Source organism: Petromyzon marinus, chromosome 38 (assembly GCF_048934315.1).
Source record: "Petromyzon marinus isolate PM22_M1 ecotype Great Lakes invasive population chromosome 38, UKy_Petmar_22M1.pri1.0, whole genome shotgun sequence".
Taxonomy (NCBI): domain Eukaryota; kingdom Metazoa; phylum Chordata; class Hyperoartia; order Petromyzontiformes; family Petromyzontidae; genus Petromyzon; species Petromyzon marinus.
Window position 1 is genome coordinate 7,962,606 of NC_133704.1, and position 144,179 is coordinate 8,106,784.

General features: G+C 51.7%; 1 protein-coding gene across 1 annotated transcript; it reads right to left on the reverse strand.

Moving 5' to 3' along the window:
* Positions 1-20,179: 20,179 nt before the first annotated feature.
* LHX1 (LIM homeobox 1) lies at positions 20,180-91,294 on the reverse strand. The gene is made up of 5 exons (XM_076072469.1): positions 90,112-91,294; positions 38,629-38,852; positions 37,448-37,725; positions 30,930-31,095; positions 20,180-20,826 (listed from the first exon to the last, which is right to left on the reverse strand). The coding sequence occupies exons 1-5, from the start codon at positions 90,279-90,281 to the stop codon at positions 20,180-20,182; spliced, it is 1,485 nt and encodes a 494-aa protein (XP_075928584.1). The 5' UTR covers positions 90,282-91,294.
* Positions 91,295-144,179: the final 52,885 nt, after the last annotated feature.

The following is a 144,179-nucleotide window of genomic DNA, read 5'->3' on the forward strand; positions in this document are numbered from 1 at the left end:
GCTATCATTTGCGGCAAGGTCGCGCCTGAGAAAGAGCTGCTATAGCTCAGTGGGCCTTACCGAGCAATTAAAAATAGTTGATCACTTTTCATCAAAAATTATGAAGATATTCAGCGGGATCAAGACTGTTCACGTGATAAGGATGTGATCACGTGATCACGTGCAGTCAGTGTCACCGGTGGCCGAGCTGACACTGTCAGCTCACTGCGCTCGAGGACGCGGGCTTGTTTACCATCAGGTGCATCCGCAAGCCCCGGGTTTGAACTCTCTAAATCCCGCCACCAATTCCCTGATGACCAGCCTGGTGAAGTATGGGAGGGAGAGAGACGTTGGGGGAGGAGGACGGGAGAGAGAGGAATGGAAGCTTGAGTTAACCCTGCTTTGCCCTCCATCTGTGATGTGAGGCCGCGTTCCCGAACGGAGCCAACTCGAGGGAGTCGATAACGGCCGCGGAGAGAAGAGTCACCGACGCGGCGCGGAGACTCTTGCTCGCGGGGTCACGCGCGGGGTCACGCGCGGGGTCACGCGCGGGGTCACGCGCGGGGTCACGCGCGGGGTCACGCGAGGGGTCACGCGCGGGGTCACGCGAGGGGTCCCCCAGCGAGTCCACTCCGCGACGCACCCCCCCCTCCTCCCCCGTCCCTCAATATCTACTCACTCTCGACTCACCTCGTCACTCACTCACTACTTCACTCACATATTCCATTCACCCATCTCGCTCACAAAACTCAAATACTTTGCTCGCTCAGCTCACTCACTCAATCGTCTACTCACCTAGGAGGCCACTCAACTCACGCAATCACCTACTCACTCACTCAACTCACTCAATCCCCTATTCACCACTCACTCAACTCACTCAATCCCCTACTCACCACTCACTCAACTCACTCAATCCCCTACTCACACACTCACTCACTCACGAGCTCACTCAACTCACTCTATTCCCCTACTCACTCACTCAACTCACTCAATCGCCTACTCACCACTCACTTAACTCACTCAATCCCCTACTTGCCACTCACCCAACTCACGCAATCCCCTACTCACCACTCACCCAACTCACTCAATCCCCTACTCACCACTCACCCAACTCACTCAATCCCCTACTTACCACTCACCCAACTCACGCAATCCCCTACTCACCACTCACCCAACTCACTCAATCCCCTACTTACCACTCACCCAACTCACTCAATCCCCTACTCACCACTCTCCCAACTCACTCAATCCCCTACTCACCACTCACCCAACTCACGCAATCCCCTGCTCACCCAACTCACTCAATCCCCTACTTACCACTCACCCAACTCACGCAATCCCCTACTCACCACTCACCCAACTCACTCAATCTCCTACTCACCAGTCACCAAACTCACTCAATCCCCTACTTACCACTCACCCAACTCACGCAATCCCCTACTCACCACTCACCCAACTCACGCAATCCCCTACTCACCACTCACCCAACTCACTCAATCCCCTACTTACCACTCACCCAACTCACTCAATCCCCTACTCACCACTCTCCCAACTCACTCAATCCCCTACTCACCACTCACCCAACTCACGCAATCCCCTGCTCACCCAACTCACTCAATCCCCTACTTACCACTCACCCAACTCACTCAATCCCCTACTCACCACTCACCCAACTCACTCAATCTCCTACTCACCACTCACCCAACTCACTCAATCCCCTACTTACCACTCACCCAACTCACGCAATCCCCTACTCACCACTCACCCAACTCACTCAATCCCCTACTTACCACTCACCCAACTCACTCAATCCCCTACTCACCACTCTCCCAACTCACTCAATCCCCTACTCACCACTCACCCAACTCACGCAATCCCCTACTCACCACTCACCCAACTCACATAATCCCCTACTCACCACTCACCCAACTCACGCAATCCCCTGCTCACCCAACTCACTCAATCCCCTACTTACCACTCACCCAACTCACGCAATCCCCTACTCACCACTCACCCAACTCACTCAATCCCCTACTCACCACTCACCCAACTCACTCAATCCCCTACTCACCACTCACCCAACTCACTCAATCCCCTACTTACCACTCACCCAACTCACTCAATCCCCTACTCACCACGCTCCCAACTCACTCAATCCCCTACTCACCACTCACCCAACTTACGCAATCCCCTACTCACCACTCACCCAACTCACTCAATCCCCTACTCACCACTCACCCAACTCACGCAATCCCCTACTCATCACTCACCCAATTCACTCAATCCCCTACTCACCACTCACGCAACTCACTCAATCACCTACTCACCACTCACCCAACTCACTCAATCCCCTACTCACCACTCACCCAACTCACTCAATCCCCTACTCACCACTCAACTCACTCAGTCCCCTACTCCCTCACTCACGAGCTCACTCACGATTTTTCCACGTGACAAATAAACATAGAATTGAATTGAAACGGCGTAAGGATAAGTTGGGGAGACGTTTAATAATACTACTACTACTAGATAGAGACACCAAAAGAGTAACAAATACACAAGACTCACAACGGCTCATCTCTGATTCGCACTATTGGCTACGTACGGTGCGAAAGAAGTTCAACATACATACGTTTAAAACGTTTCAATCTGTGCTGCTGTTAATCCAATTCTTTCAGCGGCATATTCTTCAAAACCCCGAGAATATTAAAACGAACCAGGTCACAATTTCATACCATCTTGGCATTTTATCCTTACGTAAAACAACGTTAGTTTTTAGTGCTCCGAATGCAGGAGCGATACGTGATGAAGAGCACACGCCGTGGACACTCGCCTCTTTCCTCTACTCGTGCTCCGAAAAAACACAAAACCCCACGCAGACAAAGAGACTGGGCGAGCAAGAAGGACAAGGTGAGAGAGGAGGGATCAGGGGAGGGGGGTGTTGGTGTCGGGGGGTGCTTGGAGGGGGGGGGGGGGTTCATGGGGTCGAGAGCGGGGGCGGAGGGGTGGAGGAGAGACTTGGCACCCAATTCCCTCCATTCATTAACGCCTGACACTACCAGCGGCTCGCCGACTCTGTTCCAAAAGGCCCCAGAGTCCGCGGGGCGCGCGAGAGTTATTTATTTAGTCACACACACAGACACACACACACAGACATACACACACAGACATAAACACACAGACATACACACAGACATACACACAGACATACACACACAGACATACACACATACACACAGACACACAGACACACACACAGACACAGCAACCGCCATTCGATTCTAGATTTAAAGCTTTCGTGACTGCTAGGATCCATACTCTTTGGTTATATTGGGTAAAGTCACGTAGGTGAAAATAAAATAACAAAAAATCACGACGTTTCGGCCACAACACAAGCGGCCTTCATCAGGTGAAGGGACGAGACTGTCCTCCAGACAGACACACACACAGACACACACAGACGCACGCGCGTGTTCGCCCACTCACTCATCCCATTCTCTCGTTCATTCGCTCGCCCCGTCCAGCGTGGTTCATTCGTTAACTCATCGTTGTTTGTGTTCCTTTTCTCTCTCTCTTTCTCTTTCTTATCGAGCCCGATACAACACCCGCCGAGAAATGTCGGCATAAGCGGGGTACAGAAAATTCGCGGTGATCCATCGTGGCGCTACGGAACCGCACGAAAGGTGGGGGAGGGAGGGGGAGAGGGAAGGAGGGTGAAACTGTTATTCACACACGGACACCGACTCGACATTCACTCATTCGTTCACTCGCTCGCTCACTCATTCGTTCACCCGCACTGACGTTCACTAACTCACTCACTTATTCATTCCGATATGAAAGGCGGACGATTACAAATGGCCGACAAAGTGAACTCGAGGCACCAGAAATGTGTTTCTGATTGCTTTGTTTTAAGAAGGAGGATGTTAAATGTGTCACGGACAGATGAGTGACACAACTGCATTTGCGGATGGTCGCAGGGTGCAGAATAATAGGACGGTGAGGATAATTCGAGAAAGGTAAAGTTAGACTTCTAGGACACGTAAGTGAGAGAACACGAGGCCGTGTTTTGACTGGGAACATTCGATGTATGGGGAAATCCGGCGAACTAAGTGTAGACTGTACGCAATTTGAACAATGGGATCGCAACTGGGAAGACTGGCCGATGCAGAGTTTGCCGAGTGAATATCGCTGTAAGGAAGTCCTTGGTCGCAGTGATTTTGTTGAGGAAGGACTTTGTCATCGTGCAGAAGAGAGCTGTCGTGATGGTGGTGGTGCTGAGTTGGTCGTGCACAAGCACAATCAACAATGCAAACTCAACACTCTTGTCAACAACACTGTGTGTGGCCTTCAAAGTAAAATTATATTTGAAAAATGTTTTCTTTGATTTATTTTTTATTGCATACGTGTTGTGTGTGTCTCTTAATTGTGAGTCTTTAAAATGTTATTGTTAGTTTGTAATGCTAGGTTAGTGACACTAAGGTTCTGTGCACCTCTCCACTTACTGCCTGGGGCTACATTTTGCCCAATCCTGGCCAGCTGGCTCAACAAAACTTAACGAAAATAGGCGACGTTTTGGGCAACGGGCCTACTTTCTCAGCACGTCCAATGACTAATGGTCATATTCTGTTACTTCGTGGATTTATATATTTATCTGATTTAAGGCCACAGTGTTGGTAAATGTTATTGACGCATGTGTTGAGTTGTTTTCTTGGTTGTCGCGTGAGCTTTGTTCAAAATATGGATCTCGGATGCGAACCAAAACAAGGACGGCAGCTCCTCCCCCCCCCCGCGGCCATTCGGGGACAATCTCCCGATCCCCGAGGCAGCAATGAGTTGACCCCGTGGGCCTCAGAGCTCGCCTCTGACCCCATCTCTTGACCGGCGAAAACGTCGATGGGCTCTCAACCGCGGTGCCCGAGACGTTGACTAGCTCGTCTGGTATACAGGAGGGTTCGTGGGTTCGATCCCGGCCCTGATGTGCCTGCTGTATATTTGGAGTTTGCGGTGTCTCTCTTTCTCTCTGTCTCTCTCTCCGTGGTCGCGTGGATGTTTCTCCGGGTCCTCCGGCTTTCCCCCCCCCCCCCCATTTAGAATGAGAATGCGTTCATTGTACTCGGCTGCTAGAAAAGTCCACGTGATAAGCCACTTCATATGTCTATCATGTGTGGACATATTGCTTCTCAGTGGGCCTTACCGGGTAAAATAAAAATAGTTTTGTTTAATTTACCTCTACACGTGGTCAAGTTCTGGACAGTTGTTTATTTATGTCTATCTATCTATGTAGCCGTTCAATTGTCTGACAATGTGACGGTTTAAAATCGATGTACAGACACGTGCGTGCCGCGCGCCCATTATCACGTGACGCGTATCGGTGCATTTACGGCCGTGTGCACCGACACGCAGTCACGTGCTCAGACACCTACACATCTCACACACGGTACACTCATGCATGCACACACACAAAAGGCAAAGATCCCCCGTATAGCCTTGACAGACTGTTGGGGCAAGTGCTGTTAGCGAGCACCTGTAAAGAGCGGCACGGCACACGAGGGGGTGGGTGGCCAAGACCACGCCCGGTCGCCTTTGTATCCACAATGGCGATGTTTACACACCGCACAAGGTACTCGTTTGAGGCCGAGTTGACCTAAGGAAGGTCCACGACCGGTTCAGATAATCGTCACTGGTGTTGGCCGGGAGGGGCAATCAAACCCGGGTCGTTGGGTTCGTAGCGCAGCGGACTAACCACTACACTACCGCTCCCCAAGTGCTGTTAATGAGGACACACAGACACACACGGAGTCACAGGGAGAGAGTTATGGCTAGGGTCTGGCTGGCTAGTGAAGTTAGTGTTAGGGTCTGGTTGGCTAGTGGGGTGAGTGTTAGGGTCTGGCTGGTTAGTGGGGTTAGTGTTAGTATTAGGGTCTGGCTGGTTAGTGGGGTGAGTGTTAGTATTAGGGTCTGGCTGGCTAGTGGGGTTAGTGTGAGTATTAGGGTCTGGCTGGCTAGTGGGGTGAGTGTTAGTATTAGGGTCTGGCTGGTTAGTGGGGTGAGTGTTAGTATTAGGGTCTGGCTGGTTAGTGGGGTGAGTGTTAGTATTAGGGTCTGGCTGGTTAGTGGGGTGAGTGTTAGTATTAGGGTCTGGCTGGCTAGTGGGGTTAGTGTTAGTATTAGGGTCTGGCTGGCTAGTGGGGTTAGTGTTAGTATTAGGGTCTGGCTGGTTAGTGGGGTTAGTGTTAGTATTAGGGTCTGGCTGGTTAGTGGGGTGAGTGTTAGTGTTAGGGTCTGGCTGGCTAGTGGGGTTAGTGATAGTATTAGGGTCTGGCTGGTTAGTGGGGTTAGTTTTAGTATTAGGGTCTGGCTGGTTAGTGGGGTTAGTGTTAGTATTAGGGTCTGGCTGGTTAGTGGGGTTAGTGTTAGTGTTAGGGTCTGGCTGGCTAGTGGGGTTAGTGTTAGTATTAGGGTCTGGCTGGTTAGTGGGGTTAGTGTTAGTATTAGGGTCTGGCTGGTTAGTGGGGTTAGTGTGAGTATTAGGGTCTGGCTGGCTAGTGGGGTTAGTGTTAGTATTAGGGTCTGGCTGGCTAGTGGGGTTAGTGTTAGTATTAGGGTCTGGCTGGCTAGTGGGGTGAGTGTTAGGGTCTGGCTGGCTAGTGGGGTTAGTTTTAGTATTAGGGTCTGGCTGGTTAGTGGGGTTAGTGTTAGTATTAGGGTCTGGCTGGTTAGTGGGGTTAGTGTTAGTATTAGGGTCTGGCTGGTTAGTGGGGTTAGTGTGAGTAATAGGGTCTGGCTGGCTAGTGGGGTTAGTGTTAGGGTCTGGCTGGCTAGTGGGGTTAGTTTTAGTATTAGGGTCTGGCTGGTTAGTGGGGTAAGTGTTAGTATTAGGGTCTGGCTGGTTAGTGGGGTGAGTGTTAGTGTTAGGGTCTGGTTGGCTAGTGGGGTTAGTGTTAGTGTTAGGGTCTGGTTGGCTAGTGGGGTAAGTGTTAGTATTAGGGTCTGGCTGGTTAGTGGGGTGAGTGTTAGTGTTAGGGTCTGGTTGGCTAGTGGGGTTAGTGTTAGTATTAGGGTCTGGCTGGCTAGTGGGGTTAGTGTTAGTATTAGGGTCTGTTTGGCTAGTGGGGTTAGTGTTAGTGTTAGGGTCTGGCTGGCTAGTGGGGTGAGTGTTAGTGTTAGGGTCTGGCTGACTAGTGGAGTTAGGGCTAGGGCCTGGCTGGCTAGTGAGTTTAGGGTTAGAGCTGGTACTGGTTTCTGATTGGTTAGTTCATTCCAAGTGGGATTTTGATGGTGTGGAGGGGGGCATGGGAGGGGAGACAGCCACAAACATAGTCGTACACAGGGACACGCATGGACACACAGACGCATCACATAGACAAAGCAAACTGCAGGCACGCACACAGATGAAGAGAGAGGGAAAGGCAGAGAGCTCCGTGAATATTTAATGGAATCTGACATCACCACACCACCACCACATCATCACCACCACACCACCACATAACGACCACTACATCATCACTACCACATAATCACATTACCACCACACCATTACCACCACGTCACCACCACATTACCACCACATCACCATCACACCGCCACCATATCACTACCACACCAGCACACCACCACCACATCACCACCACTACATTACCACCATCACACCGCCACCACATCACTACCACACCACCACCACATCACTACCACCACCATATTACCACCATCACACCGCCACCACATCACTACTACACCAACACCATACCATTACACCACCACATCACCACCACATTACCACCACCACCACACCACATCAGAACCACCGCACCACCACTACATTACCACCCACACATCACCACCGCCACCGCATAACCGCACCGCGCGCCTCCATCCACGACCAAAACGAGACCCGGGCTCTTGTACAAAGAGAAGTGAGAGAACACAGATGGCGAGTGAGAGAGAGGGAGGGAGAACGAGAGAGCAAAAGAGAGAGAGAGGGAGGGAGAGATGACGGACAGGCGTCTCCCTGCGAGAGGCACAGCTGTTTCTCTGTGTCTCCCGTGTCTCCTTGTTGTCTCCTCGTGTCTCTTGCCCCTGTTCTCGGCTGTCTCCTCCCCGTCTCCGCTGGGCTCCGGGCTCGCCTTTGAATCAGGCCGCAGATGGTGGAACAGACACTGTGAACACGTGTCTCTCCCCTCTCTTCACTCCTACAGATTTACTATTGTTCCCTCTCTTTCTCTGTGTGTATCTTTATTTCATTATTTGCTTCTTTATTTTCGAAAAGAGAACACGAAAAATATAGAGACGGGCGTTACAGAGGAAGAGAGAAAGAGAGGGGGGAGGAGGAGGAGGGGGTGGGGGAGAAACACACACATACAGAAAAACATAATGAAAGCCTCAAGGATGAAGGTACGGTGTCGCATCTTTGTGTTGTTCTTGTTTGTATGCGGAGATGACAGGCGGCTGAGAGATTCGTGAGTCTGGAGGGGGTGAGTGTGTGGGCTCGTGGTGGAGAGGAGATGTGGCCACGAGGATGCATCGTAAACAAAGATCATCGTCATCGTCAAATATAAAGACTGTGGCCATTCAACCCGACCTATGACCCCCCCCCCCCCCACGGCTGGCTACGTACGGTGCGAAAGAAGTTCAAGATAGACACTTAAACCCTATTTATACGCTTCCGCTTATTCAACTTTTAGTTGGTTTAGTAAATGATTTTTAAAAAATTATTTACAATATTAATTGTGTGGCGAGTGTCTGCTGCTGCTGTACAGCGCTTTGAGATCTTGATAAAAAAAACCCTATATACATGTTATTATTATTAGCCTTATAGGCAACCAATAGAGACACATAGAGATGAATAGAGACCTATCGCAGAGACACAGAGACCCATAGACGCAGCAGCAAGAGGATTATATAAATATATTCACGGATATGTATAAACACATCGTTTTTTTTTTACATTTAATTTTAGCAGGTAAGGCCCATTGAGCAATGTAGCTATTTTTCACAAGCGACTTGGCTGCCACAAATGATAGCTCAACGACGAAGTGGCTTGTCACGTGGAAATGTTTAACGGTCAAATGCTCTGAACGCGTGATGTTGATTCTAAATGTGGAGGTGAAAAACCAGAGGTCCCGGAGAAAAATCCACGCGACCACGTGGAGAGCGACACGCAAACTCCAAATGTACAGGATGCTTAAAAAAAATGTTTACACTTGCGTGGGCAATCGTTTTTAATGGGAAAAGAACGGATACTACACTGTAACATGATCACAAGTGTAATGTTAATAACTTCAAAAAGTCAAAGAGTCTCCACTCGTTCGCCATCGTTGTCAACGCGTGGCCTGAAATCTTATCCAGGTGGTCTCCAGAGCCCGGAGGCAGCAGCACGTGGTGTTCTTGCAAATTCTCCGAAGTGTTAACATTTTTTTGAAGCACCGTGTACAGCAGGCGCTAGGGTCGGGATCGAACCCCACGGCCTCCTGTATACCAGGCGAGGCAGTTGACGTCTCGCCACCGTGGCGCCCCCATTTTCTGTATAACGAGAAGCGCAGTGGTACACATCGTGAAATGGACATATTTGCATCAACGTTTGTGTTAACGTGTTACTTTAAATGTCTCTCAAGACACGTGCCATCGCGCTCGACATTCCGCAAATGATTCTCGTTGACAAAATGAAAGTTTTTGCTTTGTTGGAAAGTGCGTGACCTCATCTGGAGAGCGAGCCGGAATTAAAATGTGGCTGATGGAGAGGCGACGAGTCGTAGGGTGATTGTGCCCTATCAACACCTGCTGACGGAAGACTGCATTATAATATACAATTAGCCATCGTCATCATCAGACTGCGGTTGATGTACACAGCGGCAGGGGCGAGCGTTGTGGTTGCGGGAGGAGGTATGGAGACGGGGGTTTTGTGTTGCGGTGATATTGGAAGAGAAGGACTAAAGATCCCCCGTGTAGCCTTTAACAGACTGTTGGGGCAAGTGCTGTTCGCGAGCACTTATGAAGGCCGGAACAGGACACGAAGGGGTTGGCACGGTTGCCTTAGGTCTCTCCAGTGGCGCGATGTTCACACACCACACCAGGTACTTATTTGAGGCTGATTCGACCTAGGGGAGGCTCAGGACCGGTTCAGATAATTGTCACTGGTGTTGGCCGTGAGCGGAAATTGAACTCCGTTCGCCGGGTTCGGAGCGCAGCGCGCGAACCGCTACACTACCGCTCCCCCTATATCGCCCGTGCGTGTGTACGCGCGCGCGCACACACACACACACTTTCATTGTATTGAAATATCTTTCATCGTCATCACACTAACTTTGCACACCACTCAAGCCTCGTGTATACCACCTGACTTGTACGTGACCACGCCCACTCTGAACCCCTCCCCTCTCCCCACCCACTGTGGAAACAGACGCCGCTCCTCCGTGCAGCAGCAGCAGCGTTCGAGGCCCTGATGCAGCCTCCTCTCGCTCCCCATCCTCACCCCCTTCGCTCCCGTTTCTCCGTCGCGATGCCATCATTTACCCCCCCCCCCCACGTCTTCTTCTCTCTTCCCTCTACCGCTCATTTCTCTGTTTCCATTCTTCTAAAAAAATAAGCGATGTAGCGCAGTGGGTCTTACCCGGCAGAATAAAAATAAAAGTTTAAATCGTTTGTAGTCCATTACACGACATCCCTTCGTGTGGTGGTGGTGGTGGTGGTGCAGCCACGGGTAGAGAGTTGCTAGTTCGGATACATACACACATACATGTGTATATATAGAGACAAAAGTGCTTCCTCAACGTGTATCATTGTACACAACATCTGTTTATGGCTGCGTCGGGATGACTGTGTGGGGGGAGTGCGGAGTGTAGAGAGGAGCGGTGGGACAACGGTTTGCGCGTTGCCCGACGAAACCCGGCGAACCCGAGATCGATACCCGCTCACGACCAATAACAGTGGCGATTATCTGAGCCGGTCCTGGGCCTCCCGTAGATCTACTCAGCCTCAAATGAGTACCTGGTGCGGTGTGTAAAACAGCGCCACTGGGGAGACAAAGGTGGTCGGGCATGGTGCTGGCCAACCACCCCTCTCGTGTGCCGTGCCGGCATAGGTGCTACTCGCTAACAGCACTTGCCCCAATAGTCTGTCACGGCTACACGGGGGATATTTGTCATTGGGGTGTCGAGGAGGAGGAGCGGTGGTTGGCTGAGCGCCACTGTTGCCTCGGTGCTGTTTACGCGATTTCTGGCTGTTGCCAACTCGTCCCGCGTGTAAATAAACCCGCGCCTTGGCACCCACTCCTTGTAAGTTTGGGGGTGCAGCGACTTTGCGCACACGTGTGTGAACATGTGTGTGAACATGTGTGTACGTGTGTGACCGTGGGGAGCGGTGGCGTAGTGGTTAGCGCTACGCTGCGCTACGAACCCGGCGACCCGAGTTCGTTCCCGCTCACGGCCACCAACACCAGTGACGATTATCTGAACCGGTCTTGGGCCTCCCCTAGGTCGACTCGGCCTCAAATGAGTACCCGGTGTGGTGTGTAAATATCACCACTGGGGAGACAAAGGCGGCTGGGTGTGGTGCTGGCCACCTAGCCCCTCGTGTGCCGTGCCGGCCTTTATAGGTGCGATTCACGAACAGCACTTGCCCCTACAGTCTGTGACGACTATACGGGGTTTTATTTGTGTGTCTGTGTGGACTATTTTAATGATCGAATTAAGAACATAATTTGGGTTCAGAGAAACAATGTAACATACCCCCTCCAATTTACTGTTGTGACGGGGGGCAAATTCTAAGTTATATATTTCAGATATTTTCCATTCATGCCCATAGATTGGACTCTATATGCGTGCCAGATTCAGAAACTATCTAAATATAACGCTGAAAAGGCATTCTTACACATCTCATCAGCCGCATGGCCAACCTCCTGGGAGTGCTTCATTTCAGCAGGGTTGATTCTGGAAAAGCAAACGTCTGCATGGACCGGTTTTGACACTCGGTGTCTCATCAGCAGGAGTCAGCCCATTGCTTCAATCAATGCCGGGTCAAGTCCCAATATGACAGGCAAGGGAGTCCTGTCTGTGCAATAATCCTTCTGCTAGAACTTCATCGGAATCCTAATCATGCACGATCATCTATATATTGGAATATATTTTTTTTTAAAGTTTTGCCGGCTGGATGGCTGCTTTCCCCTTATTATCCTCTCACCCGTAAGAGTCAAGTCCAAAGGATCGTCACGTCCGGATCACGTGCAGGTTGCTAGTGTCATTATTATATACCGGAACGAACTCGTGAAGGCTGTAACCAATGCCACCACCACCACCACCGTACGCAGCCAACCGTGATGATGGGAGGTGCAGATGCACGGGGTGGCCCCAGCAGTCGGGACAAGCGTTGCGTTGTGCTTCGTCGCGGCCACAACCGCCGCACGAGCCGCGGCACGGTCGTGTGCGGACAAAGTCCGTGCCCGCTGTCATTGCGGAAAGTGCGCGCTTAATAACATCAATCTTGATTTTCGATTTAAAGCTTTCGTGACTGCAAGGATTCATCTCCTTTGGTTCTTTCGGTAAAGTCACGCAGAAGGAGAATAAAATAATAAAATAAAACAATAAAATTCTATGAAGAAGGCCACTTGTGTTGTGGCCGAAACGTCGTGAGAATTTTATTGTTTTATTTTATTATTTTATTCTCATTCTGCGTGACTTTGCCGAAAGAACCAAAGAAGACCAATCTTGATTTGAAGCTTTCGTGACTGCAGGAATCCATACTCTTTGGTTCTTTCGGTAAAGTCACGTAGGTAGAGAAATAAAATAAAATAAAAACATTTTAAATAAATCACGACGTTTCGATCGCAACACAAGCGATCGTCCTCAGGCGGAAAAAAATAATTCAGCAGTGGAACTGGTGAACAAGGAAGAACACAGCGAGAGAGCTATTTTTCTACCTACGTGACTTTACTTAATAACGTCAACAAACAACAGGCAACAATCAAACGAGCACATAACAATGATGACGATGATAGAGAATGGACTCTGTCCAGCGATAAAGATTTGTTTTATTGATTTATTTAATAACCAGACCAAGTCACACGGAAGGGCTAACACTGCCCTCGCGAACAACAAACACCTCCACGGATGGCGCCTTGCGTGTGGGTGAACCCGACAGAGAAAGCGCCCATAGATAAGACAAACCCCTTAAATATAATTATAAAACGATTTACATGGCGAGGGGTGGGGTGCCTGGGGGGGGGGGGGGGGTACGAGGCTGGTTTAGTGATCTTCGTTCGTCATCAGTGGCCCTGGTGGCCAATCCACTGCATCCCAGGATTAGGTGGTGGTGGTGGTGGTGATGATGATGATGCGTGTTGGTTGTTGTGGAAAGACGTGTATGGGGTGAGTGTCAGGGTCATTGTTTCACGATTGTCAGAGGCCGCTTCTGAAAGACGGTTGAGGAGGAGGTCGAGCAAGAGGAGTTGCCATAAGAAAACGCAAGTGGACGATTTCCCAGGTGAGATGGACGCCGTTTCGGTGGTTTTGTTTTTGTACGTTCCGATTTTCGTCCCTTCGCTTCTCTCCGCCTCTCTCTCTCTCTCTCTCGTTGCTGTTGTTGTTGTTGTTGACATCGCGCGCGCGACGAGGCCGAGGTCAACATCGCTGAGGTTCAACTTCTTTTAAAGTCGAGTCAACACCACTCCCCATACCCGCTCCCATCCCAATCCTCCACCTCCAACCCACAAATCTCCCCCGTCCCCTCCACCACTCCCTACCCCTCGCCCTCAGCGTTCGTCACAATGCATTAGCCCCTCCCCCACCCCCAAGAGGCGCCGCCCCCCCCGCCCCCCACCGCCCCCTCCTCAATTCGCCGCCCCACCCCAGAGTCTCCACTGTGCTGCCCCGTCTCGCGGACGCTGCCCGCCAGCCCCACGTGGGTTCGCGTCACGCCCCCCACGTGCCGTCCCCGCTTCACGGTGCAGCGGGGAGTGTTTTTTTTTTGTTGTCGTTTGTTTTTGTTTCTATGGCCGATCGACTTCATTTGTGCTTCAATTGTCCTCACAGTTTCATGGGATTGGTGGTGGTGGTGGCGGGGGGGGGGGGGGGGGGGGAGATGGGGAGCGGTGCGGGAAGTGGGGGGGGGGCGATGTTGTTGTTGGTGGTGGTCGTGGTGGTGGTTGCAGTGATGATCGAATGGTGATATTCAGTCGGAACAGTTCAGGAAACACAGATACCGGGAATGATGTTGGCACCCAGTTTACATCGTGCTCGCATTTAACGTTGTCCTAGATGTTTGTTTTGTTGTCTATGATTACAGCAATATATGACGCAATGATATCGGATTATTTGTTACTAGTGTTGTGTTATGGCTAGGCGTCACCTTGTACTCTCGTGGTAGTGCCTTACGCCATACTAATCCCCTTACTTCATGACAGCCGAGCAACGTTCTGGACACTATCGAGTGAGCAATTAAGTCCCGGTGGTTGTGATGGTGGTTGCTGTGGTTGTGGTTGGTGGTCGTGATCGTGAAAGGTGGTGAAGGGTGCAGGATGCGGTGGTTTGCGTGGTGATCTGGTAGTTAAGGTGATTATGAAGTGGTGGTGGTGGTGGTGATGAAAGCGAGTGAATCTGAGAGTCTGCTGGTAATGGCGGTGTGCTAGCGGGTCACGTGATATTTACCGCTGGTAATCTCATAGTAAACCTAGTCCGGAATGTTTTGATATACTGGTTCCGGTGGTGAGTTGATGGCGAGAAACGTAATAAAGATCGGATTACGGTGGTAAAGATGGCAAACTGGTGGTGAGTAATCCAGTGGTAAACCTTTTGTAAGCTAATAATCTGGTGGTGAGCTAGTGAGTGATCTGGTGATGAGCTAGTGATCTGGTGGTGAGCTAGTGATCTGGTGATGAGCTGGTAATCTGGTGAAGCTAGTAGTCAGGTGGTCAACTAGTGGTCAGGTGGTGAGCTCATGGTCAGATGGTGAGCTAGTGGGCAGGTGGTGAGGTAGAGGCTAGGTGGTGAGGTTGTGAACAGGAAGGTAATCTGGTTGTAATAATTCGCTCCTCAGCTACTGATCGGGTGTTGATCTAGCGGTGAGCGAGTAAGCTGGTGAGTGATGAGTTAGTGAGGTCTGGAGTTGTGTGGCGTGGAGGTGACATCGCGAGTGAGACCCGATCACGTGAGAATCGCTCTCATCACCACCACAACCACCACCACAACCACCACTACTCACATCACCACGACCACCAACATTCACATCTCCACCACCCACCACTCACATCACCACTACTCACATTACCACCACCCAGCGCTCACTTCACGACTCACATCAGCACTACCACCCACGACTCGCACCACCACCACCACCACTAACATCACCACCACAACCACCACCCATCACTGACATCACCACCACAACCACCACTCACATCACCACCACCACAACCACCACCCACCACTCACATCACCACCACAACCACCACCCACCACTCACATCATCACCTCCACAACCACCACTCATCACTCACATCACCACCACCACAACCACCACTCACATCACCACCACCCACCACTTACATCACCATCACAACTACCACTCACATCACCACCATAACCACCACCCACATCACCACCACAACCACCACCCACCACTTACATCACCATCACAACCACCACTCACATCACCACCATAACCACCACCCACCACTTACATCACCACAACCACCACAACCACCACCCATATCACCCCCACCACAACCACCACCCACCACTTACATCACCACCACAACCACCACCCATATCACCACCACAACCACCACCCACCACTTACATCACCACCACAACCACCACCCACCACTCACATCACCACCACCCACCACTCACATCACCACCACCACAACTACCACCCACCACTTACATCACCACCACCACAATTACCACCCACCACTTACATCACCACAACCACCACCCACCACTTACATCACCACCACCACAACCACCACTTACATCACCACCACCCACCACTTACATCACCACCATAACCACCACCCACCACTTACATCACCACAACCACCACAACCACCACCCATATCACCCCCACCACAACCACCACCCACCACTTACATCACCACCACAACCACCACCCATATCACCACCACAACTACCACCCACTACTTACATCACCACCACAACCACCACCCACCACTCACATCACCACCACCACAACCACCACCCACCACTTACATCACCACCACAACCACCACAACCACCACCCACATCACCACCACAACCACCACTCACATCACCACCACCACCACAAACACCACAACCACCACTCACATCACCACCACAACCACCACCACAACCACCACCACCACTCACATCACCACAACCACCACTCACATTACCACCACCACAACCACCACAACCACCACCACAACCACCACCACAACCACCACAACCACCACCACTACTCACATCACCACAACCACCATCCACCACTCACATCACCACCACCACAAACACCACAACCACCACTCACATCACCACCACAACCACCACCACAACCACCACCACCACCACTCACATCTCCACAACCACCACTCACATCACCACAAACACCACAACCACCACCACAACCACCACCACAACCACCACCACAACCATCACCACCGGCAGTCGCTTACTCCCTGGCACTGACCTCACCGTGAGAATTCGCTGCCATCGCCACTTTCCCCCTTCCAAGTTCTTATCTCATCGCTTTGGCAAAGAGGGAGAGACCGAGACTGTAACTGATCATTTATAATCGTACGATCTTAGCAAAAAGTAACACTGGAAGTTTCAACAAATTATTTCTATTGACGGTTACTGTTGTATTCGATTTAATTAATCCCCCACCCACCATGATAACGTGGAATTTCCCACCACCGGATCGATGTAGGTGACAGCCGCTACCTCTCCCCACCCCCCGCCCTCTACGCCCCCCCTCCCCCCCCCCCAAATTAGTTTATTTGAGAAATTTGCCGCAGATTGATGAATGTCTGAAAGTCAAAATTGGTCTTTAAAAAAAATACACACAAAGTTATGTTCGTGTCCGCGATGAGTGATGAGTAACGGATTAATACTGAAAGCGAGATGCCATGTCATAGAGAGATACCACACAGGGTAAGGGCGAGTCTGTTTTGTTGCTTTAAAAATAACAAATTGTTGTAGCGGTAATTGTCGTTGTATCGATACTCTGCGCAATTGGTTTTACACCTGCAGTTATTTCACGACCCATTTTACGATTCATAATCGGGGTTGTTGTTTTTTTTTGCTGCGCGCTACGTAATCGTGTTAAATAACAATGTTGTGTCGTAAAGCGTCCTCCACCCAACGCAGGCTGAACTGAGCTCTTGTTTATCAACCTGATGATGCTGGCTGCAATCTCCAGCGAAACCTCGCGCCTATTCAAATGTTGTGAGATTCATTACTCTCCAACAACAACAATAACAACAAAGACAATCGGGAGTGCTCCCGAACCGGTCACACATTATGCCACGTTTTGATTCACGCGACACTCTTGTTAACCGGTTGTGACGGGTGGAGGAGGGGTTACGACACACACACTTTTACACGATGACATCACCCAATTATCGATCACTGCACAACTGGTTTGGTTCTCGTCATTTTCCGGGGTTGTACCGCGCGATCAACTCGGCGCGTCGACCTTTGCCCGACGTTTCGCTTCCTGGGGCACGGCTCTCGCTCGCAGCCAGCCAGCCGCGGTGGTGCGAAACGTCGGACATCACCACCACCACCGCCACTATCATCGTGTGCGAGCGACAACGCGGTACAGCCCCGCAAAAAGCTCCACACAGACACACGCACGCAACCGCACGGACCGCGTGCAGGCAAAAAAAGTTCGTAAGTTTGCCGTAACAAATCCGAGTGCTTTTCGTCGTAATTCACGACGGCTTCCTGTTGTCCGTTCGGCCTGAAGCGAGCACGCGGCACGGATCGGCCGTGCGATTGAGGATTTTGAACCTCTACACCGCCCCCGACCCACCCCCTCTCGCCGATCACAGCCCTGCGTCCACCTTTCCAATAACAGAGATCAGAAAAAAAGCTAAGTGAGACTTACAAAATTAAATCCATGGGACAGCGCCGTGAATGGGGGGACCGGGGGGGGGGCGGGATTGTGGTTGACGGTTCGATGGCAGGGAACCCTCGACGGCAGTGGCGATGCGGAGAACAACAAGAATAACGACGATAACGATGTAATTATTATAATAATAATACTGCGGAGACGATTGCGTTGTTCATAATGCTGCTGTTCACGCGTCAACACAAAACGAAAAAAAAACATATTATTACTGTCATCATCATCATCATCGTCGTCGTGGTGGTGATTATTATTACTGAATAAACATTCGACCCCCTCCCCTCCGCCTCCCCCCCACCCCCCACCCCCCCCCCAAAAAAACCGGAGCTAAATCTCAATAATCCGTCAAATCTCAATACTGAAATCGCGAGTATAAGAGCCGCAGTCCACGCCTGAGCGATCATTTTTGCTGCAGCCGTTGGCGGTTCCACGCGATCGAATCGCTTTGCCGTGTGCGTACGTCTCCTGCAACCAGTTGCGAGAGAGACACAGAGACGGAGACGCAGAGAGAGGGAGAGAGACAGACAGAGTTGCGACCGCGAACCCGGTGGGCGAACGGCAGAGGAACGGACTCCGACCCTTCGGCTCGACCGCCTCTCGATCCGTTGTTCCGAGGGGTGTGCGACTGATCGTGGCTATCGGGGGGGGGAGGGTCTCCATCCGACCAGATCGCTGTGCGCCCCGAGAGCAATTCGCTAAATAAGAAGTGCACACACGCACGCGCACGCACGCACGCGCGCCCACACACACACACACAAGACACAAATATCTCCCCGTATAGCCATAACAGATTATTATTTTTTTGTGGCAAGTGCTGTTAGCGAGCACCTTACGAAGGCCGGAACGGTACACGAGGGCGTGGATGGCCAGAACCACGCCCGGCCGCCTTTGTCTCCCCAGTGGCGATGTTTACACACACAACGCACCGGGCACATACAATTTGAGGCTGAGTCGACGACAGGGGGAGACCCGTGACCGGTTCAGATAATCGTCACTGGGTGTTGGTAGCCGCGAGCGGGAATCGAACTCGGGTCACCGGGTTCGTAGAGCAGCGCGCTAACCGCTACACTACCGCTCCCCCTCCCACACACACACACAGACACACACACGCGTGCGCACACACACACCCACACCCACCCACAGGCGCGCGCACACGCACGCGCGCGCGCGCGTATACGAGCGCGCAATAGACTCATAATGGCTATAAACGAGCTCACCACGGGAGCGAAAAACACTGGAGGTTTGATAAATGTGACGCCGTGACAGATTGGAAGGAGGTCTCTTCGTTCTGCTCAAGTGTCGGGTCTTCCAACGTTCTCGTCCGGCGGGTTCAACACTATTTTGTTACACGCGGGTTTGTTCGAGTTTACGAGTCATTGTATTTGCTTTGTGAATCATGTTGATGATTAGAATTTTTTTGCTTATTATTAGTTTTGTCGCTTTGCTTGTTTGTTCAACCCCCAACGCCACCCCCCCATCCGTCTCCTTCACACGCCCCCCCAAAGCCCCCGCAAGCCCCCCTCCCCCCACCCCTCACGACGCCCACTCGTGACGTCACAAAGTCCTCTTCAAAATACACGCGCACACACACACACACATATCGTCGCACGTGCTCATGGCGGCTTCGAGTCGAGGTTTCTTTTTAAATCTTCAATGAACATCGGGACGGACGAATTCCCGAGGAGATATCGAGGTCAGCAGCTCCAGATTTTGGCTTCTAAAAGGTTTTGTTTAGTTATTCCCCCCCCCACCCCCACCTTATATTCACACCCATCTCCTCCCACGCCCCTCCCCTCCCAACCCCCCCCGGCCCCCCCCCGCCCCCACCCCCCAAATCCCACCACTCCCGGACGGGCCCTCCATCATCTTGCGTTTTGGTTCGGTTGCGTGAGCGGACAACGAGGTTGACAAGTATAAGTTCATAAGAAGAAGAAGAGATGGAGGGCGTATCGGGTGAGCCACGTGTCGGGTATCATCATCACCATCATCACCATCATCACCATCATCACCATCATCATCACCATCATCATCACCATCATCATCACCGTGCTACAGTTTTCTTGCTGTTGCTGTTGTTGTTTGTTTTGTTTCGCCTCTCGTTTCACCAGACCGTGCCCTCGCCCATCTCCGGGTGCGCCAGCGGGTGGCCGTTATAGGGCCCAGGTCCCGCCCCGGGAATGTGGAATGGGGGGCTGGGCCCCGCGCTCACGTACACGTCCCCCTGTGGGACCCCCATGGCGTGCAGGTGCGGCGGTGGCGGCGGCCCCCCTCCGGGTTGAGGCTCCGGGCTGGGGGTGTCCGCTCCCCCACCTGCCCCCCCGGGACCCGACGTGATTCCTGGTCCGGATCCACCGCTCCCACCTCCTCCTCCTCCTCCTCCTCCACCGCCCCCACCTCCTCCTCCGCCTCCACCGCCACCTCCTCCGCCACCGCCACCCCCGCCACCTCCGCCACCTCCTCCGCCTCCGGGCCCACCCGCTCCCCCGTGGGGCAGCATGTCTGCGAAGCGAGGCACCCCTCCGGCGTCGGGACCGGGGATGCTGGTCGGGTGGTGGGGGTGCTGGTGAGGGTGCGGGTGAGCGTGGTGAGGGTGCGGATGAGCATGGTGGGGGTGCTCGCCGGGTCCCGCGAGCCCCCCCGCGGTGGGGAGGAAGGCGAGCTCGGCCGCGCTCTGCGGCTGCCCCGGGGGCCCCCCTTGCGGGAAGAAGTCGTAGCTGCTGCCCGGGACGTAGTAGTCGCCTTGGTAGTCTGTGGGGCAATACGGGGGGGGGGGTGGGAGGGGAGGGCGGTGGAGGGGGCGGGGGTGAGAAGGGTGGGCGGGGTCAAATTTAGTATTTTAGAAACGTGATCTTTATTTAGCCTGGAGGAATCCGATGAGCTATGAAGCTCTTTTTCACAGATGACCAGATGCTGTTTGACAGGGTGAGAACTCAGGTGGAGACCACGATTGAGGCTCAATGGCAAGAAGTCACTCGGGGTCACCAAACTGGAGCCGGCTCCACCAAAAATTTCCCAAGCACTGCGGTCCTCTCTCCCTATATATGTCCATGGTATCAGCCAATCAATGAGTGTTTACATACAAGAGTCAATTAACTAATTCCGAAAGCAACCTCAAGTCGCTTCCCACAAAACATGTTACCTATTACTTGTATCGGCCTGGGTCAATCCTTCTTACAACAATTCGTTGAAATTTCACATTCCTATGATGGAGGGCGGGGGGTCTGTCCAAACTGTTGACTTCCCATTAATTGTATCGACCTTCGCAAGGATGATTGGCTGAGTAAACCCCGCCCCCCGCCCCAACGCAACCAATCAGGAGGATTTGAAACACAAGAAGCACAGATCACCTCCACGTGTTTTAAACATCATACTCCGTGTGTTCTCGATGGCTGTCAGTCGACACTGACTGTACCAACCCATGCGGTGTTGTTGCTGTCAACTAGTTGATGTCGTCCCGATTAGCATTATCGTACCGAGCACACGACTTCTCCGAATCGGCAGGACAGTTCAGCGTCGCCTTTAAATTACTACACATAGCGGGCGGTGATGATGACGATGATGGTGGTGATGATGACGATGGTGGTGATGATGACGATGATGGTGGTGGTGATGATGATGATGATGGTGGTGGTGATCATGATGGTGGTGATGATGACGATGGTGGTGATGATGACGACGATGATGGTGGTGATGATGACGACGATGATGGTGGTGATGATGACTATGGTGATGCTGATGATGGTGGTGATGATGATGGTGGTGATGGTGATGATGATGATGGTGGTGATGAAGATGATGGTGATGATGGTGATGATGGTGGTGATGATGATGATGATGGTGGTGGTGATGATGGTGGTGATGATGGTGATGATGATGATGGTGGTGTCGGTGGTGTAAACATCGCCACTGGAGAGGAAAAGGCGGCCGGGCGTGATGCTGGCCACCGCACCCGCCTTGTCTATAAACGTGTCTACTACGTAGCACGTCATGCAAATATAACGGTGTCTACAAACGAACACGAGTCGGCCTATGATCGCATGTTGCTGCGTGGTCTGGGACTGTTTTGATTGTTTTGCTAAATTTCCCAAGCTTGCGTTTGGTGATTAAAAAAAATCGGCGGCAATTTATAGACTCACGCAATTTGTACTCGTACACACACTGCAGGTTGTTTATTTATTTCTAGTGCATTGTTTGGTGTTGTACTTGCCGACCCCGCCCCTACTGGACCATTTGCGAAAGAGCTTCACAGCTAATCGGATTCCTCCCTCCAGTCCAAATGAAGATTCTCATTCTGATCTGATCCATGCTATCAACAACAGGGCGATTGAAACCTCTGCAGTCCCCGCCCCCTTCTAATCTAGGCCCCGCCTCCTGCCTATTAGCCCCGCCTCATTCATCTCTAGACTCCGCCCACCCAATTGTAAGCCACGCCCGCCCCATCAATTAGGTCACGCCCACCCTCCACTTAGGCCCCACCCCTCTTCCTGATGAGGCCGCTATTGTTCATCTCCCTCCTGTCCCGATGTTCGCTCAGCGTCGTTTCCTCGTTCGCTTGCAGTTCTTTATTTTTTTAAAGCCGCTCCGCTCTCGGCAACATGTGAACGTCAGCGCGTGGACACTTGGCACGAAACGTAAATAAACGATCGGTTCTCGCGCGCGAGATGTCCGGGGATTTGTGTTTGTTCGTACGATTTTTTCCAATCGATTAATCGATGCGTGCGTACATCGATTCATCCCTACAAATTACTACCCCCAGGCGCCGATCTCTCTGAATCGAGTCGCCTCCATCCGCCAATTGCACCACAAAACCCCCAAGCTCGCCCCCCCCCCCCCCCCCATGCTCCGTCCGCTACAAAAACACACGATCCACTGCTGGATGGTTTGTCTGTCATGGGGGTTGTTCACCGCTCCCTCCCGTCACCACCACCTCGAAAGCCTTATGCTTCCAAGTTGCGTTATGCTTTGTCAACAGGGGAAGAGGTGGGGGTGGTGGTGGAGAGGTCGGAACGAGGAACGAGAGAGGTGGAAGATCGTGGTCGTGGAGATGACGACCGCTCGTGTTGCGATCGAAACGTCGTAGTTGTTTTTGTTATTCTCTTTGAACCTATCAACGTGACTTTACCGAAAGACCCAAAGAATATGAGAGTGGGGGGGTGGGAGGGGGTTCGTTAGGGAGGGTGCGAGGATCTGTGGGGGGGGGGGCGGGGGGGTTACAAGTGGGGGTGAGAGGGGGGGGCGGAGGGGGATGAAGAGGGGAGATCGGGGGGGGGCGGGGTGTGGTAAGAAAGGCACTTCATTCATTCAGCTGCCGCGCCCTGTAAGATCTTCATGTGTAGTCAGGGAGACTGTTTGGCATCTCCCTCTCTCAATTGGAGATCGATTTAAAAAGCCGAGGGTGCGGAGTGGGGGGGGGAGGTGGGGGGGAGGGAGCCGCCCAGAATAGCAATGGCTGGCTGCTGCCGATGAGACGCTGCGTGTCGAAACCGGTCCAAACGGAGTTTTGCTTGTCCTGAATCAACGCTGGAATTGCGCACTCACTGGAGGATGGCCTGATTGGGCTTTGCAACAATTTATTGTTTGTATACGGAGAGACGGACATTGGAGGGGAGGGGAGGGGGGAGATACATAATAATAGTTTACATTTGTAAGGCGCGATTCATCTGCAGATGCTAATCTCCGGCCTATTTGTTATTTATTTGTTATTTTCAACAACGACGCTGAGTTTCGGAGAGAGCCGCGGAGGGAGATGACGGGGAGAGAGAGGGGGGGGGGTTGAGGTTTAGGGAGGCTCAGGGTGATGAGGGTGGTTGGGAGGGGGGGGAGAGCAGGAATGGCCAAATTTTGTACGGAGATTAAGCGAATAACACGCGGATTTGCGCGGCCTACAAGCACCGCAGAGAAAGGGCTCCTGCCATTATCGTCAGTTCTGATAATTTTTTTCTCTCTCTCTCTCTTGTATTTCACTTCACATGCAAATCTCACTGGGGGTGGGAGGGAGGAGAGGGATGGGTGGGGGTTTAGGGTTACTAGGTGTGCGTGCGTGTGTGTGTCTGTGTGTGTGTAGGGGTATTGGGGAGCGGTGGTGTAGCGATTGGCACGCTGCGCTACGAAACCTGGCGACCCGGGTTCGACCAACACCGGTGACTATTATCTGGGCCTCCCCTAAGTCGACTCAGCCTCAAATCAGTACCTGGTGCGGTGTGTAAAAACATCGCCACTGGGGAGACAAAGGCGGCCGGACCGTGGCGCTGGTCACACACCTCCCTCGCGTGCCGTGCCGGCCTTCATAGGTGCTCGCTAACAGCACTTGCTCCAAGAGTCTGTGAAGGCTACGGGGGATCTTTGTCTTGTAGGGGTGGGAGAGTGAGTGAGTGCGTGGATGGACCAGCGAGCGAGTGGGAGAGTGAGTGAGTGTGGTGGATGGGCGAGTTGAGTGTGGTGGATGGGTGAGTGAATTGCGGTGGTGGCCGGGTGAGTGAGTGAGCGAGTTGGGAGAGTGAGTGAGTGTGGTGGATGGGCGAGTGAGTGAGTAAATGGGTGAGTGAATTGCATGTGGGGGCCGGGTGAGTGAGTGAGTGGATGCGTGGGGTGAGGAGGTAGATGGATAAGTGAGTGGACGGATGACCTAGTGAGTCAATGGGTGAGTGGCTGCATTTGTGATGTGGGTGGATGAATGGATAAAATGAGCGAGTGGATGGATAGATGAGTGAGTGAGTGGTGAGTGGGTGAATAGGTGAGTGAGTGATTGAGTGCGTGTGTGAGTGGATGGGTGGGCCTGTGATTCGATGGATGAGCAAGTGATTGAATGGGTGGCTGGATATGTGGCTGGGTGTGTTGCTGAGTGAGTGATTGAGTGGCTGAATGTGTTGATGGGTTCCTTTTCCCGTTGCGCACTCAACATTCGCACGTTTTCGAAAATGTCGAGCATTTCAAGTTGTTTTACTATTATTATTGTTGTAGTGAGTGAGCGGTTGAGTGAGCAATTGCATGAGTGAGTTACTGAGCGAGAAAGAGAGTGGGTTGGTGAATGGGTGGATGAGTATGTAGATCGGTGGATGAGCGAGCTCGTGGATGAGCGAGTGAGTTAGTAGATAGGCGAATAAACGAGTGAGTTAGTGGGTAGGTGGATGAGCGAGTGAGTTAGTGGGGAGGTGGATGAGCGAGTGAGTTGGGAGGTGGAGGTGCGAGCGAGTTAGTGGGGAGGTGGAGGTGCGAACGAGCAAGTCGGCGAGCGAGCAATCAGGTGGATGGGTAGTTGGGTGTGTAGTTGGTTCGGTAGTTGGGTGTGTAGTTGGTTCGGTAGTTGGGTGGATGAGCAAGCGAGCGAGCGAACGGGCAAGTGGGAGTGCGGATTGGTGGGCGGGTTGGTGGATGGGTGGGTGAGTGGGTGGGTGAGTGGGTGAGTGGGTGGGTGAGTGGGTGGGTGAGTGGGTGGGTGGGTGAGTGGGTGGGTGGGTGGGTGAGTGGGTGGGTGGGTGGGTAGGTGAGTGGGTGGGTGAGTGAGTGGATGGGTGGGTGAGTGAGTGGATGGGTGGGTGAGTGAGTGGATGGGTGGGTGAGTTGGGTGGATGGGTGGGTGGGTGAGTGAGTGGGTGGATGGGTGGGTGCGTGGGTGGGTGGGTGAGTGGGTGCGTGAGTGGGTGGGTGGTTAGTTGGTTGGGTAGTTGGTTGGGTAGTTGGTTGGGTAGTTGGTTCGGTAGTTGGGTGGATGAGCAAGCGAGCGAACGGGCAAGTGGGAGAGCGGGTTGGTGGGCGGGTTAGTGGATGGGTGGGCGGGTTGGTGGATGAGTGGGTGGATAGTTGAGTGGGTGGGTGAGTGGGTGGATGGATGGGTGAGTGGGTGGGTGGGTGAGTGGGTGGGTGGGTGAGTGCGTAGGTGGGTGGGTGAGTGGGTGGGTCAGTGGGTGGGTGAGTGGGTGGTTGGCTGAGTGGGTGGGTGGCTGAGTGGGTGAGTGGGTGGGTGGTTGAGTGGGTGAGTGAGTGGGTGGGTGAGTGGGTGGGTGAATGGGTGGGTGAGTGGGTGGGTAGGTGAGTGGGTAGGTGAGTGGGTGGGTGAGTGGGTGGGTGAGTGGGTGTGTGAGTAAATGGGTGGGTGGGTGAGTGAATGGGTCGGCGGGGAGGTGGTTGGATTGGTGGGGCACAGCAAAAGCTAAATCGGCGAAACTCAACGGGGCTTTGGCGCCAACGAAATAAAAAAAAAACCCGACGTGGGATTAGGCCCTGCGCCTGGCGGCTCCGTTTCGCGAAATAACCCCGGACGGAGCGATGCAGATCCCTCCTCTCACCCAGAAAATCCCACACACACGACAAAGACAAAGACCCCCGCCCCCCGTATAGCCTCAAAAGACTTGTGGGGCAAGTGCTGTTAGCTGGCACCTATGAAGGCCGGCACGGTATGCATGGTGGTGGGTGGCCAACACCACGCACGGCCGCCTTTGTCTCCCCAGTGGCGATGTTTTTACACACCGCACCAGGTACTATGTTGAGGCTGAGTTGACCTAGGGGAGGCCCAGGACCGGTTCAGCGAATCGTCGTTGGCGTTGGCCGTGAGCGGGAATTGAACCCGGCTCGCCGGATTCGTAGCGCAGCGCGCTCACCGCTACACTACCGCACACACGCACACACAAACACGGACGCACAAGCACACACGCACACACGGACCCCCACTTCGCTACCCCTCAAAGTATCTTTGAACCCAAATTGGGGCCAGAAACGCATAATCACCCAACATGTTTCGGGACGCCCCCCCTCCCCTCCCACCCATCCACCGCCCAACCACCTCCAATCGCTCCCCCCCTCCCACCACCGCCCAAACAGAACCCCGCCCCCCCCCCCTCGTGATATAATGAGCAGCGGTTGAGTCTCAAAAGCTATGGCTACATTCACAGGGGGTTCCAATTATGCGAAGATGATGGTGATGGACGTGGTGGTGGTTGGTGGTGGCGATGGTGGTAGTGGTGATGGTCATGGGCTTCCCCTAGGTGGCCTCAGCCTCAAATGTGTACCTGGTGTGGTATTTAAACATCGCCACTGGGGATACAAAGGCGTCCGGGCGTGGTGTTGGCCACACACCCTCGTGTGCCGTGCCGGCGTTCGTAGGTGTTCGCTAACAGCACTTCCCCCATTAGTCTGTTCAGCCTTTACGGGAGATCTTTGTCTTTGGTAGCAGTGGTGGTGGTGATGATGGTGTTGTTGTTGGTGGTGATGATGGTGTTGTTGGTGGTGGTGATGATGGTGTTGTTGGTGGTGGTGATGATGGTGTTGTTGGTGGTGTTGTTGGTGGTGGTGAGTGCGGGGATCTGTGGCCCAGCGGTTAGCGCACTGCGCTCCGAACAAGGCGACCCGAGTTCGATTCCTGCTCACCCGAGCCAACATCGGTGACGAACCATCTGAACCGGCCATGGGCCTTCCATTCATTTACATACAGAGGCATAGACGTTACATAGAGACCGATATAGCTGCATAGAGATCGACAGAGTTACACAGATAATTAATCATAGTGACGCAGAGATTCATGGAGTTACATCGAGACCCATAGACCAAAGTCCAGAGTCGTCAGCATTAACGGCAGTGACAGGACATCGTGGTCACATATCGACTCATAGAGTTCCATAGAGTCACCTAGAGACTCGCAGAGTTACACAGAGACCCATAAAGTCGCCTGGAGATCTATAGAGTTAGACAGAGACCCATAGAGCTGCGTAGCGATCTAGAGACACATAGAGACGCATAGATCACAGCCCCCAAGTCACAGGGGCACTGCAGGGTGGAAGGTACGAAAACAAACAAGCTAAGTGGTAGATTTGAAGTTTTCGTGACTGCAATGATCCATACTCTCTGGTTCTTTCAGTGAAGTCACGTGGGTAAAAATACACAAATAAAGTTAATCAAATCACGACGTTTCGGAGGCAACACAAGCATCCGTCATCAGGTGCAACTAGCAAGGCAAAATAGTTGCACCTGATGACGGATGCTTGTGTTGCCTCCGAAACGTCGTGATTTGATTATTTTTTATTTTTTTATTTTTACCTACGCGACTTTACCGAAAGAACCAGAGAGTAAGCTAAGCAGGGCTTGGCCTGTGTCGTACGAGGACAAGTCGAGCACCGTGCTTAACAGGTGTTAGAGGCTGCGGGGGCTACGCTGTGGGCGGTGCAAGGACAATCTCATTGTTGTACTCAACCTCTAAGCTCCTACATCGATACATAATTGAACAAATTTTGTTGGTTGCTGCGTTGGCACAATTAACAGCAACAACAACAACTCAACACACTCGTCAATAACAACACCGTGGCCTTAAGAGTAAACAAATAAAACATTTGTTTCTGTGCTAAGAAGGGCCATTGCCTGAAACGTCGCCGATTATATATATTCATTTGTATTGGAAGGCCACGTTACAGTGTGACATCTACGATGCCCCGCCCTTCAACGACGTCCGCGATGACGTCACAATAGCGCCATTTTGACGCGCTTCGACGTAACTGCAAAGCCTCGTGGTGTTTCATCTGAAACATTTTTTGTTAAATTATTATTATCATTATTCCCGTCATTATTTAGGGTTTCACGCGAAAGAAGAAAAATCAGACTCGCGTCTGACATCGGCCCGCGAGGCATCGACGTCCCTACAAAGCCTCACCGAGTCTCGAGACTCAATTTCGCGAGGGTCCCGCTGCCGTGAATTCCACGAGGCGATTGGCAAACGAGTGGTGGCGCAGTGGTCAGTACATTTGGTAAAACCGAGGTCGATTCCCCGGCCACGGCTACCATCAGTCACGAGCGCTACCTGTCCTGCTGCTGGTCACCAACCCGCATTGCCCAGCCTGGTGAAGTACGCTCAAAACAACCCCGAGGGTCAACACGAGGCCAGGCACGGGGACTGTCTTCATCCAGCAGTAGATCGACAAAGCGCTGTTAATTATATAATTATTGTACACAGAGAGACAGAGAGAGAGAGGGGGGGGGGACGATGGGAGGGAGTGGGTTTGGAAGAAGGAGAGAGTTGGGATTTGGGAAGGGTGGGTGTAGGGTGAGTGAGGGTGGGGGGTGGAGAGGTGGGGAAGGGAGGGAGGGGAGGAGGGGGCAATGTGGGGAGAGGGGGGGGGTGGAAGGGGGAGCTTAGAGGGGGAGGGAACACTGACCTCCACTGCTTTTGAAGTGTCGCGCGTAATTGGAACAAATCCGACGCCGAATGTGCGACAAAAAGGGGCCGCAGATGCGGCTTTGTCCGGATATTATCACGGCCACCGAGGGCCCGGCTACACCCCCCCCCCTCCCCGCTTCTTACCCCCCTCTGCTACCCCCCCCCCCCACTTCTACCCCTCTAACCCTCCACTCCAACCCCCTCCCGACACACAGACTGCGGGCAACACAACACAGCGCGGCCCATTCATACGAGCGGGTTTGTGTATGGGGGGGGGGGTGGTGGTGGTGGGTGGTGGGGGGCTGTGTTCAGGCAGGGAGGGGAGAGGTTTGGTTGAGTGAGTGGGTGGATTTGAGGTTTGAGCGCGCGCGTGTGTGGGGGGAAGTGGGGACGGAGACGTGGGGGGAGGGGGGTGGGGGCGCAGTGGTTAGCGCACTCCGCTACGAAACCCGGCGAATCGAGTTAATAACTCAACCCCGTACCTGCTCCCGTGTTGGGCCTCCCCTAGGTCCGCTCGCTGTTTTAAATGAGTGACACGAGTCCGCCGTGTAAACGCATAGGCGCTGCCGCGGAGAGACAAAGGCGGCCGGGTGTGGTTTCGATCACCCCCCTCCCTGCTTGTTGTGTCCATGCCGGTCTTAATAGGTACTCGCTAACCGCACTCGCTCTCACGGCGTGCGAGGCTGAATGAGAGTACACACACGCACACGCACACACGCACACGCGCACACGCACACACACGCACACGCACACACGCACACACGCACACACGCACACACACACACACGCACACACACACACGCACACACACACACACGCACACACACACACACGCACACACACACACGCACACACACACACACGCACACACACACACGCACACACACACGCACACACGCACACGCACACACTCACACACACACACACGCACACACACACACGCACACACACACACACACGCACACACACACACGCACACACACACACACGCACACACACGCACGCACACACACACACACGCACACACACACACGCACACACACACGCACACACGCACACGCACACTCTTCCCACCGTGATTCTAAAACGTCGCACCAACCCCACCGCACACCAAAGCCGCCCCATCGCCCCATCGCCCATCGCCCCATCGCCCATCGCCCCATCGCCCCATCGCCCCATCGCCCCATCGCCTCCGCTTCTGAGTCACTCGTCGCCCGTGTCTCCACGGCCCCATTCTCCCCTCTGCCCACTCATGCGCCATGTACCCCGTGTCTCTGCGCCTTTGTGTCAACATACATCCATATCCCTGTGTCTTTCCATCAATGTCCCCATTTCTTCATATTCCAACATCGATCCAAACACCCTGTACCCCCCATGACCCAACGTCCCCGTTTCTCCATATCCTCATGCCCCCCCCCCCCATGTCCCCGGGTGCCGCCAATTCTCCCATGCCCCCTCCCCCCTCTACCCCCCTAGCCCCCCCCCCCCCTGTCCCGATGCCCACTTCCCCATCTGCTTCCATATCCCTGCGTCTCCATATCCCCTTGTTCCATTCTTCCCCCCATCCCCATGACCACATGTCCCCGTGTTACCATTTCCCAGTATCCTGACTCTCTCAATGCCGCTCAAACCCCCGTGTCCCCTCTGTGTCTCCATGCCCGAACCCCTCCCCCGTGTCTCACCGAACCCCCCCCCCCCCCCCCCCACGTACCGCCGTAGTAGTTGAAGGGTCCGCTCGCCATCATCTCCGCCTCGTCGAGGCGACCTCCCAGGGTGCGCATGCGTCTCGGGTTCCTGAAGAACGCGTGGCGGCGCGCCCCGAGGGCGCTCAGCTGCTTCATCCGCCGCTCCTTGGAGCGCCGGTTCTGGAACCAAACCTACACGGGGCCAGGCGCGCGGTCGGTATGGTTATTGTGACTGATAGGAGAAGAGAACTCCTTTGTCAGTGGCGCCCCCCCCCCTCACCCCCCTATCATCAACGTCCTCCCCCTATGCCCCCTAAACAAGGGGGGGGGCAGGGATGCTGATGGGGGTGGGGGAGCACTTTACTGGCTGAAAATAAAACGACCGTAGGTGGGCCGTGACTTTAAGTGAGCTCAGTGAACACGCTCGGGCGGTGACAGAGTCGCAGCCTACGAGGGGGAAAAACGAACAAACGAACAAGACACGTGGCAGTGAGCGGTAGGAACGGGCCACGCCGTGCTGATGACACTAGCGGCAGGCGAAGCCAGTCCAAGCATTTTGCTTTTTAAAGCAAGATCCCCGCCAGCCAGCGACTTCACCCCCCCCTCCCCCCTCCACCACATCTATTGAGAGGAACTGTTGTCCGGACGGCGTCACGATGTGCGGACTAAACTTGGTTTATTGCATTCCTCGTTTTTGTATTACTGTACTTGTTTTTTTTTTCTATTGAATGTTTTGGCGCGTGCTAGACCGTTGTCTTTCCACCTGCTTGATATGAATGAATAAATAAGCGGAGATTGAATTACAAAACAAACCGACATTTTCATGTTGCCGCTGCTGCTGCTACGTTGGCTTTGGCGCAAAAGAACAGTTACCAACAGCAAACACTCGTTTATATAATCAAATATGGAAAAGCCCGACGTTTCAGGGTAATGGGCCTTCCATTGCACGTAAAACGGTGTGGCACATAAAAGCAATAATGTTGTAAGAAGGGCCATTGCCTGAAACGTCACCTATTATAAATATATATTCTTTAAAACAAATCAAATGCCACACAGCAGTGTTGTTGACGAATGAGTTGAGTGGTTGGTGGTGTGGGGAGCGGTGGTGTAGCCGTTAGCGCGCTGCGCTACGAACCTGGGACCTCCTTCCCGCTCACGGCCAACACCAGTGACGATTCTATATCACTATGTAATGTAACACGATTTTTTGTTCCTGGGTAGTGATATTTCCTAATTGCTTACACCTCAAAGTATAGAAAATGGTGCTATTATTCCCCACAAACTTTGCTTTTGTGACCAGGACTTTACGTGAAGGAAGGACACAAATGCACACCACGTTTTCTCATTGAAAATAGGTAAGTTTCAAAATATCAATGTCCTCATCACAAAAGCAAAGTGTGTGGGGAATAATAGCCATTTTCTATACTTTTGAGGCATAAACAATTAGGAAATAACACTTACTACCCAGGAACAAAACAAAAATATTGTTACACAGTGAATTATCTGAACCGGTCCTGGGCCTCCCCTAGGTCGACTCAGCCTCAAATGAGTACCTGGTGCGGTGTGCAAACATCGTCACTGGGGAGACAAAGGCGGCCGGGCGTGGTGCTGGCCACCCACCGCCCTTCATAGGCGCTACTCGCTAACAGCACTTGCCCCTACAGTCTGTCCAGGCTATACGGGGGACCTTTGTCTTTTTGCGTGTTTGTTTGTTTTTAAAATGAATAAAAGCAAACGTGTGTCAAAACACACGCGTCGGTTTACACAGAGCGGTCTTTGAGGTCGCGAGTAAAATTACGGAGAGCCCCCGCCCTTGAGTTGAAGAGTTATGAAGGGAGAGGCGGGGACCGCACTCCGAGTGGCATAATGATCGCAGACGATTCGAGTAAGTGATTGTCATTGCTTGAAGTCTATTAGATTTTGAGAGGCAATTATTCTTAATCACGTGTGTGTGTGTCGGCGCGCGTGTGTGTGGGGGGGTGGGGAGCGGTAGTGCAGTGGTTAGCGCTACGCTGCGCTACGAACCCGGCGACCCGAGTTCGATTCCCGCTCGCGGCCAACACCACGTGACGATTATCAAAACCGGTCCTACGTCTACCCTAGGTCGACTCAGCCCCAAATGAGTATCCCGGTGCAGTGATGTGTAAACATCCAAAGGCGGCCGGGCGTGGTATTGGCCACCCACCGGCCTTCATCGGTGCTCGCTAACAGCACTTGCTCCTACAGTCTGTTAAGGCTACACGGGGGATCTTTGTTGTGTGTGCGCGTGTCTGCGTCTGCGCGCGTGTGCGTGTCGAGCTACACTCTGATAATAAACGCCAAACAATGGGACACTTCCTTTGATGCAGGGTGACTGATTGTGTGTGCTTCAATCGCAATCCGCCAACACAAGTGTCTGTGTTAATTGGGATGTTTGCTCAAGCATCTGCACAGTGCTGCGCGTACAAATGCATGCGCATACACAGTATTTATCTGAATGTTTGAATGTTTAGAGGTGACAATGTGTTATAGTTTCGTGAATGTGTAAAACACATCAAGTATAGACAGTACAGGAGAACCCCCCCAATTGGTTCAGTGATTGGGTCGTTCAGCGAGTATAGGACATACTGTACACGCTCACAACATCGAAACGTCGTAGTTTTTATTGTATTTACTTTTATTTTTCCATCTACGTGACTTTACCGAAAGAACCAAGTAAATTCGTTCCGATAGCATCGAAAGTGGCCCCTTTTTACCCCAAAAACGCACTTTATCATGTTTAAACAATGGATATCAATGCATACAGATACCAAACAACACGATAAACACACACTATTAAAATAAACATGGTTAATCAATGCGTTAATTCATACCTATAACCGCCCATCGTTAACAGGGGAATGTTCGGTGAGCGAACACATTGGGCTCTATGGAGACACTACACTACTCTACACTACTAGACACGACACTACTATACACTACATTACGTTCCACTACACTACTATACAGTGAGGAAAAATGATTTGATCCCCTGCTGATTTTGTACGTTTGCCCACTGACAAAGAAATGTTCAGTCTATAATTTTAATGGTAGGTTTATTTGAACAGTGAGAGACAGAATATCAACAAAAATCCAGAAAAACGCATGTCAAAAATTTGATAAATTGATTTGCATTTTAATGAGGGAAATAAGTATTTGACCCTCTTTCAATCAGAAAGATTTCTGGCTCCCAGGTGTCTTTTATACAGGTAACAAGCTGAGATTAGGAGGACTCCCTTTAAGAGTGTGCTCCTAATCTCAGCTCGTTACCTGTATAAAAGACACCTGTCCACAGAAGCAATCAATCAATCAGATTCCAAACTCTCCACCATGGCTAAGACCAAAGAGCTCTCCAAGGATGTCAGGGACAAGATTGTAGACCTACACAAGGCTGGAATGGGCTACAAGACCATTGCCAAGCAGCTTGGTGAGAAGGTGACAACAGTTGGTGCGATTATTCGCAAATGGAAGAAACATAAAATAACTGTCAATCTCCCTCGGCCTGGGGCTCCATGCAAAATCTCACCTCGTGGAGTTGCAATGATCATGAGAACGGTGAGGAATCAGCCCAGGACTACACGGGAGGATCTTGTCAATGATCTTAAGGCAGCTGGGACCATAGTCACCAAGAAAACAATTGGTAACACACTACGCCGTGAAGGACTGAAATCCTGCAGCGCCCGCAAGGTCCCTCTGCTCAAGAATGCACATATACATGCCCGTCTAAAGTTTGCCAATGAACATCTGAATTATTCAGAGGACAACTGGGTGAAAGTGTTGTGGTCAGATGAGACCAAAATGGAGCTCTTTGGCATCAACTCAACTCGCCGTGTTTGGAGGAGGAGGAATGCTGCCTATGACCCCAAGAACACCATCCCCACCGTCAAAAATGGAGGTGGAAACATTATGCTTTGGGGGTGTTTTTCTGCTAAGGGGACAGGACAACTTCACCGCATCAAAGGGACGATGGGCGGGGCCATGTACCATCAAATCTTGGGTGAGAACCTCCTTCCCTCAGCCAGGGCACTGAAAATGGGTCGTGGATGGGTATTCCAGCATGACAATGACCCAAAACACACGGCCAAGGCAACAAAGGATTGGCTCAAGAAGAAGCACATTAAGGTCCTGGAGTGGCCTAGCCAGTTTCCAGACCTTAATCCCATAGAAAATCTGTGGAGGGAGCTGAAGGTTCGAGTTGCCAAACGTCAGCCTCGAAACCTTAATGACTTGGAGAAGATCTGCAAAAAGGAGTGGGACAAAATCCCTCCTGAGATGTGTGCAAACCTAGTGGCCAACTACAAGAAACGTCTGACCTCTGTGATTGCCAACAAGGGGTTTGCCACCAAGTACTAAGTCATGTTTTGCAGAGGGGTCAAATACTTATTTCTCTCATTAAAATGCAAATCATTTTTGACATGCGTTTTTCTGGATTTTGTTGTTGTTAGTCTGTCTCTCACTGTTCAAATAAACCTACCATTCAAATTATAGACTGATCATTTCTTTGGCAGTGGGAAAACGTACAAAATCAGCAGGGGATCAAATACTTTTTTCCCTCACTGTACACTACTATAAACTACACTATACACTACTATACACTACACTATACACTAATATACATTACACTACTATACACTACACTACACACGGCACATTGGGCGTAAAGTGATTAGTCGTTAACAGGGGTGGTCGTTAACAAGGGTTTATATTCTATTATACTGCAAGCAATCCACTCTCACACCTAACAAACTCGCCAGACCTCGCTAAGCAGCCGTGAACCTGGTGAGAACTTGGACTTTTGACCACGCCGCCACCACCCCAGGGCTTGCCAGGTGCTGTAGGGGTCACGGTTAGGGGGGGGTAGTGCTGAGTGCCCCCCCCCCCCACCCATAGTACACGTGTGACCCAACGCACACACACACGCGTGCACACCACAGTAGCCCAGGTACCATTACCTGTGTGACCCAACGCACACACACCTGTGCGCTCCCTCACTCTCGTGCTGTACGAGTCCTCTAGCTGTCTGTCGCTCTCCACCTGCCCCCAGGCCAGTACTGTACTCCCTTTAGCTGCAGCAGCAGTAGAACCTGTATGCCTCCCCGGACCATGCTAGTACCACATCAGCAGCAGGCTACCGGTATGACGCGCATGTTGAGACGCTATTTCTAGCAGCAGCAGGAGGTAGCAGCAGGCTACCTGTATGATGCGCATGTTGAGACACAATCTCTAGCAGCAGCAGGAGGTAGCAGCAGGCTACCTGTATGACGCGCATGTTGAGACGCTATCTCTAGCAGCAGCAGGAGGTAGCAGCAGGCTACCTGTATGACGCGCATGTTGAGACGCTATCTCTAGCAGCAGGAGGTAGCAGCAGGCTACCTGTATGACGTGCATGTTGAGACAATCTCTAGCAGCAGCAGGAGGTAGCAGCAGGCTACCTGTATGACGCACATGTTGAGACAATCTCTAGCAGCAGCAGGAGGAGCAGCAGGCTACCTGTATGACGCACATGTTGAGACGCAATCTCTAGCAGCAGCAGGAGGAGCAGGAGCAGGCTACCTATATGACGCACATGTTGAGACAATCTCTAGCAGCAGCAGGAGGTAGCAGCAGGCTACCTGTATGACGCACATGTTGAGACGCAATCTCTAGCAGCAGCAGGAGGTAGCAGCAGGCTACCTGTATGACGCGCATGTTGAGACGCTATCTCTAGCAGCAGCAGGAGATAGCAGCAGGCTACCTGTATGACGCACATGTTGAGACGCTATCTCTAGCAGCAGGAGGTAGCAGCAGGCTACCTGTATGACGCGCATGTTGAGACAATCTCTAGCAGCAGCAGGAGGTAGCAGCAGGCTACCTGTATGACGTGCATGTTGAGACAATCTCTAGCAGCAGCAGGAGGTAGCAGCAGGCTACCTGTATGACGCACATGTTGAGACAATCTCTAGCAGCAGCAGGAGGAGCAGCAGGCTACCTGTATGACGCACATGTTGAGACGCAATCTCTAGCAGCAGCAGGAGGAGCAGGAGCAGGCTACCTATATGACGCACATGTTGAGACAATCTCTAGCAGCAGCAGGAGGTAGCAGCAGGCTACCTGTATGACGCACATGTTGAGACGCAATCTCTAGCAGCAGCAGGAGGTAGCAGCAGGCTACCTGTATGGCGCGCATGTTGAGACGCAATCTCTAGCAGTAGCAGGAGGTAGCAGCAGGCTACCTGTATGACGCACATGTTGAGACGCAATCTCTAGCAGTAGCAGGAGGTAGCAGCAGGCTACCTGTATGACGCGCATGTTGAGACGCAATCTCTAGTAGCAGCAGCAGGAGGAGCAGGCTACCGGTATGACACGCATGTTGAGACACAATCTCTAGCAGCAGCAGGAGGTAGCAGCAGGCTACCTGTATGACGCACATGTTGAGACAATCTCTAGCAGCAGCAGCAGGAGGTAGCAGCAGCAGGCTACCTGTATGACGCACATGTTGAGACACAATCTCTAGCAGCAGCAGGAGGTAGCAGCAGCAGCAGGCTACCTGTATGACGCGCATGTTGAGGCCGGTCTCCTGCGCCAGCTGCTCGCGGATGTGCCGCGTGGGCTTCGGGGTGGCCGCGAACGCCGCCTTGAGGGTCTCCAGCTGCTTGGCCTTGATGGTGGTGCGGGGGCCGCGCCGCTTGGCGCCGAGGCTCTGCTCCTCCGCCTCGCCGGCGCCCGCCTCCTTGTCGGACGACGCCGACTGGTCCCCCTCCTTCGCCTCGTCGACGCCCTGCTCCTGCAGGTCGGGCGACATGCTGCGGTCGCTGCACGTGGTCACTGTGTGGCGGAGGGAGGGGAGGGGGGAGAAATGGAGCGGTGGCGCAGCGGTGAGCGCCGCGCTGAGTGACGGACACCCCCCACCCCCCCGCCCTCCCCCAGCGTGCACGGTGGCGAAATTTTTGTAACTGGCTCCGCGCCTCTCCCCTAGGTCGACTCGGTGGTAAATTAGTGCGTGGGTGGTGCGGCCTGTAGAGATCAGCGCTTTGGGTGACAAAGGCGGCCGGGCGTGGCGCTGACCACACACCCCCTCTTGCTGTGCCGTGCCGGCCTTCGTAGGTGCTGCTCGCTGACAGCCACCGCCACAACCACCACAAACCACCACGAACACTCCCATCTACACACAATGACCTACACAGTACGCACGACGGCATGCACGTCGTGTGACAAACTCACAGACAGACACAAACACCCACGCACCACCACAACGACCACAACGGCGACTACCGTTGTCAAAAGTGATCTTCATTGTGACCAACATCTCCGCCACGACCTCCAACCACCGATATGCGAACCGCCACAACGGCGCGCCTCTCCTTCCCTGCACTCACCATCCCCTGCCGCCACCAAAGACAAAGATCCCCCGCATAGCCTTCACGGACTCTTGGGGCAAAGTGCTGTTAGCGAGCGCCTACGAAGGCCGGCACGGCACACGAGGGCGTGGGTGGCCAGCTACCACGCCCGGCCGCCTTTGCCTCCCAAGTGGCGATGTTCAAACACCGCGCCGGGTACCCGTTTTAGGCCGAGTCGATCTAGGGGAGGCCCAGCAGCACCGGTTTAGACAATTGCCGCTGCCGTCGGTGGCCGTGGGCGGCCATCGAACTCGGGTTCGAAGTGCAGCGCGCCAACCGCGACTGCTTTGCCTAGCGTGCCGCCGCTGCCGCCACCCCGCCGGCCTCTCACCCGAGTTCGCGCCCGTGTCCTTGAGTCCGCTACTACTCAGGTAGTCCTCCTTGCACACGAACTTGCTCTCGTCGAGCACGTAGAGCTCCTCGCCCGTGGACAGCTGCTTGCGGCACACGAGGCACGTGAAGCAGTTGAGGTGGAAGACGGAGCCGCGGGCTCGCCGCACCAGGTCGCTCGGCGAGATGCCCTGCAGGCAGCCGGCGCATTTCGTTCCGAACCTCCTGTGGGGTAAGGAGGGGTGGGGGGAGGGGGTTAAGGAGGAGGGGGTGGGGTAAGGGGCAGCGAATTGAGGAAAAGGGGGGGGGGGGGCAGAGAGACAGTTCCAAGGTTCAGCTTGTTTTGTGTCACCTCCCGTGGAGTAATCTCGATTTGAAGCTTTCGTGACTGCTGCAGGAATCCATACTCTTTGGTTCTTTCGGTAAAGTCACGTAGGTGGAAAATAAAATAAAAATGAAAAAATCACGACGTTTCGGGCGCAACGCAAGCGTCCATCATCAGGTGGGAAAGCGTGGTCTGCTGCTGAGGCAGACTGAGACTGTTTTAAAAGGTTTGAAATGGGTGTAGCCCAAGGGTCATGAGAGTACTCAAGATATGAAGACGGTCTCGTTTGTGCAGGGTCAGTTGTGTTGTCGACGGATTGCTGCTGCCACGTCTGATTCTGCTGCCGCTGCTGTGGCTGCTTTGGCAGTGGTGCAGAGTCGTCCTCCCGTCGTTCCTCTCTCAAGGGTCACCTCTTTCTCCATCGCCCATTCTCATCCCTGCCCTCGCCTCCCCCACTCCGTCCCATCCCTCCCCTATAGCCCTTTGTGACCCATCACCTCCTCGCCATGAGTCCTCGGCCCTTTTGCACGACCCTTGCCATCGAAGCTTTTATTATATAGGGGGCGCCTTAGCTGTACAAAAATACAATAAGATTTTTTTTTAAAAAGTTCGTCAATAACAACAATATATGGATCACAGAGTAAAATAGCCACTGCGGTCTGTGCTGCTTCAACGGAGGAGGAGGAACGGCACAACGACGCAAACTCTCTCTCTGTCTCTGTCTATCTGCTGAAGCTATCTCATCATGGCGAGCAGCAGCAGCAGACTCCTGATGCTGTCTACTGGACATCTGTGGAAAGAGAGCTTAATAGCTCATCAGATTCCTCCTGACACGCAAGAATATAATAGGTCCGCGTGGCCTTACTTAAAAATGAATATGTAATAAGGGACGTTTCGGGCAAGGACCCTTATCCCTCGCACATTTTACGTGCTATGAAGAAAACCCACGTCACCTATGTTGTCATGTATTTGTCAGTTTAAAGCGGCAGCGTTGTTAAACTATTATTATTTGAGCAGGTAAGGCCCACTGAGCTATGTAGCCCATTTTCAGAAGCGACCTGGCCACATATGGTAGCTCAAGGAAGTGGCTTATCATGTTGAAATTATTATACAGCAGACAAATACTCTTAAAACGCATCTTTCTCAATGTTGAGTTGAAAAACCGGAAGACTCGGAGGAAAAACCACGCGACCACGGGGAGAACACGCAAAACTCCAAATATAGAGCATGCGTCAAGGTCTGGATCGAACCCACGAACCTCCTGTGTCACAGGCGAGAGAGTTAACATCTCTTAGCCACCGCGTTGTTGACGAATGTGTCGGAGCAATGTCTTTGTTGTTGTTGTTGTCGTCATTCGTCAGTGTGTAGGTGGAGGGTCATCTCTGTGTGTAACACGATTCGATTATCGGCGTCTGCCCCACCGGAAACTGCGGGGCTATAGGGATCGAGGGGAGGGGCTGATAAATCAAGGAGGGGCGGGGCCACATAATTAGAGAGGCGGGGCTAAGAGGAGGACGTTGGGGGTCGCAAAGACAAAGGTCCCCCGTATAATCCTTCACAGACTGTTGGGCCAAGTGCTGTTAGCGAGTAGCACTTACGAAGGCCGGCACGGCACACGAGGCTGCGGCGGGGGAGGGGGAGGTGATTTGGCCAGCACCACGCCCGGCCGCATTTGTATCCCCCAGGGCTCGTGTTTTTAACACACCGTACTCATTTGAGGCTGAGTCAACCTAGGGGAGAGGCACTGGGTCGGTTCAGATAATCGTCATTGGTGTTGGTGGCTGTGAGCGGGAATCGAACTCGGGTCGCCGGGTTCGGAGCGCAGTGCGCTAACCGCTGGGCCACCGCTCCCCAAAACAAAGACAAAGCTCCCCCCGTATAGCCTGAACAGACTGTTGGGGCAAGTATTGTAGCACCAATGAAGGCCGCAGGGCACGCGAGAGGGGTGGGTGGCCCGCACCACGCCCGGCCGCCTTTGTCTCCCTTGTGGCGATGTTTACTACACCGCACCGGGTACTCACGAAGAAAGAGATACACACGCGCACGAGCGTTGGTCGACACAACTATTTTGACAACTTAATGAAACTACGGCGCGCGAACACGCACACTGGCACAAACTCACACACGCGCTCCTTAAACTCGCCATCCATTCGCCCGTCTCACCAATTCCCTCCACTCAACCGAACACGAACGAAGTGGTATGAAACAGCATCATCATTATGTACGCGCTATTGTCGGGCAACAATTACGTGCAAACAGAACATGTGAGTAGATTACTGTGGCGATGCTGCTGCTGCTGCTGCGTTGGCAGTGGGTACACAAGAACAATTGACATCAACAAATTCACTCCACGCACTCGTCAATAACAACAACAGCAGCAGCAGCAGCACTGTGCGTGGCCTTAAAAAAAAGTAAATAGGCGACGTTTCGAGCAATGGCCCTTCTTCTTAGCGCGTAAATAGAGAGGTTACTCGAGAGACGTCGTGGAACAATAGGAGTTGGACACTCCACAATTACATGGGAACACGTGTTTTTTTTTCTGATGATCAGGTTTTCGTCAATAAATTGGCCATATGATGAATTCAGTAGCAGTATAGCTATGCCAACAGTGGCTATTTAAGTAACCATACAAACCCCTTAACGAACCGCAGAGTGTCACTAAGTAAAATAACGTGTGTGAAAAGCAAAACGATAAGGTATTGCTGGGATATTGCACAGTATATGCAGTACACGCAGAACTCCGTTTAATCGTCTCTACGTCTACAGGTCGTTAATCTCTGTTCAATAAATTGGTCATAAAGAGTCAATAATATTGGTCATGAAGAGTCAATCGGTCGATGGAATAAAACAAAACATTTACCTTTGTTCTTTGTATGTTGGAGACAAACGCGGTCGATGCAGTTCGTATAACAAAAGGCAATAAACATTTACCCTGCAGTTACCCGCTTGGCGAGTTAGCACCTTAATCATGTAATTATTTAGAGAAGGCGTTGTTTGTTTCACGTGTAGGCCGTCGCGATCAATATTACCCACAATGCAAGTTTTTTTTTGGTGTTAGATCGCTTTAAATACAAATGTGTCGTTAAACCTGCCGCCACCCGACAGAGACAATTGGTAAAGGTTTGTCACGTGCACAGAACGTGCCAATTCGTTGCTAGCACAGCAATACCGGTGTTGCGGTGTTGCTGTACCAGTAACGAATTGGCATGTTTGTTTACGTGACAAACCTTACTAATTGGCTGTGTCGGGTGGTGGCGGGTTTAACGACACATTTATATATTTACGCGATTTAACCCAACCCCCCCCCCCCCCCCCCGCCGTATTATGGATGATGATATTGGTCGAGAACGCCCAACTACGTGTTAAACATAGTTATCGTTGTTGGGATGATGATGGTGGTGGTAGTCAAGAGGATCCCAGCCGGCAACCAGCCAGGAAACTCGTTGCATAGATGATCATTATTATTGTTAACTATTATAATTGCGCGTCATATGACGCGATACTAAAATAATAAATGTAACGAAATTTTTTTTAAAAATGTAAAGGTTGTATGACGTTTATTTCAGCAAAACAAAAAAAAATCATCTGTATATCATGATTATTTTTTTTTAAATCCACGTCGCCAACCCATCGTTACACACAGCCTATCAAAACGAATCATTAATAATTATCAATATAATATGTATTAACTGTGGCAGCGCCGTAGCTTTACATTATAAGGGTGGGAGGGGGGGGGGGTTGCCAGCCCCATCCCGCGACCGCTCGTTGCAGCGTTGCTGACACCGGAGGCTCCGGCAGCTTTGTGTCGGCTTTAGCGTCGCACTCGCGGTCAAAAACCAAAAACGTAGCCGCCGCCGTAAAAAAAAACGAAACCACCCCAAAAATAAAAAGTGGTTGAACGTTCTTCGTCTTCGGGGGATCTTTTTTCTCCAACGCCGACTTACTTTGACCCACCGAGCGTCGTGGGTCAAGGTTCGAAGAGGGTCAACCCCGTGGAGCTGTAATTCGATCATTCTGCGATGTTGGTTTTTGCGATGGAATAATCGGATGTCAAATTTGCGCTGCCTCGAAATGTTTTTATATATATGTGTGTGTGTGTACAGTGCAGGACTCCAATCGTATTCGACCGTTGGACACCACGAGTTGTGGATTGGGAGCTGCCCCTTCCAATGTCATCCATATGCATGATGTTGTACTGGCGAGATGTTAACTTCCACGCCAGGTATACAGGAGGTCGTGGGCTCGACCTTAACGCCCGTAATATTTGGTGCTTGCGGCGGTGTCTCTCTCTCTCCCCATGGTCGCGTGGATTTTTTTTCTTCTCCCTCCACATTTAGAACCAACGTCCACGCGTTGAAGACCATGGGAACGCAATGCTATTTCCACGTGGCGATGAGCCACGTGGATATTGCGTACGGCCCAGGTCGCTTCTGACAAAGAGCTACATAGCTCGGTGGGCTTTACCTGCTAAAATTTAAAAATATATATATTTATACTCTTTGGTTCTATTCGGTAAAGTCACGTAGGTAAAAATAAAAAAAAATCACGACGTTTCGGCCACAACACAAGCGGCCTTCATCAGGTGAAGGGACTGGCCTGTCCAACGCTGTCCTCTGGACAGGCCAGTCCCTTCACCTGATGAAGGCCGCTTGCGTTGTGGCCGAAACGTCGTGATTTTTTTTGCTATTTTATTTTTTTAACCTACGTGACTTTACCGAATAGAACCAAAGAGTATGGATCCTTGCAGTCACGAAAGCTTCAAATCTAGAATGTATATTTAGTTTTATAGTTTTTTTTGTATGGCTCGTTGTCAGGAGGGGGTCCTGCCGATGCCACGCTGGGTTGTTTTAGTGATGTATTTGTAAGATGGTTTTATTTGTAAGGTGTTTTTATTTGTTTTCAAACCAATTAACAATGACGATTTGTTTTGATTATTATTCACCAGCATCTCCATCCCACGTACAGATGGAAACAGATGGCGATTTAGTCTCCTTGCTGTACTGCTTTCGCCTGGACAACCGTATCCTTAACATCACCCCCACCACGAGATACATTATTTTCGTTCACAATGGAATAAACTAAAACAATCAATTGTCTGGAGGTGGGGGGGGGGGAGCTGTGGTTTGCGGGGGACTACCGGCACAATTTTCATTATTTGCACCGAATTTCATCTCCGCTGAACATCACCGAGATTTTACATCACTCGACTCCTTACTCATCCGGCAGAGCTCGAATTTTTGCCGTTCACTGCATTGAACGCGTGCCACTCGCTCGCTCGCTCACCGGTTCCCTCCCCCCTCACTCCGTGAGTCCTTCATTTACTCGCTCGCTCGCTCACACACATTGACACGGCGACTTACCGACGCATTCACTCGCCGACTGATTGACCCGAGTCTCGCACTCGGTTGCTCACTCACTCGCTCGCGGGTAACAATTAGCGAGCACCTATTAACGCCAGTGAGTGATGTCTTTCATAGCCGGAGCGGCGCACGGGATTTGCGATTGCGTTCAGAACCTCGCCCGGCCGCCTTTGTCTCCCCATACCTGATGAGTTAACAACGATATTAACAGTATATACGATATCTCGTACCAGTTATTCATTTAAAACGTAATCAACACAGCGGGCCTAGCACCGGTTCAGATACCACTCGCCACTGATGTTAGCCGTGCCACAATCACACACTGACTCACATACACACTCACAATAACACACTGACTCAGATACACACTTACAATCACACACTGACTCGTACACTCACATAAAGACAAAGATCCCCCGTATAGGCTGCATAGACTGTTGGGACAAGTGCTGTTAGCGAGCAGCACCTATGGATGCCGGCACTGTGGCACACGAGGGGGTGGGTGGCCAGCACCACTCCCAAGCGCCTTTATTTGACACACACACGGACACACTACACAATTGTTAAACACACACACACCAACCACACACACAACTGTCAAACACACACACACCAACCACACACACACACAACTGTCAAACACACACCAACCACAAACACACAATTGTCAAACACACACCAACCACAAAACACACACCTGTAAAACACAAACCAGCCACGCACACAATTGTCAAACACACACAACAGCTACAGACACACACAACTGTCAAACACACACCAACCACAAACACACAATTGTCAAACCCACACAACAGCTACAGACACACACAACTGTCAAACACACACCAACCACAACACACACAATTGTCAAACACACACAACAGCTACAGACACACACAACTGTCAAACACACACACACACGCACCAGCCACACACGCAACTGTCAAACACACACACGCACCGTCGTGACCCCGACCTTCACACATTGTTTTTCTATCGCTCTGACCCAAGGCGATAATTAGGGTCAGACCGGGGGACGCTGCGCAAAACAAACAAGTCGGTGGTGGTGGTGGGGGGGGGAGGCAGCGGCGGTGGCTACCCCCGCTGCCCCCGCTGCTGCTGCAGGAGGGAGCGCGCGGATGGACGTAGAGTGGAGTCGGCGCGGATGGAGGTGGAGTGGAGTCGGCGCGGATGGAGGTGGAGTGGAGTCGGCGCGGATGGAGGTGGAGTGGAGTCGGCGCGGATGGAGGTGGAGTGGAGTCGGCGCGGATGGAGGTGGAGTGGAGTCGGCGCGGATGGAGGTGGAGTGGAGTCGGCGCGGATGGAGGTGGAGTGGAGTCGGCGCGGATGGAGGTGGAGTGGAGTCGGCGCGGATGGAGGTGGAGTGGGGTCGGCGCGGATGGAGGTGGAGTGGAGTCGGCGCGTCTCCCCCCTCCCTCCCCCCTTCCCCCCTCCCTCCTCCCTCCCACTGGAGACTCGACAGAGGGCCGCAAGACGTCCATACGAAGTGGCCGCGAGGAGCGAATCGCGTGCGGGTCGCTTCGACTCACGGTTGCCGCGTGGGAGAGTGGCACTCGCAAGCGACGTTGGCCGACCGCGTGGTAAATAAGTAAATATTGTTCATTATAAAGGTTTTTGGGTTAGATCGCGTAAGTTTACTTTAGATCCTTACGCGATCTAACCCAACCACCTTTCATTGTGAATATTGGTCGCGAAAGCCTACGTGTTAAACCAAGTAAATATTTTATGGAAGTCGTATTAACCATTGCTTTGCTTACCTATCCTATCCTTTGCACTGCTATCGGTTTTTTTTGTCTTGTTTGATTGTTGTAAACCGCCTCTACTGGACATCTGTGAAGAAGAAGAGCCCTTGTCTCCCCAGTGGCGATGTCTTACACACCCCCACGAGTTACTCAATTTTGAGGCCGAGTTAACCTAGCAGTGGCCTTGGACCGGTTCAGATGCATCGCCACTGGTGCAGTTGTTGTCGCGAGCGGGAATCGAACTCGGGTGGCCAGGGTTCGTAGCACGGCGCGCAAACCGCTACACCACCGCTCACACTTAACGCACCAAACACAAAGAACCCCCGTATAGGCTGAACAGACTGTTGGGGAAAGTGCTGTTGGGGGACAAATATGAAGGCCGGAACGGTACATGAAGGGGTGGGTGGCCAGCATCCCGCCCGACCGCCTTTATCTCCCTAGTGGCGATGTTTACTACACACCGCTACCAGGTACTAATTTGAGGCCAAGCCGACCTAGGGGAGGCCCATGACCGGTTTAAATAATCGTCACTGGTGTTGGTCGTGAGCGGGAATCGAACTCAGGTGGCTAGGTTCGTAGCGCAGCGCGCTAACCGCTACCGCCCCCCACACCACTTAACACAATACGCACGTACGCGCACGCACGCACTTTTAAGCACACAGTTGGAACAAACACTACTCGCATTGCACATCACACACACACACACAATGCATACACCACGCACTCCGAGCACGCACACTAAACACGAGTACTTATAAACAAACACACTAATCACACACATTAAGGATACCACACACACACACACCGTTGAAGCGCACAAGCACAGTAAACACACAAACGCACATCTACAGAACGCACACTCGGTATGAAAGGCTGCAGTTTTTGAGAATAGGGGGTAAGGGTGAGGGGGTAGGGAGAGAGGGGAGGGGGGAGAGAGAGGGAGGAGATGGTGGAGAGCGGTGGTGGTGGCCGCTCCACGTGGAGAGAGATGAGAGAGTCGGATAGGCAGTGAGACTCGCAGACAAATACGCGGCAGACGGACAGACAAGCCAGACGGATAGACACGCTGGCAGACACAGATACGGAGAGACAGACGGACTCGCAGACAGACTGGCAGATGAGCAGACAGACGTCAGACAGATCACATCAGACAGATTAATACACGATGCAGCTTTCCGCGATCATCAACAATCCGGCGCGTGCAGCGTGTTGCTGCTACATTTGCCAATTCCAGATGATAGACAGTGTTATTTATTGAAGCAGAAAGGGTCCAAGGAGCTGTTAGTCTCTATAATCTATATCGTGGGCGTCGCACGACCGATTGGAAAAGGTCGGAGGTCACGCAAATGCTACGACGTGGTTAGGTCCCGGGGACTGGCGTGGATCAACGCATGCGACTAGACGGTCAACTCAGACACGCAGGCGACCAGACGGTCAACTCAGACACGCAGGCGACCAGACGGTCAACTCAGACACGCAGGTGACCAGACGATCAACTCAGACGCGCAGGCGACCAGACGGTCAACTCAGACACGCAGGCGACCAGACGGTCAACTCAGACACGCAGGCGACCAGACGGTCAACTCAGACACGCAGGCGACCAGACAATCAATTCAGACGCGCAGGCGACCAGACGATCAACTCAGATGCGCAGGCGACCAGACGGTCAACTCAGATGCGCAGGCGACCAGACGGTCAACTCAGCCACGCAGGCAACTCAGCCACGCATGTGACCAGACGATCAACTCAGACGCCCAGGCGACCAGACGGTCAACTCAGACACGCAGGCGACCAGACGGTCAACTCAGACACGCAGGCGACCAGGCGAACCCGCAAGACGAACCGAGGCCCCTGCGCACACACGACGGTAATGTTGTCCATGGCACCTCCACGTGGACGGACGCCTTTATTTTGCTATTGTGACGCGTTTTTTTTTTATTTGGATCACATGCTTTGGTGACGTTGCTGCTGCGTTGGCAGTGGTGCACAAGCACAATTAACAACAACAATAGAATCTCAACACATGTAATCAATAACAATACTTGTATAATGAATAAACAAGTAAACAAGAGGTGACGTTTCAGGCAATGGCCCTTCATTGCAAACAGATAGGCCAGCGAGCCTATCCATCTCATGGCCTCTGTGTCTCACTGGTGCCCGTTGGATGCACACATTCACTGACGGTGACCTTAAGACTAAATGCGCACAAATCAGTTCTTCAGGAAATGGTGGTTTTGTATGATGCTGAAAGTTAATTTTTGTTCACACGGAATGGGGAAAAAGGGAAAATGGAACAGGAGAGGGAAGTGAGGAGAGAGAGATTGGGAAGTAAGAGGAGGAAACGGATGGGAAAAGAACAGAGAAACGGGAGTCCAAGGGCTCAAGAAGGAATGACAGCGCCAAAAGAATCGTCACTGGTGTTAGCTGTGAGCAGGAATCGAACCCAGGTCGCCGGGTTCGTAGCACAGCGCACTAACCACTACACCACGGCTCCCACACGCGCCCGCGTATAGTGTGCACACATTCTATAGTATGCCCTGCTTTGCTCGTGTTGTACCTTACCGATATTATTATTCTTACCGTATTATTAACATTATGTTACATGCATAAAACCGCTGTCTACAATTACTTACCAGCATATCTCACATCTTAATTTGAAAACCCGGACTCTCTCGTGCAAGCGTGCATTGTGCGTGTCTCATTCATCTGGGAGTTTTTTTTAAACGAAAATTTCCTCCCACAATCCTCAAAGAAACGTCCGATTTGGTTTCGTGGTCCGATTGACGAAATGAATTTTGATGCGTAATGAGTTCATCTCGGGCGAGATCGCCGTGTCGAGTCCATCAAAGACGTTTTTGGTTTTACTCGAACACCCCACCCCCTACCACTACACAGCCCATCAAGACGTGTTGGCACATGGGCCAAATGAGGCAATTGATTTGGTTTGTCAAAAAAAAAATACCCGGAGTAGTAGTAGGAGGAGGAATGATGGAGGCGAACATTTTTTTCCATGTTGTCCGACGTTTCGCTGAACCGGTCCTGGGCAGCCCCTATGTCGACTCAGCCTCAGATGATTGCCTGTGGATGCGCGGGTGTGGTGGTGGTGGTGGTAAACATCGCCACTCGGGAGAAAAGGGCGGCCGGGCGTTGGTTGCTGGCCACCCACCCACCCACTCACCCACCCCCTCTTCTCGTGTGCCTTTCCGACCTTCGTGAGGTGTCGCTCGCTGACAGCACTTGCCCCGACCGTCTGTTGAGGCTATACGGGGGATCTTTGTCTTTAAGGGGAGATGGGGTAGCTCGCGTGTGTGTATTGTTGTGTGAGTGTGTTGTATGTTGTCCATGTATTTGCAGGCGGGGAGCGGTGGTGTCGTGGTTGGAAACACCTCTCGCGCGGAGAGCCCGATGACGCTGGATGGAATCTCGACCGAAACGTCGGACAAAAGTGTTAAAAAAATAACGTTCCGCTTGATTTTCAACATTTTTCCTGTCTTGACAGCCAACAATAACTTGGATACATTCCGCCCACGGCGTGACATTTCCATTTGGTCGGCTCTGTCGGGGTGGTGGAGGGCCATGGTTTTCTCCACGACACGACCACGTCATCACAAAAACGCCACGCGCACGCCGCTTTCATGTCACGCCGAGACACAGCAAGAAGCACAAATTGGCCTGGAGAAGATGAAGCAATCCGTAAGAGACGTCCTTATTGATTGCCAAGAAACCGGTAAATATGCCAACGTCAGGCCAGCGGCGGGCCAACGTCGGACCAACGTTGGGCCAACGTCGGGCCAAGGTTGGGTCTCACGGTTCCAACCGCAGGCGGACGTTGGCCCGACGTTGATGGCTGCGTGCGACCGTGAATCGACCGCAGGTCGCCCGGGTTTCTTTAGCTCGGTGCGCGAACCACTTGCGCCACCGCTCCACCCCCTTAATGTCAACTAACTTGGAAATGAGAGCTACAAACGCTAATACTACTATTTAATTACAAAAAAGGCACACAAACACTCAAGACGTCCGTCAATAACACCGTGGCCTTTAAAATAAAAAAAATGTTTTGTTATACAATAGCCCACGTTTCGGGCAATGCTCTTATTGATAGCACGTGATATATTAACGAATGAACACAGCCGCGTTCGTTGAAGCGCTGGGAGACAGCGAGCCAACGTGAGCGTGCGGCCAACATCAGGGAAGAGGTCCTGGCCCTCCCCTAGGGCGACTCGGCCGCAATAAACGGGGTACCTGACGGGGGTTTGTGTAAATATCGCCGCGAGGAAGACAAAGGCGGCCCGGCGTGGTGTTGGACGCACCAGCCCCGTCGCTCGTGCGCCGCGCCGATCTTAATAGGTGCTCGCTACCAGCACTTGCCTCTAAAAGTTTATTCAGGCTATATGGAGCGGGGGTTTTTGTGTATGAATGTACAGTATATACAGTATATAATGGATGTTCGTTATACTGAGAGGGCTCGATTCCTCACGTGGCACGGCGTTGTTGTTTTTGTGACGATTGCTCTTCGCTTTATGTCTGTACTTTTTTTTATTATGGCTTCGTCATTTTCGTGCTCAAGGTGGCTTATTGGGAACGAGACTCTATCCTGAGTTGTCACCTTGTTAAAATCAACTTGATCATCTCACTCAATCTATTACTCACTCACTCACCCGTGAATTCATTCACTCACTTGCACACTCATTCACCCACTCTCTCACTCACTAATTCATCCACTCACCCATCCTACTCACTTATCTCACCCATCATCTCACTCAAACACCCACTCACTCACTAATTCATCCACTCACTTGCCCACTCATTTATCTACTCTCTCACTAATTAATCCACTCAGCTACTTACTCACTCACCTACTCACTCACCCACACGAATGAGATTTGCCCTAACTTTTTTTTTAGTTTTCACCCGGCGAAACTAAATAAACTTGAAACTTGAACTTGTCCGCTGGACTAAACGTCTACAACGATACGCTGAGTAATAACATATTTCCAATTCTATTAAGTGGTAAGAGCCCTATGTACGTTGGGTATGAAGATATCCATGGTGTTGGTGTTGACGTTATAGTGCGATCCGTGCGTGCATTTAATTCTCATTTGACTATACCAAATAAATGAAACTATGAAAACTAAACTATTAAATTATGAGGTCCCGTGGAGTTTAATGCAGTTTGCATTTCTCTGGCCTCTCTATTTGTGTGCTTTGAATAAGGGCCATTGCCCGAAACGTCGCCTATTATACATGAGGGTTGCCCCCTTTAAGGCCACGCAGTGCGATTGACATGTGTTTTAATTTTGCCATGTATGTGTATTTTGATTTAAAGCTTTCGTGACTGCAGGGATTCATATTCTTGGTTCTTTCGGTAAAGTCACCACGTAGAAAGAACCAAGAATATGTATGTGTATGTTCGCGAGTTTGCGTGTGGAGGCGCGTGTGTGTTCCCGTAGGTCGATTCGGCCTTAACTGAATGCCTGGTTCGGTGTAAACATCGCCACTCGAGAGACAAAGGCGTCCGGGCGTGGTTGCTGGCCACCCACCCCCACTCGTCTGTCGTGCCGGCTTCCATCGGTGCTACTCGCTAACAGCACTCGCCCCAACAGTCTGTTCAGGCTATACGGGGGATCTTTGTATTTGTGTGTGTTCTACCTCTTTGTGTATGTGTGTAAGTACGTGCGGATGTGTGTGTGTGTAAGTACGTGCGAGCGTGTGGACTGTTAATGTACATACGCGCGCGCGCGATACGAATGTTCGCCAAGCGAATAATTACCATCAAAAACAATAATATTGTGGCCATAACAATTACAACCGACTAAGTTTCTGGAAACGGCCCATTGTTGTTGTTGTTAATTGCGCTTGCCGGCGCAGCGGCAACAGCAGCAGCAGCATCACCACCACCGCAATAACATGTTCAGTATAATTACAATCGAAGTCATTAATCACTGCTATCGTTAAGATCACAATTCAAAGTTTAAATGCAGGCAAAAAACAAATTTGCCATCGCGACTTGCACGCGTTATTGGCTCTCAATTTTATTAAAATCGCACGATGGTGTTTCAGTCGGACAAGGAGACAGTTTATAAAACATACACACACATTGCATTTACAGTCGCACTATTGGACTGTGTTTTCTAGACAAATGTCCCCCGTATAGCCTTCATAGAGTGTAGGGGCAAGTGCTGCTAGCGAGCACCTTTGAAGGCCGGCACGGCACACGACGGGGTGGGTGGCCAGCACCGACGACGCTTACACACCGCACCAGGTACTAATTTGAGGCTGAGTCGACCTAGGTGAGGCCCAGGACCCGTGGAGATAATCGTCACTGGTGTTGACCGTGAGCGAGAACACACAGACATACTCGTACAATCGGACTGTGACTGTGTTTATAATCACACACACACACAACACACACGTACAATTGGTCTATGGGACTCGGGCATGTAAATTTGAACAACTAACAACATCGGACGAAGGGTTTCACATCGACTCGATGGTTCGCTGACAATCGCGATCAATTAGAATCCCTTTATTCTCCACGGTTGCGAGATGTTAACTACCTCGCCTGGTATGCAATGAGGTCGCGTGTTCGATCCCGACCCTTGACGCCTGCTGTATATTTTGGAGTTCGCGGTGTCACCCTCTCTGCCCGTGGTCGCGTGGATTTTTCTCCGGGTCTTCCATATTTCGAATCAAGATCACGCGTTTAGAGTATCTGGCTGCTATACATTTCCACGCGATGATGATAAGCCGTGAAAGTTGAGCTCTCATTTGTGGCCAGGTCTCTTATGAACAAGAGCGATATAGCTCAGTGGGGCTTACCTGGTAAAGTAAACAATACTTTTTAGTTGATTCACTCAGAGGTAGAGAGACGGAGCCGTTTCACGTGTATATCGAATGCGCGGTACAAAGGCGATCGTGACTGCAAACATGTCAACACCTTATCAGTGCCGACCCTATTACAGACCAATTCAGACCTTATTGGTCACCCCCGTGCCCTTATAAATCTCAACGTGCATCCTACAAAGTTCCACCACAAGAGAGAAACACAAACAAATAGACAAAAAACACATTTCTGTTGCCCGCGTGGACCTGAAAACTCAATTTCCCCGTACAAAAAAAACAACCCGGGTACACCGCATGGGTAGGCAGGAATGTGACTGAGAGATGTCAATGCTCCTGGTGTTCTGGGTTGAGAAACGCAATCGAGTTCATGCGTCGGTGTGAATAAAAAAATATATATATACCCTGGATTTGCCGAGTTATTCCGATGCAAATGTATATACTGTATAGATTGTAATGCTCATTTCACGCGTTTTGTAGTGGACCCAAAGTATATATATATGCATGTGTGCGCGCGTCTCTTTTTTATATATATAAAATAGTATAATAGTATACTGTACTGAATTAGAAAAAAACCCCACGCTTTACTCGCTGACTGGCTGGAGGGAGAGACGAATGGACGGTGGCTGGCCTGGTCGTTCTCATTATGCTAATCAAGTGCTAACGAATGAAAGGAGAGGTGTGTATGTAGAACCTCTTTCGCACCGTACGTAGCCAACCGTGCTAATCGGAGGATGTTTGACCATACTTCACCACGCCGGCCACCCATCCGCTTGTGCACCGTGCCGACCTTCATAGGTGCTCGCTAACAGCACTTGTCTCAACATTGCGTTCAGGTTATACGGGGGATCTTCGTCTTTATATAATTTTGGTTGGCACGTGTGTGTGTGTAAATAAGAATGCAAAAAGTTATTTTAGGATGTATACGTAACATACATATATACAGTAATTATGCGATATCCTGGATGTCCATGTTTAACTGTTTGTTAGAATGCGTAACATTATGATATTGAATGTGTGTGTGTGTGTTTCAGATACGTGTTAATTGTCCCGGGGGGAGCGGTGGTGTAGTGGTTAGCGCGCTGCGGTAAAAACCCACCCTCCCGAGTCCGATTCCCGCTCAGGGCCACCAACATCACGAACGATTATCTGAACCGGTCTTGGTTCCTCCCTCTAGGTCGACTCAGCCTAAACAAATATAGTACCCGGCGAGGCGTTTAAAACATCAACACTGTTGATACAAAGGCGGCCGGGCGTGTGGTGTTGACCACCCACCCCCTCGTGTTTCGTACCGGCCTTCATAAGTGCTCCTCGCTAACTGCCCCAACAGTCTATTAATGGCTTCATTAATTGGTTTGAGTTAGCGTGTGTATATATAAACGTGTACCACGTGTGTGTGTGTGAAACGAGAGCCGAGGGGTCAGGACAACTTGGCCCAGGAATTACCTGGGCCAATATTTCTCGGGGATGAGAGGGTGATGAAAGAGTGGTGATGACGTTATAATGAGAGGGTGATCATGATGAGAAGATGATGATAATGATGCTGATTAGAGGATAATGATGATAAGGAGGAAAGGGTGATGATGATGTAAGGGTGATGATGATGATGAGAGGGTGATGATGATATATAAACGCCTACCACGTGTGTGTGTGTACACGGTGCCTGTATTAACTCAAAGTTATTCAACCAAATAGGAGCGGGTTGTGTTTATAGCGGCGTAATATTAAAGCTGCACAATAATTTATGAATAGCCCCTTGCTCATTCCACCGCTGGATGAAGGTCTCCCCAAGTCTCGCAGGTTATTTGACCATACTTCACCACGCTGGTCTATAAAGTTTTTTTACGTCAATGCCATTAATTATATTATTACTACTACTATAGTATATATGGGCCGGTATCCAACGGTATATAATGTAAAATGTACTATTATGTACAATTTCAAACATCAGACGTTGTAACCTGCATAGGCAAAGCCATAGGCAAAGATCCCCCGTGTAGCCTTTAACTGACTGTTGGGGCAAGTGCTGTTAGCAAGCACGGAGCACGAGGGGTGGGTGGCCAGCATCACCAACAGCCGCCTCTGTCTGCCCACTGCTGATGTTTACATCCCGTAACAAATACGGTACTCATTTAAGGCTGAGTCGACCTAGGGGAGACCAATGGACCAGTTCAGATAATCGTCACCGATCTTGGTCGTGAGCTGGAATCGAACTCTGGTCACCGCCTGGTTTCTTAGCACAGTGCGCTAACCGCTGCACCACCGCTTGCCACAGACAACAAAGACAAAGAACTCCCGTTTTGCCTCAACAGACTGTTGGGGCAAGTGCTGTTGGCGAGTCGCACCTATGAAGGCTGGTACGGCACACGAGGGGGTGGGTGGCCAACACCACGCCCGGCCGTCTTTGTCTCCCCAGTGGCGATGTTTACACATCACACCCAGGTACACACACACAGACACACACACGGACACACACAATGCCCCCCCCCCCCCCGACCCCCTCTCAATTACGGGCGATTCACTCTCCACGGGGGAGCCGTTATACCGCGATCAGAACCCCGGGACCGCATCCCGCCTCCTCTGCAGACAGCAGCAGAGAGAGAGACAAACACGGCTGCGTGCACCACCAACGGTAACCACTGCAGTACAACAAAGACAAAGCCAAAGACAAAGCCCCCCCCCCCATCCCCGTATAGCTTTAACAGACTGTTGGGGCAAGTGCTGTTAGCGAGTAGCACCTATGAAGGCCGACACGGCAACACGGAGTGGGTGGGTGGGCAGAACCACGCACGGCCGCCTTTGTCTCCCCAGTGGTGATGTTAACACACCGCACACCAGGTACTCATCTGAGGCTGAGTCGACCTAGGGGAGGCACGGTACCGGCTCAGATAATCATCACCGGTGTTGACCGAGCTCGTAGCGCGGCGCGTTAACCGCTACACCACCGCTCCCCAACAGTAACACAACACACACAACACACACAACACACAGACACACAACACTCACACACAACACTCACAACACACACTCACACCCCCTCTCACCCAACACACTGCAACCCCACACGAGCTCACAGGGTCCGCGCGTCTTTAAATCAGCTGCGTCTCCGTTTATAAAGAGGACGGCGATTGAGGGATTCAATTTCTATGCAGAAATTTGAGTAAATATCAGCAAGGCTGCTGCAGCCCGTGTTGTGTCTACACCACAGGCAATGGAGAGGGGGGGGGGGAGTGAAGGATGTGGCATGTAATGGGAACAAAAATATTTAATAAAAATGTTAAAAAGATAAGAGTGAGAAATGAGAGAAGGAAAAAGAATGGGAAGGAACGGAGAAACGAGAGCTAATGGGTCAGGACAACTTGGCCCAGGAATCACCTGGGCCAAGATTGGTCTCGGGGATGAGAGGATGATGATGATGAGAAGATGATGATAATGATGCTGATATAGAGGGTAACGGTGATGATGATGATGAGAGGGTGATGATGATGGTGAAGATGATGAGAGGGTGATGATGATGAGAGGGTGATGGTGAAGATGATGAGAGGGTGATGATGATGAGAGTGTGATGGTGAAGATGATGAGAGGGTGATGATGATGGTGAAGATGATGAGAGGGAAGAGAGGGAGAAGAGCTAAGAAGAATGAAGGGTATGTATTTCTGTGTGTATGTATTTCTGTGTGTATGAATTTCTGTGTGTATGTATTTCTGTGTGTATGTATTTCTGTGTGTATGTATTTCTGTGTATATGTATTTCTGTGTGTATGAATTTCTGTGTGTATGTATTTCTGTGTGTATGTGTTTCTGTGTGTATGTATTTCTGTGTGTAAGTATTTCTGTGTGTATGTGTGTATCTCTGTGCGAGACAGCTGCCTGTCGAGTAGTGCATACAGGACACACACAGGACACACACAGGACACACGCAGGACACACACAGGACACACACAAACAGCACACACAGGACACACACAGGACACACACAGGACACACACAAACAGCACACACACAGGACACACACAGGACACACACAGGACACACACAAACAGCACACACACAGGACACACACAGGACACACACAGGACACACACAAACAGCACACACACAGGACACACACAGGACACACACAGGACACACACACAGGACACACACAGGACACACACAGGACACACACACAGGACACACACAGGACACACACAGGACACACACACACAGGACACACACAAGACACACACAGGACACACACACAGGACACACAGGACACACACAGGACACACACAGGACACACACAGGACACACACACACAGGACACACACAGGACACACACAGGACACACACAGCACACACACAGGACACACACAGGACACACACAGGACACACACAGGACACACACAGGACACACACAGGACACACACAGGACACACAACGTTGTCCCCACGTCCGACCGCATAGCCGCATGTCGAGTGAATTCAACCCGCACTGTAGAGCGAATTTCGGGTCGCAAATAGGTCCCGCAGTATATATATTGCAGATACCGAACCGGCATGGAGCGAGGAAACGGAGGAGAGTAAACCACCACGTGAACTCCAGCCATCACGTGAACTCCAGCCATCACGTGAACTCCAGCCATCACGTGAACTCCAGCCATCACGTGAACCCCAGCCATCACGTGAACCCCAGCCATCACGTGAACTACAGCCATCACGTGAACCCCAGCCATCACGTGAACCCCAGCCATCACGTGAACTCCAGCCATCACGTGAACTCCAGCCATCACGTGAACCCCAGCCATCACGTGAACCCCAGCCATCACGTAAACTCCAGCCATCTCAGCAGCAGAAGGCATTTGGGTTAACCATCGAACAAAGGCGGCGATCACCGCATCCGCGCGCTCTCAGATGCGCTTCTGCGACCGCCTGGAACGCTCTTCCCTTCCGATGTTAGGAGGCCTTTAGAGCTATGGCACTTTGAAATCACCTAGACTGAAAACTCAATTCTTTAGAACTGCTTTTTTGTGTTTTTCATTCGTTGTCTTTCCTCCGCACCTCTGATGAGCGCGGTTGGCTACGTACGGTGCGAAATAAGTTAAACGTGTATAAGGTCCAGTGGCTTGCTAGTGGTGCATAGCTCCAGTGGCTTCCCAATATCGGAAGGAAGAGCGTTCCAGACGGCCGCAAAAAGCGCATATGAAAGTGCCGCTCGATGCGGTGGCCCTTCTTTGTTGGACGGCGAGCCAGAAGCCGCTGCTGCTGCCGCTTCGGGGATGTCCGCGCTGATTATTATTTTTTAATCATTCACGTCGAGAGGAAATTGAAGCGCCGCGGGGACAAACCCCACCACGCCACGCGCGAGCAACGCTCCCGCCCCGTACAGATGGAAACCGATGGCGATGTCGTCGACTTCGCTGTACCGCCTTCTCCTGGCCAGACCAGACGTACGGCACCCTCTTCGACGCCCACGGGGTAGGAAGGTTTCGCAACACATCTGTGTGGTGATCCACAAACCCTCGCCTCTGCTGCTGTTGCTGTTGCTGCTGCCACCACCTCCACATTGATGGATCATTTATAGACGGCCACGGCGCAACAGCGATGCCTCCACAAGCGCCCCGGCTGCTGACGCTGTTGGCCCAATCGTAGGAAATCGAATTTCATTGCGCCAAAACGTTTTTTTTAGCCACCGCTCCCCCTCCTCCCGAAGCTAGCTTGCTATAGTGCAAAGGATAAAGATCCCCCGTATTGCCATAACAGACTGTTGGGGCAAGTGCTGTTAGCGAGCACCTCTAAAAGGCCGGAACGGCACACGAGGGGGTGGGTGGCCAGCACCACGCCCGGCCGCCTTCGTCTCCCCAGTGGCGACGTGTACACATCGCACCGGGTAACTCATTTGAGGCTGAGTCGACCTAGGGGAGGCCCAGGACCGGTTAAAGTAATCGTCACCGGTGTTGGCCGTGAGCGGTAATCAAACTCGGGTCGCCAGGTTCGTAGCGCAGAGCGCTGATCGCTACACTGCCGCTATAGCACACGCACACAATACAGTTAATAAACACTCTCAATAACATCGCGATGTGTGCGAGCGATTCGCATAGCAGCACTTGCAAATATAAAACACCGAAGCGCGTAATCTTCCTGTAATAATAACTGGCTGTAGTTCTATAAATACGAGTGTACAAACCGCGCACTCTGTGCACGCTCGCTTGCAGCACTTGCCCAAAAAGTCTATGAAGGCTATGCGGGGGATCTTTGTCCTTGTGCTGAATTAATCGACATTCAAGCAGAGTGTGTGCTCTGCACTAATCTATGAATGCATTCAAGAGCATGCCACGCACACGCATGCACACATGCGTGCGCTAATGGTATAAATGTGATAGGAGTGTGTCAGCCTCTATATATACACTGCATATATTTACAGCATTGGTAGGGAAGTAATAGCGAAATGTCACAGTATATGAAGCATCTGCACTGATTTACCCACACATGGGTAAACACACGCGCAAGCATTTATACACACACAAACACGCACAAAGACAAAGATCCCCCGTATAGCCTCCACAGACTGTTGGGGCAAGTGCTGTTAGCGAGCAGCACCTAAGAAGCTCGCTACGGCATGCGAGGTGGTAGGGTGGCCAGCGACATGCCAGACCGCGCTTGTCTCACTCGTTTGAGGCTGAGTCGACTTAGGCGAGGCCCAGCACCGGTTCGGATATTCGTCACCGGTGTTGCTAGCCGCAAAGACCTGGGCGTCAAGGAGATGCCCCCCCCCCCGCCCCCCCGGCTCTCCAGGAGAAGGCGGTACAGCAAGTGGACTAAATCACCATCTGTTTCCATCTGTACGGGGGATGGAGCGTGGTGGTGGTGCTGCTGCTGCCACCAACCCCCGGTCACGCAAGGCGCGTGGGGAGAGATTCTCTCCGGTGGTTTTCGTTCCCTCCCCACATAAATAATAATCAACGCAAATCGTCATTGTTAATTGACTGAAAACAAATAAAAACACCTTACAAATAAAAACTGTCTTACAAATACATAAATCACTAAAACAGCCCAGCGTGGCAGCGGCAGGACCCTCCTGACAACGAGCCGTGCAACAACTATAAAACTATATATTTTTTTTATTTTAGCAGCTAAGGCCCACTGAGCTATGTAGCTCTTTCTCAGAAGCGACCTGGCCACAAATGATAGTCCAACGAAATGGCTCACAATGTGGATATTTCTAGCGTGCTGTTGATTATAAATGTGAAGGGGAAAAAACTAGAGGATCCCGGAGAAAAATCCACGGGGAGAGAGAGGGAGACACGCAAACTCCAAATATACAGCAGCAGGCGTCGGGGTCTGGATCGAATCCACGGTCTCCTGCATACCGGCGAGATAGTTAACATCTCCTAGCCACTGTGATGATGAGAGAGAGGGAGAGACACGCAAACTCCAAATATACAGCAGCAGGCGTCGGGGTCTGGATCGAATCCACGACCTCCTGCATACCAGGCGAGATAGTTGACATCTCCTAGCCACTGTGATGATGAGAGAGAGAAAGAGACACGCAAATTCCAAATATACAGCAGGCGTCGGGGTCTGGATCGAACCCACGACCCCCTGCATACCAGGCGAGAGAGTTAACATCTCCTAGCCACCGTAACCCCAAGTGGCTCTCATGAAGCAGTCCCTCTCCGGAACCTCGTTCCGCTGCTCCTCTCTTGAAGCCATCACCTCTTCTCCATCGCCCGCTCTCTTCCCCCTCGTTCCCCTCTCGCCTCTCCACTCATTCCTGCCCCCCCCCCGCCCCGTCACGTGCCCTCCCCCAAGTCCAACTCAGCCCTCTGTCGGGATCACCCGTCACTCGTTTAAAATCAACGTGCCTTTCGATTATTCCGATTGTGTGGCCGCTGTCAATTTCCACGCGATACGCCCATACTTCGTTGAGCTATCATTTGTGACCAGGTCGCTGCTAAAAAAAAAACAGAAGCTAATTGCGCGGCTGGGTTTACCTGTTCAAGTAAAATTAGTTTAGTTTAATTTGTATATTTTAAAGTGATTTCTTTACCTTTACGAAATTGTGCGCTCCTATCCTGCGCTTGTGTTGTTTGTTGTTGTAACGTTCTGGCCCGCCCCGACTGGATGTCTGTGCAAAAGAGCTTTATTGCTCATCTGATTCCTCCAGTATAAATACACATTTCTGACTATGATTAAAAAAATTTCACGCCCCTGCCATCTAAATAATATCTCTGTTTATACCGTTTTTTTTAAATTATTATGCTAAGCGCCTTGATCAAAGTCACTCTATAAATATAAAACGAGATAAACAAAAATATATACCAGCGATGATTACAGTATTATTGTGATAACCTTGGCAATGCAGCACATCGGTCTTTCTATCTGTACGTATGTATCATGTATGTGTATGTATGTATGTTGGATCTCCTTTCGCACCGTACGTAGCCAACCGTGCTAATCGGAGGTGCGGGTCAAACAACAACAACAACAACACCACCAACGCACGACGCATCGAGCCCAGGGGTCGGTGAAACGTGCGGCACTGGAGCGGCGTGCGGCTTTTTATGGACCTCCTTCCGTGACCTTATTTATTTGTGAAGGACCACGCCGTCCCGCAATTGCCACATTGCATTTGGCCGGCCCAGGACCACGCTGCCGCTGGCGGGACGATGTCGCTCGGCTGGCCTGGGAACGCCAGGGAGTTCCCCAGGAAGAGCTAGAGTTGGTGTATAGCAGTGTGTAGTGTAGTGTATAGTATAGTGTATAGTAGTGTATAGTGTAGTGTATAGTAGTGTATAGTAGTGTATAGTGTAGTGTATAGTATAGTGTATAGTTTAGTGTATAGTTTAGTGTATAGTAGTGTATAGTATAGTGTATAGTAGTGTATAGTGTAGTGTATAGTAGTGTATAGTAGTGTATAGTATAGTGTATAGTAGTGTATAGTTTAGTGTAGTGTATAGTGTAGTGTATAGTAAAGTGTATAGTAGTGTATAGTAGTGTATAGTAGTGTATAGTGTAGTGTATAGTTTAGTGTATAGTGTAGTGTATAGCAGTGTATAGTGTAGTGTATAGTAGTGTATAGTTTAGTGTATAGTTTAGTGTATAGTGTAGTGTATAGCAGTGTATAGTAGTGTATAGTAGTGTATAGTGTAGTGTATAGTAGTGTATAGTGTAGTGTATAGTAGTGTATCGTGGTGAATAGTAGTGTAGTGTATAGTAGTGTACAGTGTAGTGTATAGTAGTGTATCGTGGTGAATAGTAGTGTAGTGTATAGTGTAGTGTATAGTAGTGTATAGTGTAGTGTATAGTATCGTGTATAGTAGTGTATCGTGGTGAATAGTAGTGTATAGTGTAGTGTATAGTAGTGTATAGTGTAGTGTATAGTAGTGTATAGTGCAGTGTATAGTAGTGTATAGTGCAGTGTACAGTGTAGCAGTGTATAGTAATGTAGAGCTAGAGTCTGTCGCCAGGGCAAGGGAGGTCTCGACCGCCACGACCCCCGCCAGGACAAGCGGACTGAGAAACGAACGAATTCGAAAAAATAAATTGCCTCTTTATAATTTTTTGGTTGCCCCCCCTCGACCCCTGGGTCTAGGCCCCATCCCGCCACGTAACTCCCCCCCTCCTCCACCTTGCCACGATCAATGGATTGGCGCCCCCCCCCCCTCCCCAAAGTGGTCGAGACTAAGGACGGAACGGCAGCCCCCCAAACAAAACAAACGGGATGTGGGGAACGCGCCCGAGAGGAAGTCCGCTGCGGTGGTGGAGCGACGGGGAGCGATTCGCAGTCGGTGGGGACGGGATGGATGATCGTAAATCGCCAGGTCGTGGTGGGTGGCGACAGCTTGGTGGAGGTTACTTCATCCAGCAGCGGATTGATCATGGCTGACGATGCTGGTGATGGAGCGCATCACCGGTCGCGGAATCTCTCCCGACAGCTCCCTCCGTGGCACCGATTCTAAGCCCCCCCCTCCTCTCCCACCTCCCCCCCCCCCCACTTATACCCCCCCCCCACCCTCTCTCAATCCTCACACGAGCTCCGTGCGTCGAGACTCGTAGCTCCTGGGGGAATTCAATCGATTATTCGTCGATTTAAACAACAACAAAAAGACCCCCCCCCCCAAAAAAAAAACAGTTAAAATAATAGAGCTTCGTGAGACGGGGTGAGATTGTTGTGGTGCGAATTCGCGTGGGTTAACGCGGTTTTTAGGGAGACAAAGGCGGCCGTGCGCGGTGCCAGGCCACCCACCCCCGCCCTTTGCCGTGACGGGCTTTCAAAGAGGGTGCTCGCTAGCGGCACTCGCCCCAACCAGTCCGTTGAAAAGGCTACACGGGGCACCTTTGCCTTTCGGTTGTGGGGATGAGCGGAGCGAGATCGAGCCCGAGACGAAGGAAGATCGCCACAGCGCAGCTCGAGAGCACGATGGGAACAGCTCAGTTCAGCCGAGACGTCACGATCGGGGCAGTCGGCACGCGCGGCACGCACGCACGCACAGCGCGCGACATAGAGACATGGCAGGGCGCGAACGGGATCGAGCCGAAGTGGCAGCACGAACGGCACAAGCGCAACAGTGCAGATGGAGCGGTATGCAGATGGAGACACGTGCCGTATAAATCGACTTGTACGGGGCACGGCGCGCGCTCGATAGATTGTTCTCGATATGACATCGCGCGCGTTCGAACGTCGCGCGCGTTACAACACGCGCGCGACGTTAGGACGCCGAATTCGTCGCACTCGTCACGCCGCAAATTCGAATAGTGTCGTGCCAACGGGGTGATGATGCATCATGGGCAAAGGGGAGCTCACAGACGGCCGTGATGACACAGCGTCTCGGTGTGAATGAACGACTCGCGGCTCGGGAATTGGGGCGTGAATGGTGAAACGATTCCATCCCGTGTGCAGATAAGCGACGAGACACTTGGCTTACTCGCACAACAAACTCGACGTGCAGTACCGTATTCGTCAAGAATGCACAGCTGTTATCCATACGGGTCACTCCCTATTCTCGTACAGGGGAAATTGAGTTTTCAGGTCCATACGGAGTGCAGCCGTTTCAATACGGGCAACAGCAACATTGTCTATTTGTTTGTGTTTCTCCCTTGTGATGGTAGTTTGTAGGATGAACGTTGAGATCTATACGGGGCACGGGGTGACCAATAAGGTCTGAATCGGTCTGTAATGAGGTAAGGGCACTGATAAGGGGTTGACAGCGATGGTGTACACATGACAGTGTGTACAGGAATCATGCTGAGCCAGGAAAGAGCTGGGTCTCCAGACTCCCTTTGGCAGGATGATCCTGCATTTGGGGATGTTTCGCCACCGTCCTCTAGTGAATCACGCTTAAAGGTCCGCACGGACGGTGTGACGTGCACGAGAGTGGCATGGACAATGCTGTGGCCTTTAAAAGACAACACAAATGTATAATTGTCGGCGACCTTTTTTGAGCACTGCAAATCGCACGCACAAACGAAGACGCCAAAGACGCATTTGGCGACGGAAGGAATTGCGTTACAAATTAAAACGGTGGCTGTCGCTGTTACTGCTGTTGCGTTGGGCAGAGGTGCAACATGGATAATGAATTAACGACACACACCCTACCCACTGAGCTAGGAACGCCGGCGACCCGAGCTCGATTCCCGCTCACGGCCAGCACCAGTGACGATTATCTGAAGCGGTCCTGTGCCTCCCCTAGGTCGGCTCAGCCTCAAAATGGGTACCTGGTGCGGTGTGTAAACATCGCCACTGGGTGGGGGGGGGGGACAAAGGCGGCTGGGTGTGGTGTTGGCCACTAGCATGTGCCAGACCGACGGATGCTGTTTTCTTCAAATAAGCCTCAGACGACTGATGAGACCCATACATGTCGAAAGCGTTGCAGAGTTAGGTTGCTTAAAACAAATGGTGCTGGGTAATATTGGCCTGGAAAGCCAATAAATAGGCTGATGCAGGAGGACGTTATGTATATATTATAATTCTTATTATATGTGGAGACATAAATGGTAGTTTTCTCTTATAATATGCGCTTACACACAATGCTCTGCAACGACACGTGGGTTTGTTCTACTCACGTACAGTACACGAAAGACTCAATGATGATAACAAGAATCTTTACCACGTTGATCAATAACAACACTGTGGCCTTGGAAGGAAATACCGTATATATGCATGTGCATGTAACGTTTCGGGCAATGGCCCTCCGATATTAATCTGTTATGAAGAAGGGCCATTGTCTGAAACGTCGCACAGCCCTTCTAGAACATCATATACTGCATAATGTCATATTTAGACCTTCTAGAACATATACTGTATAATGTCGTATTTAGCTAAATCTTCTAGAACATTATATACTGTATAATATCGTATTTAGATCTTCTAGAACACCATATACTGTATAATGTCGTATTTAGATCTTCTAGAACACCATATACTGCCTAATATCGTGTTTAGATCTTCTAGAACACCATATACTGTATAATGTCGTATTTAGATCTTCTAGAACATCATATACTGTATAATGTCGTATTTAGATCTTCTAGAACACCATATACTGTATAATGTCGTATTTAGATCTTCTAGAACACCATATACTGTATAATGTCGTATTTAGACCTTCTAGAACACCATATACTGTATAATGTCGTATTTAGACTTTCTAGAACACTATATACTGTATAATGTCGTATTTAGATCTTCTAGAACACCATACACTGTATAATGTCGTATTTAGATCTTCTAGAACATCATAAACTGTATAATATAGTCTTTAGATCTTCTAGAACACCACACACTGTATAATGTCGTGTTTAGATCTTCTAGAACACCATATACTGTATAATGTCGTATTTAGATCTTCTAGAAAATCATATACTGTATAATGTCGTGTTTAGATCTTCTAGAACACCATATACTGTATAATGTCGTATTTAGATCTTCTAAAACACCACACACTGTAAAATGTCGTATTTAGATCTTCTAGAACACCGTATACTGTATAATGTCGTATTTAGATCTTCTAGAACACTATATACTGTATAATATTGTATTTAGATCTTCTAGAACATCATATACTGTATAATGTCGTATTTAGACCCTTCTAGAACACCATATACTGTATAATGTCGTGTTTAGATCTTCTAAAACACCACACACTGTAAAATGTTGTATTTAGATCTTCTAGAACACCGTATACTGTATAATGTCGTTGTTAGATCTTCTAGAACACCGTATACTGTATAATGTCGTATTTAGATCTTATAGAACATCATATACGTATAATGTGGTGTTTAGATCTTCTAGAACACCATATACTGTATAATGTCGTGTTTGGATCTTCTAGAACATTGCCACGACCGCCTAAAGCGCCAAATGGCCAGGGGCAAGCGGCATTACTGACGTTCCAAACGTTTGTCTACGCGTTTTTGTGTCCACGCGTGTCTTGATACCCATGTGTGTATCTGTCTAGGGGCCGTCCATAAATGACGTCACGCACCTGGGGGGGGGGGTCAGACATTTGTGACGATGTGTGACGAGGGGGGGGGGGGTGTTTGAGAAATGTGACGTCACGTCAAAATGCGCAACTTTAAATAAATATAGACAACACGTTCTACTTAATTAAATAGACTTTTTTAAATAAATGTTTTCTCCTGCAACATCAGAGTGCAGCGGCACATTAAATACGCACTACAATGACAATAGTTTAAAGAGATTTGAAGCATGTTATATATTTTTGGTGGGGGTGGGCAGAGCTTTGTGACGTCATATTTGAGGGCGGGTCTGACTTTTTGTGACGCCGTGTGACTCGGGGGGCGGGGGGGGAAAAAATCGTCCAAAATCGCGTGACGTCATTTATGGACGACCCCTTATGCGTGTGTGCATCCACGCGCGTGCGTGTGTCCATGCGTGTGTGTCCACGCTGTGTATTTGTCGCAATACCGGTGGTGTTATAGGATGAGTGTGATGTCATAATGAGGGTGACGTTATAATTGGTGTCATGTTATGAGCGTGATGTCATAATGAATGTGATGTTGTAGTGTGATGTAATAATGAGTGCTATGTTATAATGGGACTGCCGTTACAATGTGTGCGATGTTATACGGGTGACGCAATGAGTGTCATGTTATAAATGAGTGTAACGTTAAAGTGAGCGGTGTGGAATTAAACATCGCCACTTGGGAGACAAAGGCGGCCGGGCCCTTCATAGGCGCTGGCTAACGGCACTTGTCCCAACAGTCTGTCAAGGCTATACGGGAGGAGGGGAATCTTTGTTTTTGTGTGTACGTCACCACCAACATCGGGATCCGCGATTCACGTCTTGACGGAAATTACCGGAATGTGTCACGTGCGTGACCTTGGTGGATTCTGACCCCCCCCCTCCCTCTCGCTCCCCCCCAACCCCCTCTCGCCCCCCCCTCTCGCTCCCCCCTACCCCCCCCCTCTAGCCCCCCCACCCTCTCGCCCCCCACCCTCCCTCTCGCTCGCAAAACTAAACAAAATATTTTTTGACACATCCCATCAGCGGCGCATCGCCCCAACGACACTTGAGTTCAAAACACAAATCCATATTATCATAGTATGTTTTTTTGTTTGCATTTTGACTGCAGGTATTGTGGTTAATGCAAACATGGATACTCGTTAAAAGGTTTCAGTTTTGTTGCCAGAAAAAAAGGGGGAAAACCTTATTATTATTCCATCTGCGCCTGTTTATTATTCAGACGCGCGATTTCGAGACGAGCGGCAGGGAAATTCAAACGGAGGAGCCGAGCGGCGTCTGAGTAACTTGTGCCCGGCAGCGCAAGTGCGCACCTTATCAGTACCTTGTTACGGACTAATTCAGACATTCTTGGCCACCCCGTGCCCCTTATAAATCCCAACGTTCATCCCTACAAAGTCCCCATCAACAAGGAGACGAACACCAACAACAAAAAAAGAGACGGCAAACATTTTGATTTGTGTGTGTGTGCCCGCATTGAAACGGCTGTACGCCGTACGGACCTGAAACATTACATTTCCCTGGACAAGAAGAATACGAGCTAAAGCGTGTGGGTTGACACGGTATGGGGCAACGCTGCTAGAGCGGGTTTGTTGCGGTTGGCGATAGTCCGATAGTGACGTTAGTTATATAGCGGGGGTAATAGTCCTGACAATAGCGGTAGCAATGGTGCCTCTAAGTGGTTGCGATGATCCCGGTGGTGGTGGTGGTGGTTGTTGTTGGTGGTACCGGTGTAAGAAGTGCCGGTCGTAGTTGTTGTGATTGTGGTTGGTGCTCGGAGCGCGAAGTTATCAATCACTCGTCATCTTCGGCCGTGCCGGTTCCCACCGCTATGTTCCACTTGCCTCCATTTTAAACGAATCGACTCGTGTGTGTGTACTAGCTGTGTGTGTGTGTACTAGCTGTGTGTGTGTGTACTAGCTGTGTGTGTGTGTACTAGCTGTGTGTGTATGCACTAGCTGTGTGTGTGTACTAGCTGTGTGTGTGTGTACTAGCTGTGTGTACTAGCTGTGTGTGTGTATACTAGCTGTGTGTGTACTAGCCGTGTGTACTAGTTGTGTGTGTACTAGCTGTGTGTGTACTAGCTGTGTGTGTGTGTACCAGCTGTGTGTGTACTAGCCGTGTGTACTAGTTGTGTGTGTACTAGCTGTGTGTGTGTGTACTAGCTGTGTGTGTGTACTAGCTGTGTGTGTGTACTAGCTGTGTGTGTGTACTAGCTGTGTGTGTGTACTAGCTGTGTGTGTGTGTACTAGCTGTGTGTGTGTGTACTGGCTGTGTGTGTGTGTGTACTAGCTGTGTGTGTGTGTACTAGCTGTGTGTACTAGTTGTGTGTGTGTGTGTACTAGTTGTGTGTGTGTGTGTACTAGTTGTGTGTGTGTACTAGCTGTGTGTGTGTGTACTAGCTGTGTGTGTGTGTACTGGCTGTGTGTGTGTATACTAGCTGTGTGTGTACTAGCTGTGTGTGTGTACTAGCTGTGTGTGTACTAGCTGTGTGTGTACTAGCTGTGTGTGTGTGTGTACTAGCTGTGTGTGTACTAGCTGTGTGTGTACTGGCTGTGTGTGTGTGTACTGGCTGTGTGTGTACTAGCTGTGTGTGTGTGTACTAGCTGTGTGTACTAGTTGTGTGTGTGTGTGTACTAGCTGTGTGTGTGTGTACTAGCTGTGTGTGTGTGTACTAGTTGTGTGTGTACTAGCTGTGTGTGTGTGTACTAGCTGTGTGTACTAGCTGTGTGTGTGTACTAGCTGTGTGTGTGTACTAGCTGTGTGTGTGTACTAGCTGTGTGTGTGTACTAGCTGTGTGTGTGTACTAGTTGTGTGTGTACTAGCTGTGTGTGTGTGTACTAGCTGTGTGTGTGTGTACTAGTTGTGTGTGTGTACTAGCTGTGTGTGTGTGTACTAGCTGTGTGTGTGTACTAGCTGTGTGTGTACTAGCTGTGTGTGTGTACTAGCTGTGTGTGTGTGTACTAGCTGTGTGTGTGTACTAGCTGTGTGTGTGTGTACTAGCTGTGTGTGTACTAGCTGTGTGTGTGTACTAGCTGTGTGTGTACTAGCTGTGTGTGTACTAGCTGTGTGTGTACTAGCTGTGTGTGTGTACTAGCTGTGTGTGTGTACTAGCTGTGTGTGTGTGTGTACTAGCTGTGTGTGTGTACTAGCTGTGTGTGTACTAGCTGTGTGTGTACTAGCTGTGTGTGTGTGTGTACTAGCTGTGTGTGTGTGTGTACTAGCTGTGTGTGTGTGTGTACTAGCTGTGTGTGTGTGTGTACTAGGTGTGTGTGTGTGTACTAGCTGTGTGTGTGTACTAGTTGTGTGTGTACTAGCTGTGTGTGTGTATACTAGCTGTGTGTGTGTACTAGCTGTGTGTGTGTACTAGCTGTGTGTGTACTAGCTGTGTGTGTGTACTAGCTGTGTGTGTGTACTAGCTGTGTGTGTGTGTACTAGCTGTGTGTGTGTACTAGCTATGTGTGTACTAGCTGTGTGTGTGTACTAGCTGTGTGTGTGTGCTAGCTGTGTGTGTGTACTAGCTGTGTGTGTACTAGCTGTGTGTGTGTACTAGCTGTGTGTGTGTGTGTACTAGCTGTGTGTGTGTGTGCTAGCTGTGTGTGTGTGTACTAGCTGTGTGTACTATCTGTGTGTGTATACTAGCTGTGTGTGTGTATACTAGCTGTATGTGTGTACTAGCTGTGTGTGTACTAGCTGTCTGTGTGTACTAGCTGTTTGTGTACTAGCTGTGTGTGTGTGTGTACTAGCTGTGTGTGTGTGTACTAGCTGTGTGTGTGCTAGCTGTGTGTGTGTATACTAGCTGTGTGTGTGTATACTAGCTGTGTGTGTACTAGCTGTGTGCACTAGCTGTCTGTGTGTGTGCGCGCTAACGGCACTTGCCCCAACAGTATGTTAAGGCTATACGGGGGATCTTTGTCTTGTGTGGCACTTGCCCCAACCGTCTGTTAGGTCTACACGGGGGACCTTTGCCTTTGTTGCGCGTGGCAGGCGCGCGCGTGTGTGTGTTGGCAGGTGTGTGGCAGCTGTCTGTGTATGGGTATTGTTGCACTAATAAGGGGGAGCGGTGGCGCAGTGATTAGCGCCACTGCGCCACCACCAACCCGAGTTCGATTCCCGTTCACGGCCAACACCAGTGACGATTGTCTGAACCGGTCCTGGGCCTCCCCAGGAATCACAACACACAGCAAACACACGCGTACAAATATGTATACGTGCACTGTCATAGACTGCTCAATCAGATATACACGAAGGAGTACCCTTAGAATACCCACGCATACCCACCAAGTAACAAGGGGGGGAGGAAGGCGGTTAGCAATACTACCTAGATCCGAACAGACGGATTCACGAATCCACAGCGAGGCATTTATTTTCACGCGAAACGATGGTGGAGACGGGCGTAATTAGCACTCTTAATTGGTTTTTAAATAGACTACCGCGATTTAATTGGTTTCGTTGTTGTTGCTGCTTCTGCTGAGAGACCGGCGTTTCGTCGTGGCACGTGTTGTTCATGCAAAGTCAAAGCTTCCCCCGGATAGCCTTTGACAGACTGTTGGGGCAAGTGCTGTTCGCGAGTCGCGGGAGGGCTGCCTGTGTCTCTCCCCTCCCCCTAGGTCCACTCAGCCCTAGTGAGGCTGAGTCGACCTAGAGGGGGAGCAGGCCCCTGTAGGAGCGGTTCAATAATTTTTCGTTTTTGTTCGTGAGCAAAACTCGAACTCGGCTCGTCGGTGTCGTAGCGCAGTGTCGCTAACCACTGCGCCACCGCTCCCCCACAATATGCGCGCGCGCGCACGCACAATCGCGCGCGGCTTTCTTCCCACGATCCGTTTGTAATCAGCATTGGCACCGGTGTTGTTATTGCGATATACTGCACGTGCAGAGGCGCGCTGCGCTTACGAACCCCGCGATCCGAGTTCGAGTCCCGCTCACGGCCACCAACACCAGTGACGAATGTCTGAACCGGTTCTGGGCCCCCCCTAGGTCGACTCAGCCTCACATGCGTGCGGTGTGTATCCACACTGAGGGGGGGGAGACAAAGGCGGCCGGGCGTGGTGCTAGCCACCCACCCACGCGCTCGTGTGCTACTCACTAACGACACTTGCACCCTAACGTCTGTTCAGGCTACACGGGGGAACTTTTATATTGTGACTCGTCCACTATAGCGGCGGATTGATGATGATGAAGCGATGGCCGAGACTAACATCGGAGTGGCACACCATCAATCGCGGCGTAGATGGAGATTTAGCTCGCCGTTGCAGAACGCTTTATGGATTTTTGTATTTGTACCCCTTCCATCGCAGGGTCGCGGAGAGGTGGCTTATACGGCGTTGGGGTTCACTCAGCAGTGGAATGTGCATAGCTTGCCGATGCTGATGATACACATAGACACGCGCGTCCATGATATATTCACATACGCAATGCACACGTAAACAGTATATATACATACGTATTTACTTATATATATAGGCCCTGAGTCTATAGGGATTGAGTCGATCTGTCAAATCAGATCTTGCTGATCCATCGATCTCATTGTCATCGCGGATAGATGTAACCCGCCAGTGTTTACCCACAATTCGCCAGGGCTCTGTGAATAATTATTTGAGGGGGTTGACATCACACAGACGCACATACAGCAATCATACACACACACAAAGACAACGATTCCTCCCCCTTTCCCCGTGTAGCACTTTACAGATTGTCGGGGCAAGTGCTGTTAGCGAGCATCTATTGAAGGGCGGAACGCCACACGAGGGGGTGGTGTGACTAGCAACCACGCCCCGGCCGCCTTTGTCTCCTCAGTGTGTATACGCATTCATGCACATACTGTACCTACATACATGTACCATGTGTGTGTACAGTATACGCATTCAGGCATATACCTACCTGCATGCGCGTACACGTGTGTATGCATTCCTGAATATACCTACATGCATGTGTACACGTGTGTGTGTACACGTGTGTGTGTGTACATGCATGGGGAGCGGTAGTGTAGCGGTTAGCGCGCTGCGCTATGAACCTGGCGACCCGGGTTCGATTCCCGCTCACGGGCAACACCAGTGACGATTATCTGAACCGGTCCCGGGCCTCCCCCTAGGTCGACTCAGCCTCAAATGAGTACCTGGTGCGGTGGATAAAAACATTGCCACTAGGGAGACAAAGGCGGTCGGGCGTGGTGCTGGCCACCCACCCCCTCGTGTATCGTTCCGGCCTTCACAGGTGCTCGCTAACAGCACTTGCCCCTACAGTCTGTTAAGGCTATACGGGGGATCTTTGTCTTGTATAAACGCATGAATTATATACACATACATAACAAGAGTCTACCGTATACCCTTAACAGACTGTTGGGGTGCCAGTACTAGAACCAGTACTAGAACCAGTACTAGAACCACGCCCGGACATCCCTATAGGCGATGTTTACAAAAACACACACATACACACACAAACGCATTCAGACATACACCTGCATTCAGACATACACCTGCATTCAGACATACACCTGTATGTATACGTACGTGCATGCATTACGCGCGTGCGAAAACGTACATAGCACACACACACGTATGTGTTTATATATTGTGTTATAATAATGTTATAATCTGTCTCGAGTTTCCTGGCTGGCTGCTGACTGAATTCCTCAACCACCATCACCACCCCAATAACAACAACTCTGGTGCGAGTGGCTAGCTGGGTAACTGGCTGCACGCGATTTAGTTTTTGTCCGTGTAACAAATGAACATTGAATTGAATAGATATATAGATAACGACACGGGAACTACGGGAGTGATTAATACAGAGGACTGACCCACGGTTCATTTAAATGCGTGCTCTTATTTACATGATTAAGCGAATTATTTCTCCAGAATATATATTTGTGCATAAATTAGCAGATAGTAATCCTGATTTGAAGCTCACGTGACTGCAGGAATCCATTGTCTTTGCTTCTTTCGGTAAGGTTATCACGTAGGTAGAAACATAATAAATCACATAACGTTTCGATCGTAACACAAGCAACCGTCATCAGGTGGGACAACCACAGCAAGAAACAACTGCTGAAGTAGGCGTTGATGACGATTAGCTTGTGTTGCGAAACGTCGTGATTTATTATTATTATTGTTTAGCAGAGAGTGTCCAGGATACAGAGGGGATCGCGAGAAGACCACGAGCATGACGGCACATAATCTGACGACGTTTCGAGGAATGACCCTTCTTATTTTGTGACCGAAACATCACTTCCCTTCTTTTAAGGTCACCGCGTTGTTGTTGTTGTTGTTGTTGACACACGTGTTGTTGGTATTGACACACGTGTTGAGTTTGTTGTTGGTATTGACACACGTGTTGAGTTTGTTGTTATTGACACACGTGTTGAGTTTGTTGTTGTTATTGACACACGTGTTGAGTTTGTTGTTGTTATTGACACACGTGTTGTTGTTATTGACACACGTGTTGAGTTTGTTGTTGTTATTGACACACGTGTTGAGTTTGTTGTTGGTATTGACACACGTGTTGTTGTTATTGACACGTGTTGAGTTTGTTGTTGTTGTTATTGACACACGTGTTGAGTTTGTTGTTGTTATTGACACACGTGTTGTTGTTGGTATAGACAGACGTGTTGAGTTTGTTGTTGGTATTGACACACGTGTTGTTGTTATTGACACACGTGTTGAGTTTGTTGTTGTTATTGACACACGTGTTGAGTTTGTTGTTGTTATTGACACACGTGTTGAGTTTGTTGTTGTTATTGACACACGTGTTGTTGTTATTGACACACGTGTTGAGTTTGTTGTTGTTATTTACACACGTGTTGAGTTTGTTGTTGGTATTGACACACGTGTTGTTGTTATTGATACGTGTTGAGTTTGTTGTTGTTGTTGTTGTTATTGACACACGTGTTGAGTTTGTTGTTGGTATTGACACACGTGTTGAGTTTGTTGTTGTTGTTGGTATTGACACACGTGTTGTTGTTATTGACACACGTGTTGAGTTTGTTGTTGGTATTGACACACGTGTTGAGTTTGTTGTTGTTATTGACACACGTGTAGAGTTTGTTGTTGTTATTGACACATTTGTTGAGTTTGTTGTTATTGACACATTTGTTGAGTTTGTTGTTATTGACACACGTGTTGAGTTTGTTGTTATTGACACACGTGTAGAGTTTGTTGTTGTTATTGACACACGTGTTGAGTTTGTTGTTGGTATTGACACACGTGTTGTTGTTATTGACACACGTGTTGAGTTTGTTGTTGTTATTTGTGCTTTTGCACCCACTGCAAACGCTCAAAATAGCTGCATCAGCAATATAACGTGTGTGTATTATATCAAAGATAAAGACCCCCCCGTATAGCCTTAACATACTTTGGGACAAGTGCTGTGTATACATCGCATTCACGCAAACGCGCAATGCATACGCATATATATATAAAACACACAAAGACAAAGATTCCCCGTGTAGCCTTAACAAACTGTAGGGGAAAGTGCTGTTAGCAAGCACCTATGAAGGCCGGCACGGCAAACGAGGGGGTGGGTGGCCAACACCACGCCCGGCCGCCTTTGTCTCCCTAGTGGCGATGTTTACACATCGCACCAGGTACTCATTTGAGGCTGAGTCGACCTAGGTGAGGTCCAGGACCGGTTCAGATACACACACATACACACAGACACGAATCGGGGGATTTTTTTTTTTTTGCCATTACCGGTAACCCACAAGGAAACAGAAAAAAAACGGTTACCGGTTTAACCCCCCCCCCCCGCTTTTACTGTACATATATAGAAATATCTACAGGGCAATAAAGGGGGGGGTAGCATTTCGTCCCGTCTTAACGGACCGATGGCAGGAGCGGTTGTCAAGTGGCAGTCACGGCTGAGCGACTGTACGCGCGTGTTCCTGATGAATGTCTAACGTGCTCGTCGTTTTGTGATCCGGTGGGGTAAAGCGCAGGACACTCCCATCTCATCCCAACTACTCGCCATACATTAACTCCGGGCGTGGAAATATAATCACGCGCATGTATACAACGCATATATATACACAGTTGTACACCTTGCGTGACATTCATAGATACATATATATGTAAAACATAGCGAGCCCCCAAACGCCCCGCGCTAAGAACCCAGGTACCCGAGTTCGATTCCCGCTCACGACCGATATGCACAGTAGCGAATATCTGAACCGAGCTCCGGACCTCGCTTGGGTAGACTCAGCCTAAAACGAGTACCCCGGTTGGGCTTGGAAGGGGGGGGGGGGAGTGTAAAAGCATCGGCATTGGGGAGACAAAGGCGGCCGGGCGTGGTGCTCACCATCCACCACCCCCTTTCGTGTGCCGTTGCAGCCCGTCATAGTTGTCACTCGCTATCAGCACTTGCCCCAACAGTCTGTTGAGGCTATACGGGGTGGGGGGAGGGTCTTTGTCTTTGTGCGGTGAGTTGTTTTTTGTGATTGTGAGCGCGCGTAAGTCTTCGTTTGTGTGCGCGAGTGCGCGTATTTAAATGTATTTAAGGATATACGGAGGGAGGGGGGTCTATGTCTTTGTGTGTGTATGCGCATATGCATGCGTTATGTGCGCGCGTGTGTGGCTATGGGGAGCGGTGTTGGAGCGGCTAGCGCGCTGCGCTACGAACCTGGCGAACCGGGTTCGATTCCCTGCTCACGGCCAACACCGGTGACGATTATCTGAACCGGTCCTGGGCCTCCCCTAGGTCGACTCAGCCTCAAGTGTGTACCTGGTGCGGTGTGTAAAATCATCGCCACTGGGGAGACAAAGGCGGCCGGGCGTGGTGTTGGCCACTCACTCCCTCGTGTGCCGTGCCGGCCTTCATAGGTGCTCGCTAACAGCACTTGCCCCAACAGTCTGTTAAGGCTACACGGGGGATCTTTGTCTTAGTGGGGTGGGGGGGGGGGGGGAGCGGTAGTGCAGCGGCTAGCGCTGCGATTACCGCTCACGACCACCCACATCGACGATTCTCCGAACCTTGCCCGGGCCTCCCCTAGGTCGACTCCGATGGAAACGAACGCCGACTTTGGTGCCATTTGCTGCACCGCCTTCTCCTGGCGAGCTAAGGGAACGGCACCGCCCCGCCTCTCACAACATCGGTGTGTGATCCACCAACCCTCTCTGCTGCTGAGAGGGTTAGTGCCACCACGCGTGTGTGTGTATTTGTGTGTGTATTTGTACTTCAATGATGAACGGTGCATATTGTTACGTCTGTACAATACCACGTGTGTGTGTGTGTACATATGTGTGTGTGTGGAGAGCCGTAGTGTGGCGGTTAGCGCGCTCCAGGGCCAACACCAGTGACGATTATCTGAACCTAGGTCGACTCAGCCTCGAATGAGTACCTGGTGCGACGTTTAAAACGTCGCCACTGGGGAGACGAAGGCGACCAGCCGTGGTGCTGACCACCCACCCCCTCCCCTCGCGTGCCTTGCCTGGCCTTCAATCGGTGGCTCGCTAACAGCACTTGCCCTAACAGCACCGGTGAAAGCTATATATGGGTGATCTTTGTAATAATGTGTTGCGTAAATAACATCACAGCACTTGCAACACCGGAATGTCGCAAATGGGGAAATCCAACGCGAATCAAACGCGCCGCGTTCAACGTCAATCGGATATCTTTGCGGTACTTGGTTGCTTTGTTGTGTCTACATCGAATGAGTACCATATCTAACACACACACAAGGTTGGTCTATATACATATACACATCTTGGCAGTCCCCTAGCAATGATTTAGGCACTGAATATCGAAACCGATCCGGACCTAGGTTCGACCCGATCCAATGCTGCTGACGTTATTCTGTGATACCGCAATTTTTTGTTTGTTATTTTACCAGGCAAGCTCTTTTTTCGGAAGCGATCTGTGATAGCTCAACGAAGTTGCTCATCATCACCGTGTGGAAATGTACAGTAGCCAAATACGGTACTCGAAACGGGCGACGTTGATTCTAAATGTGGAGGGGAAAACCCGGAGGGCCTTGGAGAAAAATTCACGCGACCACGCGGGGAGAGAGAGAGAGAGACACGCAAACTCCAAATACACAGCCAGGCGTCCGGATCGAGATCGATCGAACCCACGACGTCCCGTATACCGGGCGAGGTAGTAAACATCTCGCCACACATTATATACTCGCAGAGAGTAGTGCTGATGGAACGTGTACAAAACAATTACTTTTCACGGATACGGGAAAGCAGAGGGATTGATTCTCCGTCTGCTGAATCTTATTTGTGATTGGTCGATCGCGTACGTTTCCCAGGGCCGTGTCGTACACGGAGGGAGCTCTCCGATGCGATTTCGTGTTTGTACCGCGCGCGTTAAAGGGGAACGGAGCTTCACAGCACGCGGCTGCAAAACGTCGGACGTCATGCTGAACGCACGTGGTAGCCCATCAACGTAAAATCCCACCAAAGTATGCAAACAAAAACACGTGTCTGCAAAATGCGAATGTTCTTATAATTATTTTCGCCCTTCATCTTCCGTTTCCCGTCAATAAAACTTAATATATGTACGGTAATATATTTAGCGACATCATTAAACACTGTACACATTGTGAGTTAAATCTACCGCAATGCTAATTAACGCTGCCTTCTCGTCGACTGTGGAGCGGCGGGTCCAGTGGGGAGAGAGAAGGTGAAGTTCGACCCCTGGCCACGTGGTCCAACGGACATCAGCCATGGCGAGGGGTGACATCTGAACTCATCGTCCATCACCAACGGGCACTGACCGGTGTGGTGAAGTATGGCTCCACAACCTCCCGCATGACCATATGCGGTGTTAAAGGCTTTCATTCGGCCGTGGACTGACAAAGGTGGGTTGGGGGGGGGGGGGTCGTACACTGGGTTATCGTATCACAAACAGATATTGTTTGACGCTTTGAGCAATGACCCTTATTCAGGACAGAGAAGGAAAATTACGAGAATATTTGCCTACGCTGACGTTGATGAGGATAATGATGACAATATCATTATAATTTGATGATAATGCTATTGAAAACGATGTTGATTATGATGATGACATTGATAACGATGTTGGCGATGATAATGACATTGACAACGATGTTGGCGATGATAATGATGACATTGACAACGATGTTGATGATTGAGATGATAATGATGGCATTGATAACGGTGTTGATGATGATTGTGAAGTTGATACAGTTTATCATGATGATGACCATGACATGGATAATGATGGTGACATTGATGATGATGGTGACAATGATGGTGATTGTGATCAATTGTACGTCTTTATACTTAACATTCCACCACTGCCCACGCGCCAAATTAACTCTCCTGACTTACGCTTCGTCACATCAAAGGAAATAATTAAAACGAGAATATGTAAATCGTATGCAAATAATATGCAAATTACATGTCCGTACGTTTCGGTCAAACGCCAGATTACCTCCCCCGTCACAATCCAAGCGTGGAGCGGTAGAGGCGTGCATCGCTTGATATCCGAGCAAGCAGTGAATTACATTCCACATTACCATGACGAGCGCCGGTCTGTCCATATAAGCAACACTGTTGTATAGGCGGCGTGTGACAAAAATCACCCGCAATGCACCCGGTCTCGTCACAGAGCTGGAAAAGCTAAGCAGGAGCCTGGAGAGCGATCTCGATGACAGGCGTCATAAGCGGCCGCGAGCTCACCACGTGACTCACCACGTGGCTCACCACGTGGCTCTTCTCTGGCCGTAACGTGGCGAGCCACGCGGTGACGCTGCTTGCACCGCCATCTGCTGTCGCACCGCCGAGTTATTATACTGTACTACGCTCAAACGCATATGGCACCCCCCCCCCCCCGCAATGCACTTAAGGCATTGCTAAGCCAGCGTGGGGTACGAGAGCGTGGCTCGTGGAACGATCACCATGCGGCAACGGCGCTGGGGGGGGGGGGGTGTGGTTCTCATCCAGCAGTGGATTGGCGAGAGCCGCTTGTGCACCGGTAACAACATCGTGTCACGTGCGTCGTCAGGCATTGGCTCAGTTTCCCGCGGGGAGAGTGCAGAAAGCTGTTCCGGCTCAATTAATATTCCTTTAAAATATACATTCATAGGCTCACAGGCACATATAGGGTACCATCATATAGGGTTACTATTATTATGGAGAGGCGTAACCTTGTAACTCTAGTGGTAGTGCCTTACTCCGATAATTCATACTCCAAGCGGTCATCCTCGCAGCGTTCCGGGAAGATATCGAGCGTGAGAAATGAAAATCCATCTCTGGCCGCAAAGAATTTCACGTCGTGGCTGAAACATTCCAGCCACCCCGCCCCCTTCGATTAAAGCTCTCTCATGTGGTGATTTCGAGATGATGTCCGACGGTTCGTCGCAACCACCTTCATCAGGGGAGCTTCTTAAGCGCATGTTTCCTTGCTACGAACACGTGGACACAGTTTGGTTCTATTCGGAAAAGTCACGTAGGTAAAAAAATAAAACAACAAAAATATGTTTTTACCTACGTCACTTTACCGAATAGAACCAAAGAGTATGGATCCTGGCAGTCACGAAAGCTTCAAATCTAGAACGTGGACACAGCCCCGGTTTAACCCCGCACCACCATCGCCACTTGCGGAGAGCGCCATGCATCATCAACCGAATTCAAATGCAAGCGGCGGGCAGAATGCGCCCGCCCATCTTATTGGTGGTGACAGCGGCGGAGATATCACTCCAACCCCCCCCCCCACAATATTGTATGTATGTAGAAATTATTTCGTAACGTACGTAGCCAACCGTGCTAATCGGAGGTGCGGGTGGGGAAGGACAGCGAACGAAACGCAACACCGCGTGGTGTATTGAACAATGAAGTCGTCGCCGAGACTGGATGAGCGACTCGACGATTTAAGGAGGTCTCATGGATTCACGCCACGGATCTTGAAGTTTTTTTTTTGTAACACAGCGTAAACACCACCAAACTCCCCCTCCCCCCCCCTCCTCCCCACAAATGTGTTCGTGTGTGTGCTTGCTAAGGCGTGTGTGGGGTGAGCGGTGGCGCAGCGCTTAGCGCGCTGCGTTACGTTTACCCGGCGACCCGAGTTCCATTTCCCGGCTCGCTCACGGCCATCAACGGCAGTGACGAGCGCTTGAAACAGGGGTCCTGGGCATCCCACTAGGTCGACTCGGCCTCAAATGAGTACCTGGTGCGGTGTTGCGCAAACCTCGTCCACTGGGGAGATAAAGGCGGCCGGGCGCGGTAGTGTCCTTAATAGACGGGGCTCGCTAACAAGCACTTGCCCCTCCCCCCCCAAACAAAAGCCAGCCAATGCTGGCACCATCAGAGGAATCTTCCGCCTTTAAATATCCGCGGGGGTTCCGCGACAAACAAAAAAAAACAAATCCGAACGGCCACCGACGTAGAGAGCACGACCGAACGGATACAGGGGAGAGACGGAGTCGGTCGCTGAAGCATCTCCCAACCTGTGGGTTCGCAGAGCTCCCGGCGGAAGTTGTTGGTAGCGCCAACTCCGGAGTTGATTCCCCCCGTTCCACTTCCCTGCCCGCGGCGAATGACAAAATTCTGCTCTGGGCAGCAGAACGAAAGACGCCGCTTATTACACGCACGCGCGCGCGCTCACACTGTCACACACATATATAGTGTGATATATGTAGTGTATATATGTGTGTGTGTGTTAATACAATACAATTCGTGTTGTTATTATTGTCGGACACGGATTACGAACGAACGGACGGACAGAGGGTATGGATCGACAGACGTTACCGAGCTAACGAACGGACAGACGGACAGAATTACTGCTGCCCGAATTGCACGAAATCGCGAACGAATTCACGGACGAACGAACGAACCTGTGTGTGTATGTGTATGCGTGTGTGTGTGTGTATGCGTGTGTGTGTATGCGTGTGTGTGTGTATGCGTGTGTGTGTGTGTGTATGCGTGCGTGTGTATGCACACGTGTGTATGCGCGTGTGTGCATGCGTGTGTGTAAGCGTGTGTGTATGTATGCGTGTGTGTATGCGTGTGTGTGTATATGCGTGCGTGTGTATGCACACGTGTGTATGCGCGTGTGTGCATGCGTGTGTGTATGCGTGTGTGTGTGTATATGCGTGCGTGTGTATGCACACGCGTGTATGCGCGTGTGTGCATGCGTGTGTGTAAGCGTGTGTGTGTATGCGTGTGTGTAAGCGTGTGTGTGTATGTGTGTGTATGCGTGTGTGTGTATGCGTGTGTGTATGCGTGTGTGTAAGCGTGTGTGTGTGTGGTTCTAGCCACCCACCCCGTCGTGCGCCGTGCCCGCGTTAGCCGGTGCTCGCTTACAGCACTTTCCCCAACAGTCTGTTACGGCCTATACGGGGGATCTTTGTCTTCGCGTGTGCGTCTGCGCATAGCGTGCGTGTACGCATGAGGTGCGTGCGTGCATGCGTGTGTATGTATGTCAGCGTGTGTATCTGTATGCGTGTGTGTGCGCGTATGTATGCGTGTGTATGTATTTGTGTGCGTGTGTGCGTGCGCTCGATTAGAAGTATTGATGAGCGCGTTTTGCCACGCACGATGCGAACGAAGTTCTACACGCAAGTGAATACAAGTTAGGCCCTCTGCCGAGACCAATCGCCGCACGCGTTGGGCCGAGGGTGAGAAAACGCGAATCTCGCTTTGAGGCCGCGTATCGCGATTCACTCGCGCTCCCTGTGTGTGTGCTCCTTGTCGGCTCGCTGCTTTCTTACCCTGTATTTATGTATACGCTTCATCATCATATGTATGTGTGTGTGCGATGTCGCGCCTAGCACATTAGTAGCCGGTGCGGTGTGTACAAAAAATATCAGCACGAGGGGAGAGTCTCGTACGCCGTGCAGGCCTCCATCGGTGATACTCGCCGACAGTTCTTGCCCCAGCAGTCTGTGTCTAAAGGCCGTGACGAAAGGGGATCTTTGTCTCATGGACGTAACCCGCGTACGCATAAGAACGCGTGGATCGGAGACGTTTTGCGTACGCGCGCGCGGTGCGTATAACAACGACGAACACAGCGCATCGCGGTGCGTACAACAATAGCAGCGCATCGCTATGCGCGCGATGTGCCCGCGGGTTACCGCAGATATGCAAGGGGCCGTGTTACCGCTGTCGTGATGCGTACACGTGCCACTCCGTGTTATCGCTGTCGTGATGCGTACACGTGCCACTCCGTGTTACCGCTGTGGTGATGCGTACACGTGTCACTCCGTGTTACCGCTGTCGTGATGCGTACACGTGCCACTCCGTGTTACCGCTGTCGTGATGCGTACACGTGCCACTCCGTGTTACCGCTGTGGTGATGCGTACACGTGCCACTCCGTGTTATCGCTGTGGTGATGCGTACACGTGCCACTCCCTATTACCGCTTTTGTGATGCCGACACGTGCCACTCTGTGTTACCGCTGTGATGATGCCTACACGTGCCACTCCGTGTGACGGCTGTTGCGATGCCTACACGTGCCACTCCGTGTGACCGCTGTCGTGATGCGAACACGTGCCACTCCGACGAATGCCTTTGCCCGCGCGGCACAGCTACACATCGTCATCAGAGACGCGGGCGTTACCGTTCGATGTTAAGTACTCGCGCAAATGCGTAGATATAGGTGAATAACCAAGACTAAAATATATACATCATATACTGGTAGCGATAGGGGGTGGTGTGGTGGGGGGGGTCGGGGGGTCGCGGGGAGGTCGACATTATTAAGGAAAGTAGTTCCCTGGGTTAACGTTGCATTCGAGCTCCATCAGTGTCGGAAGGTTTCAGGAATATCGAGGTCGAACGGACACTCCCGTGGGAAACAGACGTAGTAGAGAATCACAAATAATAAGATTCCGCAGACGGACAATACACGCCGCCGCTTTTCACGTATCCGCGAAAGAGAATTCATTTTTTCGTACACATTCCATCAGCCACGCGGCACCATTCTCTGTAATCGTATATCACGGTGGCGTGATGTTAACCACCTCTCCTGGTATACGGGAGGTCGAGGATTCGATCCCGACCCTGACGATGCCTGCTGCTGTATATTTGGAGTTTGCGGTGTCTCTCTCTCGTCGTGATCGCGTGGATTTTTCGCCGGTTCCTATTCCGGTATTTCCCCTCCATATTTAGAATTCAACATCACGGCGTTTCGGCTATTTGGCTGCTATAAATGTCCACGTGAGAAGCCACTTCGTTGAGCTATCGTTTGCGATGGCCAGGTTGCTTCTGAAAAAAAAATCGCTATTATAACTCAGTGGGCCTTACCTGCTAACACAAAAAATAGTTTAGAACAATTAAGCAAGAGGCAAAGTAATAGTTGAATCTTGATAGCCACAAGTCCCGTATCCTGCTGCCATGAAGTACCCGTACCGTGTGTTCGATACACGCATCATACGTACTATTTACATAGCACGTCATGCATTCCTACGTAATATTGCATTACAAGTACACGCACAAATACACACAATAGTGCCTACTAAGGACTATCACAGGTACGTTATATAGTTCGAACCAAAGAGTACGTTATATAGTGTTACATATACGTACATATATAAATAGCACGTACATAAACGACTTATCACGTGTACGTGATGTCCCATTATCGGTATGTGTATACAAACGTAAGTACACACTCAGATGCGTACGTGCCTGTGTTGCGTATCTTTGTGTAGAGTACACCATTGGGGAGACAAAGGCGGCCCGGACGTGGTGCTGGCCACCCACCTTCCTCGTGCTTGTTACTCGCCAATAGCAGCACTTGCCCCAACAGTCGATTGACGCTATTCCGGGGGACCTTTGTCTGTGTGTGTAGGTTCGGGCGCGTCGCTCGGAGTGTTGGTCGCCTTCCCAGAGGGATCGTCTTCGGCTTTGTCTCGCGTAATCGGTTTGCGCGCCCTACAATTACCCTGCGAGTTAAAAAAAAAACACAAAGGCGGCCCGTTTGCCTGTCGCCCGCGGGAATGTCAGACGTTTCGGCTGCAGCGGGATCGCAAACCGAACGCAACCCCACCCCCCTCCCCCCGCCACATAAGACATGTGACGCCGATACATCAACAATCACTCGTACGCAAAATGTAAAGACAACTATTCCCCGTGTAGCTTTCACGGCCTTTCTGTGTCAAGTGCCGTGAGCGAGTAGTCAATGACGTGAGCGAGTCAATTACGACGGCACTGGCTGAGTCGACACCGCATCGCGCCAGGTTCACTCAATTGAGTCGACCTCGGGGAGGCCCAGGACCGGGTTGAGATAAATACAATCGAAGAATCGCCGTTCCCGATGAGCGCCGGATAATGTTGGCCGCGTGCGGAATACGAACTCGCGGAGTCGCCGGGTTCGCGGGGCAGCGCGCTAACCGCTAACCCCACCGCTCCCCATACAAAGACAAAGACACTCTCACACACGCACACTTACATAAAGACAAAGGTCACCCCATGGAGCCATTAACAAACTGTTGGGTAACGTGTGAGCGAGCGCCTATTACGGGTGGCACGGCACGCCAGGGGGTGGCACGGCAGAGGGTGGCACGGCACGGCAGAGGGTGGCACGGCAGAGGGTGGCACGGCACGCCAGGGGGTGGCACGGCACGGCAGAAGACAACTATTCCCCGTGTAGCTTTCACGGCCTTTCTGTGTCAAGTGCCGTGAGCGAGTAGTCAATGACGTGAGCGAGTCAATTACGACGGCACTGGCTGAGTCGACACCGCATCGCGCCAGGTTCACTCAATTGAGTCGACCTCGGGGAGGCCCAGGACCGGGTTGAGATAAATACAATCGAAGAATCGCCGTTCCCGATGAGCGCCGGATAATGTTGGCCGCGTGCGGAATACGAACTCGCGGAGTCGCCGGGTTCGCGGGGCAGCGCGCTAACCGCTAACCCCACCGCTCCCCATACAAAGACAAAGACACTCTCACACACGCACACTTACATAAAGACAAAGGTCACCCCATGGAGCCATTAACAAACTGTTGGGTAACGTGTGAGCGAGCGCCTATTACGGGTGGCACGGCACGCCAGGGGGTGGCACGGCAGAGGGTGGCACGGCACGGCAGAGGGTGGCACGGCAGAGGGTGGCACGGCACGCCAGGGGGTGGCACGGCACGGCAGAGGGTGGCACGGCACGCCAAGGGGTGGCATGGCACGGCAGAGGGTGGCACGCTAAGGGGTGGCACGGCACGGCAGAGGGTGGCACGGCAGAGGGTGGCACGGCCGCCAAGGGGTGGCACGGCACGGCAGAGGGTGGCACGCCAAGGGGTGGCACGGCACGCCAAGGGGTGGCACGGCACGCCAAGGGGTGGCACGCCAAGGGGTGGCACGGCACGGCAGAGGGTGGCACGGCACGCCAGGCGGTGGCACGCCAGAGGGCGGCACGCCAGAGGGTGGCACGGCATGCAGCTCGCCCGACCGGATCGGTCTCCCCATTCAATGCTAAAGCATTCACACGCTGAGTCGACCTAGGGGAGGTCCGCAGTCGGTTCTAATATCCGCCACTGTTGTTGGTCGTGAGCGCCCGTGCGCTAACCACCGCGCCACCGCTCCCCACGGTAACCCTTACACCCGACGCCGCCATACGTACACACACGTGCACGCGAATGTACACACGTACGTACAAATATACACCACAACATATAACAATACACAATAACAACAACAAACAAAGAGAAAGATCCCCCGTATAGCCTGACCAGACTGTTGGGGAAAGTGTTGCTAGCGAGCACCTATGGAGGCCGGCACGGCACACGAGGGGGTGGGTGGCCAGCACCACGCCCGGCCGCCTTTGTCTCCCTAGCGGGCGATGTTTACTACGACGATGTTAACTGTCACACCACGGTAAACTCTGTTAACTGTCACACCACTGTGACCTCTGTTAACTGTCACACCACTGTGACCTCTGTTAACTGTCACACCACTGTGACCTCTGTTAACTGTCACACCACTGTAACCTCTGTTAACTGTCACACCACTGTGACCTCTGTTAACTGTCACACCACTGTGACCTCTGTTAACTGTCACACCACGGTGACCTCTGTTAACTGTCACACCATGGTAACCACTGTTAACTGTCACACCACGGTAACCGCTGTTAACTGTCACACCACTGTGACCGCTGTTAACTGTCACACCACGGTGACCTCTGTTAACTGTCACACCACGGTGACCTCTGTTAACTGTCACGCCACTGTGACCTCTGTTAACTGTCACACCACGGTGACCTCTGTTAACTGTCACACCATGGTGACCTCTGTTAACTGTCACACCACTGTGACCTCTGTTAACTGTCACACCACGGTGACCGCTGTTAACTGTCACACCACGGTGACCGCTGTTAACTGTCACACCACTGTGACCTCTGTTAACTGTCACACCACGGTGACCACTGTTAACTATCACACCATGGTAACCTCTGTTAACTGTCACACCACGGTGACCTCTGTTAACTGTCACACCATGGTAACCTCTGTTAACTGTCACACCACTGTGACCGCTGTTAACTCTCACACTTAATTAACGAAATTAACCTGGCTTCGTCTATGTCCGTACAATACAAGTGAAATTAAATTAACACGTGAATATTAAACCGGTTTGTTTTAAATCAATGTCCGGGTTTCTCTTAATCACATCATCCATCAGTCATCAATCAATCATCGTCATCAGCCATGATCAATCCACTGCTGCATGAGAAAATCAGTGCTTTGTTAATCTGCAAAATATATGCATATATAGTGTACTGTATATTGAAATGACATTTTAAAACCACGTATGTTTACACACATACTTGTTGCTGTCGTAATACGGACTTAAATTTGCAATAAACAAAGTTAGGAAACGAACAACAATTATAATAAAAAAACGATTTCACACGATTTGTGTTTTTCGTTGATACACAACACTGCACATCCCAACACGCAGGGCTAATCATATTTATTGTTGAGCGTCGCTGTGTCACGTGGTAATATGTAAATTGACGTGCAATATTATCGTTGGTAATATTATCGTTGACAATGTTATCTTTGTTAATATCAACAGCAGACGTCTTGGCGGAATGCAAGCGTGGCCATCACGTGGTTCGTGTGCGCTGCGCAGTTCAAATGTGCCACTAATATTTCACACGCGTGCGTGCATACAACTAACATGTGTGGAATAATTACGCGTGTGTAGACGCGCGCACTTACAACCAACACGTGTGCGTCAATGATTTACACACGCGCACACGTGTACACGCAACCAACACGTGTGAATAAATTACACATACATACATACAAACGCACACGTGTGTACGTATGACGCGCGTGAACACGTACGCTCAACAAAGCGGATGGACACACCCGTGAACATATATGTACATAGACATGCTCGGGCGCGCAACATACAGTGTTCATGCGTATGTTTAACAAAAAGACAAAAACTCACCCTCTAGACAAAGATCTAAGGCCCTTCACGACAGACTGTTGGGGCAATCGCTTTTAGCGAGCGCTCGTGAATGTGAATGGAACCCGGCACGGCTACGCGAGCACCCCCCCACACCCCCTCCTTCGTCTCCCTCGTGGCGATGCTCACACACAGCTGGATCCAGGTAAACTAATTTGAGGCTGAGTCGACCTAGGCGATACCCAGGACGAGTTCACATAATCATCGTCGTCGGGCGTCGGCCGTGATCGGGAATGGAACTCACGCACACACGACCATTCACTTATATCAATGTTGCAAATGCTCTTGGTCAATGAATTTACGCCCAACATTAACCCTCCGATGTGTACATATATATGCCACAAGAAGATACAAATCTGAAAATCGCATCTATTCCATGAATATAGCCGACGATGTCGACTGTTCGCTTTCCGTGGAGTGTGACGCTGAAGCCCACAGATAGCGGAACGATTCTCGCTCACCGTGCATCCGCTATGTATATGTGTGTTTGTGTGTATGTATGTATATGTGTGTTTGTGTGTATGTATATGTGTGTGTGCGTATGTAAATGTTAATGTTATAATGCAAGTGCGCGCGCGCGTGTGTGTGTGTTGCTGGTAAACGGTGGGTAGGTGATGTGTGTGTGTGTCGCTGGTAACGGTGGGTAGGTGATGTGTGTGTGTGTCGCTAGTAACGGTGGGTAGGTGATGTGTGTGTGTCGCTGGTAACGGTGGGTAGGTGATGTGTGTGTGTGTCGCTGGTAACGGTGGGTAGGTGATGTGTGTGTGTGTGTGTCGCTGGTAACGGTGGGTAGGTGATGTGTGTGTGTCGCTGGTAACGGTGTGTAGGTGATGTGTGTGTGTGTGTGTCGCTGGTAACGGTGGGTAGGTGATGTGTGTGTACTGTGCGTTGTGGAGAGACCACTGTCGTGCCGGCCTTCATAGTTGCTGCTCACTAACAGCACTCGCCTCAACAGTCTGTGTAAGGCGATACGGGGGGGGGAGGAGGGGGGCTATCTTTGTGTGTCGGGGTTGTAACGTCGCTGCTGTGGCTGGCGCACCGCTCTACCGAGCTAGATGGCTGCGCTCACGACTGGTGCCCTGGGTTCCCTCCCCTTTAACCTCGACACAAAAGTACACCGCGGGGAGACAAAGGCGGCCGTGCGTGGCGTCGATGAAGGCGAACGCCTCGCGGGCACAACGGCACTTTCCCCGCGGCGGTTCCGTTGAGGGCTACACGGGAGATGTTTAAAACATTTTTTCACAGTCCTAGCCGCGCAACCAGAGTCCTTCGAGTAAGTCGCTGCCAGCCAGCCGCAGTGGCGCGAGTTGGCGATGGGGAATCGCTGGGCAGAGGCTCGTGGCGAATTTCGCGCGGGCGCTCGTCAGTGGCAAGCGGCGCGGAGGGGAAAGCGTCGTGACGAGACGGGAGACGGCGGCGACACTGAGTCGACGGGAGATTACGAGACAGGGCTTGTACCAGGACAGCCACCACCACCACGACCTTCATCAGCATCATCATCACCAACATACCCACCAGAAAAATCACCACCACCATCAGCGGCACTTTCATTATCATCATCATTATTCCTGTCAGAACAATCATCATCATCATCATCACCACCGACATACCCACCAGAAAAATCACCACCACCATCATCAGCGGCACTTTCATTATCATCATCATTATTCCTATCAGAACAATCATCATCACCAACATACCCAACAGAAAAATCACCACCACCTTCATCAGCGGCACTCTCATCATCACCATCATCATCATTCCTATCAGAACACTCATCATCATCATCAGTAGCACCAAGAGCCAGACTCATCGCGAGCAGTAGGTGCACATTGATTATAATCGTGATAACCACGCGACCATAATTATTATCACGACCATCACCATCAACCAACTTGATCGTCACTATGATCATCACAATAATAACTACGCTACAACTACTACCTCGATCATCACCACAATAATAACCACCACCACCACACCGATCATCTCCACCACCACAGCCACCTGAATCACCTCTATCACTACCACATTCACCACCTTGATCATCAACAGCTGCCACGAAGTGGCGAATGGCAGCTTGTGCCAGGCCAGGTGAAACTTTGAGACCATCTTCACCACAATAATAACAAACACTACATTCATCACCACCACAATCACCGCATTGATCATCTCCTCCACCACCACCACCTTGATCATCATCACCACCACCACATTGATCATCTCCACCACCATCACCACCACCACCTTGATCATCATCACCACCACCACCTTGATCATCTCCACCATCAATACCACCACCTTGATCATCTCCACCATCAACACCACCACCACCACCTTGATCACCAACCACGGCCACGACCCCGGTACCTGAAAAAGTCGCTCTTGCAGTAGAGTTTCCCGTCGCGGGAGAAGCACTTCTCGCTCAGATGGCATTTGCAGTCGCAGCACTGGACGCACTTCACGTGCCACGGACGGTCTAGGACGTTGAGCAGAAACCGGTCGAGTATGGGTCTCTCACAGCCAGCGCAGTGAACCATTCTGTCCGTACAGCGAGGCCGCGCAGCCCGGCTTGGCCCCGCCAGCAGCAGCAGTAGCAGCGAGCAGCAGCCGACGCGGACGCGACACTTCAAGGAGATGTCTGGTCCGGGTTTCGCGAAGTTCCAGCGGCGGGTTTGTAACCGCGAACAACGGAGCGTCTTGAGAGTGTCTCTTGACGTCGTCGTCTCTCTCTCTCTCTCGCTCGCGCGCGCGCGCGGAGCGACACTCTCTTCTCGCGCTTGTCAAAGTCGCTTCTCCGAACAAACTGGCTCCCCTCTCTCTCTCTCTGGCCTCTTTCGCCTCTTCTCTCTTCGCGCTTTGAGTTTTAGCTAAGCGGCGGCGTGGCACGGTCCGGTGCGATGGTGGTGGTGGTGGTGATGGTGGGGGCGATGGAACGTGGAAACATCGCTCCTTCTCCTCCTTCTCCTCCTCGCCCACTCGCTCGAGTCCCTCGCGACAGGGAGATTGTGGCACGAGATAGAGCGAGCGAGCGAGAGAAAGACGGCACAGAAGCGGCAAGACGGATTCAAGGCCACGTACGCGACGAACCACGCGCGTTGCCCGTGTGTGCACGCGGTGTGTTCACGCGCACGCGCGCCGTGTAACGAGCACGCGCGCGGCGTACGGCTGACGTGGGCCGCGGCCGAAGTCTCTACACGAGCTCCGAGAATAGGACCTCGAAGCGAGAAGGATGTTCGCTCTCTCGTCTCTCTCGTCTCTCTCGTCTCTCTCGGTGTCTTTCGCGCTCTCTCCTCGTCAACGCTCCACGTCTTCGGAGAGACGCGATTATTGAATCTGGTCGCCTCTATAAATGCTCCCCCTTCTGTATTGTGGCGCGTCTCTCTGGCTCTCTCTCTCTGTGTCTCTCTCTCACTTGCTCTCTCTCTCACTCTCTTGCTATCTGGCTCTCCCCAGCTTCTCTCCTCCCCTCTCTCACTCGGCAGTCAGTGTCCCGCGACTGGCACACGCACGTGTATATCTCGCTGTGTGTGCGCGCGCATGGGGGGGGGGGGGGTATGGGTGTGTTAGAGGGGGAGGAGGGGGGAGCACGCAGGGAGGAGGGGTACGTGGAGGGGTTGGGAGTGGTGCGGGGGGTGGGGGAGCAGAGAGGGAGGGAGGGAGAATGAAGGGGGAGGAGGGAGGAGTAGGTAGGGGACAGGGGGGGGTGGGAGATTGGGCGGGAGAGAGGGAGGGAGGGCAGGAGGGAGGGAGGGTGGCAGGGCTGGAAGGGGCGCGGGGTGGGGGTGATGTGGGGGGGGTGAAGGGGTCTCGGGGACGCGGCGTGAAATGCAAAATAGAGCGGGGGGGGGGGGGTGAACGAGGTAGGGAGAGAAACCGGAGAGAGAGAGCGCGAGAGAGAGAGCGAGAGATGGAGGAGCGCTCGGGATTTGATACCACGCCGCCACACTCGTCCGCTCGCAATGTCGCGCTGTGGCTGACTCCATGGAAACGCGATAATTGAACCACCTTCAGTTTAGCATCGCTTCTCTCTCTCTCACTCACTCTCTCTCTGTCTCCCTTTCACGCTCGTCTCACGCTCGACTCACGCTCGTCTCACGCTCTTACGCACCAGCCGTCTGTGCCCCCGCGCCGCTCCCTCTCCCCCCCTCCCACCCCACCAACTCGCCTTGCCTCGCCTCTCAAGTCCGCGGTCCCGTGGTACGGCAGAGGCGGCTGCCGTGAGTCCCAGGGTGTCTCTTTCTCTCCTCCTCATTCGTTCGTTCGTTCATCCATCCGTCAACACGGTTCGCTACGTGCGGTGCGAATGAAATGCAACGTGCATCATCCTTTTCTTCTTTCTGTCGTGGCGGCGTAGCGCAGTGAACGGTAGCGACGTGCTGGTGGTGGTGATGTGGTGGTGGTGACGTGGTGGTGATGTGGTGGTGGTGATGTGGTGGTGGTGATAATGATGGATGTAGCGGTGTGATGGTATTGTGGTGATGGTGGTATTGGTTGTTGTGGTGATGGTGATAGTGGCGATAGTGGTGGTTGTGGTGGCGGCATCTCGTTCCCGCTCCCGATCGTAGCGCGGGTGCGGTTTGTGCATCTGTACGCGTGTGCGGAACGGTGGCGCGGCGGTTAGCACACTGCGCTACAACAACAACAACAACAACAAAAAACCCGGCCAACCCGGGGTCGAGACCCGGCCTTCGATACACGTCCTGTGCCCGACGAGTGATGTTGAACATCAACAGTGGGGAGACAAACGCGGCCACGCCACCAGCCGACCGGTGTGCTCGTTCTGAAGCCCATTCAGCGCGGAGCTCGGGCCAAAAGCACTTGGCGCAACGGTCTGTGGAGCTACACGGGGGACCTTCGCTTAGCGCGCGTGTGTTGGCGTGTGTGTCTGTGTGTGCGTGTGTGTCTGTGTGTGTGCGTGTGTCTGTATGTGTCTGTGTGTCTGTGTGTGTGCGTGTGTCTGTGTGTGCGGTAGTGTAGCGGTTAGCGCGCTGCGCTATGAACCCCGCCTCCCGAGATCGATTCCCGCTCACGGCCAACGCCGGTGACGATTATCTGAACCGTTGTCCTGGGCCTCCCCTAGGTCGACTAAGCCTCAAATTAGTACCTGGTGTGCGGTGTGTAAGACAAAGGCGGCCGGGCGTGGTGTTGACTACCCACCCCCTCGTGTGCCGTGCCGGCCTTTATATGTGCTCGCTAACAGCACTTGCCCCTAGAGTCTGTCACAGGCTATACTGGGGATCTTTGTCTTTGTTTATACAGTACATGTACTGTCAGTATGTATTTATTTGCATGCGCGTATTAGGAGCATTATTCATGTCCCACGTAGATGCGGTGGTGTACGTATCCTGCGGTGGAAATGTCCACGTTCCTATGGCAAGCGCGATGCTAACCCACAACACAAACCGAATGCCGAACCTTGGGTAAGGGTGCTTTGCTCACTTTATCGACCCGAATACGTGGTGATGACAATGGCAGTGAGGATGATGAAGACATCTCAATCATCATCACCATAATCATCATCTTGATAATCATCATGATCATCATTCTCACAATCATCATCATCACAATCATCATCCTCGACGTGGGAAGCAGTGCCTAATTTTTGTAACACCGCACCACAAAGCGCTATGACACGCAAGCGGGGGCCCACGTAAATGATCATCACCTTGTTCGAGCCGGACCGGGATGTGAACCTGTCAAGGCGCCGACAGAAGCCCCTCTAACCACGACGCGTGGCTGTGGGTCATCGGCTGTTAAAAACAAATAAAAAGTCGTGATTTTCTTCGGACGCGCTTTCAACTCAATGTTTGTGTAATTGTGAGCAGCATCTGCGCGGGATTACACGGAGAAGCGGACACCTCCGTTGCGGGGTGCTATAAATACCGCCAACGCGTGTGTGTGTGTGTGTCGCCACGAGGGAGACAAAGACGGCCGGGCGTGGAGTTGGACCACCCACCCCCCCTCGTGTGCCGTCTCTGTCCTATCGTAGGTGCTCGCTATAGCAGCACTTTCCCCAACAGTCTGTTAAGGCTATACGGGGATATTTGTGTGTGGGTACGTGTGTGTGCATGTGTACGTGTGCGTGTGTACGTGTGCGTGTGTACGTGTGTGTGTGTACGTGTGTGTGCAAGTGCGTCTGTGTGCGTGTGGTGGGGAGCGGTGGTGTAGCGGTTTGCGCGCTGCACAACAAAACCCGGCCACCCGAGTTCGATTCCCACTCACGGCCACCAACAGCACTTGCGTAGGCTACACAGGTGAGTATTGTCTGTATGTGTGTGTATGTATGTGTGTATGTATGTGTGTATGTATGCGCAGGGCCTGTAATGTGCGTCAATTTGTATTGTTTTTATTACAACTCGACGCGAGTTTCGGGTACAAAGCGCCGAACGCAGAGCGGAGAGGCAACGAAAGCGTTTTCGCGAGCAGCATCGCGACAGGGTTCCAATGAAGGGAGATAAAACTGGGTTCGCTACCTCACTCAGGTGGGGGTCACATGCCGGTGTGTATGTATGTGTGTGTATGTATGTGGGTGTATGTATGTGTATGTATGTGTGGGGAGTGGTCGTGTAGCGGTTAGCGCGCTGCGCTACGAACCTGGCGACTCGGGTTCGATTCCCGTTCACGGCGAACACCAGTGACGATTATCTGAACCGGTCCCGGGCCTCCCCTAGGTCGACTCAGCCTCAAAATGAGTACGTGGTGCGGCGTGTAGTAAACATGGCCACTGGGGAGACAAAGGCGGCCGGGCATGGTCCTGGTCACCCACCCCCTCGTGCGCTGTGCCGGCCTTCATCGGTGCTCGCTAACAGCACTTGCCCCAACAGTCTGTTAAGGCTATACGGGGGATCTTTGTCTTTGTTTTTTTTGTGTGCGTATGTTTAACTTCTTTCGCACCGTACGAAGCCAACCGCGCTAATCGGAGGTGCGGGGGAAGGCAATAAGCTGTGAAAGTGGTGTGCGCGTGTGTGTATGCGCGTGTGTATGCGTGTGTGTGTATGTGTGTGTGCGTGTGTGTGTCGGTGCTACTCGCTAACAGCACTTGCCCCAACAGTCTGTTCCAGGCTATACGGGAGGTCTTTGTCTTTTGTGTTCATACTTGAGTGGGTCTGCGTGTATATAATCTAAAAATGTCACCGCACGTACGTACGTATGTGTATTTGTGTACAATATTGTTGTGCGTGTGTGTCTTTGTTGTGTATCTGTGCATGCGCGTGACTGCGTGTGCTGTGTCGGCCTTCATAGGCGCTCGTTGAAGAGCACTTGCCCCCAAAGGTTCTTGTCAGGCTACACGGGGGACCTTTGTCTTTGTACAATTTTAACACGTTACTTGCGAGTATGTGCACATGTATTCACTGCGGCGTAAATGTGCACACTGTATGCATGATCAAATCAAGATTGTATGCATGTGTCTGTGTGCAATGTGGGGAGCGGTCGCAGAGTGCTTTAGCTCACTGAGACGGGGACCTGGCCACACGGGTTCGATTCCCGCTCGCGAGCAACACCAGTGGCGAATATCTAAATAGGCCCTGGAATTCCTCTAAATCGACTCAGCCTTAAATGAGTATATGTATATATATATACATATAAAAACAAATCCATCAGGAATGGGGGGAACAAAGGTGATCGGGCACGGCGGTTCAGAGTTACACCTCGCGTGTAATTCAGCAACCTTACTAGGTGCTCGCTAACATCAATGCGCCTGTGTGCGTGTGTGAGCGCGGTATGCACGTTGCATAGGTGGAATGCCTTATAGGGATCAGTGATACGTCACAGACCACATCACCTACGGGGCCGAGTTGCCTCTGCAGGAGAGCGAGCGGCTTGCGTACTGGAAGATAACGCGAGTTCAACTCCTGGTAGGGCGAGGGAGGTGGCTGGATTCTAAGCCCATCATCCCTTCAGGGGTCGATAAAAAAAAAAAACACGCGTACCACTTCGTGGCGAAGTTCAACGTTGATTATGTCCTCTGGACGGACTCGCCGCCCGTCATATGAACGTGGAATGTCCACCACTGATTCAGAGCTCATTGCTCATTTGAGGAGGAGGAGGAAATAATGGTGATGTTTTGACTCGGATCGTTGCCGAGTGCTTTTTACAGACAAACTCACACATTCCCGGATCCCCAGGTTCGATTCCCGGTCAGGGCTAACATCCCTTTACTTTTACTCGGCGATAGCTGTCGATCCACGTGCGTGTCTGTGTGCACGTGTGTGTGTGTGCACACGTGTGTGTGTGCACGTGTGTGTGTGGGTAGCACGTGCGTGTCTGTGTGCACGTGTGTGTGTGTGCACACGTGTGCGTGTGTGCACGTGTGTGTGGGTAGCACGTGCGTGTCTGTGTGCACGTGTGTGTGTGCACGTGTGTGTGTGTGGGTAGCACATGCGTGTCTGTGTGCACGTGTGTGTGTGCACGTGCGTGTGTGTGTGGGTAGCACATGCGTGTCTGTGTGCCCGTGTGTGTGTGTGGACGCGTGTGTGTGGGTAGCATGTGCGTGTCTGTGTGCACGTGTCTGTGTGTGTGCACGTGCGTGTGTGTGTGGGTAACGGTAGTGTAGCGGTTAGCGCGCTGCGCTACGAACCTGGTGACCCGGGTTCGATTCCCGCTCACGGCTAACACCGGTGACGATCATCTGAACCGGTCCTGGGCCTCCCCTAGGTCGACTCGGCCTCAAATGAGTACCTGGTGCGGTGTGTAGACATCGCCACTGGGGAGACAAAGGCGGCCGGGCGTGGTGCTGGCCACCCACCACTCCCTCGCGTGCCGTGCCGGGATTCATAGCCTTCTTTAAATTGGAAAAGAACCGATTCACATATCACTTGCCACGAATGTGAGCCGTTGTCGGGACTCGAACTCAGGTATCCAGGCGTCATGTATTATCTACATATATCTATCAATGGCTGTGTGTACGTACACATATACTCCGTGTTTACCTGTACGGAATGCACTCATGTAATCTGCGCGTTAGTGTGTATACGCACTTACGCGCACGTATTTGCATATGCACGATTATGTGTATGTGCCTATGTGGCCCCAAACAGGTCTGTACGTGTGTTGAACTTATTTCGCACCGTACGTAGCCAACCGTGCTAATCCGTGAAGGCTATATGGGGAGCGGTGGTACGTTGGGGAGCGGTGGTACGTTGCCTGATTTGTAAAACGTCTCCACGAGGAGACGTGGAGACGTCCAAGATACCGATCCCCCGTATCGCCTTGTTTACACACCAGCTACTCATTTGAGGCGGAGTCGATCTAGAGGAAGCCCAGGACGTCACTTGTGTTGGCCGCGAGCGGGAATCGAACTCGGGTGGCCTGGTTCGTAGCACAGCGCGCTAACCCACACACTACCGCTCCCCACACATACACCACGCACACACAGCACACACCCCACACACACCACACACACACACCACACACCATACACATCGGCAGCAACAGCTCCCAACCAGCCCCCGTGTGTGTGCCCACCCCGCGTGCTGCCGTGCTGACGATGCGAGCCGAGTTGGCCGCTGTGAGGTCGGCATTGAGAGCCGCGGAGACACACGGGGGGCTCACCCACACAACCACCAACACAACCACCCACACAACCACCCACACAACCACCAACACAACCACCAACACAACCACCCACACAACCACCCACACAACCACCCACACAACCACCAACACAACCACCCACACAACCACCCACACAACCACCAACACAACCACCCACACAACCACCCACACAACCACCAACACAACCACCCATACACCCAACCGAACACCCTCCCAACCGACCACCTAACCACACACCCAACCACCAATCCAACCAGACATCCACCCACACATCCATCCATCCACACAACCACCCACACACCCACCGAACCAAACATTCAACCACACCAGACACTCACCCCACTCACCCACCGTGTGTCTGGTTGTCTGTCTGCCGGTCTGCGTGTCGCTTCGTCTCTTCCTCCCTCGCTCTCTCTTAACCGGTGTGCGTCTCTCGTTTTGCTCATCGACACAAATACGCTGATCCGTCCTCTCTGCCTCTCCGCGTGTCTAACCGTGGCGGCGGCTGTTTGCCTGTGTCTCTGTCTGTCCGTCCGGTGACTATCGGTCTCTCTCGTCGCATGGGGACATCTCTGCACCGTCTGCCGCTATCTCAATCTAAATGTAAGTATGTCTGTTGAACTTCTTTCGCACCGTATGTAGCCAACCGCGGGGCAGACCTCCGCGCAGGATCTTTTTGTTTAGGTGGGGGGAGGCAACATGTTGGTTTTAGGATTTTTTTCCCAAATATAAGCTAATAGAGGACTTACTTTTGTTGACTTATACACGCAAATGTCAGCGCTCTCTTTTGTCCCCTACTACCAGAACATTATCAACGTTCACACCAGTCCATTCACGCACAATGAATTAGAATGTAAAATGCACAACTTAGTATATATCCTATTATTATTGTGGTGGTGGTGCAGCTGCTGCTGCGTTGTTAATTGTGCACAATTAACAACAACAAACAACTCAACACACTCGTCAATAACAACGGTGCTCGACGTTTCGGGCAATGGCCCTTCTTCACGAATGTAATTAAAAAAAATATCATCTTCGATGTTATGTGTTATTTTTTATATATTTTTTATAGCCACAGTGGTATTGTTTTACTTAATATTACGTTTACACCCATATGGCAATGGTGAATAAATATCAGTAAATATCAGAAGTGTAGACAGCATGACAGCACGTGTGATTGTGTGTATTGGATGCTTCTCTGTATTCATGCTCATTCATTATTGTACTTAATTATGAATCCACTCACACTCCACATATATACCGTTACGCACACACACATATATACACAGATTTTTGCATCCTTACACACCATCAATAATATCCAGACTTATTTACATTCAGGAATTAATGTTTCCTTTCCATTTAAGGTTGAGTCGACCTAGGGGAGGCCCAGAACTGGGGTTCAGATATTATTCGCCGCTAATGTTGACTTTGAGCGGGAATCGAACTCAGGCGGCTGGGTTCGCATGGCATTGCGCTCAGAATGACGCTGCCACTCGTTGACTCGCGCACACGCACGCACACGCACGCACACACACGACACACACACGACACACGCACGACACACACGACACACACACGACACACACACGCCACACACACGCCACACACACGCCACACACACGCACACGCACAAAAAGATCCCCCGTATAGCCTTAACAGACTGTAGGGGCAAGTGCTGTTAGCGAGCACCTATGAAAGCCGGATCGGTACACGAGGGGGTGGGGGCCAGCACCACGCCCGACCGCCTTTGTCTCCCTAGTGGCAATGTTTACACACCGCACCAGGTACTCATTTGAGGCTGAGTCGACCTAGGGGAGGCCCAGGACCGGTTCAGATAATCGTCACTGGTGTTGGCCGTGAGCGGGAATCGAACCCGAGTCGCCAGGTTCATAGCGCAGCGTGGCGCAAACCGCTACACTACCGCTCCCCACACACAAGACAAAGATCCTCCATATAGCCTGCAACAGACTGTAGGGGCAAGTGCTGTTAGCGAGCACCTATGAAGGCCGGAACGGTTCACGAGGGGGTGGGTGACCAGCACCACGCCCGACCGCCTTTGTCTCCCTAGTGGCGATGTTTACACACCGCACCAGGTACTCATTTGAGGCTGAGTCGACCTAGGGGAGGCCCGGGACCGGTTCAGATAATCGTCACTGGTGTTGGCCGTGAGCGGGAATCGAACCCGGGTCGCCAGGTTCATAGCGCAGCGCGATAACCGCTACACTACCGCTCCCCACACACACACACGCACACACACGTACACGCACGCACACGCACGCACACACACGCACACACACACGCACGCACACGCAAACACGTACACGCACGCACGCACGTGCGCGCACAGGCACACACACTCGCTAATGATTATTACCACTGTGTAAGTGTGTATTACACGTTGAATTAAAAAAATTAAAGAAGATCCGTGTAACGACTCCCTCTTGATTTAAGTTTTTTTTTTCCAAGATAAAAATGGGTAATAATGAGATCGGTAGCATTTTATTGTTGTAGCCGCGGTAGAAGTTTGTTTCACTAATTGATTACAATATTGAATTATTTTCTGTAATTCTATTGGTTATCCCGCTCCGAGAGTGACAGCACTTGCGATGGGAAAATAAAAAAAAAATCCGTGAAAATGTAAAATAGCTTGCAACAATAACATTTATATCTCAATCAGCTCAAGCCACACGTAAGCCACGTGACTTCCGTGCTGCCACACCCACTCTAAATCCCGCCCCCTGTGAAAGCAGACGCCGCTCACATGTAGCTCACTAATGCTCGCTCCTTCTCCATCTCTTCCCTCCCTCGTCTCATCATCAGTATCATCGCCCTCTCACCATCATCATCATAACCCTTGCAGCATCACCATCCTCTCATTATCATCATCACGCTCTTATCATCACCCTGTCATCATCACCACCATTCTCTCATCATCATTATCACCCTCTCATAATCATCACCCTCGCATCATCACCACCATCATCTCATTATCATCATCATCACCCTCTTATCATCACCCTTTCTTCATCATCCTTTCATCATCATCACCTTCACATCCTTGAGACATCTTGGCCCGAGTTAGAAAGCGTTGCATCAAGATCTTTAGAGCTACATAGAGATCAGTAGAGTTGCATAGAGATCGATAAAGTTACATAGAAACTCGTAGCTTTTACATATGGACCCATAGAGTTACATAGAGACCCGTATAGTTGCACAGAGATCTATTAGAGCTACACGGGGGATCGTAGAGTGACGCAGAGATCCATAGAGATCCATAGAGACCCATAGACTACGGCCTCAAGACCGTGTTCAGGCGCGGCAGCTGCAGAACATCGCATGGCGCGGCTGGGTGGGTGACTGGGTGAAAAGTAACACAGAGCAAAACACCACGACAGAATATTTACCACGAAACCCACGGCAATACGCACCGCAAAACAACAACGACAACAGCAATAACCCACCGTATTCTTGGTTCTTTTGGTAAAGTCACGTAGAAGGGACGTTACCGAAATAACCAAGAATATGAATCCCTGCAGTCACGAAAGCTTTCAATAAAAAAAATAACCCACCGTGTTTAGATACAAATCAACGCCAAGTGTCAAGTAAGCCCATCGCCGACGTTCATGCAAATACGCCGTGCGTGCAGCCGATGAGACCGCACGGGGCTTTGGCCGCAGCATTCTCAGACCATCGTGGCAGAGGTTGAATTCCGTAGCTTGGCCACCCCCGTCCACAACTCACTCACACGTGGGCTGGGGTGCCGAAACGTGAACTTTTTTTTTCATAATTTAGCGATTGCTTTAAAGCGATGGTCACGTGTCGGCCGAGATCATGACGATTCGGCCAGCGAGCTGCAGCTTTGGTTTCCCCAGACACGGCTCACGTGACTGGGTACTTGCGGGGGACGCGACGAGAGGGGGGGGCATGTGTCACACGAAGATGTTAACTACCTCGCCTGGTACACGTGAGGTCGTGGGTTCGATCCCGACCCTTGACTCTTATATATATTTGGAATTTCCTCTGCTTTTCTCCCCTCCACACTAAGAATCAACGTGCGTTTAGGGTGTTTGGCTGCTGCTATAAATTTGCAAGCGATTATACGCCATGATAAATATTGTTTTGTTCGATCGCGTTATTTATAAATGTGTCGCAACCCTCCACCACCCGACACGGCCAATCAGTAACAATAATGCGTCACGTTAATACAACGCCAATTAGTTACTTCTTCAGCCCATCGGTGTCTTTGAAGAACGAATCCACAACATTTCGAATTTGAGTACGACGTTTCGCTGGTAATTACATCCAGCATCTTCGGGCGATTTGCCAGATCTAACCCAAAAACCTTTATTATGAATAATACTGGTCGCGAAAGCCTACGTGTTAAACTGATAATATGCCACTTCGTCGGGCTATCATTTGTGGCCAGGTCGCTTCTGAAATAAAAATCTAACATAACTCAGCCGTGGGCCTTACCTGGCAAAATAAAATAAAAACTGTTGTAGAATGTTGATGCGGAATGTATGTATGTTGAACTTGTTTCGCACCGTACGTAGCCGATCGGAGGTGCGTGGGGAAGGAATGAGGAGGACACTCCGAACCAGTTCCAGTTCTCAATCTGGAAAGGTCGTCAGGCAATCAGAGGTCATTGGTTTAGATTGCTAGAGATGATTTGGCTGCTATAAATTTCCACGTGATATGCCACTCCATTGAGCTATCATTTTGTGGCCAGGTCACTTCTGAAAAATAAGCTAACAGCTCAGTGGGCTTTACCTGGTTAGATAAAATAAATAGTGTCATCCTATTTTTGATATATTTTTTAAAAAAGTGATTTTCTTTCCTTTCCCATACGTTGGACTCCTATTGTGCGATTGTATTGTTTGTTGTTGTAACGTTCTGACCTACCCCGACTGTGGAAAAATAGCTTTATAGCTCTTGTTTGGTTCTTTCGGTAAAGTCACGTAGAATGAGAATAAAATAATAAATTGATCAAATAAAATAACACAATGATATTCTCACGACGTTTCGGCCACAACACAAGCGGCCTTCATCAGGTGAAGGGACGAGACTGTCTGGAGGACAGCGCTGGAGTGAAAAAGCCACGCTCAGATCGCGACCTTTAAGCTGTGTGAGAAGAAACAAAGCGCCTTGACAAAGGAATTAGCATTGAATTTAGCATTGAAATGGCTGAGTGATTAGCTTGTGACTGGTCACAGAAATGGCTATGTTAAAGTTAAAGCATACACATCCGCAGAGGCACCCCTTGACAAAGGAATAAGCATAGAATTTAGCATTGAAATAGCTGAGTGATTAGCTTGTAACTGGTCGCAGAAATAGCTATGTTAAAGTCAGAGCATACACATTCACAGAGGCACCTAGTGCAAATCAAACAGGATAATTTAGCATTGAAATAACTAGGCGAATTTAGCATTGAAATAATTGAGTGATTAGCTTGTGTCACTCAGTGACAATCTGAGCGTGGCTTTTTCACTCCAGCGCTGTCCTCCAGACAGTCTCGTCCCTTCACCTGATGAAGGCCGCTTGTGTTGTGGCCGAAACGTCGTGAGAATATTATTGTGCTATTTTATTTTATCAATTTATTATTTTATTCTCATTCTACGTGACTTTACCGAAAGAACCAAAGAAGATGAATCCTTGCAGTCACGAAAGCTTTAAATCGAAATTTAGCTTTATAGCTCATCAGATTCCTCGAGTATAAATATTCCGATTCTGACGAGTGGCTTTTTGTGATCCCTCGTTTAACGTTCCGCGTTGAGCCAAATTTACCAAGCACGTGCAGTGCACGTACAAGCACATGGCCAACGCCAGTGACGATTATTTGAACCGATCCTGGGCCTCCCCTAGGTAGACTCAGCCTCAAATGAGTAACCTGGTGCGTTGTGTAAACATCATCACTGGGGAGACAAAGGCGACCGGGCGTGGTGCTGGCCACCCACCCCCTTGTGTGCCGTCCCGGCCTTCATAGGTGCTTGCTAACAGCACTTGCCCCTGCAGTCTCTTAAGGCTATACGGGGGATCTTTGTCTTTTTCGTGTGTGTGTATATATATATAATACGTCCAAGGAGGAGATGGAGCGATGAATTAATCTCGTGTGCAAGTGGATTTGGTGGATTGCGAGGAATGGCCCGAGGCTTTGGCGGGGGGTGGTGGGGGAGAGGGAAGCGAGGCCTTCATCTAGCAGTGGATCGAGCTTACCTGATGCCGATGACGACGGCGTCTCGATGTCTCAATGCGATATCGACAGCGCGCATGAGGCAGCACACCTTAATCCCTTACATCCACCAGCCCCCCTCACCCCCCTCCCGTCACCCCCCCCCCTCTCCCTACGCCTCCACGTGCACGCACGCATCTGTGCGAGGCTGGAGTGGGGGGGGGGGGCTGGTGGGGGGGGGGCTATAAATAAGACGCGGGCGAGCGAGCGAGAGCGCAGCTGTAAGATGCCCGAGTTCATTAAAATGTAAATTCCCTGCTCCCCCCCCCCTTCACTTCCCCTCCGCCCCCCAAGCCCCGCCCCCCACTCTACCCCCGCCCCCTCCAATAAAAACAAACCTCGACCCCCCCCCCGCCCCCCCTCTATCCTACTCAGTGTCCCCCACCACTCCGCCCTCCCCCCCCCGTTTCCATCCACCCCCTCCTTATAAACCCACCCCTTATTCCAGCTCCCACCTCTTCCTCCACCTCCCTGCAGCCACCTCCTCCATCTACCGCGCTCCACACATCCTCCTGCTCCCATCGCCACCATCTCCATTCCCCTTCAATCAACAATCATACAGCCGCCCCCCCCCCCCCCTCATAACAACGAGTCAATAAGTGCCCCCCACTGTCAATGTCTCGTACAGTCTTCACACTTTACTCTCACACCATTTGTACCCCCCCCCTGGCTCCCCCACCTCCTCTGCCCCCCCCCCCCCATCACCGGGAGATGTGTTACTATATTTATCCGCACAAACACCGACGACGAAGGCAATACGCGAGGACGCGTAACAAACTTCGTGCGCGTCATTCAAAGCCATTCTCCCGCCTCGCATCTGTTGTAGAATTGTAGAGGTTGTTTTTTTTTTCTCGTCGGATCGTCGTTCTTCTGCTACTGCTGCTTGCTCATCTGTTCATTCTGCCCTGTTCCGATCTGTTCATTCTCGGGAGTGATAGGTGGCGCAACGGTTGGCGCGCTGCGCTCTGAACCCGCATGAACATCCCGACGTGATTCCTGGACTGAAATAGCCATGCGAGTTCGATAGCTGGCCACGAGTTCGATAGCTGGCCACGAGTTCGATTCCTGGCCACGAGTTCGATTCCTGGCCACGAGTTCGAGCCCTGGACTGCAATAGCCATCCCAGGTCGATTGCTGGCCACGAGTTCGCTTCCTAGCCACGAGTTCGAACCCAGGTTAGATTCCTTGACCACGGCGAGTATCAGTGGCGAGTGGTTTACTGAACATGTCCCTGGACAACTCTCCAAACATGTCATCAACCAGGTCCCGTGCTGACCAGCAGCGTTGTGAAGTATGGTCAAACAACTACCACGTAGTTTTTTGGGGCACCCACAGAGTTTAAGGAGTTCCTCCACCTCCTCCCCTCATCCAGACCCCCCAATCAATATTGCCAAACGAGGGAGTGCTTCCTTAATAATCCTAAGAATATTGGTTGCATTGGTGAAGTAAAAAAAAGTTAAAATATATATGAAGATTCCCGGTGTATCTTGAACAGACTGCTGCGGCAAGTGCTGTCAGCGAGTAGCACCTATTAGACTAATCAAAAAACGTATTTCTACCGGAGGAATCCGATGAGCTACAAAGCTCTCCCCCCCCCCCCCCCCCCACGCATGTAGGAGGATCAGCTTACGACGGGATGCGATGAGTGGGGCCGGTTCCACGTCCCGGTGCCGCCTTTGTTGAAAATTGCAGACGCTTCGACACCACGGTCCACATCGGCCGGTCGCGGGGTTTTTTTTTGTTTAATGATGGAGCTGAACTCAGGAACTGGCTCCAAGCCACGCGGCTGTCGTCCGAGCGGAGTTCTCTCGCCTTTGGATGCCCTTGCCGTCACAAGGCTCCACCACCGGCCGTGATTTATCTTCTAGGGCAGTGGCTCTTCTTGTTCTTATCAACCTGGGGGTGCACGCTGCACTCCCTGGGGGTGCGAGATGCCCTTTCTAGGGGGATTGCGAGACGTGGACAGATTTTTTTTTTAGAAGGTAAATAAATAATCGAAAACACAAATTAGGCGCGGGGCACGGACGTTGCGACTAAACTTTGTTTCATCAAAGCCCCGTGTATTTATGAACATTATACTTTTTGTTGTTGTTTTACGACTGAGAACCAAAGGGGTGCAGGCTGCAGTACAGGTCAAGAGCCACTGCTCGAGAGGATGCGTCAGTCACTCTGACGACCCGAACCCCACGCAACACATCCGCGAGTTCATGATCTGTTCTCGCGCTCGGCGTGACTGAGAAACGCGAGCCCGTCACTTAGCCGGCTGGCGAAGGTCGTGGTGGTGGCGGTGGTGGCGGTGGTGGCGGTGGTGGCGGTGGTGGCGGTGGTGGTGGCCACGCCGCTGCACGTGGCCGTCTGTCACCCCCCCGCCCAGCACCGCCGAGGCAGCGGCAGCACCTTGGGGCTAGCGCGGGATCATCGCACGCGGGTTAGGACGGAGCGGTCGGGCGCGCAATCGTTCAACGCGGAGACGGAGCGACGGAATCACGTGCAGGCGTTGTACAGGCGTGGTGCAGGCGTTGTTCAGGCGTTGTTCAGGCGTTGTGTAGGCGTTGTGCAGGAGTTGTGCAGTAGTTGTGCAGTAGTTGTGCAGGCGTTGTGTAGGCGTTGTGCAAGAGTTGTGCAGTAGTTGTGCAGGCGTTGTTCAGGTGTTGTGTAGGCGTTGTGCAGGCGTTGTGCAGGCGTTGTTCAGGTATTGTGTAGGCGTTGTGCAGGCGTTGTGCAGGAGTTGTTCACGCGTTGTTCAGGCGTTGTGCAGGCGTTGTTCAGACGTTGTTCAGACGTTGTTCAGGCGTTGTTCAGACGTTGTTCAGGCGTTGTGCAGGAGTTGTGCAGGCGTGTGCAGGAGTTGTGCAGGCGTTGTTCAGGCGTTTTTCAGGCGTTGTGCTGGTGTTGTTCAGGTGTTGTTCAGGTGTTCTTCAGGTGTTGTTCAGGCGTTGTTCAGGCGTTGTTCAGGTGTTGTTCAGGCATTGTTCAGGTGTTGTTCAGGCGTCGTTCAGGCGTTGTTCAGGCGTTGTGCAGGCGTTGTGCAGGCGTTGTTCAGGCGTTGTTCAGGCGTTGTGCTGGTGTTGTTCAGGTGTTGGTCAGGTGTTGTTCAGGTGTTGTTCAGGCATTGTTCAGGCATTGTTCAGGTGTTGTTCAGGCGTTGTTCAGGTGTTGTTCAGGCGTCGTTCAGGCGTTGTTCAGGCGTTGTGCAGGCGTTGTTCAGGCGTTGTTCAGGCGTTGTGCTGGTGTTGTTCAGGTATTGGTCAGGTGTTGTTCAGGTGTTGTTCAGGCGTCGTTCAGGCGTTGTTCAGGCGTTGTGCTGGTGTTGTTCAGGTGTTGGTCAGGTGTTGTTCAGGTGTTGTTCAGGCGTCGTTCAGGCGTTGTTCAGGTGTTCTGCTGGTGTTTTTCAGGCGTTGTGCAGACGCCGCCGTGTGGATTGCTGCGTCGCAGGATCGCGAGAGAGGCTGGCGAGGGATTCGGGAGTGGGGAAGGGGGCGGCCGGGCGGGGGGGGTTCTTCATGTTCACGTAAGTGTGTTGAACTTCTTTCGCACCGTACGTAGCCAACCGTGCTAATCGGAGGTGTCCTCCCACGTCCCGATGGATGCGTCTGCGCTCTCGTGTCCCCCACCTCCTTGTCTCCCGGTGTCCCCGTGTCCCCACGTTCCCTTGTCCCGTGTGTCCCCCCCCCACGTCCCTGTGGTGTTCCCGTCTCCCCACTTGCCCGAGCTTTCTCGTGGTCGCCACGTCCCCTGTACCCCTTTCCCAAAACCCGCCCCCATCGTCCTCCCCTCTTAATCCCCCCCCCCCCCCCCCCACTGCTCCTCGTGTCCCCGCCGGGCGCACAGCTTCGCTCTTTGGGGACAAATCAAAACGGATACCGGAGCGCGAGATGGAGACATCGATTAGGCCCGGCCGATTATGCAGCGGGGATTGTAAATCACTCCGTCTCCGTGATTACCACACTCACTCCTCCTCCTCCCTCCTCTTCCTCATCACCACCGCCTCCCATCATCAGCGCCGCCTCGCAGCAGATGCCGCGTTTCGACGGTCAATGGAGACCAGACCCGAGCCGTGCTGCGATGCCGCGTTTCCACGGTCAATGGAGACCAGACCCGAGCCGTGCTGCGTCGTCCTATGGACGGCCCCGGCACATCGAAGAATCGCCGCGGGGGCTGACGGGAAAGTCCTCGTCCCCCCCAACATTGGATGAGCGCGTGGTGGTGGTCGCAGCTACGGAGAGGGGCGACTGTTTTGTTACAATTTATTAGCACGGTTTGCTACGTACGGTGCGAAAGAAGTTCGACGTACACGCGTGCGTATTGGGTTGCGCAGTAAGTCCTCGTTTAACGCGGTGGATGCGTTCCTGACAATTGCCGCGTTGAGCGAAAGACTCGTTCAGCGACAATTGTTTCCCCTATAAATAATGCAACGATAGCGTTTGGCGGGATATGGTGCACGCACACGCACAGTGAGATGGCGGGACAAAATAACTGAGGGTACGCTGCTGCCTTCCTGTATCATTCCGCGTACCATATCACTGTACTGTTCAGCTCAAGAAAGTAGTTCGTCGTCGACCACTCAGAAACCGCGTTATAACAGAGGGCACGTTCCGCGTTATGGCGGTGGCGCGCGTTCCGCCTTGCGAGTGTTCTCGAATGGAAGGGCCGCGTTGTAGGTGCAAACGCGTTGTGGTGTGAACACCACGCGTTAAGCGAGGACTTACCGTATCCGGGAAATGGATAGCAGCCAAATACTCTAAAACCATGTTGATTCTAAATGTGGAGGGAAAAACCGGAGGACCCGGAGAAAATAATCCACACTACCACGGGGAGTGGATTGACCACGATTGCTGATGATGATGTGGGATGCTACAAACTATGAAACTATGAACTTTTATTTTTATTTCAGCAGGTAAAAAGGCTCTTACCTGGTAAAATAATATGGCTCTTTTATCAGAAGCGACCTGGCCACAAATTATAGCTCAGCGAGGTGGCTTCTCATCATCATCATCGTGTGGAAATGTATAGCAGCCAAAAACTCTAAACGCGTGATGTTAATTCTAAACGTGGAGGGGAAAACCGGAGGACCCGGAGAAAAATCCACGCGACCACGGGGAGAGAGGGAGAACAAGCAAACTCCAAATATACAGCAGCAGACATCAAGGGGTCGGGATCGAACCCACGCGCCTCCTGCATACGAGGCGACGGAGCTAACAATCTCGCGTCAAGCGCTGACCGCTAGACCACCGCACCAACGTAAACACAGACACACACGTGAACACACACGTGAACACACATACGCACACACACGTGAACACACACGCACGTAATCACACGTACGTGAACACACACACGTAAACATATGCACGTGAACACACACACACAGGTGAACACACATACGTGAACACACACACATTTGAACACACACATGAACACACGTGAACGCACACACGTGAACACACACGTGAGCGCACACACGCGCATACACGTGAACACACACACACACGTGAACACACGTGAACACACGCGCACACACGTGAACACACACACACATACGTCGGAGATAATAAGAGTCACGGCTGGAGTCACAGTTCGAGTCTGGGGTTCGTCTCGCGTGACTGGCGGCGCGGTTACTCAGTAACCACGATCCTTAATGATTCGAAGGAAAATACCACGCACACACACAACATACCTCTTTCACTCGGGCTGAGTGTAGTGGGGGTAGGGGGGGGGGCTGTGAGGTGAGAGGGGGCACGCAGCTCAGCGTAGTCAGCGGAGCAGAGTTGAAGAATCATTACTGGGGGGGGAGGGCAAGCGAGACGAGACGGAGCGGATCTCCCTCCCACACTCGCCCACTCCCTCGCATTCACTCTCAATCCCACACTCGCACACTCCCGCCGTCTCGAACACAGCGCGCTCTACACGTGGCTGTGTCACGGCGCTGCATTCCCGGGACCTGGCCGACCGACCGCACACAAAATGGAGAGACCATTTCTCTCCCCTCATTGCGGCCGCCCCTCAGTGGAAACAAATGTACAAAGTGTCTCCCGTTAGCCAAACGCTGCGGTGACCTCCAGTGGAGGTTGGCACACTGCACGTTGCCATCGATCGTGTGGTTCAGCCGAATCTCGCCAGGGGTAACAGACTTGGTGCATCTCCTGCGGTGCCAGGGAGGATCTGCTCCACCGGTACTTAACGCTGCCAGCGGCTCAAACCAATGTTCCGCCTTTTGGGGGACATCTTCAGGGAACTGGGGGTACCCTTCTACAAAAGCAGCTTCGTATATGGGGTGGTGCCTTACCTGGCTAACAAGCGCCATGACCTCGCCAACTTCACCTGTGCTCAGGCGAAGTTGGCGGTGTACTGAACGAGAAAAAAGATGCTGCAAGGTGACACTGACGGCTGCTCTGTGCTGCTTCCAGTGTTCAGGGGCCTGCTTAAGGCGCGGCTCAGGCTGGAGCACGCCACGTACCACACACATGTCGGTGATGTGCACGTCTTTTTCGAACGCTGGGGAGCTGGAAAAGCCCCTCTCTGTACCAGCGTGGACGGCACCCCACGTGTTCACCTTCTGAAGCGCTCGTTCGTCACCGTGGCGTGCGCGATGACCACCACCACCACGTGACTTTTATTTCGTGTTGTGCGCGGTGCATTTAGCGCAACAACGCGTGGATTTATAGCGATCATTTTCATTTGTGTTGCTGGTGACTTTGTGTATTTCATATCGGAATCGCCTCCAGCGCTGTTGCTGCTGGCGGCAATACAAGTTGTTTAAAAGTCAAAAGTCTGTCTCACTCCACTCTTTATTTTCTTCCACTCTAAACTGCCTGTGTGTTCAGTATCTCTCTTTCCCGCTGTCTCTCACACTCTCACACTCTCCCACTAGCTGTCTCCCTCTGTCTGCCCCGTCTCTCTCTCTCTCTCTTCCACTCTCCCGCTGTTTCTCACTCTCGCCCCTATCGCATTCTCCCACTTTACTATTCTCTGTCTCTCTCTCTCCCCCTTGCATGTCTCTCTCTCTCTCCTCTGCCTCTCTCTCTCCGTGTCTGTCTCTCTCAACCTGCCTCTCTCCCTCCTCTGTTTCTCTCTCCCCCCTCCCCGCCTCTCTTTGTCTCCCCTGTCTGTCTCTCTCTCGCTTTCTCACAATATAACGTTTTGCCGCGCTCTCTTCCCCCCAATATACCCCTCTCGGTGGTGGCCGAGCGATCGAGTGTGCACGAGGCGCAGTTGCACCTGGACCAGGGCCCGTGCCATCCCCGCTACACTGCCACTGACTCCCACGGGAACCGTGGGTCGGGAACCAAAATGACAAGAGAAGGGTTATTTTTTTGTTGACCAAATTCGGTTGAAGAAAAAAAAACAAAAGAAAACAACAACAACCTCCTAAATATTTCAAGAGCCGAAATGCCACGTGACAACGCGACGGTCCTTCGTAGAAAATAAAAATCCGTGGAGAGCCGCGTGCGGTTCCGGAACCTGCAGGTTGGTGACCACCGCGCCCGTTGTCGAAGCTGGGTTCTCGGTCTTTCGCTCACTTAACGTTCTTGCCGGTGATCTTTCAGTGACCTCATCGACACGCGTGTGCACCGTGCACTGTGCTACCGCGGGAGGTCCCGGGTTCCCGTTCAGATGTTCGCCACTGATGATGACGACCCTGGCAAGGGAGTCGAACCCAGCAGCATTGGGGGTTCGTAGTGCGGCGCCGCTAACCACTGCCAACCAGCCACTCCCACCCCCACCACACTGATACTTTTAACAACAACAACAACAACAATCTCAACACATTTTGATTTAAAGCTTTTGTGACTGCAGTAATTCATATTCTTAGCTCTTTATTGTTTCCCTTCAAAGTGACTTTACCGAAAGAGCTAAGAATATAATCTCAACACACTCATCAATAACACCGTGGCCTTAAAAGAAAGCAATGTATATGACCGGCGACGTTTCGGTCAATGGCCCTTCTTCATAGCACATTGGTGGCGAGTGTGTTTAATATATCAACATTATAATAATCATTACTATTAACTGTGCCCGTGCACCGCTGTCAATGCAGCGTAATTTGTTACTCCCCTTTACATTGGGCTTCTGTTGGTGCATGGGGTGGCAAGGGGGGAAGAGATGGGGATGGCAAAGGTGGTTTGGGGGGTGGAAGCGGTAGTGCAGTTGTTAGCGCTGCGCTGCGCTACGAACCTGGCGATCCGGGTTCGATTCCCCGCTCACGACCAACACCACCAGTGACGATTATCTTAACCGGTCTTGGCCGTCCCCTAGGTCGATTCAGCTTCAAATGACTTACCTGGTGCAGTGGTGTGTAAACATCGTCACTGGGGAGACGAAGGTGGCCAGGCGTGGTGTTGGTCACCCACCCCTCGTGTGCCTTGCCGGCCTTCAAGTCTATACGGAGGATCTTTGTCTCTGTCGTGATTCTACCGAAGAGAAGCTGCGTGTCTCAAGTGCAGCAGCTGCACGGGACCTGTCAGAGGGAAGGAAGCGTTGGCGCTGAGGTGCAGGCAACGCCGGATTATCCCAGTAGGAAAAGTAGCTACATATGTAGTAACTGCACATGTAGTAGCTACACATGTAGTAGCTACACATGTAGTAGTAGCTACACATGTAGTAGCTACTACACATGTAGCTACTACACATGTAGTAGTAGCTACACATGTAGTAGCTACTACACTACACATGTAGTAGCTACTACACATGTAGTAGCTATACATGCAGTAGCTACACATGTAGTAGCTACACATGTAGTAGCTACACATGCAGTAGCTACACATGCAGTAGCTACATTGTAGTAGCTACACATGTAGTAGCTACACATGTAGCAGCTACATTGTAGTAGCTACACATGTAGTAGCTACATTGTAGTAGCTACACATGTAGTAGCTACACATGTAGTAGCTACACATGTAGTAGTTACACATGTAGTAGCTACTACATGTGTAGTAGCTACTACATGTGTAGTAGCTACGGGCCCCGCACTTTCAAGGGCCCCGCGCTAAACGCTTTCAAGCTATCAATTCCGGTTCAGTGATTCTGCACTTGCTCTATTACTATAGTACTATACCGGCTTCGACTTTTATGAACGACTGGGTGTTTAAGGTTAGCAATTTGTCGTATTATCTCTTTGTATAGCAAATAAAAAAATACAATTACTTTACCATGCAAGTAAAAAAAAATGTCTTTTAATATCTACGTGGTTTTTTTTTAATTTAGGGCCCCTTAATGCCAAATGCTACAGGCCCCGCACAAAGTTTCATCCCTGACTGGGTGCGGGTAGTTTGTGGTGGTGGCGGTGGCGGATTGCATTGGGATGTTTTGGTAATGCGAGGCTACCGGAGGGGTATTGCACCTGCAAGCTCCGCACAGATCGATTCAATCCACAGATTCGAGGGGTGGGGTCAAAGTGGTTGAGGGGGGGGAGTCCGAAGAAGAGTAAGGGGGGGGGGGGTGCTGAGGAAATTCACATTTCGATAACCAATTATCCCGCAGGAGCGGGGCGATCTGCAATAGAAGGGGGGGGGGGGGACCGCGGAGTCGTTGAGAGTCAAATTACGGGCGCGCGATCCCCGTAATTAGCGCTATAACTGCGCTTAATGAATTATTTTACCAATTGCCATCCCGCTAAATGCCGAGGGGAAAAGTTACGGAGGCAGGAGACACGCGCGCACACCCACCACTATCACAACCACCACCACCACAACCACAACCACCACCACAACCACCACAACCACCACCACACACCTTCATCACAACCACCACCACAACCAGCACCACCACAACAACCACCACCACAACAACAACAAGCGAGCTCGTCTGGGGCATCGCTCAACGTAGCTGTTGTTGTTGTTGGCGTCACCCCTATCGCGATAAATCAGGCACAGCCCGGACTATCAGCATCAGAATATTTATGCTGGAGGAATCCGATGATTAATAAAGCTCTTTAACACCGATGCCCAGTAGGGGTGAGTGCAGGACACGGCTCTCTATTGCTATGGGAAGGGTTGGATGGTGGCGGGGGGGGTGGTGGTCCAGACCAGGGGTTAAGCAACCAAAAATAACAAGATACATTTTTTTTCTATAATTCCGTAAAAATTTTTAACCCTCAATATGCCAACCAAGAGCCGCAAATGCACTGTGTTGTTGAACACATGACGGTGAGCCCTTAATAACACAACTGTCGACCACTGTGTGGTGAACACGTGACGGTGAGCCCTTAATAACACAACTGTCGACCACTGTGTTGGTGAACACGTGACGGTGAGCCCTGAATAACACAACTGTCACGTGACGGTGAGCCCCAAATAACACAACTGTCGACCACTGTGTTGGTGAACACGTGACGGTGAGCCCTGAATAACACAACTGTCACGTGACGGTGAGCCCCAAATAACACAACTGTCGACCACTGTGTTGGTGAACACGTGACGGTGAGCCCCTAACAACACAGCTGTCACGTGACGGTGAACTGTCCCGTGACGGTGAGCCCTTAATAACACAACTGTCACGTGACGGTGAGCCCTTAACAACACAACTGTCACGTGACGGTGAGCCCTTAACAACACAGCTGGCACGTGACGGTGAGCCCTTAATAACACAACTGTTACGTGACGGTGAGCCCTTAACAGCACAACTGTCACGTGACGGTGAGCCCTTAACAACACAACTGTCACGTGACGGTGAGCCCTTAATAACACAACTGTCACGTGACGGTGAGCCCTGAATAACACAACTGTCACGTGACGGTGAGCCCTTAACAACACAACTGTCACGTGACGGTGAGCCCTTAATAACACAAATGTCACGTGACGGTGAGCCCTTAATAACACAACTGTCACGTGACGGTGAGCCCTTAATAACACAACTGTCACGTGACGGTGAGCCCTTAATAACACAACTGTCACGTGACGGTGAGCCCTTAACAGCACAACTGTCACGTGACGGTGAGCCCTTAACAACACAACTGTCACGTGACGGTGAGCCCTTAACAACTGTCACGTGACGGTGAGCCCTTAACAGCACAACTGTCACGTGACGGTGAGCCCTTAACAGCACAACTCTCACGTGACGGTGAGCCCTTAACAGCACAACTGTCACGTGACGGTGAGCCCTTAACAGCACAACTGTCACGTGACTGTGAGCCCTTAACAACCGTCACGAAGCGCAGTCCTTAAAGAGCCTAATCGGGATGCGGAACCGCGGGTTTTTCCGACCTCCGGTTCAGACGGTGCCACAGCTAAAGGTCGCTGGCCAGCCGATGCCCCAGCCGGGGGTGGGGTTGGTGAGTGGAGCGCTCCATTCACCGCGCGCGAGTGGAGATGGAGGGGTGAGATGGAGGGGTGGGATGGAGGGGTGAGATGGAGGGGTGGGATGGAGGGGTGGGATGGAGGGGTGGGATGGAGGGGTGGGATGGAGGGTGAGATGGAGGGGTGGGATGGAGGGGTGAGATGCAGGGGTGAGATGGAGGGGTGGGATGGAGGAGTGAGATGCAGGGGTGAGATGCGGGGGTGAGATGGAAGGGTGGGATGGAGGGGTGGGATGGAGCGGGGGGATGGAGGGGTCGGATGGAAGGGTGGGATGGAGGGGTGGGATGGAGGGGTGGGATGGAGGGGTGAGATGGAGGGGTGAGATGGAGGGGTGGGATGGAGGGGTGAGATGGAGGGGTGAGATGGAGGGGTGGGATGGAGGGGTGGGATGGAGGGGTGGGATGGAGGAGTGAGATGGAGGGGTGAGATGGAGGGGTGGGATGGAGGGGTGAGATGGAGGGGTGGGATGGAGGGGTGAGATGGAGGAGTGAGATGGAGGGGTGGGATGGAGGAGTGAGATGGAGGGGTGCGATGGAGGGGTGAGATGGAGGGGTGAGATGCAGAGGTGAGATGGAGGGGTGAGATGATTCCCCACGCGCATCTCCGTGGCCGCGAGTAACGGCGATGACGCTGGTGGAGAGAGCGCGTGGCTGCTGCTGCTGCTGCTGATGACGATGCATGCAGGTGCGTGTTTACAATAAATCGGCAACGTGAAATAATCGTAAAAACAATACGTAATCAATAATAAACTGAAGCATGAACTGTTTCTTTTTTTGCTGAACCACATCAGCTATGTGGCTCTTTTTCAGAAGCGACCTGGCCACAAAGTATAGCCCAACGAGGTGGTTCATCATCGCCGTGTGGAAATATATCGCAGCCAAATACTCCAAACGCGTGGTGACGTCGATTCTCAACGCGGAGGGGAAAACCGGAGGACTCGGAGGAAAAAGTCCACGCGACCACGGGGGGAGAGAGAGAGACACCGCAAAACTCCAAATTTACAGCAGGCGCCAGGGTCGGGATTGAACCCACGCCCTCCTGTATACCAGGCGAGGTAGTTAACTCGCCACAGCCGTCGTAATACAATGAGTGGCCATTCCACGTTCATATGCCCGAGGGGGGTCTATAAACACCTCCCCCCCCCCCCCCAATAACTGTCGGCGACGCTCAGAGCGAACACGAAGCGCGGCTCTCACACGAAGCGACACGTGAACTTTATCCCTGGCAAAGTCAACTCGTGACTCGGGCACCCCAACCCAGCTCCCCCTGCAAGGCCCCCCCACCCCCCATCTCCCCACCCCCTCCCCTCCCTCCCCTCCCCCACACCTGGCTCCCATGCAGCCCCCTGACCTCTCCCCGTCTCGCTGCCCGCCTCACGGCACCCCCACGTCCGCCCTCTGCGTACCCTTGCGGTGGCTGCCAAGTGAGTTGGGAGTGGAGGTTGGGGGGGGGGGTGGAGGAGGGGCGGGGATGGGGGGCGGGTAGAGGGAGGGAGGGGTGGGATAACTAATCCCGGACTTCTCCACCCCCCCTCACCCCCTCCAAAGTTGTCTCCAACTTGTGCCCCGCCCACTGCTCTTGTTGCTGATGTTACTGCGGAGGCGGTTAACGATCTGGGCGTGGCCTTAACGATCGGCGGGCGTGGCCTTAACGATCGGCGGGCGTGGCCTTCGCCAGCTGTAGCCGCGCCAGAACCGCGCCGGGCCGCATGGATTTCCATTGACGGTCGATACGGCCGCAGTCGGTACAGCTGTACGGGCTAAGGAAACTTCCCACTCGGGCGTGGGACCGCGGTCGAAACAAACGATACGGACCGGGGCATTTTGTCCAGCAGCGGTGACGCAGTGAGGTGGGGTTTTTAAAAAATATATATTTTTCTTACTCAAATTTTTGGACTCGGAGCAAACAAAAATAAGTTGTGAGCCTCTTAATTAAATAAAACTTTTTAAATAAATGTTTTCTCCTACAACATCAGCGTGCAGCGCCACATTAAATACGCTCTACAATAACAATAGTTTAAAGCGATTTGAAGCATGTTTTATATTTTTTTTTTTGGGGGGGGGGCAAAGTTTTGTGACGTCATATATGAGGGGGGGGGGTCTGACTTGTGACGCCGTGTGACGAATGGCGGGGGGGGGGGGAAATCGTCCAAAATCGCGTGACGTCATTTATGGAAGGCCCCAAAGTCGCTTCCTTGCGCTCTCCCTCACTCTCTCGCTCTCTGGCTTATCTATGGGGCGAACGTGACGCGTCAACGACGTCACAATGGAGGGAGGAGACGCTTCCGAACGCGTCGAGATCGGTCTGTCGACCTGGTGGTGATGATCCGACGGGAGTGGGCAACTCAAGGGTCAACGTGCAGAAGTGGGGCCACTCTTGCGGCCCACTCACTCATTCACTCACTCACCCACCCACTCACTCACCCACTCACTCATCCACTCATCCACTCACTCACCCACTCACCCACTCACTCACCCACACACTCACTCACCCACCCACTCACTCACCCACTCACTCATCCACTCATCCACTCACTCACCCACTCACCCACTCACTCATCCACTCACTCACCCACCCACTCACTCACCCACTCACTCATCCACTCATCCACTCACTCACCCACTCACCCACTCACTCACTCACCCACACACTCACTCATCCACTCACTCACTCATCCACTCACTCATCCACTCACTCACCCACTCACTCACCCACTCACTCACCCACTTACTCACTCATCCACTCACTCATCCACTCAATCACTCACTTACGCATCCACTCACTCACTCACTCACCCACTCACCCACTCACTCACTCACTCACCCACTCACTCATCCACTCACTCATCCACTCACTCACCCACTCACTCACCCATTCACTCACTTACTCACTCATCCACTCACTCATCCACTCACTCATTCACTCACTCACCCACTCACTCACTCACCCACTCACACACCCACTCACGCACCCACCCACTTACTCACCCACTCATTCACCCACTCACGCACCTACCCACCTACTCACTCACCCAATCACTCACTCACCCACTCACTCACCCATTCACTCATCCACTCACTCACTCACTCACGCACCCACCCACGCACCCACCCACCCACTCACTCACCCACTCACGCACCCACCCACCCACTAACTCACCCACTCACTCACCCATTCACTCATCCACTCACTCACCCACCCACGCACCCACCCACCCACTCACTCACCCACTCACGCACCCACCCACCCACTCACTCACTCACCCACTCATCCACTCACTCACCCAAACACTCACCCACTCACTCACCCACTTACTCACTCATCCACTCACTCACTCACCCACTCACTCATTCACTCATCCACTCACTCACTCACTCACCCACTCACTCACTCACTCACCCACTCACTCACCCACTCACGCACCCACTCACGCACCCACTCACTCACCCACTCACTCACTCACTTACTCACTCACTCACCCACTCACTCATCCACTCACTCACCCACTCACTCACTCATCCACTCACTCACCCACTCACTCATCCACTCACTCACCCACTCACTCACTCACACACTCACTCATCCACTCACTCACCCACTCACTCACTCACTCACCCACTCACTCACCCACTCATCCACTCACTCATCCACTCACTCACTCACTCACCCACTCACTCACCCATTCACTCATCCACTCACTCACCCACTCACTCATCCATTCACTCATCCACTCACTCACCCACTCACCCACTCACGCACCCACCCACTCACTCATCCACTCACTCACTCACTCACCCACTCACTCATCCACTCACTCACTCACTCACCCACTCACCCACCCACACACGCACCCACCCACCCACTCATTCACTCATCCACTCACGCACCCACCCACGCACCCACCCACCCACGCACCTACTCACTCACTCATTCACCCACTCACCCACTCACACACCCACTCACGCACCCACCCACCCACTCACCCACCCACCCACGCACCCACCCACTCACTCACTCACCCACCCACCCACTCACCCACTCACTCACTCACTCACCCACCCACCCACGCACCCACCCACTCACCCACCCACTCACGCACCCACCCACCCACTCACCCACCCACGCACCCACCCACTCACTCACTCACTCACCCACCCACTCACCCATTCACTCACTCACCCACCCACTCAATTACTCACCCACTCACCCACTCACCCACCCACGCACCCACCCACTCACTCACCCACCCACTAACTCATCACCCACTCACTCACCCACCCACTCACTCACTCACCCACTCACTCACCCACCCACTCACTCACTCACCCACCCACCCACTCACTCACTCACTCACACACTCACTCACTCACCCACTCACTCACCCACCCACTCACCCAGTCACTCACACACAAAGACACTCGTTGCCACACTGAACCACATGCTCACACACTTAGTCACTCACCCATTCACTCAACCACTCACTCACTCACCCACCCTCTCACTCACCCACCCACTCACTCACACACAAAGACACCACATGCTCACATACTTAGTCACTCACCCATTCGCACGTTCACTTAACAACAACCGCCATTCGCCACTAAGTGGCGGCGACGTCCCCACGGTGCTTGTGCCAGGCTAGGTGCGCCTTCAGACCGTCACGTGAAGTGTCGAAGGCTCGCTGGCAGGAGGTCACGGGACAGACCCAGGTACCATGGGTTGATTGAGACGGCTGGCAGATACACCACCTGTGTCCCCTACCTCGCCAACCTGCAGCATTTTATGCGCCCGCCCTCCGCTGTTGTTGTTGAAGGGCGACTGCCTCCAACTGCCCAGCAGGGTCCTTCACGAGCCTCCTCCTGCTCCTCCTCCACAGAGGCCGATCCTGACACCGCTGGGTAATCGGACTTCGGCAACTCCACTCAGCTCCGCATCCTCCCATCCATCGCTTCTCGAGCCCCTTGGCCGCGCCCGCACAGACCCCCCCCCCCTGCCCCGTCTATGCGGCCAAGCAGAAGCTGCTTGGGGCATGCTGTGGCTGGCCATGCGGGCACCGCGACCCCGACCACCGCCGGCTCGGAGTTGTTCTGTCCGCTGCTGCTTGCGCACCACTGCCGAAGCAGCAGCAGCAGCAGCAGCGTCACTGCGCCACGTGGTGCTATTGTTTTCCAATGCTGAGGCACGTGCGAGCGTGTGAACGGCCTAATTGGAATGTGAACAGCCGATATAGCCTTTACGTCTAGTCCATCCCCTTGTGAATGATTCCCACTTCGGGTTATCCATTCATCCATTCACTCACTCACTCACTAATTCACACGCGCATCCAAGCGCGTTGAGCCCACTCCTCGAGACTGTGGATGGAATCTATCTGTGCGGAGCTTGCAGCGCCACAGACCTCGCGTGCGTGGTGGGGTTTATTTTGTCTTCCTCCCGATCCTCCGGTTTCCTCGCATTGGCAAAAACATCCAAATGCAATCCACTCAGCACCACCACTAACACCAACCACCGCACCTCAGCGCCAACGCTTCCTTCCTTCTGCCAGGTGCCGTGCTGTTGCTTGCACGGGAGACTCGCCACGACCTCGCCTCCGAGATCTGCCCTCCGAAGTTCCCCACCATCCTTCTCTTACACGGCAGTGAGGAGAGGAGCCTTGAGACTCATTGAGACTCTTGTGAAGCCTTGAGACTCACTGAGATTTTTCTGAAACTTTGAGACTCATTGAGACTTTTCTGAAGCCTTGGGACTCATTGAGACTTTTCTGAAGCCTTGGGCCTCATTGAGACTTTTCTGAAACTTTGAGACTCATTGATAATTTTCTGAAGCCTTGGGACTCATTGAGACTTTTTTGAAACATTGAGACTCATTGAGACTTTTCTGAAACATTGAGACTCATTGATAATTTTCTGAAGCCTTGGGACTCATTGAGACTTTTCTGAAGCCTTGGGACTCATTGAGACTTTTCTGAAACTTTGAGACTCATTGAGACTTTTCTGAAACTTTGAGACTCATGGAGAATTTTCTGAAGCCTTGGGACTCATTGAGACTTTTCTGAAGCCTTGGGACTCATTGAGACTTTTCTGAAACATTGAGACTCCTTGAGACTTCTCTGAAACCTTCAGACTCACGGAGACTTTTACGAGGCCTTGGAACGCACTGAGAGTGGGTAAACAAAAGAGCATTGTTGTTTTTTGTTGTTGCTGCCGCTGCTGTTGTTGCTGCTGCGCATAAATCCGCATTGTACGATGCTTGCAATAGAAGATGAGATTAAAAAAACGACGTGGTTCTCGCCAGGGGCGAATTCCACCTTCACAACAGCAGCAACGACGACGACGAGGACAACAAAAAGCGCATTCAGACCTGGCGGTTGAATCGTCAACAATTGGCTAAAGAGGAGTGGGGTGTAAGGAATGACAAAAGCAACGCTACCTGCAACAGAGAAAAGCGATATCTTTGGCGAAGTTTCGTTACAAGGTCCTTCTTCAGATCACGTGCCGTGGAGAAGGAACATGAGTGCGTAATATGTAGGTGCTCGCTAACAGCACTTGCCCCAACAGTCTGTTAATGCTACACAAGGGGAACTTTGTATTTGTATTTATGGGGGGTGGGGGGGGGGGAGGACAATTATCTGAACCGGTCCTGGGCCTCCCGTAGGTCGACTCAGCCTCAAATCCTCAAACGTGTACCTGGTGCGGGGGAGACAAAGGCGGCCGGGAGCGGTGCTGGTCACCCGCCCCATCGTGCCGGCCTCCATAGGTGCTCGATGACAGCACTTGCTCCTACAGCCTGTTAAGGCTATACGGGGGATCTTTGTCTCTGTCATTCGGTGGCGTGACGGTTGGCGCGCTGCACAACGAACCCCGCCGTTCCCGAGTTCGATTCCCGCTCACCGCAGCCAACATCAGAGGCGAATATCTGAACCGGTCATGGGGCTCCCCTGAGTCGACTCAGCCGCAAATGAGTACGAGGTTTCGGTGTTGTAAAACATGAGCGCAGGGAAGACAAAGGCGGCCAGGGCGTGGTGACGGCCACACCTGACCCCCGTCGTGCCCTGTGCCGATAGCCGTAGGTGCTGGCTAGTGAAGGGCCACTTGCCTGTGGAGGCTATACGGGGGGTCTTTATATCGAGAATAGGTGGTGCGTGTTGTTCACGTGGCACCTGGGCCTGCCCCGTGACCCCCTGCTGCCAGCGGGCGTTCGACACTTCACGTGGCCTCAACGTGCACCTAGCCTGGCACGAGCGCCGCGGTGACGTCACCGCCACTAAGTGGCGAATGGTCGTTGTTGTTGTTGTGTGTACACTTCACACAAAGACGCAGATTTCGTCCCCCTATAGCCTTTAACAGACTGTTGGGGCAAGTGCTGTTAGCGAGCACCTACGAAGGCCGACACGGCATGTGAGATAGGTCGGTGGTCAGCACCACGCCCGGACGCCTTTGTCTCCCCAATGGCGATGATTACACACCGCACCAGGTACTCATTTGGGGCTGAGTTGATCTAGAGGAGACCCAGGAACGATTCAGATATAGCCTACACACAAAGACAATGATCACCCGCATGGATTTAACAGACTTTAGGAGCTGGTGCTGTACACACACACACACGCGTGAACCACGCCTAAGGGGACACACGCACACTTACATAAAGACAAAGGTCCCCCATGGAGCCATTAACAAACTGTTGGGGAACGTGTTAGCGAGCGCCTATTACGGGTGGCAAGGCACGCCAAGGAGTGGCACGGCACGGCAGAGAGTGGCACGGCACGCCAGGGGGTGGCAAGGTACGCAGTTCGCCCGATCGGATTCGTCTCCCCATTCATTGCTGGTGTGTGCACCTAGGGGAGGTCCGCAGTCGGTTCTAATGTAATTCTCAAATGACGTTAACCGTGGTCGGGAATCACACTCAGGTGACCGGGTGTGTAGGGAATATCCACGGCGATATCACTACCCCACGAAGACAAAGATTCCCCGTATAGCCCTTAATAGACTTGGGGCAAGTGCTGCTAGCGAGCAGCACCGCCACGGCACACGAGGCGGCGAGTGGCCGGCATCACGCGCGGCCGCCTTTGTCTCCCCAGTGTTGATGTTTACTCCACACCGCACCAGGTACTCGTTCATGGCCGAGTCGACCTAGGGGAGGCCCAGCACCCCTTGGGATATTCGTCACCGACGTTGGCCGTGAGTGGGAATCGAACTCAGGTCGGCCGTGTTCGTAACGCGGCGCGCTCACCACTACGATGCCACCCTGCGCCACATACCCGGCTAGGTTGCACTTGCCCCAACAGTCTGCTGAAGGCTACACGGGGGACCTTTGTCTGTATTGCGTCTTCATACCGTACTCCGATCAACGCTCGTATTTGTTTTTTTTCTTATACAGCTCAATACAGAAAATAATCAATTTTATTTCTCTCGCGTCTGTCGATACCGCAGTGTGGAGTCGGAACGAATCCGATCCGACACAATCCGGACCATGGAACCGACCCGAGCCGACCCGAGCCGTGCCGTGCCAGGCGCACAAAGAGAAGGCGGCTCGTTTCTCGTGTAAATGAGGCTCTTTGACTCGTAAAAAAAAAAAGATGGTCTTTAATGAGTTAATAAAGAGCTCGTTTGTCAATTCGCGCCATTTGCATTTTAAATCACGGTCGCGAGTTATGCGCTTCGCTCCATTGTGCGCCGTGCCGGCGATATGCAAATGAGACGCGTTACCCTGACTACGACTCGTGCCAGGGAGGAGAGAACACAGAGGGGAGGAGGAGGGGGATTGGAGTGGGTCGGGGAGGGATGGATGGAGAGGGAGGAGGGGGGTGGATGGATAAGAGAAGGAGGGAAGGAAGTGGAGAGTGTCGGGGATGAGAAGAGGCCGGGCATTGAAGCTCAACGGTTGCCAATGAACAAGTCTGAGTCCAGTGAGTGAGACGGAGGGATGCGAAGGTGGAATTAGCGGGGAGGGGGAGAGTGCAGGGTGAGGAGGGAGTGATCGGGACAGAGGGAGGGGATTGGAGTACAGCAAAGTTCGGAATATAATCATCTGTGTGGGATCGAGCGTTGCCCCTTCGCACGCGTGATTTTTCACGCGTGCGAAGGGTTTCCTCCCACGTGTATAATAACAAGTGTATAATAAACAAACACTCATTCATTGGCTGGAAGTATATTCATATATCAAAGACCGCAGAATTCTAGACATTGTTGTATTGCGCTGTTAATGTTGCGCTCTAACTTTTTAACCCAGGGGCTATAGGGCAAGTGATTCTGTCATAGACGCAACTACAACATATATACAACAACCGCCATTCGCCACTCAGTGACCTTGACGTCCCAGCGGCGTTTTCGCACTTTGAGTGCCACGTATGGAAGGTTGACTGACTGAGATGACTCTCAGATGGACTCAGCCACGGGACCGAGAGAGTTAGCGGCGGATTGGGAATGCCTTCATTCAGCAGTGGATAGGCCATGGTTGATGATGGCACAACATAAGACAAAGATCTCCCGTATAGCCTGAACAGACTGTAGGGGCAAGTGCTGTTAGCGAGCACCTATAAAGGCCCGTACGGCACACGAGAGGATGGGTGGTCAGCACCACGCCCGGCCGCCTTTGTCGGCGATGTTTTACGCACCGCCGCACCAGATACTCATTTGAGGCTGAGTCGACCTAGGGGAGGCCCAGGACCGGTTCAGATAATCGTCACCGGTGTTGGCCGTGAGCGGGACTCGAACCTGGGTCGGCAGGTTCGCAGCGCAGCGACCAAACCGCTGCGCCACCGCTCCCCACAGACACACAGGAACACACACAGACACATAATGCCTCAGGATGACTGCAGCACGTAACAGCTCACGTCGTGTTTGTTGTTGTTGACAGTGTTTGTTGTTGTTGTTGTGGCGCTGCTGCTGCTGCTGCTGCTGTCGGTGTTGTTGTTGACACACTAAGTGCGTTTTTGTCTTCTGCTCAGCACCACAGCTGTCGATGAATCCCACAAGGAATGGCATAACTCACCTCTCTCCCTCCCTCCGTCTCGCTCTCTCTCTCCGTCTCGCTCTCTCCCTCTCATCTTCCCCCTCTCACTCCCTTCTCAGTCTCCGCCTCTCTTCCTCTCTCTCTCTCTCTTGTTTTACGATCAGAGGAAACAAGAAGATGCTCGGTGTAGTCGGCACTTTGCTTCGTTCATCATTTCGGTTTTTTTCAATGCTTTATGTGCCCCCCCCCCGTTTAAATGAAAGATTTCACGAAAGATTCAAAGCTCAGCTCCTTCTTCTTACCCCTTCCCTCTCTCTTTACCCCCTCTCTCTACCCCCCTCTCTCTTCCCCCTCTCTCCCTACTCTATGTCTATGTTCCCCCTGTTTTCTAAGTACATATTTTTTTCCCTCCCTCTCCTCCCTGCCCCTCTCTCCGTGTGTTTTCCCTTCGCTCGCTCCACGCTTCCACCTCACTCCCTCTCTCCCTCCGCATAATCCGAATGCAGGGGCGGTCAACCCCTCTCCTTCCTCGACAAACGATGTGGCCTGTAGCGCGCAAACAACAACAACAACAAACTCAACACGTTCGTCGTTGGCACCGTAGCTTTACAAACAAGTACGTGTATAATAGGCGCGACGTTTCGCGTAACGGCCCTTCTTCACGGCACACAGAGAGTCCAGAGAGACATAGAGAGAGAGAGTACATTTTACAGATATTCACATGTATCTGTTTGTCCGATATTACGTTCGAACCAACATTTGTTCCGAGTCTACAAACACACAATCATAATGTTTATCCTGGAAGAATCCGATGAGCTACGAAGCTCTTTGTCAAGGATGTGGACAAATTGCCACGTCTGAGTTTGCTCCCACGTGGTCGGGCCTAGCCAGCAGGCAGTTTTTGTTACAGCTCGAACGGCTGCGTCGTCCGAGTCTAAACAGGTCCAGAGTAAATTCGCTTAATCAATAAACCAAACTGTTTGAATTCACTAAGTAGACTCTACTGAGGAGCTATATAGCTCTCTTTTTTTAACACGTGATAATAGCTCATCGATAGTGGCTGATATCATCATCATCATCACCACCACACGTGGGGGTTTAAATTCGCAGCCAAATCATCTAAGCGCGTGTTGATTATAAATGTGGAGACGGGTTGCAGGGTGGGGGGGCATCACCGGAGGAGGAAGGATCCACGCAACCACCACCACGGAGAGAGCGAGAACACGCGGACTCCAAATATACAACAGCAGGCATCGCCTGGATCCGGGATCGAACCCATGGATTCACGTGTGCGTAGCAGGCGCGGGAGATGTAACATCTCCCCTGACAGCGCTTGATATCATTGAATTATTGGTCTGGAGGTCTGGTAAACAATTGGCTGATTGGCTGAAACGTATTCATGATGTGATTTTTTTTTACATTTTACGTGGAGACAGACGAGCGGTGCTTCTCGATTATTTGCCTGCGACTGTTTGCCGCGTGTGTTGCCGTGCATTCTGGATGTCGTGGGAACGGTGGCGCAGCGGTTAGTGCGCTGCGCTACGAACCCGGCGACCCGAGTTCGATTCCCGCTCACGGCCAACAATCAGTGACTATTATCCGATATCGGTTCTGGGCCACCCCGAGGTTGACTCAGCCTCAAATGAGTACCCGATACGATGCGAAAATATCGCCACTGTGGAGACAAAGGCGGCCGGGCGTGGTACTGGCCATCCAGCCCCTCGTGTGCCGTGCCGGCCTTCGTAGGTGCTCGCTAACAGCACTTGCCCACGAAAGTATTTTAAGGCGACACGGATGGAACTTTTGTTGCGTGCAATCACAGGTCACCAGGATGGAGTTGAACGCCAACTTTCTGCGCTTGGGAACGAACCCCACTATCGCATCTTATATCGATTTATTTAACGGCGCTTTAGAACAATTATAAAATTTTGTACTTGAGATGACAGTGGTTGCAACAAAGAGATGGGGTTGTTATTAAAAGTGGTGGTGTAGTTATGGTGACAGGAGAAGAGGCGGGAGAGGTTAAGGAGGAGTTGCGGATGGGGTCGTGATAGGAATCGTGGTATGGGTTGGGGTATAGTAATAGGGGTTGGGGTATAGTAATAGGGGTTGGGATATAGTAATAGGGGTTGGGGTATAGTGATAGGGGTTGGGGTATAGTGATAGGGGTAGGGGTATAGTAATAGGGGTTGGGGTATAGTGATAGGGGTTGGGGTATAGTGATAGGGGTAGTGATTGGTGTTGGGGTATAGTGATAGGTGTTGGGGTATAGTGATAGGGGTAGTTATAGGGGTTGGGGTATAGTGATAGGTGTTGGGGTATAGTGATAGGGTTGGGGTATAGTGATAGGGATAGTTATAGGGGTTGGGGTATAGTGATAGGTGTTGGGGTATAGTGATAGGTGTTGGGGTATAGTGATAGGGGTAGTTATAGGGGTTGGGGTAGTGCTAGGGGTAGTGATATGGGTAGTGATATGAGTAGTGATATGGATAGTGCTAGGGGTAGTGATAGGGGTTGGGGTAGTGCTTGGGGTAGTGATATGGGTAGTGCTGGGGGTAGTGATAGGGGTTGGGGTAGTGCTAGGGGTAGTGCTATGGATAGTGATATGGGTAGCGATATGGGTAGTGCTAGGGGTAGTGATAGGGGTTGTGCTTGCGGTAGTGATATGGGTAGTGATGTGGGTAGTGCTAGGGGTAGTTATAGGGGTTGGGGTAGTGCTAGGGGTAGTGATATGGGTAGTGATATGGGTAGTGCTAGGGGTAGTAATATGGGTTGGGGTAGTGCTTGGGGTAGTGATATGGGTAGTGATATGGGTAGTGATATGGGTAGTGCTGGGGGTAGTGACAGGGGTTGGGGTAGTGCTTGGGGTCGTGATATGGGTAGTGATATGGGTAGTGCTAGGGTTAGTTATAGGGGTTGAGGTAGGCCTGGTTGTAGCTGGGGTCCGGTGTAGAGAGCAGCACCTCCGATTAGCACGGTTGGCTACATCCTGTGCGAAAGAAGTTCAACGTACAGCAGCAGCAGGATGGGCATGGGAGAAGCGATGGGTTTTAAGGGAGGAACGGCCGCAGGTTGATGGCTTCGATGCGTGGCGCTTCCCCCTGTACCAACCCTGACGCCCAAAGCCATCGTAGAGAAAACGTCGTCCCGCTGCACCTTGTGCGGGAATTCCCGTTTGTTCGTGGAATTCCTGTCATTACGAGTCGACGTCCGAGGGCCCCTGGCCAGGAAATGCTTAAGGGAAATGTTGGAGAAAACTTTAGAGGGGGAAAACACGTGTTCGTTTGCTGATATTTGCGTTTCTAAAAATGCCACGAAGGAAGGACCGTTGCCCGAAAACGTCGCCGATTTGTACATGGTTTTACATGTAAGGCCACACACACACACGCGCACGCACGCGCGCGCGCGGGCGTGCACACAGCGGTGATGTTATTGAGGTCGTGGGTTCGATCCCGAGCCCTTGACGCCTGCTGCTGTATATTTGGAGTGTGCGGTGTCTCTCTCTCTCTCTCCCGCGGTCGCGTGGATTTTTCTCCGGGTTCCTCCGGTTTTTTCCCCCCTCCACATTTAGACATTTCCACACGATGATGGTGAGAAGCCAACTTCGTCGGGCTATCATTTGTGGCCCAGGTCGCTTCTGCAAAACAACTTTATAGCTCAGTGGGGGGGGGGGGGGGGGGGGGGGGCGGCGCTTACCTTGTAAAATTAAAATATTAATAAATAGTAATCAGAGCATAAAATTTTGATTTAAAGCTTTCGTGACTGCAGTGATTCATATTCTTGGTTCTTTCGGTAAAATCACGTTGAAGGGAAACAATAAAATAATAAAATATATAATAAACAATAAAATTCTCACGACGTTTCGACTGCAACACACCTGATGATGACTGCTTGTTTTGCAGTCGAAACGTCGTGAGAATTTTATTGTTTTAGATATATCGTATTATTTTATTGTTTCCCTTCAACGTGACTTTACCGAAAGAACCAATAATGATCAGAGCATGTTTGTTTACATTGTTTGCCACGAGACTTTATGCCTTGCGAAAGGTGTCTCTTTGGCGTTTGAACATCTTAGCACGTTTTTTTTTTATATATCATTTCCAGAAAGGCTAAAACCCTCTTCTTAGTTATGTCCCCCCCATCAGTAATAAAGGGTTCGGTCCCCAAGACTGCCCGCGCTTGTTCCTGGGGCCGCTAGCCTCGATAGATAAATGCTCGCCTCTGTCTGTGTGGCCTCTCCTCGAATATCAGGTGAGGGTGACTCTGCGTGTGATGAATATGGGGGCTCGGAGGAGGTGAGGAGGTGGGGGGGGGAGTTGTGGGTGGGGGGGGGGGGGGTCAATCCATGTAATTATTTTTTTCGCATTCATATTTATCTGTCAGCTGAATGTCGCTTCGCTGTGGAGGCCGCTGTTTTTGTGATGTAAAGTGAGGGGCTGTGTCATTGACGGCACGAGGGGCGGGGGAGGGGTGGAGAGGGGGGGGGGGAGTTGATGGGAAGGGGGGGGGGGCAGAAAGGTGCAGCTTGACAAAGGCTTTGCGTCTGAACGTCTATGTTGTGTGTTACCCGCGTGTGCGCTTGTGTTGTAAGTGCGCGTGCTATTGTGCTATATGTGTGGGGAGCGCTATGAACCCGGCGTCCCGAGTTCGATTCCCGCTCACGGCCAACATCACCAGTGACGATTATCTGAATGGGTCCTGAGCCTCTCCTAGGTCGACTCAGCCTCAAATGAGTACCTGGTGCGGTGTATAAAAAACATCGCCGCTGGGGAGATGCTGGCTACTCACCCCCTCGTGCGCCGTGCCGGTCTTCATAGGTGCTCACTAACAGCACTTGCCCCAACAGACTGTTAAGGCTATATGGGGCATCTTTGTCTTATATGCTATATGAGAAGCCTTTGTGTATATGGGGGGCGGGGTTGTGTGTATGTGTGTGTGAGTCGTGGGGGGGTGGGGGGGGGGCGGTAGTGTAGTGGTTCGCGTAATGCGCTACGAACCCGATTCACGCTCATGGCCAACTCCAGTGGCGATTATATCTGAGCCAGTGCTGGACCTCCCCTAGAGGCGACTCAGATTCAAAAAGAAGAACGCGGTGCGGTGTTTAAAAGCTCTCACTCGGGAGACAAAGGCGGCCGGGCGTGGTGCTAGCCACACTACCCACTCATGTGCTGTTTTTGGCCTTGATAGGTGCTGGCCGATGACAGCACTTACCCCAACAACCTGGTTAAGGCTTAACAGTGGAATCTTTGTCTTTGCTTTTGTGTACGTGCAGTATGTGCTCGTGGTCTATGAGCCCTGAACGCCAATTATTATAGGATGACTCCTCTCTACAGCTTAATAGGCGACCTGTTTCCCATCCAAACACCAACCAACCGACCCACCCACCAACCACCCATCAGCCCACCAACCCAGCAAATGGCGCCCAAAGCGTGGTTTAACCACCCACAAACCCACCTACCAACCCACCCATTAAACCACGCTTTGGGCGCCATTTTTTCGGAACGCATCTACCGCAACAAAAGAGGGCAACCTGTGGTTTCCAGTTGTTCCTTCTGACAGGGGTCGCCTCGTTTGTTGGGCAAACTTGTTGCTCGTGACTTTTGGTGCGATGCGAGTTGCGCTTCAATATTGCCAGAGATAAACTTACAATAATAATTAACTTATTTAACCAGGAGCGCCCCCAATTAGTCCTGCCGCTACATTTGGGTTTTACTCGTAAGATGTTGTCAGCCAATGAACGATGACGAGTCGTGTTGATTGTTATTATTCAAGTTTTGGGAAGAACTCAGAGCACAGATGGAACAGATGGAGATTTAAAGTCCACTTGCTGTACGTGCCTTCTTCTCATTAGATAGCCAGCGGTACGGGCACCTGTTCGACGCCCAAGCGAAGGAGGGAGCTTCAGGGCGTCTGTGTGCGGTGATCCAACAACCCTAGATGCAGCCACGTGCAGCATCGCCACCACCATCATCATAGTTAGCCATGGACAATCCACTGCTGGATGAATCCGCCAAAAACCTCTCGCGATCCTGCGATGTGGTCATCCACCCAGCACCTTGGCTGCCACTCCGCGATTGTCTTACCCAGTCACCATTCAACAAATTCTCTGGTGGTGATGCTGCTGCTGCGTTTGCAGTGGTGCACAAGCACAGTTAATAGCAACAACAACAAACAACTCAACACATTCGTCAACAACAACACAACCATGGTCTGAAAAAAGCATTTAATAACAAATACATTTTAATTTAAAGCTTTCGTGACTGCAGTGATTCATATTCTTGGTTCTTTCGGTAAAGTCACGTTGAAGGGAAACAATAAAATAATAAAATATATAAAAAATACAATTCTCACGACTTTTCGACTGCAACACAAGCAGAATTTTATTGTTTTAGATATATTTAATTATTTTATTGTTTCCCTTCAACGTGACTTTACCGAAAGAACCAAGAAAAACAAATACATTGGCCGACTTTTCGGCGCAATTGCTAAGAAGAAGGGGTCATTGCCCGAAACGTCGCCTGTTATATACAGGGTTGCCCAAAATTCAGGACTCACAGGGTTAAAATATATTTATTTTAACAAATATATTTAATTTAACACTGCCACCCCCTTCATTGTCGTGCCAGCTGGCCTTGCGCTTTGCTAACAGCACTTACTCCAACAGTTTGTTGAAGGCTATACGGGGGATCTTTGTCTTTTTTGAGCAACCTTAATAGGTGCTCGCTAAACAGCAATACCTCCAATAGTATAGAGCCCACAGATGCCTGGGTATATATATTATATATTTTTTTTATTGTCAGAAGAAAGAGCGCATTTGCGAACACGAGATTTCAGAAAATATCATCTCAGCCAACAGGACAACGCCTATGCGAAGGTTCGTCCGCGTCGGTAAATCGAGGAGACCCCGGGGTCGCGCCCGCCTGTGTCCAGATGGTTTGGGTTAGAGCGGCGGAGAGGGAGGACAGGCGATGGGGAGGCGGGAGAGGTGTGGGGAGCAGAGGGGTGGCAACGGAGGGGAGAGAATTGGAGAGAGAAGATGGGTCGGGTGGGCGGAGGAACAGGAGGGTGGGGAGGGGATGGATGCATCGGGGAGCAGAAGCGACCGCAAGATGCGAGAGGATGGCAGAGAGGGATGGGATGGACGTGAACAGAGGGAGGGATGCACTGGGGGAACAGAGAGCATCAGAGGATGGGGCAGGATGGTCGAGAAGGGAGGTGGAGTGGTGGGGAGGGTAGGGTCGCGCTTCGGGGCTGATGGGGGTACGCAGAGGGAGCGATAGTGGGGTGGGGGGACCAGAGGATAGGAGAGGCGAATGCGGGGAGCGAGGGGGTTTGGAGCAGCCTCCCAAACGCGGCTCCAGCCCCCCCCCCCCTCCACCTCCCCGCCGCCCCCCCTGCGATAGCGACAGCTTGGCCGCAGAGCGCACAAAGGCTATTCAGGGGCTATTCAAAGTCATCGCGCGCTCGTTTGTCATTGCCGGCCACTCGCGCGCGCCCGCGCTAAGCACGCGCCTCCCGTCACACGGAGGCGCGGATGGACACGCGGGATGGGCGGTCCAGACGAAACAGGCGGGCGGACACGCGGCCGTACACACCACGGACGGTCACGCAGATGGATACAAGGATGGACACTGCGGGCGCGACACACGTGCGGACACACCACGGATGGACACGCGGGCGGACAGGCGGATGCTGACCGCAGTGCTCTGCGCCTCGAAAGGGAAGCGACACGAGACACAATCAAAACGCTGACCTCAAATGTTGATTGACAGACGCCCAAAAAATTAGAAAGCCACCGCAACGCAATAGTCACGGGCACACACACGATTCGCCCCCACCCCCCCTCCACGGAATGGATTCTGTTCAGCGCAGTGACGATGGCGATGGAGCTCCATACCAATGTCCGGGTCTGCTGCTGCTTGCCACGACGAGAGGGCTTCAGGAGAGAGAGAGAGTTCGTGTGATTGTTGTCCTTCCACCCGCACCTCCAGTTAGCGCGGTTGGCTACGTACGGTGTGAAAGAAGTTCAACACATATACATACACACAAGACGGGTTGCTCCATCGAGAATTCGGAAGCGGAACATTTCTCGAGTATCTCAAGTCTACATTGCAGTCCCCACTGCAGACCCCGACTCTTAAGCATCCACCCTGTCTCTGGCTACTCTAGTCTACTCTGGCCTCTGATGCTGCCGAGTAATGTGTCGTCTCAGGAGCTCGATGCCAATGTCGGGATGTGATGCCGGCCACGGCGAGAGGGCCTCAGCACAGAGAGCGAGAGAGTTCGTGACGCTTTGCTGTTCCTGCTCATCCGTCGAAGGAGCGCAGACCACACAGCGGGTTTACTGCGTGGTCCAGAGTGTGAGTTGCGTGGCCACAATCGCACTACTGTTGCTGATATGTCATCTCTTTGGGTCTCTATGTACCTCCGTGTATCTCTACGGGCCTCTGTGTGTATATGGATATCTACGTGTCTCTCTACATGTGTCTATGGGACGCTATGTTGTCCCTATGTGTCTCCATGCCTCTCTTTGTGTCTATATAGGTTTATTGTATGGGTCTATATAGTTTGGGTTGCTAGGACACAATAGCACCGCTGTGGCTAATATGTATCTCTATGGGCCTCTGTGGGTTTACTTTATGGGTTCATAACTTTGGGTCGCATGCCCACAGTCGCATTAAAGTGGCTTGCGTCATTAATTTCCCATTCTGCGATGGAGCTGCCGGCGCAGCATCGGCCTGGTGTTGACGTTCTGATGGTGCGGTGTTGTCGAGAAGGGGTTAGGAATGTCGAGGTCACGAGGAGGTGTCAATTATGTTAGTAGGGGTCTCGGGTTTTGGTGATATCTAATCTGGATCAAATGCGAGGGTTGCATGCGCGTTGGTGCCTGCCAATTGCAACGAGGCTCTTAGTAGGCAGACCAATATCACGTTGATCGATTTCGCACAAAATAGTTAGAGTCGATTGCGCATCCGAGGAAAAATTGAATAGCTCTGAAAAAAAAAATGTGTTTGGGAACTTTGAACCCAAGTAAAAGTCAAAATACGGAGGTTGTTTCTCTCTCTCTCTCAATGGGTTAGGGTCAGAGTTCATCCCAGAGTTCCACATTCCTCCCAAGTCCCGTTCTGAAAAAAATCAACACTCACGCAATATAGAAAGGCCCGCTATCAGTGAACTGAGTACCGTAATTAGAAATCCCGCCGAGTGAGAACTCCCGCCGAGTGCGACGCTAACGCCGATAAAAAGCATGTGACGCATGCTCTCTCTCGGTTAATGTGATTATATCCTGCGGGTGTATTAATCATCGCCACCATCATCATCATAATTATTATTGCAATTAATACTACGCGCCGTCTGCCTCACGGTGTGACGTCAAAGAGGCCCATGAAGTAATTCGCAAGAGTTGGCCATATGCGTGCCGGCGTTTGACTTTGGATCATCATTACGCAGCAACAATCATCGCCCCACTCTGCCGGGAAGTTTATCGGCCCATGTCACTTCTTGAAAATGAGACTCTAGCCTGCTCTCTCGAGTTTTTTCACTTGGTTGAAATAAATGTACAAATTGTTTTAAAATACAAAACTTGTTATGAGATTTGAAAAAACAACAACAGTGGACTCAAGCTAAAATGTCACAGTGGGTTCCGGCTCGAAGGATTATGGGGCTAGGTGAGGGGCGGGGGGGGCAGGGGGGGCAGGAGGGGGCAGGGGGGGCAGGAGGGGGCAGGGGGGGGCAGGGGGGCAGGGGGGACGAGGCTCGGTGTGGGGGATACAACCCATAACACATATGAGATAATGTTTTTTATATACACATATAATAATTATAGTAATATTTAAATACTTTAAACTACAAATTGTTATCACATTTTAAAAGGAATACATTAATATGATTGTATATAGGTCGAGTAGAGAAACCCCCTTGTTGAGCCGCAGTGGAAATTAAGGGGCGGCTGCTGTCCATGGTACCATCAGATTGTCGGCAAGACAAAAAAAATGAGTAGAGTAATTTTATTTTTTATTTTTTGGGGTCGCGACTTCGGTGTTAAAAAAAAGACACAACACAACTCATCATTCCAAGAGGCAGCAATGTACGTGACACACGAGACGCTGGCCCTTCGAAAAGATGTCGTCACGAGGAGACGCATGTGGCTCAGCAGCAGCCAGCAAGACGCCGAACCCCTGGTCACGATCCGCCTGTACTCGGAGCACCTCGCAGTTATCTGCTTGAAACTAAAAAAAAGTAATAATAAAGAACCAAGATAGTAGAGTCTTTATTGTGATGGGGTTTTTGTTGTTGTTGTTTAAGTATTCTGTAGGTTTTCACGTAATATGCTGGCGGAAGAATTACTTTAAATGGAGCACACATTGACAAGTTAAAGCGATTTTAAATCAATCTTCTGTGTTCGTTACTCCCACCCCTGCATTGTCGTTACAATTAGCATTATGATTACGTCTTCCGAACTCCTCATTCTTCTTCTTCCGCCGCTTCAACTCAATCCAACATTCATCACTCAGAGAAAAAAAAAAATCCCGTGCATCCAGCTACCCAGCTAGCTTCGGTGGCAACGGCCCGCAGGAAATTGCGGCGGTTGGACAGGAGCCCAGCCAGCGGCCAGCCAGGAAACTCGAGGGCACAGCTAATTTGTAACAGAAGAACGCCGTACGTGGGTTCCGTTTCACGGTGTGTTCATCCGGCTCCGCACCTCCGCTCATCACGGTTGGCAACGTGCGGTACGAACGAAGTTCAGCACACACACACGCGCACGCGCACGCGCTTACACCTCAACATCTCAACAGAACGGGGCCCTCCGTGGCCGCTCTCTGACGTGAGCGCTGCCCGCTGCATTAGGCGTGCATGAAAGCCGCACTTAACGCTCTTTATTAACCCATTGCTGTCGCTGCGATGGGAATTAATGCCTTCGTCTGGATCCGTGAGCTTCATTATATAATAATCAAGAACCGATCTGTTTCTCTCCTGATGGCCCGGGGGCGTCTCCCTGAGAGGACGAGCCCCGAGCTGGGGGGGGGGGGGGGCTAGTGGAGAGGTGGGTAAGTAGTAGTAGTAGTGGTGGTGGTGGGGGTCGTTGGGGAGACGGTGGTGGGGGGGAGGGGGGGGTGCGAGCTGCTCCATTCATCTGTGACACGGGTCTCAAACAAAACACGACGAGGAGGAGTAGTAGAGGCGGAGGAGGGGTGTTGGAGTCTCCGAGTCTCTGCCAGAACGCCCGTCGTCGCATCCACGCCTAGCGGGTAAACGGAGCGATACATCACTCCGGCCGGTGGTGGTGATGGTGATGGTTGCGGTAGCTACGCTGCACGTGGCTGCCTGTAATCCTCCAGCACCTTGGAGGCAGCAGCAGCAGTAGCAGTAGCGAGTGTTGGTGGTGGTGAAACTCCCTTCCTACCCACGGTGGCGTAGGCGTTCTCCCGCTACGAGTAGGCGGTGTAGCAAAGTGTGGACTGATATCGCCTGTCACTCCTGTATGGGATAGAGTGTTACCCCCTCGCATGCGTAGGCAGGGAGGTGAGGGGAGGAGGGGGTTCCGGGTGCTCCCGTTTTCTCCCACGTGTATAATAAACACTCACTACTAATTGTCTGAACACATAAATGCGTAGATAACTGCAGAGCAATTGTTAGTGGCAGTCTTCCAGGTCCGCTTGTGGTTCCTACTTAGCGGTGATTGTGAGAAGCATTTTGCATAAACGACAACGCTGTATATAAACCGAATCGTGGTATATTGTTTTGTAATTCTTGTTGTTGTTGTTGTTTTACGATCAAGCGCACATTATTTATCGGTCCTGCAATGTTTAATTTTCTCCGGGACCTCCGGTTTTTACCACCACATTTAGAACCAACAGCACCACGCGTATATGGCTGCTATAAATATCCACGTGATAAGCCACATTGTTGAGCTATCACATGTGGTCAGGTCGCTTCTGAAAAAAGAGCCATATAGCTCAGTGGGCATTACCTGGTAAAATAATAATTAAAAAAATAGTTGAATGGTTTAATGTAATACACAGAGACTCATAGAGATGCAGAGACTCATTATGGGCATCGAGCTCCTGAGCAAGATTGTTGTTGCTGCTGCTGCTACAATCATCACCACACGCGAGAGGGTAAGAGAGTGATGCTAACAACAACACCAACAACAAAAAGTCTACGGGGCTCTCTGTGAATCTATGGCGCTTTGCCTGCGCCTGTGATAACAAGTAATCACCCCTGTCCGTTAAACAAATACGTTACAGATTATTGATATGCGGCCCCGTTTAGTCGCTATATAAACCCTATTTGTAATGCGTTGTATTGAATTAAACCTTGTTTTGTTAATTGCCGCTGCTTAATGAGCTCCCTCCCCCCCCCCACTCCGTTCCCCCCTACACCCCTTCACCCACCCCTCACCCTCCCCCACACAACTCATACCCCCACGCTCACACTCCCTTACCCCCCCCCCCTATCGCACACACACCCCATTGCTGGCCCTATCCTCCTGCTAACAAAGATCTGTCACAACACCCACCGCACCACTTCACCACGCTTTGTTGAGGCGGCCTGCGTGTGGCCCGTTACATGACAGGTCATTATTGAATCCATCTGTGCGGATCTGTTGAGTGTTACCTACTCCCCCCCACTCCCCCAGCCCCACCCCCGCACTCCATCCCTTCGTATGTAGCCGTGGTGGGCAGTCTCCGGGTACTCCAAATGCATCGTTGGTGAGATGTTAACTACATCTCCCGGTTTACAGGAGAGCGTGGGTTCAATTCCGACCCTGACGCCTGCTGTATATTTTTTGAGTTTGCGTGTCTCTCTCTCTGCCCGTGGTCGCGTGGATTGTTCTCCGGGTCCGCCGGGTTTTCCCCTCCACGTTTAGAATCAACATCGCCACGCGTTTAGGGCATTTGACTGCTGCTGTAAATGTCCACGTGATGATAAGCCCGCTTTGTTGAGCTGGCATGTGTGGCCATGGTCGCTTCTTAAAAAGAGCTACACAGCTCAGTGGACCTTACCCGCAAAACAAAAAAATAAGATATCGTTTCATCATTCGTAGCATCTCACATCCCACATTCATCATCAGCCGTCATGGTCAATCCACTGCTGGATGAAGGCCTCCCACAAAGCGGGCCGTCATCTCTCACGATTGATTTGGGTGCTTCCGTTCCGGTGTTCGTTTCGGACCCATCCGGCCCTCTTTGCCTCCTCCTCGAGACGTCGACGTCCCTGGCCCGCGTGCTTTCCTATAGCGGTCATTGCAAATTCTTTTGATTTACAATACTGTAGATATTTATCGATTTTTTTGTTTTCTTCTTCTTCCTAGGTCAGATCGACGCGGTGAGTGACAATGCCAATGTTGTGTCGTAAACCCTCCTCCACCCGACGCAGACAAAATGAAGATTCGCATTTTTGCTTTATTTTTTTTGACGCCACTCCTTGATTTGTTTTGATTTCTTTCCTATTTTGTGAGCATTTATTGGCTTGATAATTGCTATGGATATGATTCAGCCCTTAATGTGATTATCCATGTCATTATTATACAGCGTTGTCATGTGCACTTGCATGCATGACTCTGTATGAAACTGAATTATTTATCATTGTTATTATCATAACAAACGCCGCCAATGTATTATTGCTTCGGCACCACCATTAATGTTGGAGAGCGATCCTCACAGACAAACGCGCACACATATTTAATGATTAAGATGAATGTTATTACTTGTTTAAGGTTACGGGGCATCTTCCCGACACCCAGCCACGGGTAGGAAGGGAGTTTCGCAAGCATCTGTGCGGTCATCCACCAACTCTCGCTGCTGCCTCTACAGCACTGGAGAATGGCAGCCACGTGCAGTGTAACTACCACCACCAAACAAAGGCAAAGATCCCCCGTATAGACGCAACTATATTTTTGGGGCAAGTGCTGTTAGCGAGAACCTCTGAAGGCCTGCACGGCACACGAGGGGGTGATTGGCTAACACAAGACGCCTGGCCACCTTTGTCTCCCGAGTGGCGATGGTTTTACACACCGCGCCAGGTACTTATTTGAGGCCGTGTCGACCTAGGTGAGGTGCAGGATCGGTTCAGATAATCGTCACCGGTGTTGACCGTGAGCGGGAATCGAACCCGGGTCGCCAGGGTCAGAGCGAGGCGCGCGAACCTCTCCACTACCGCTCCCAAGCACACACATACACGTGCACACACACATAAACACACACGTGCACACACACATAAACACACACGTGCACACACACATAAACACACATAAACACACACGTGCACACACATACACGTGCACACACACGCATAAACACACACGTGCACACACACATAAACACACGTGCACACACACATAAACACACACGTGCACACACACACAAACACACACACGTGCACACACACACAAACACACACGTGCACACACACACAGAAACACACACACACAACCACACACAAACACACGTGCACACACACATAAACACACACGTGTACACACATAAACACACACGTGCACACACACACAAAACACACGCAAACGTGCATACACACACAAACACACACACACACGTGCACACATACACGTGCACACACACACACACACAAACAGACGAAGCCGACTACTCCTGCTGATGCTGCTGCATCGTCTCGAGATGAATTGCGCACGGCGTGAGCGGATTCCTGGGTTTATCTATCGCCTTTCCCTGTTGTACTAGCAGTCTTAACAACAACATCAACAACAATAATAACAACAATAATAACAACAACAACACCGACGACGCGGCCACCCTCCTCGCTAAGGGCCGTGCCACGGCTCCCCGCCACCACCAAAAGACAAAGATCCCCCGTGTAGCCTCGACAGACTGTTGGGCCAAGTGCTGTTAGCAAGCAGCAGCACCTATGAAGGCCGGCACTGTGGCACACGAGGGGGAGGGGGGGTTGGGTGGCCAGCACCACGCCCGGCCGCCTTTGTCTCCCGAGCTGCGATGTTGACTACACACAGCACCCCACCACCGCCGCCACCACCACCACCATAGCTACGAGGAGCGACAACTTTTGCTCCGCGGATCCGTCGACTCGTCCCGTGCGCGTGGAGGCAGAGAGAGGCGACAGAGGGGACAGCGGTCCTCTGGGTGTGGTGGTGGTGGGGGTGGCGAGGGCAAGCGCAGGGAGCGGTTGGAGAGAGGAACTATGCCTCTCTGTGCGTGTGTGTGAGTGTCTGTGTGTGTGTGTGTCTGTGTGTGTGTGAGTGCCTGTGCGTGTGTGTGTCTGTGTGTGTGTGAGTGCCTGTGTGTGTGAGAGTGCCTGTGCGTGTGTGAGTGCCTGTGTGTGTGTCTGTGAGTGTGTGTGTGTCTGTGTGTGTGTGTGAGTGCGTGTGTGTGTCTGTGTGTGTGTGAGTGCCTGTGCGTGTGTGTGTGTCTGTGTGTGTGTCTGTGTGTGTGTGTCTGTGTGTGTGTGAGTGCCTGTGCGTGTGTGTGTGTCTGTGTGTGTGTGAGTGCCTGTGCGTGTGTGTGTGTCTGTGTGTGTGTGAGTGCCTGTGCGTGTGTGTGTCTGTGTGTGTGTGAGTGCCTGTGCGTGTGTGTGTCTGTGTGTGTGTGAGTGCCTGTGCGTGTGTGTGTCTGTGTGTGTGTGAGTGCCTGTGCGTGGGGAGCGGTAGTGTAGCGGTTAGCGCTACGCTGCGCTATGAACCCGGCGACCCGGATTCGATTCCCGCTCACGGCCAACACCAGTGACGATTATCTGAACCGGTCCCGGGCCTCCCCAAGGTCGACTCAGCCTCAAATGAGTACCTGGTGCGGTGTGTAAACATTGCCACTAGGGAGACAAAGGCGGTCGGGCGTGGTGCTGGCCACCAACCCTCCCCGTGCACCGTGCCGGTCTTCATAGGTGCTCACTAACAGCACTTGCCCCGACAGTCTGTTGAGGCTACACGGGGGATCTTTGTGTGCGAGTGTGCGAGTGTGTGTGTGTCTGTGCGAGTGTGTGTGTGTGTGTCTGTGCGAGTGTGTGAATGTCTGTGCGTAAGTGTGTGAGTGTGTGTGTCTGTGCGAGTGTGTGTCTGCGTGAGTGTGTGTGTCGGTGTGTGTGAGTGAGAGAGCTCGCTGCAGCCACAGCGCTAAGAATGATGGATGATCGATTCGATGTCTCCCCTCTGCGACTGCCGCGAAATTAAAAGCCGATTTGTCGGAGCGCCAAGGCAGGCGTCCTGGGACACCCCCCCCTCTACCCTCCCCCTCTACACCCTCCCAGCCCTCTACCCTCTCCCTCCCCTCCCTCTACACCCTCCCCCCTCTACCCTCCCCCTTCTACCCCCTACCTCCACCCACTCCCTCCCAACTCACCCCCTACAATCCCCCCCTTCCCTTCACCTCGCTCTACCCCCCCCCCCCTCTACACCGCTCCACCCCTCTACCCCCTCCCCCTCTGCCCCCTCTACTCCCGCCCTCCCACCTCACCCCCACCCTCCTCCTCCACCCCCTCGCACCCCCTTAACCCCCTGCCTCCCGTCAACCCCCTCCCGTCTCAGACAGGTGCCCTCGCTCTCCCACTGGCCAGGTATAAGAGGCAAAGATTCCCCGCTCGCAGTCTTCACAGGCTGTGAGCGGGATACGCCTACGAAGGCCGGCACGGCACACGAGGGGGTGGGTGGCCAGCACCACGCCCGGCCGCCTTTGTCTCCCCAGTGGCGATGTTTACTGCACACCGCACCGGGTACTCGTTTGAGGCTGAGTCGACCTAGGGGAGGGCCCCAGGACCGGTTCAGAATAATCATCACCGATGTTGGCCGCGTTCGCAGCGCAGCGCTAACCGCTACACCACCGCTCCCCGCAGAGGCACAGACAAAGACAAATGTCCCCCGTATAGCCTTGACAGACTGCAGGGGCAAGTGCTGCTAGCGAGCACCTATGAAGACCGGAACGTTACACGAGGGTGTGGGTGACCAGCACCACGCCCGACCGCCTTTGTCTTCCTCGTGGTGAAATTTCCACACCGTACCAGGTACTCACTTAAAGGAGGCCCAGGATCGTTAAATACACACGCACACGTCCCGAATTGCAACAGAATCACATTTTCATTGGAAACACTCTCCACATAACTTCAGGTCTCCGCGTGAATGTCAGACTTTACACTTCTTGATTCAATTTCGATTTAAAGCTTTCGTGACTGCAAGGATTCATCTTCTTTGGTTCTTTCGGTAAAGTCACGTAGAATGAAAATAAAATGATAAATTGATCAAATAAAATAACACAATAAAATTCTCACGACGTTTCGGCCACAACACACAAGGCCGCTTGTGTTGTGGCCGAAACGTCGTGAGAATTTTATTGTGTTATTTTATTTGATCAATTTATTATTTTATTCTCATTCTACGTGACTTTACCGAAAGAACCAAAGAAGACTTCTTGATTCATTATTCACTTTTTGTGTGATGGTTTTGAGGTTTCCCCTTTGTTGTGTCTTATTATTTTACATTCGCCAAAAAACGTCACAACTATAACGGTCAGGATTCAACCGCCCACCACCCCACGTCCTATTCCCCCCTGCCCCACCAACCTCCCCCCCCCCCACTACTCTCCCTTCACCCTCCCATTCACAACCACCCCCTCCCTCTCTTCTCTCTCGCCCCTCTGCGTCCCCCCCCCATCCCCCCCATATCATCACCTCCCCTCCCTCCCCTCTAATCAACACCATCCTCATACACCTGCCCCCCCTCTCTCAACCCCCCCCCCCTTCGAAAAAAACGAATACCAATGGCACCGCATTCTAACCACTACACCACCGCTGCCCACATAGAGGCGCCAAAGACAAAGATCCCCCGTGTAGCCTGTAACAGACTGTTGGGGCAAGTGACGTTAGCGAGCACCTACGAAGGCCGGTACGGCACACGAGGTAGCCAGCACCACGCCCGGCCGACTTTTTCTCCCCAATGGCGATGTTTACAAACCCCGCACCGGGTACTCGTTTGAGGCTGAGTAGACCTATGGGAGGCCCAGGACCGGTTCAGATATCCGTCACTGGTGTTGACCGCGAGCGGGAATCGATCCGCTGAACTGGCACTGCCCACTGAGGCACAGGCACGCACGCAGAGACGGCATACAACACGTAGAAGATGTTAACTACCTCACCTGGTATGCAGGAGGTCGTGGGTTCGATCCCGACCCTGACGCCTGCTGCTGTATATTTGAAGTCTGCGTATCTCTCTCTAATCATCATCATCACGGTGGCTAGGAGATGTTAGCTCCCTCGCCTGGTATGCAGGAGGTCGTGGGTTCGATCCCGACCCTGACGCCTGCTGCTGTATATTTGAAGTCTGCGTATCTCTCTCTAATCATCATCATCACGGTGGCTAGGAGATGTTAGCTCCCTCGCCTGGTATGCAGGAGGTCGTGGGTTCGATCCCGACCCTGACGCCTGCTGCTGTATATTTGAAGTCTGCGTATCTCTCTCTAATCATCATCATCACGGTGGCTAGGAGATGTTAACTCCCTCGCCTGGTATGCAGGAGGTCGTGGGTTCGATCCCGACCTTGACGCCTGCTGCTGTATATTTGGATATTCTTTGGGTCTTTCGGTAAAGCCACGTAGATAGATAAAAAAGTCACGACGTTTCGATTGCAACACAAGCAATCGCCATCAGGTGAAAGCTTGCTGAGCTCCCTCAGCAGCTCTCCCGCTATATTTTTTGACCTGATGACGCTTGCTTGTGTTGCGATCGAAACGTGTTGATATTTTTATTATTATTTTTATTCTATCTCTTTGGCTTTACCGAAAGACCCAAAGAACATGAATTACTGCAGTCACGAAAGCTTCAAGTGAATGTTTATTTGGAGTTTGCGGTGTCACTCTGTCTCTCTCTCGCAGTGGTCGCGTGGATTCTTCTCCGCGTCCTCCGGTCTTTTCCCCTCCACATTGACAATCAACGTCGCGGCGTTTCGAGTGTTTGGCTGCTGTACATGTCCACGTGATAAGCCTCTTCGTCGAGCTTGTGTCCAGCTCGCTTCTGAAAGAGAAGATCCATGTAGCCCAGTGGGCCTCACCTGGTCTCGGCACGGCGGGGAGAGCGGGGGGGGGCGGGGGGGGGCGGTGGAGGGGGGGCGGTGGGGGGGCGGTAAGGGGGGGGCGGTGGGGGGTTGGCGTGGGAGTTTCGCGAATCTCTCCCGGCCTGATCCACCAACCGACCAACCTCTCTCTCGATCCCTCTTCCTTCTGAAAAAGGGGTCACTGCTCGAAACGTCGCCCGGCTACACTGCGCGTTGATGACGCCTCTACGTGCGTCTAATAAGCCTTCAAAAGCGCCGCTGCTAACAAGGCACCGTGCTGCGCCGTTCCGCAGAATCACCGCTGTCGTCAGCGGTAGCAGCAGCAGCAGCATCGGTCACGATCACTCCACTGCTGCACGAACCCGCCACTACCACCACT

Coding starts and splice junctions, on each gene's coding strand:
- LHX1 (XM_076072469.1), bottom strand. CDS start 90,281: ATGGTTCACTGCGCTGGCTGTGAGAGACCCATACTCGACCGGTTTCTG. Junction 31,096..37,447: donor TCAACATGCGCGTCATACAG/GTAGCCTGCTGC, acceptor GGCCCCGTGTAG/GTTTGGTTCCAGAACCGGCG. Junction 20,827..30,929: donor ACCCTTCAACTACTACGGCG/GTACGTGGGGGG, acceptor ATTGCCCCACAG/ACTACCAAGGCGACTACTAC.